At 41.2% G+C, this 144,179-nt stretch overlaps 7 protein-coding genes across 9 annotated transcripts; 2 read left to right on the top strand and 5 right to left on the bottom strand.

Moving 5' to 3' along the window:
• Positions 1-6,341: 6,341 nt before the first annotated feature.
• On the top strand, positions 6,342-10,642 carry gjd2b (gap junction protein delta 2b). The gene is made up of 2 exons (XM_035144128.2): positions 6,342-6,654; positions 8,025-10,642. The coding sequence occupies exons 1-2, from the start codon at positions 6,584-6,586 to the stop codon at positions 8,866-8,868; spliced, it is 915 nt and encodes a 304-aa protein (XP_035000019.1). The 5' UTR covers positions 6,342-6,583; the 3' UTR covers positions 8,869-10,642.
• Positions 10,643-29,819: 19,177 nt separating this feature from the next.
• Positions 29,820-37,416, bottom strand: stxbp6l (syntaxin binding protein 6 (amisyn), like). The gene is made up of 7 exons (XM_035143416.2): positions 37,192-37,416; positions 35,869-36,036; positions 33,542-33,672; positions 32,615-32,942; positions 32,443-32,541; positions 30,795-30,943; positions 29,820-30,678 (listed from the first exon to the last, which is right to left on the bottom strand). Exons 2-7 carry the CDS (start codon positions 36,020-36,022, stop codon positions 30,655-30,657), a joined length of 885 nt encoding a protein of 294 aa, XP_034999307.1. The 5' UTR covers positions 36,023-36,036; positions 37,192-37,416; the 3' UTR covers positions 29,820-30,654.
• Positions 37,417-41,726: 4,310 nt separating this feature from the next.
• Positions 41,727-57,043, bottom strand: ddhd1b (DDHD domain containing 1b). 2 transcript variants are annotated; one of them, XM_035143688.2, is made up of 13 exons: positions 56,058-57,043; positions 53,696-53,890; positions 53,192-53,320; positions 52,123-52,270; positions 51,919-52,028; positions 49,571-49,677; positions 49,025-49,281; positions 47,877-47,952; positions 47,161-47,310; positions 46,803-46,867; positions 46,298-46,476; positions 44,190-44,447; positions 41,727-42,589 (listed from the first exon to the last, which is right to left on the bottom strand). In XM_035143688.2, exons 1-13 carry the CDS (start codon positions 56,773-56,775, stop codon positions 42,405-42,407), a joined length of 2,577 nt encoding a protein of 858 aa, XP_034999579.1. In that variant the 5' UTR covers positions 56,776-57,043; the 3' UTR covers positions 41,727-42,404. The 2 variants fall into 2 exon arrangements, with proteins under 2 accessions (XP_034999579.1, XP_034999580.1); XM_035143689.2 differs by having other exon boundaries at positions 53,714-53,890.
• Positions 57,044-57,104: 61 nt separating this feature from the next.
• Positions 57,105-67,176, top strand: cgrrf1 (cell growth regulator with ring finger domain 1). Of its 2 annotated transcripts, none has more exons than XM_047338121.1 (6): positions 57,105-57,704; positions 58,380-58,516; positions 59,755-59,932; positions 60,847-60,988; positions 61,252-61,359; positions 66,620-67,176. In XM_047338121.1, the coding sequence occupies exons 1-6, from the start codon at positions 57,601-57,603 to the stop codon at positions 66,932-66,934; spliced, it is 984 nt and encodes a 327-aa protein (XP_047194077.1). In that variant the 5' UTR covers positions 57,105-57,600; the 3' UTR covers positions 66,935-67,176. The 2 variants fall into 2 exon arrangements, with proteins under 2 accessions (XP_047194077.1, XP_034999582.2); XM_035143691.2 differs by having other exon boundaries at positions 60,841-60,988.
• Positions 67,177-68,400: 1,224 nt separating this feature from the next.
• On the bottom strand, positions 68,401-77,794 carry psmc6 (proteasome 26S subunit, ATPase 6). Its single transcript, XM_035143687.2, has 14 exons — positions 77,644-77,794; positions 77,138-77,217; positions 75,733-75,772; positions 75,562-75,614; positions 75,102-75,169; positions 73,835-73,949; positions 73,470-73,557; positions 73,180-73,241; positions 72,955-73,078; positions 72,553-72,614; positions 70,720-70,840; positions 70,549-70,629; positions 68,823-68,894; positions 68,401-68,734 (listed from the first exon to the last, which is right to left on the bottom strand). Exons 1-14 carry the CDS (start codon positions 77,726-77,728, stop codon positions 68,616-68,618), a joined length of 1,170 nt encoding a protein of 389 aa, XP_034999578.1. The 5' UTR covers positions 77,729-77,794; the 3' UTR covers positions 68,401-68,615.
• Positions 77,795-81,748: 3,954 nt separating this feature from the next.
• serinc1 (serine incorporator 1) lies at positions 81,749-93,498 on the bottom strand. The gene is made up of 10 exons (XM_035143468.2): positions 93,294-93,498; positions 92,641-92,802; positions 88,444-88,637; positions 88,114-88,193; positions 87,494-87,631; positions 85,138-85,307; positions 84,706-84,796; positions 83,921-84,062; positions 83,593-83,817; positions 81,749-82,827 (listed from the first exon to the last, which is right to left on the bottom strand). The coding sequence occupies exons 1-10, from the start codon at positions 93,330-93,332 to the stop codon at positions 82,689-82,691; spliced, it is 1,380 nt and encodes a 459-aa protein (XP_034999359.1). The 5' UTR covers positions 93,333-93,498; the 3' UTR covers positions 81,749-82,688.
• Positions 93,499-95,275: 1,777 nt separating this feature from the next.
• Positions 95,276-114,743, bottom strand: LOC118099156 (heat shock factor protein 2). Its single transcript, XM_035143467.2, is given in 13 exon segments — positions 95,276-96,646; positions 96,649-96,729; positions 97,939-98,005; positions 99,010-99,112; positions 101,459-101,731; positions 106,031-106,164; positions 106,348-106,426; positions 107,109-107,170; positions 107,906-107,981; positions 110,046-110,170; positions 113,279-113,406; positions 114,080-114,188; positions 114,528-114,743. Coding segments are annotated over 13 exon segments (1,590 nt in total). The 5' UTR covers positions 114,621-114,743; the 3' UTR covers positions 95,276-96,386.
• Between the last annotated feature and the right edge of the window lie 29,436 nt (positions 114,744-144,179).

Here is a 144,179-nt window from a genome sequence, read left to right as displayed (position 1 = left end):
TGACCATTAATGACATTAATCCACCAATTCACTGACCTTCAGTTATACTTCAAAAATGTTTACCCTAATCAATGCTACAAACCTTTATCTTGATGTTCTCACACTTGACATCCATGCACTTCTGTGTCCGTCCTGGGAGAGGGATCCACATGTGGCCTCTGAGGTTTCTACTCTTTTTACCCTGTTAAAAGGGTTTTTAAGTAGTTTTTCCTTACTCTTGTTGAGGGTTAAGGGCAGAGGATGTCACACTGTTAGTTCTATGAGACAAAATTGTGATTTGTGAATATGGGCTATGGGCAAATAAAATTTGATTGATTGATTGATATGATCCTTGTTTATTCAGGTAAAGTATTTTGTAATTTTGTTTTGAAAAGTACTGCATACAGAGTTAAATAGCTCCTCATTGGGCAAGACACTGAGCCCCAAACTACCCCTAATGGCTGAGCCTTCAGTGTGTATAAGTGTGAGTGAAAGTGGTACATAGAGTAAACAGCTTTTAGTGGTTGTTAAGACAACAAAAGCAGCTATATAAATGGAGTCCATTTACCATTTGCTGTCCATTTACAATGAGTACTACAATGAGTTTGCTTCCCTGCTCTCCTCAGGAAGGTCATTGTACAGATGAGGTGGTGGCTGACAAAATTTATCAGCCAGTCGTGTTTGGAATTGGGCCAACTAAAAAACTAATTACTAGACATCCACCTAAAATGTTGTTAATAATCCCCCATTTAACAGGGAAACTGGGTGCACACACACACACAGTTAGCGCAGCTGGCTTAAGCAGAGTCTCTAAACTGTGGTGTACATTGTTCATTCTCTACTTTGTCCCAGGGCTGCCAAAATCAATGGGACCAAGGAAATACTAAACTAATGGAATTGCTTCAATGTGACAAATATCAGCCTTGGTCAGCTTATACGTTACTCTAACTTCACTGAAGTGGGGGTGTGTCTGTCTTCTAGCACCTGTTCCTCATGCGTTTCACCTGTGCTCAATCAACCCTACCTCCCTTGTGTATGTAAGACTCTGTGCTTCCCTTTGTCTTTTGCCAGTCTGTCACACGTCGCTGGTTCGTCGTTTATTCGCTTTTCTCACATCTATCGCTCTGGAGTTTCTCTGTTGTTCCTTGAGATCCTGTCACCTTGTTCTCTTTTCGCAATCTTTTCTGGTTCCAGTGTTTTTCTGTTTGTGATTGTTTTGACTTTGTTTTTGTAAGTACCTTTGCCTTTTATTGAAGGACACTTTCTGTTTTTTGTTTTTCATTTTTGGGTCCACGTGCACGAAGGGATGTCACAATATGAAACTTTGGTGCCACTCATTAATAAAAGTATCGATACTATAGAAGAAAAAAAGACAAACAACAAGCAATATATAGCTAATAATATAGCTAATGAACTAAAATATGTATTATTATCATCAACTACATCCAGTTAGTTTTTATAGTCTAACATTTGGCTTTTTAAAAGTAATTTATGTAAGCAAATTTATTTATTCGCTTTATTGTGGAAGGTTGGTCAGTGAATATGTGTTTCCTGTCATCATAAGCAGTGTATTTATTGTGAAGGGTCAGCGACAGAAGTTGTTCTGTTTTGGGAGTGAAGTGTTGACTAGCTTAAAATATACAGTCATACTGTCCTGGTTCAACCACACATTCTTCATGTCCTTATTATACTATTACCTCTCAGTATAGGTGAATTAAACTCTCGACTACATTTAATATGGTTAATAGGAAGGGGTGTCAGCATGTCAGCTGCTGGCCAGAAACCGAAGGTAAACAAGGATTTCTCCTCGCACTGTGAACTGCTCTGATGGAGTTTTTTGGTCAGCGTTGGTGGAAATAAGGATGTTAAGTCAGTTCCATCACCTCAGCTAACGTTTCAGTTAAGTGGCTCGAAACAAACAAGCTCACAGCACACACACAAAACGTGACTCAATTCTTCAGGCTTGGTACAAAGAAAGACCTTGGGTGAGCCATTTTGGCCCGCACCTAGTGGATGTCCAGAACAGACTGAGCACCTTCCTCACTTGTCCAACCACCTCTAAACCCAAGCCTCTGCATATTAGCCATTCGCATTCCATCCTAGAGTCAATGCCCTCTATGAACCCGTTCCTCAGCACCTGTCTGGCCTTTGGGGGACCCCGCAGCCTCTGCCAAAGCCAAACCAGACCTGCTGCCGAGCCACTGGCTTGCGGTCGTCCTCCAACCTGAAGGTCGGCAGTTCGATCCCCAGTCTTCCCCATCTGCATGCCGAAGTGTCCTTGGGCAAGATGCTGAACCCTGAATTGCCCCTCATAGAACAACAAAGTGCTGTTAATAGATGCACTGTATGAATGTGTGTGTGAATGGGTGAATGTAAAACTGTACTGTAAAGAGCTTTGAGTGGTCATCAAGACTAGAAAAGCTCTGTATAAATACAAAACCATTTACCATTTACCATTTGTGGTTCACCTCTCAGTTTTCCCCAGTGGCCCCGTACACGCCCTCCAAAGAGGTTCTGTCCTCGTCGAATTTGAGGGTACGCTGAGGCTGAAGGTAAATCTGACTGGCTACTGGCTTGTATGGCAATACTATGTAAGGCATGTGGCCCACTCAGTAGATCAGACATCATTACCCCTATGCCTTTTTTAAAGTAAACACTGTCCAATTTTAGAACTTAGGACCAGATGGAATATATCCCTTGTATGTTCTACCGCACTTATTAATGCCTACCACAAGCACCAACGGATGTTAGGGACATATCTTCAGATGTGTACATCAGGCAGACCTGGGTAAAATATCATACAATTAATGCCAAGTAAAAAGGTAATAATTGCTCTGTCTTGTAATAGTACAATGGCAAAAATGTTATGTGTATTTTGTGTATTTTACAGTTAGTGAAATTATAATATGGCTGAGCCTAAAGGTGCAGAGGCAGAGCGAGTGTAACTGCATAGAACTGAACAAAGGCAGAAAAGTGTACTGTAAGTGTTCTGGAACTCTATCATGTCCACCCAGCATTTCTTTCCACAAACCATCGTATCCAGGGTGACTGTCCACAGCTGCTTTCTTTCACAATGAAGCCATCATTTTGACCTTGTTGCTCAACTTCTTTCTCCTAGGTTCTTATCCAAACCTTTTTCCTTTTCTGTATCTGTTCTTCCAATGTTTCTCCTTTCTTTTTTCTATTGGTCTTTCCTTCTTTTTCTCTGGATTAGACAATATTTTTTTTATACATCATTCTTCCTTCCTTATGACTTCCATCCGTCTTACATCCGTTTAGTTTTCTGAAGACTTTTCAAGTAAGTGAAACAATATTAAAGTAATGTAAAGAAAAAAACGTTGACACCATTACCATTGTCACTGTTGCACAGTTTGTCCACCAGAGCGGGCTGTAACAGCACTCACAGTAATTAGCAACACAATAATCCCTGAACAAATCATAGTTTCTCCTTATAACCTAAATACGCCTGGCAGCAGTTTTTTTTCGCTGCAGTAATCCATGAGGGCCCTCACGTGCACTCAGTAGCAATGGCGTTCAAATAAGACAGTTGTACCACGCTATTAATGTGTGTGTTTTCTGTAAATGGGAGGAATGATATCCTATTAGCAATGTCTTTTATTTCTGATACCACTGAGGTAAGAATAAAAGAAAGTAATGAAGCACTATTCTTCCCCTCATATTAAGTGGATTCATGCATTTTAAGCAAACTGTAAACAAATGTGTTCAGCACAGCAGGGATTGATTGTGAGCTGGATTATTAGAAACACTGGTGGTTGTGTGTTACATCTCCTGTGTGCATCACTCATCACATGACTTCTACAGCAGCCACAGGAAGTGTATTCATATTATGGTAACTGAAAGCTACATCCACCTGCAATACACATCATGGCACTATCCGGAATAATAATTAGACCACTTCATCTCTGCACACACTTTAAAGAGTGTGTGAAAATGTGCAGTTTAGAAGCACAGCCTCTACTCTTTTCACTAGAAAAGACCCTGCAGACTTCTGACTTCCTTTTAACTATTCGCATTGTATTATGCAAAAGTAAAGGGCCAAGAATAGAGCCCTAAGGCACTCCTTAATTCACATCAGAAACAAGGAAAACACATCATAATCACATTCCTATTATGATCACCAAAATCCTCTGATCATAGGAAAAACACTGAGCTCTTTCAGATAAGTAAGATTGTAACCATGTCGAGGACGAGGCTAGAGATGCCAAACTGGTTTCTCATTAGTATAAGAGGAGATGAAATGTGAGAAGAAGGTCATTCCTTATTTTAGTAAGTAGTTTCAGTGGAGTGGTCCTGATGGTTCCAACAGATTACTGTTAAGGATAATTAAAGTTTATTTAGCAGGGACATTTCCCATACGGTTTCTGTGGCTCTATAGGTTGTGCTAACTTTAATATCAACATCCCTGTTGTAAAGTTTCAGGGAAATGAGGACTTGTGGGAAACAATGAATTTGAGTCTGTACTGAACTTCTGACAGCTTTTCACATAAAAAATGGTGATTGAAATAAAAAATGGAATTGTCCTTGAAACACACTTGAAGTTGAGACACAACCCATCTGATCATTACTCATCTTTAGTGTAAGTCCTCAGTGTGGATGGCTGTGGTCTCTTACCACTTTCCAGCAGCGGTGGATCAACCAATCAATTGATTGATTGATCAACCAACCGATCAATCAATCAATCACATTTTATTTGTGTAGCCCATATTCACAAATCACAATAACAAATCAAGCAGGAGTGTGAGAAGGCAGGGACCTCCATCATCAACAAGAAGCACCAGAATCAATGGCAAAATAACTCCTGCACGTGCTGTGTCCTGTGCCTGTGGCAGCACATAGCCTTTCTTGTCTGTGTGTGCACAGATTGTTTACACATGCAGTCTCTATGTGTTGGATGTCACTCCTTGATGCGTAGACAGGTATTTGTATGTGTCCTTACCAAACAGGCAACTGTGAGTAGTGTATTAATGGGATTGGCGTTGACTGACTAATACTACAGGTTGTCCTCTTAAGTTGTTCTATATTTGGAAATGAAGTGAGGCAGTTAAAGAGATTACTCTCTGGAACTGAGTTTATCTAATACACCTCAACCTACAGCCAGCAGGAACAAATAGCTGTGTAAAGAAAGTCTGTCGTATCTACAGAGCTCTGAAAGGTGATGTTTTCATCTGGTTCTCACAATATATTTTTTTAAATCATCTTATATTGGTGGTGTAGGGGCTCTGTGCTTCTCAGTGCTTTCATTGTTTCACAATATTTCCAGAATCAAACTCCACACACGCAGACCCCCAAACAAGTATACACAGCATGGTTTTGTAGTGTGTTTTTTTCACTTTATGTTGTTCACTTTATTCAAAACAATTTCTTCACTAAAGTTCCTGCATAAATTGGACAGTGTCGATCTGATTTCTCTCTTACATCCCCAAATAGTGTTACAGCTCACAGTACAGTGGGTTGCAAAGAATTCTTTGTAATTGACATCAACTCACATAATCTGATTGTGTACTTGATGGGCAGCTGTGGCTGCGGGGGTAGAGCGGTCGTCCTCTAACCAGAATGTTGGCGGTTTGATCCGAGTCTTACCGGTCTGCATGTCAAAGTGTCCTTGGGCAAGATAATAAACCCTGAATTGTCCCCAAAAAGTGTTGTATGAATGTTACTGCAATAACCTGTACTGTAAAGCCCTTTGAGTGGTCAACAAGACTAGAAAAGCTCTATATAAATACAGACCAGCTACGTCCAAGTAAGTTTTATTAGTCAAATATGGGAACTGCAGTAAAAACTGCATCCACTAAGTTATTGATGCTCACACCTGGGCTGCTGCAGCTCTCACTACTGCAGTAATTGTACTAAAAGTACAAAATCGTATTCTTATAATGCCATCACATTAACCCATCACTATACCTATTTGACTCCTAGCCCACTGCTGGGTGAATGTTTGGATATTTGTTGATAAATGTGTCTGAATAAGTGTAAAAGCTGCTGCTGGTTGCAGCCTATTTGCTAACCTCTTCTTCTGCTGCTACTCTGACATTCACTAAACCACCAGGCTACTAGAAATACTAAAAATGGCATCTTCTGCTATAGCCTAATTAGAATTAGTCTAAATTATTTATTCTGACATAATCAGACTAGGGCGGATATGAGGTAAAATTACTTGTTGATTACGTTACATTTTACAGCGCAGTTTTCCTCTGGGGGTTGGGGAAGCGGTGGATGGATGGATGGATGGATGATGGATCAGGATGGATGAATGAATGCGTAGCTGTGCGTCCCTGGCCTCCACAACACACGAGCCGGTGTGCGTGTGACGCAAAGGAGTCTACTTAAAGCGGGATTAGCGCTGAGCCGTGCGCTCCACATTGCGCTCGGTCTCACACGAGCCTGCACAGGCGCAGTGAGGTCGGCGCTTTTCAGACTCTGGAGAGGGTAAAGGACAGGAGCGCTCGGGCGACCCGCAGAGCTGAACAGCGGGACACACACACATGCCTTTAGTGGATACTCTCGGCGCTCCCGGACTCTGAGAGGTAAAATTCATAACATCATCCGTTTTTTATTGGGTGAGATCCTCTCCGAATGAACAGCCATGGGGGAATGGACCATATTAGAGCGTCTCTTGGAGGCGGCTGTCCAGCAGCACTCTACTATGATCGGAAGGTAAGACAGAAACAGAAACTTTCTCTCTTCATGAACAAGTCAAGTGATACAATTCAGCACAGTGTCAGCGCAAACAACATCACGATGAGTGAAAAGCCCTGTGTGGTTTTTCAAACCAACGGTTGTACAACATGAGTTGACGGAGGCAGGGAATGCGCCTATTCCAGCACTGGACAGCTCCCTCACAGTCGCGGATTAGACAGCCCTGATACCTGCTTTACGGTCTGCCTGTCGGTTTTAATGAGACCTCCATCATGTGTTTAGAAGAAGTGGCTCCATAGGGTTCATAAATCATTACTGCTGAATAGACAATTTACAACCCAAACATTTGGGTTGCCAGGTTGGGAAATAACCGTTTTGCTGGTCAAACTGTTGAGGAAGTGAAACGTATTTAGTGGAGTGATATATTAGCCTTTGTTTAGGACTGATAATGTCTATTTCCCAAGGTCTGAAACTTTTTCAAATCCTGTCCTGGTTTTTAGACTTCAGTGAAATACAGAGATCAACATGCCTGCTTGTGTGAATGACCACATGACTGTGTGGTAATACAGTTAGAGTACAGCCTGCACTCAGCAATGACACAACACTAAAAGCAGAAATAATGTTCACTGAGATGAATAATCTCTGCTGGGGCCAACACAGGTAACACTTGTTATGGGGTAATTCTCAGCACACACATGTTAATTATTATGAGCCAAACATGCTAAAGCACCAAATCCTATCAAACCAGGAACCTCATGACTCATTGTACACCTCTTTAACATCCAAGCATCACTGTGATGTCATCTGTCATCGGCGCACACACACCTCATTATTATTCTCACCAGTGATCTTTAACTTTATGTGTCTCTGCCTTCATCTATTGTCATGGCAAGTCTATCATTGTTGGAGCTCTAAAGCCAAGTTATGTCTGTACTTGCAAACCCTACATGATTCATTTCTTTTGTTTCTGTGATAAGAGAATTATGCAGAATTCTACTAAGAGATAAAAAATTATATACAGGTAAATATCGCCCTTTTTTTCTGCATTGCTGTTCTGTCATCGACTCCTGGTAAAACTGACACAAGACAAAAGCTTGCAAATGTAGAACTGTCAATTTTAGTATTAACCTATCTGCATTTGAAAAAATAAGGTCCTGCCTTTCAGCTGCACTCCCATTGAAGCTCACCAGGTGGCTACAGTCATAAAGCAAAACCATGCTTGTGACATATGACAGGTTTAGTAAGTTACCAGAAGAGACAGGTTCACATGTATATTCAATAACATTTGATAAAATGTCTGGGGGGGCTTCGGGCTTTGAGGCTGATCTACAAAAATAATTACAAATACTGAAAAAGTGAATATATTTTTGCTGCTGATTTTTCCTCAGGATCTTGCTGACTGTGGTGGTGATCTTCCGGATTCTGATTGTGGCAATAGTTGGAGAGACCGTGTACAACGATGAGCAGTCAATGTTTGTGTGTAACACCTTACAGCCAGGCTGCAACCAGGCCTGCTACGACAAGGCTTTCCCCATCTCCCACATAAGGTACTGGGTGTTCCAGATCATTATGGTGTGCTGCCCCAGCCTCTGCTTCATCACCTACTCTGTGCACCAGTCCGCCAAGCAGAAGGAGCGGCGCTTCTCCACAGTTTACCTCTCACTGGACAGGGACCATGATTCTATGAAACGAGATGACAGCAAGAAGATCAAGAACACCATCGTGAATGGAGTGCTGCAGAACACTGAAAACTCCAACAAAGAGGTAGAACCCGACTGCCTTGAGGTCAAAGACATCCCCCACTCAATCCTGCGAACTACAAAGTCAAAAATGAGAAGGCAGGAGGGCATCTCCAGGTTTTACATCATTCAAGTGGTTTTCAGAAATGCACTAGAGATAGGGTTTCTGGTTGGTCAATACTTCCTTTATGGATTCAACGTACCTGCAGTGTACGAATGTGATCGATACCCTTGCATAAAAGATGTAGAGTGCTATGTTTCCAGGCCCACAGAGAAGACAGTGTTTCTGATCTTCATGTTTGCAGTCAGTGGCGTTTGCGTGGTATTCAACTTGGCAGAGCTCAACCATCTCGGCTGGAGGAAGATCAAAACCGCTGTGAGAGGAGTGCAGGCCAGGAGGAAGTCTGTTTATGAGATCCGGAACAAGGACTTACCCAGGATGAGTATGCCAAACTTTGGGCGCACTCAGTCCAGTGACTCTGCATATGTGTAGCTGTCTGCCACACATACTGTACATGAGGAGGCTGCAGGACAGCTGTGTGGAAACTACTTATGGAGAATGGCAAACAAACACATTCAATTTAACAATTCATGTAATTAATAACACATTAATGTAAGAGAGGTGAGGTAAGAGGTGAGAGATTTCCAACTATGTGATGTCTTTCGAAACTCTTTGGATCAAACAGACTGCTTGAGATGAACATGTGGATCCCTCCCCTGATTGCAGACAGTTACATTTTTTACGGTGATTCATTAAGACTGGATAACCAACATCATGTTAAGCTTGGCCGGGTAACAATTTATTTGACACTCTGTCTGTTGTTAAGAGATAAACACATATGTTTGTCCGTTTTTGAGCAGAGGCACTGATAACTTGGTGTTTTCTTTCTTTGTAAAGTGCTTCTTTAAAACTGCTTGGTCAAAGCTATGTTGACACCCTGACATTCCGATTTACAGTCCTCACTCTAGTTTATTCTAAAATGTTCTGGATGGGAAAGAGCTCAGTCAAAAGCTTCACAGTGAACCAATAATTAAGACAACTGGGTACTGCAGTGGTAAAGTATGTACCTTTTTAAACGTTGGGGATCACATGATAAACTAAAGAAGGTCAAGAAGGTAAAAATCTGCACAGCCGATGAAATCAAGACTTTTACTCCCTATTATCAATCATATACTATAATATATTCTGCCTCCAATGCAACTTTTCAGTGTCTTTACCAATTCCATGTTCACATATTGCTTGTAAACTGGTAATATTAGTAAGTCACACAAGCTATGATGGTTGACTATCCCTACCAGCCACTGTCAAAACTCCACACTCACTATTTTTAACGCAGGTATTTGATAAAAACTTAACCGAAAAAAATAACAGCAATACTGTGAGTCTGGGATATGACAAAGTTCCTGAAGACCCACCAGCCATGATAAAGCTGTTGGGGTAGAATTCCTTGTGGTCAGTGAACTAAGGTTCATGTGTAGAATAGTTGAGGTGCTCTTTGAGCTGGAATATAGGATCTGATCCCAAACCATGGAATACATGCTTTTGGCCATGTAGTGTATCAGAGTAGTGTTCTGATGTCCATGTTGACACTGAGTATAGTCTTGCACTAATAAGCCAAATGAAAATGCCTATCCACTCTGAGCTTAGATGGTGTTTCAGTCACATTCCAGTGGTTCCCAACACTGCTTCCACAGTGAAGCACACAATCTTGTAGTTGAAAGGGTTAGACTGTTCTTTGGATATAATACATTACGCACATGATCTGTCTCATCTGAATTATCTATCTCTCATTGTTCTGGATGCCTGTTATCACACCACTGACCTTAACCCTAATGATCACTCCTTTGGTGGTGCGTGGAAACTAGTCATCACTTTTTCTTTTCTGTCTTTCATTTGTGATGTTTATTCTTTTCATGTCATCAAGTGCCATAAATGTAGATAAATATATAGACACCTTTATCCAGAGATGTGAGAAAACACATAGTCCCACTGTGGATTATCATGATATCCTCTTCCATCTGACCAGATGTATGGAAATGGTTTGTTACTGTCATCTTGAATTTCTGTTTCCAGCCCAAATTCTTACCATGATTACATAATCCAGGGTAATTGATCTTATTTTAATCTGGAGCCGATTATGATGAAGTAAAGCATAAAAAGTCAGACAACGCTTTACTGCCACTGGTGCTACCATTTTGAAGTATTATCTAAAGTATGTTTAACAACTATGAAAGAATCTGTAATAAAAAGGAAGACATACGAACAAGACAAGTGTGGTGTGTGGTGTTTAGTGCAGTCGCCTACAAGGTCAGAAGTTGCGCATAAATAGGACAGCCTACACTTACATGGAGAGATTACGTTTTTGACATTCTGAGCTGAAGTGGCCATGTTGTTCTTGTCAACAAATTACTTTATGGCTTCTCTAGTCTGTCTGCGGCTCTCAGTTCCAAGCCCACTGTTTCCTACTGAACACATAAATCTTTAAAGGCACCTTACAAATATATAGTTTCACTTCAAAAGGCTCAGCAGTTCCTTTAAATAGCTGCTCAGTGATGTTTTTATCAAACAGGAGGGAAATAACGCATGTGTTGATGCTTCTTGTGTTCCCATTAGTATTGTCCCAGATCCACAATCTTCCAAGAACAGCCCAAATGTTTTTTGTGTCGAAAGCATATTGCACAGATTTCACCACACTTGTGAGTGAATTTGTGTACTAAATGAGTCTGCCAAAAAGCTTGAAAGCAGAGTTGAGCTATTTTGTCACATTTTACACAAATAGGTGAACTGGTGTGTCCAAGTGTAATCACACTGAGCTGATGATGCTGCTGCTCAGACACCGATCATACAGCCCAAATACCCCCTACGTTTTTACAACATCATGTCCCTTTGCTTCTGACAGGTTCATCACTCAAGAAGTCATGAACATAACTTCAACATCATTCAAACAAACTACCAGAGGTGTCCCTCTGGTAAGAGATGAAGAAAATAAATCTGAATGTATTTCAGTGACACCTAGATTCATTCAGTGCTGGTAATTTAATGTCTTGCTTCACCTGCTGAGCAACACAGGGAATAGAAACCTAAACCCTGGTAGTGTCTGGATCTTCAGGATGTTTTGAGCTGCCATCGCTTACACATGCACCCTGATGTTGCATATTTATAAGCAGCTATAGCTTTCAAATATGATTACATCCCAGGGGTGTGTCCAGGGGTAAGGAGAGTTGAGTGATTAGAAAATCACAGATGGATATGCAGAACGGGGAATTATCCCAGACCTGATACAGTTTTGCAACTGTCAGATTGGATTATCAGTTTCTAATATTTCACTGATGACACAGGAACACAGGCTACACTGGTACCGATACGTCCTGCTAAAAATAACACTCACATTCCCCCCCTACTCCGTAGACGCAGCATCTTTATATCCAAAGTAGTGAGGAGTGATCCACTGTGACAAGTCTGGATTTGATGTCAGCACTTTGTTCTCACCATGCTTTTACTTTGAAGCATCTGAATGTAGCAGAGTTCACTCAGTATATAACAGACTTTTATTTCTATTTATATCTTGCATCAGGACCGAAGAAAGTTTTCACTGACATTCTGTTTTAATTTATTTATTTTCTGTTCTGTTTGTTCTGTTCTATTCCATCCCATTCTGCCCTAGTCTGTCTGAAGACACAGCACATTCGGTAGCTTTGCCATAGGTATGTATGTGAGTGTGAATGGCTTGTGTGTCAGTTCTGTGGCTAGAGTGCAACCTGTGTGTCAGCACTGTGGATGGATGGATGCATTGATATTTAATTTGTCCTTTTCTACTTCACTTGTGGTTTATCTGTCTGTTTGTGACTCTTCTCCCTTCTCAGACACTCATGTCCACTTTTAGCACACCATCACATTTAAAATTTAAAAGCACCTGTACCTTTGTGTGCATGTGTGCGTTTGTCTGTGTGTGTACAAACCAGCTTTTCAGACAAAGCCACTCAGCATAAATATTCATGTCCCACAGCAGCTACAATGAACATTCAGGATCAGTGGCTGTGCCTGTCAAAAACAGCGTGGAACTGCGTTGAGTGGTCAACTGGTTTTGCAAGAAGCTGTTAAACCACCTTAGCTCTCAGTTGAATTCACCAAGTTGAAATTATGAATTTGACCCTCAGCAGTCTTCTCCGAATGGGCTTCCAGTGTCCTGCACTTTATGTCTGCCAGTTGCTGGAGTGGAACAGGCCTCAGTGCAGGTTTCTGTTTCTGAAACCACAGATGAATAATAGATCTCTCAAACAGCAAGAACTTATTACCAATGTTTTGTCAGCCCACTGTCATAGATTCACACAGGGTAATTTTTTATATTACCCCAGAAACTCCAGCTTGGTACAAACCAACTGCACCATATGAAAACTGATTTGTTCAGTTCATCGTTCACGATAAATATGAACGCAGTTCATTGAATGCAAAACATTGTACAGGGAGCCACAGCAGAGGGGCTGAAGAGCCGCAGGCAGCTCCAGAGCCGCAGGTTTCTGACCCCTGCCCTAGTTCACCTATATGGACACGCCAGCAGTGCCCTAACAACCACTCAAAGAGCTTTACAATTGTTGTTGACTCCAGGTATTCATGCATATGTTGCAAGTCGCTAGTACAGCCAAGAGTTGGTGGTATTTAAATACCCCAGATTCAATTACAATTTACTTTACTTGTGCTACTTGTGTAACTTAAAAAGTCTAAGAAGCTCCAGTTGTATTAGTTCAGATATTCCTCTCCTCAGCAACATTTTCCAGCTCCTCCTGAAATGTCCCCAGGCCAGATGAGATACACAATCTCTTCAGTGTGTTCTGGGTCTACCTCAGGGTCTCCTACCAGTTGGACATGGGTCTATGGGTCCATCTATGACTTTGACACTGGAATGTGGTTGATATTTTTTCAATAATGGCAATCTTTGAGAATGTTGACCTGCAGGGCATAAGAGGACTGGCACCAAGCCATGATTGGTTCATTGCACTTCCAGACCATTGTTTTATATATATACACATGTTAATGACTTTTCTTTGATTAAATACAATAATCCTGGTTTAAATATCACACCTATTACTAAATATATTAATATTCAACATTTATAGGTTAAATAGTAGTTTATAGGTTCTTCCTGTCAACTACAACGTACATACATACGTTCTTCATATAAATTATGTGGTCTTTAGTGACAGAGTGCTTTGTTCCATTGTCAATATGTTTGTGTATGTGTGTGTGCGTGTGTGTGTGTGTGTGTGTGTGTGTGTGTGTGTGTGTGTGTGTGTGTGTGTGTGTGTGTGTGTGTTTGTTTGTGTGTCTGTGTGTGTGTCTGTGTGTGTATGTACTGTATGTGGAGGAAAAGGGAGGTGTGTTGCAATACGTGGTCTCATGTTGTATCCCCTGCATCAGACCAGACCAGTGGCCTCCACAGCAGCACAGGTTAAGACTCATTATACCGCGGAGCTCACTCAGTGACCTACTGCACCTCCAGCCACCTGACAGAAGAATTATCCCTCTGTAGCTGTGGATTACAGGTTGCACAGGATTTGTAAATACTTCAGGTTAAGGGGAATAAAAGGTGACAGTATATTTCCATGTTTGATGGTCTATAAAATGTAGAAAGAAAGTTAATGTTGAACTCACTGTACAAAACAATGAAAACTAGTTTCCGTGGAAACAGACAGGACATTTCTCCGAAGACGAGGTTATTCAGGGATTCTAATCCTGATTGGCCGACACTAAATGGATTAGAAAGCACTTTAGGCTACTACTAATTTAGGTAATTTCACCCTAACATCCTATCTTAACCACACACAGGTCTCATTGGGCTTGGTGTGTGTGTGTGTGTGTGTGTGTGTGTGTGTGTGTGTGTGTGTAGGCATTATGATATTACTTTCAAACTGTTTCATACATAAAGGTGCAGCGTGTAGGATTTAAGGGGATCAATCACCACAACTTTTGTATTTGTGACCCTACAATGACCCTTTATACCTGCATCAGGACAGGGTCAAAGCAGAGCCTGCCCACTTCCTAATGCTATTATATATCAAAATTGGCTGCAGTTCATGCAGAGGGCAGCCTCAAATTAGTGCTCAAAGAATTGTAGTGAGTGAAGCTAAACAGCTATCTATATAAACCTGTATATAGATAGGCACACATTTTATTTCTGTCAGGATGAGTTGTGCAGGTGTACCCAAAATGCAGAAGCAAAGTTCAGGTTGCAAAACAAAAGATATTTTAATAAAACAAAGGGTGTTGCAGAGTCCAGAAAATTCACAAATAGAAAAACACTCGGTACCAGAAAATCACGGGGGTTGAGGCAGGGTTGGGGAAACAGGACAGAGGCAGGAAATAAAGTTACAGACACAGAAGGAACATAATCTTAAAATAAAACAAGGAACTTAGGGGCAAAACAACTGAATACAAACAAGGAAACAGTCTTCAGGTTCAGGCCAGAACCATGACGATTTATATTTAAGTATTGATTATATATCAAAATTATATATGAAATACGAGTGTCCAGAAGCCCTCAAATTTGCCTCAAAACAAGGTCATTTCCACCTTGTTTTAAGCCTAAAAGTCCACAAGAAGTAGCAAAGCTAGGGGGGTTAGCATTTCCGACGCTCCCTGAATGCACCTCATCAGAAGATATCAGAGGAATTTTAGGCTTAAAACATCTGCGTATAGCAGAGCACATAAACAAAATAGCAATGTTACATGCATCTATTGCATCTGTCCATCCTGGGAGAGGGATCCCTCAGTAATCATCATAACAGCTGGTAACATACAGCTAAACTGGAAGACTGACATTGATGTTATTCTGCTATTCTTTTATTGCATAATTATCATTGAATTTAAACAAAATCAAAAAGTTTAATATTTAAGTCGTTGTCAGACCTGACCTCAGGAGGAACTCCGGAGAATTGGGACCTGACTTTCTCCAGAGGTTTCCTTTCACACATGAAGAGTGCAGCCTAAGATTATCCACTCAGACGAGCTCCCAACAGCAGTAAATCCTCCAGAGGATTCAGGGGGGGGGTGCACCAAGCAGAGGTAGGACATTACATATTCATTCTGCTGCCGAGATCAAATGTTTTTATTTACAGCACTTCGACACCAGCGTCACTTCTTTTCACCACAAACTCTATCAACATCTTTGTTGGTGTCTGCAATCAGTATGTGCCTCAGCTCTTCATCCTGAGATATTTGTTTTGTTTTAGTTTTTTTCATTTATGCATCTGTTATACATGTTAGAAATTCAACCCCTCCACTCACTCACAGTGAATCCTGCGGAGGATCTCCTGCTGTGCTCCCACATTGGCTCCACCAGACTTTCTGCAGACTTTATACTCGGGGGCCAGGCAGAGAAAGTTTGCAGAAACTCGGGAGGCTCCCAATCGGACATTTGCTTCAGATATCGCCGAGTATATGCCAGATCATAACATATTAAGGTGGAGACTTTAAAATTATACAGAAACCAAGCAGTTCCCACAATTAGCAAGCACTTTGGTGATTGAAAATAAATTAGTCATTAATGATCTACTCATTAATTGGAAGAAACCTCGATTAGAACCAGACTCAGTGTGGGCGGCCATCTGCCTCGACTGATTGGGGTTAGGAAGAGAGGACAGTTGGGTGGAAAGGAAGGTAGAGAAGAGTAAGGGGGAAGGGCAGGAAGAGTTGTGTTACCATCATATTTAAGCTCTGTCAGACTGGTTGTTATAATGAAAGATAATCTTCAGTCATACCTTAGCGTCATCAAGTGTTTTGGCCTTTTAATCGCAATAACCTTAAAAGCCGAACCTGAGGGTATGCTGATGCTAAAGGTAAATCCGACTTTAGTGTCACATCCTGGCAGTTAGTGACCATTTGATGCTTTTGACCCACAGACATTATTGCCAAAGCCTGAACCACAAGAGAGAATGAGAGTCCGGCCTATTTTCAGTGACTTATTACCCAGAGGCCACTGCTGCCAGATTTATAGCTAATTTCCAGGGTCGCCATGGTGTGAGGGTTAGAGAAGATGTGTGCACTCAATAGGAAAACAGCACAACCATTAAAGGGAGTGTTTCATGGTGCGCTGTAACTTCTGTCAATGTGCAACTGTTAAGGTGCTTCATTGAACACATCAGAAATGTTTTTCTTATTTTCACACTTAAACGACCAAATTGATTCACCTGCAGTTTGTAGGCCTACATGCTGTTTACATGGGATTTTCTAAGCCTTTCTCCTTCTTCTTTTCATTTAGTACAAATAAAAGGTTAGCTGTTTATTTTCAGGTGACATGTTGAATGAAATGGCTATTTTTGCAGCCCAGACAGGGGAGGGGAAGATGAATGTGCGGTCCATCACAGGCTATAGGTCTCCGAAGAGAGATGGACGCGACTCAGCTCTGCCCCACCTTGCTCCTGATAAATGACCCTGGGGACTTCAGGGTCCATACTTGATTTGGCTCCTTTGGAGCCTGACCTCAGTGGTGAAGGACATGCTCGATTCACTGAAAGGTATGAGGCTTCATGCTTAACCATAGACACACACACACTTTTCTCAAGCTGTGTCATTTGATTATTCATATGAGAAAGGTCCAAACTTTAACAACTGTCTTTACATTTAAGGAAAAGAAATTGTCATCTGTACTCCAGTTAGACACGTGAAACAAAGCAAGCAAGCTAACACTCACATGACATACGCCTCTCACCTGCGACTGAACAAATAGATTTTGTATGAAAACATGTAATACAATCAAATAGTTTTCTTAATAACACAATGAAAAAGGAAAGTTAATTAATGAAGGCTCATTTGGCAAGTTAAAGTTTTAAAAACATGAAACACATAAACCAACACAGAGGCTAAGACACTCACAGAGCACCAACCAAGTCAAGTCAACCAAGTCAAGTCAACCAAGTCAACCAAGTCAACCAAGTCAACCAAAAATGGCAACCAAGCTCGCCATTTTTTGTTGGTTCTCCTGTATGCAAGGAAACTTTAGTGCTAATGGTCACCTTTCAGTGGGCTACAGAAGAAGAGGAAACATCAGTGAATCAAACAGACAATCTGATAAATTCGGTTGGAGCACAGAGACCATTCATAAGAGAGGTAGGGTTAAAATCACAGGAGCAGGAACCAGGACAAACACAAGGCAAATATTTCAAAGTAAAACAGGAATTGATAAAGTTAAAACTCCAAACAACATGAAGGAGCCAGAGGGAGGTAGGAGGAGCCAGGAAGAGAACCACCAACCTTCCAATTAGTGGACAACCTACCTTCTAAACCTCCTAAGCTACAGATGTCCACCAAATTTTTTAAATCATATCAATTATAATGGTATTAAAAGTAACAGAAAGAAATAGGTAAGGTAGAAGATCATTCACCACATTAATAAATGCAGTTTAATTTGCGTGACAAGACCTGAAAAGTTCAAAAAGATGACGGTCAGATACAGTACATGGGCCAGTTTTGAAAAGTTGTTATAGGCTGTTCGATAATAGCGATAATAATTTTGGTATCTTAAAGGGCCCATATTATGTAAAATACATTTTCTGGGCTGTTACTCTCCGTAATTACTTGAATCACTCTGCAGACTTTTTCACTCAGTCCATTCTAAGAAATATGTTATTGAAACGTCTCGTTTCATACTTCCTGGTCCGTATGATGTCATGTGGAATCGGCAGTCTTCTCTCAGCCCCACCCAGCCTCCGAACACAACACCCCCGCCGCTCTCTTATCAGAGAAGCCAGCTCAGTGAAGGTCTTTTACAGAAAACTTAAATGTCTCTTTGCTTCAGCCTTTAACTAGATCTTGCACTCCTGCATGTTACCAATCTTTTTATAAATTTCTTATTCTGTTTTTATGCATTATTAAAATACATTTTACGCCTTTTTCTTTTAAATGTCATTTAACCTGTTATATTTTATAAAATCTTCCCTTATACTAAATACATTTTAACATGTGACATGTGACATGTGACAACAATAGGAAATCACTAATTATGTAACCACACGATTATACACATAATGCAATCTGTGTTATGTTTTCAACCTTATAAAGCAACTGGCATCATATCAAATACAGTGTTTTGTAACGAAGCGTTTTGTTACATGAACTGAGCTTTTAAACCGAACATTATTAGGAACTGAGTAAACTATTTCTACATGCAGCAGTACTTTAACTTCGTACTGAAACTCGGGACGTTACTCCTACATGGGCCGACTGCCCTGCTAAAACTTGAACAAACATGAGACCGTTCAGAAACATCCTGTTGTAACCCACTGTGAATATGTGGCTGGTCTTCTATAGCTGTCTCCAAACAATAACAACCTGACTCTCAGCTGTGGCCGTCGCCATTCTTGTTTACCGGGGAGTTCGTCAATGCTCCAGAATGAGACCATTGATAGGCCTGGTCATGTGTCACTCAAAGTGTAGTCAGCCAATCAGAGGAGGGCCTCATAAATATTTAATGAGGCAGGCGAAAACAGCCTGTTCTGTCTGAGGAAATCAGGTCAACCTTTGTCTTTTAATATCATTGTCTATGTAACCATATATGTTGTACAAACATGGTGCAATAAAATAACAGCTACCATGTGCTCACAGGTCGTACACTGAGAGATGATGAGTGTTGTTTTATGTGTATTTTAGGTGTCACTTGACCAACTAATAAAGATGGAAGTGATGTTCCCAGATATAAGCCACAGTAATACAATACTGCACCAAATTGTTTCAGTCCAGTAATGCATGTTAATTTCCAGTTTTATTTTGAAATACTGAATTCTGTTGATTTTTCACTCCCTGCCCTCATGTTGACATTTCCCCACCAGTTCTACATTGTAAATACTGAAATGTTTCCCTTTGCTCTTGCTCGATTCCTGATGTCTAGCTGTATTGCTTTTGACTTTTACCTTGTTCTGTGAATTTTTCCTGCACCCTGTCTGATTTCTTTCCTTCTTGGACTGACTTTTTGTGTGTGACCCATTAGATTCCGAGAAGAGACTATAGACTGTCTCATCTTAACTGTATTTGTTGTTGTGTGCAGCACTGTCCTCATCCCAGAGTCTGTGTGACATCACAAGTCATCCTGTTGACACTTTTGTTTCGAGGTCACTCCTCAATGAGATGGGCTGTCTCACAATGAGATATCTGCAGTGACATCCCAAGGTGCAATGTGCTGACACCTGCACATAACAGTGCGTCTTTTCTATTGTGTCTTTTACGTTTGAAGGCGTGATACCATTTACTTCAATTGTATTGGATTTACTGTTTACCCCTGAAACTCCAAAAATGTTTTGTGGACAATACAGACTGTCTGTGTTCCTCTTCTTGTAAAAGGTCTGAAATTTGGGCGACTTAAACATTAAATGTTTGTATCAAATTAACATTATGTTTGAGGCATCTTTAATACTCTAGGCAGACCCAAATCAGTCAATTTTAGCCATAGGCTAAACCCCAACCCCACCAACCCCAGTGCTGACAAACTTAAAATGATAAAAAATGATTTGGGCATTTTCAATATTTTTAATGAGGTCTGATCAAAGGAGGTGTATTCCTGTCCAGTGGTTAACAGCCTAAAAGTCAGTTTTGGTGAAATTCTTCTGTAACAGGCTTTGTTTCCTTCGATATGTCGTCCAAAATATGAAAAAAAAAAAAGTCATACTTCGGTATGTCGTTCGAAATCACCTAAAAAGTCAGTTTTGTTCAGTCCTTGTTTCATCTGGCTCTGTCCCTCGACAGCGGGACCATTAGGCGTATTTGGGAGTGGTGTTATTCAAAGCACAGAGTGGGATTGTGTCTGGCCTCTTTAATCTTCCAGCAGCCAGCAGCATGTGTGGATTATGGGATTTACTCTCATTGTTTTTCAGGTGAAGTAGGCCAGTGGTTTGGGACACTGGGACAAAAGCCTCCATGACGGAACACTGTGCAGTCGTTTTATTTGCTGTCTTCTCTCTGTGGCTGTTTCTACTCAGTATGACAAAAACTCAGAATTCATGATGTCTGTTTTGACATCTGCCAGCTGTTGATTTCAAACATAAATTTTTTTTTTTGTGATCTCAGCATCAAACAAATAATATGAATTTCTTTGGGGAAACATTATTCGGTATGTTATAAGTACAGGGCAGGTTAGGGTAGGGTTTACCTAGCCTGGCATAAAGACAGGAAGCAGGGGAGACAGCAGCGGCAGGCAGGCACATCCCTGTCTATCCATTCAACTTCAGGTTTGTCCACTATGCCCATCTGTCTCCCTCGCTCGCCCCTCCTCCATCCCCTCTTTCCCTTCAATCCACATCCATCTGCCTCTCTGTGTTTGTGTGTGACTGTTGGAAATGGCATTCTGGCTTCTTGTTGCCTTTGCATCAGAGCTTGTTTCTGATCAGCTCATCAACTCTAATATACTCTGCAGTATATAAAGGATGGCTCATCACCACCGTTGATCATTGACCCATGTGGTACAATGCCTAAGCCAAGCTGTAAACCCATATTTATGTTTGATAAAAACACAAAGCTAGATGAACAGCATGTGATTGTAATTCGCATTTACAGTAGCCAATACCTATCTCCTGCCATCCAGCCCTCAGCATATGCATACACTTTTTCCTATTTCCTAATTTCTCTCTAATCCTCCTTCTCTGTCTTTGTTTTTCCATTTGCAGTGTGTGATGGAAGTCAGGCTCAGATAGTTACTCAATGTGCAGGTTATTTATTCAGAATTTTCTTTTTCTTACTGTGCCCTCCTGGTCTTGGCCTCAGGGTGAACTTCTGCTGACCCTAAACCAACGAGCTAAGCAGTGTTCCTGCTGTCTGCTCTGAAAAACATACACACTTCAGTTTGTGTGTGTGTGTGTGCGTGTGTGCGTGTGCGCGTGTGCGCGTGTGCGTTCACATCTCCACATGTGGTCAGTTTATTTTTGGTAGCAGTAGCAGCTTGGCCAAACTGCCTCTATCACAAGCAGGCTGATGTTGTTATTCATCCATAATAACAACATGAAATATACTATATAGGTCAGTCAGGAATATGGGCACTTTTATTTATATTTGTTGAGTAGACAATATTATTTTTTGAGTAGACATTGATATGGGCGGCTGTGGCTCAGGGGTTAGAGCGGTCGTCCTCTAACAAGAATGTTAGTGGTCAGTGGTTCGATCCCAGTGTTCCTTAGCCTGCATGCCGAAGTGTCCTTGGGCAAGATATTGAACCCCAAATTGCCCCTTCTCATAGAGAAAGTGCTGCTAATAGATGCACCGTATGAATGTGTGTGTGAATGGGGGAAGGTAACACTGTACTGTAAAGCACGGTAAAGTGGTCATCAAAACTAGAAAAGGGCTATATAAATACAGACCTTTTTCCATGCATTTCACAATAAAGGGGATTTTGTGACCATTTATATTGTGTATACATATATATGGTGATGACATTAATTGAAATGCAAAAGTAACCTAAGTAAGTAACGTAGGACACAGTCTGCAGAATCCTGAGAACTGCTCAGGTCCTGATAACTAGTGATGAGTGGTTATTAGTTAAAGTGGGAGCAGCTCAGAGTGGAGGAGGACACAGACACTGCAGCTCGGTACAAACCAACTGCAGCTTCTGCTCTGATCACTGAGCAGCTGAAGGTCGGCGGTTCGATCCCCAGTCTTCCCCATCTGCATACCGAAGTGTCCTTGGGCAAGATGCTGAACCCCGAATTGCCCCTCATAGAACAACAAAGTGCTGCTGATAGATTCACACACAGATGCATGTGTGTGTGAATGGGAGAATGTAAAACTGTACTGTAAAGAGCTTTGAGTGGTCATCAAGACTAGAAAAGCTCTATATAAATACAGACCATTTACTATTTACCATTTACTAAAACAGGTCTCCTTTTCCTTTGCGTACTCAACATAAGTGTGAGTGTCAAGCTTACTGAGGCTTCTAAAGCGTTGGTGGTAAGCCTCAGGAACTAGCTCTTAAGTTCTTAAGATGGCACCTTCAACTGTTTCATACTCCTGGCTATCCTCAATGCTTAAAGCTGAGTAAGCTTCCTGCGCTTTTTCTACCAAAACACTTACACAACACACGTTATAATTAGGGAAATATAAAAAAAAATCTTTCTATGAATTTGCTTGTCTTTGAGTTGCAGTTCTTGTAAAGCAGGTTCTTTTAACTTGAACTCAATCAGAGAGATGAGAAGCTGGTGATGGTGATGGCTTGAGGACACCATTTTCTATTCGAATAGCTTTAAGAGCTTCTTTAACACTATCCTTAAGTCGTTTCTCACTGCTGGCAATCTCAATGTCAGATTTGGTCTTTTGTGAACTGACCAAGCAACTCCTCTGAAGGTGCACTAATAAAGTCATCCAGTGTTGCCATACTAGAATTTTCTTCAATCACAGCAAACTGGAATGCACCAAATGTCTTCCCCTGGTTTTTAACCTACCTAAATTCACACACACTACTCCGCTGCGAACGGATCGGGTCCAGTCTACATCCAGGACATGGTCAAACCTTACACCCCAGCCCGTCCACTCCGCTCTGCTTCGGCCAATCGGCTTGTTGCTCCCTCACTGCGAGCTAAACACTCAACAAAATCACGACTGTTTGTTGTCCTGGCTCCTAAATGGTGGAACGAGCTCCCCAATGACATCAGGACAGCAGAAAGTCTACACATCTTCCACCGCAAACAGAAAACACATCTCTTCTGACTATACCTTGGATAAAAAAAAAAATTAAAAAGTAGCGCTTTAGTAGCACTTATATGGCACCTACATATAGCACTTTGTAGTTTGGATTTCTTGAAGAAAATTGTACTTTCTTGATTCTTGTTGTTCTGGGTTTGTACCCTCATGGTTGAATCCACTTATTGTAAGTCGCTTTGGATAAAAGCGACTTATGAAATGAAATGTAATGTAACGCGTTCATATTTTTCGTGAACGCTGAACTGAACGAATCAGTTTTCATATGATGAACGTGAACTCGCTGGAGTGAACGTCACTCACGTTCACGTTCATTTTTGAAATCATCATCGTATCAGGTCATCATGTGAAATACCAGGAGCGAGAGAAAATGGCCCCGGGGCACACGCAGTGAGATCAGAGCTCGTTCACATGAAGCAGCCGGTCAGTGACATTGTTGAAGAACAGCATCGAGACATGAAGCTCACAGTCAGGACTCAGTGTTAAAATGAGCGGAGCGACACGCAGAAATGATCTGACACCATCGATTTATAACTAAACACATGATCGTAAGTTTGTCACATAAACCATCCCAATAAAAAATGGAAAAAATTAACGGGAACTAGTTCATTTGTGGAACCGTGAACTTACTCCAGACTACTGTAAATTTACGCACGTTCATGCGTAGTGTCTTTTCATGCGTGGTGTCTTTTCATGCGTAGTGTCTTTTCAAAATAAAGCACTAGTCACTAACTTCTGGGTCAAACAAATCATACAAATTAAATATCAAATTCAAATTCGGCCCTTGACCCGTTTTCTCATTTCCTATTTTTGATCTGAGCAAAAAATCCAAACTACGAAAAACAAGCCGGTCCTTGTTTTTGGTATCAGATTCATAAATGAATAACGAAATAATGACTTGTTTTTTAATTTTCCGATTTTGATTTTCTAATTTAATATGAAAAGAACGAATTATAAACGGCTTCAGAAGTCACATGGCGATTCGTTTTCATTTCAAACTGAAAAACGACTAAAAGAACTTCAGTTTTGATTCTGACACCCAAACCTTTTTTTTTGTTTTTGGTGTTATAGTTACACGTGAATTATGGATTATCAGATGATACCCAGACCGTTATCCATACAACAGCATGTATCTTTTCACTGAAGGTCTCTGTATGCTACAATTCATATTGATTTTTTAAATGATCATATAAACTGGATTTATTTAGTGCATTTGTGGTCTTGTGCAGGTCCAGCAGGTCACATCACCCCCATCCTATCAACTTTACAGTGACCCACTAGTAAAGTGCCTTGAGAAAGGTTATGTTGTGATGTTACACTCTAAAAAATTAAATTAAATGGAATATAGAGCCTACCATGATCAGGCACCTGTGTTCACCTCTGACCTGCTCCGTCCATAGTTGATACAACAAGTTCAGTCACATTCTGACTTCAGAATGTGACTGAACTCATGATGCTGCATTTAAACATCATGAGTCGTAAACATTTTGTGTGCGCTCAGTAGAACACAATAATAATAATAATTGTGGTGTGTTGATCCTGCAGATCTGGAATCAGAGAATATGAGAGAAAATACTCACCCTGACCCACAAAGCCCTCTACAACCAGACTCTTTCCGACCTCACGAACATGCTCCACTACCAAACCCCCTCACACAGCCTCCACTCCTCTGATGCTGACCAAAGCAACAGAGACTGCACCGACCCATCCACCCTCAAACCCCTTCTTAATACTCACCTCTTAAGACCTGCTTTCAATTTATAATGATTTTATCTTTCTATGTTTTTTTGTCTTTAGTGTCTTACTTTTTACAATCTTTGTAAAGTGTCTTTGAGTTCCCTGAAAAGCACGATACGAATAAGATGTATGATTGTGTTTTATTATTATTCACATCCAAGCTGTCTCTCCCCTGCACAAGGTTATTTGATCCAAACATGGTAATTTCCTTTGTATCAGCAAACAATTGTGAAAGTAGAAATCGTGAATCGTATATTTATTTTAAGGCTGTTGATACATTAATCTAGAAATGAAGAATTTTCTTAGAAATCGCAGCTACCACAAGTGGGCAGATCATATGGTCTGTATTTACATAGTGTTATTCTAGTCTTGATGACTCCTACATGATAGTTTGGCCATCCACCTATTCATACAGTGCATCTATTAGAGCGGCCATCATCTAACCTGAAGGTCGGTGGTTCGATCCCAGTCTTCCCCGTTCCAAATGCCGAAGTGTCCTTGGGCAAGATACTGAACCCCAAATTGTCCCTGCTCATAGAGAAAAGTGCTGCACATAGATGCACTGTATGAATGTTTGTGTGAATGGGTGAATGGAAAACTGTACTGTGAAGAGCTTTGAGTGGTCATCAAGACTAGAAAAGCTCTATGTAAATACATACTATTTACCATAATTATACATTATGGGGCAATTTATTGTATATATATATATAAATCTTTGTATGCTTATATTTCTACTCTTGCATAGAACTGGAATCAATAAAGTATTTCTGATTCTGATTCTGATTTGGTGTTCAGTATCTTTCCTAAGGACACTTCAGCACGCGGAATAGGAGAGACGGGGATCTAACTGCAGACCTTACGACCCGTTCTTCCTCCTGAGCCACCGCCTCCCCATTATGGAATTATGGAATTATCTAGAAAATATTGGAAAATGTATTCAGGAATTGAAAAAAAATTCTGTGTAAATGATTTTGCTGCGATTATATACAGTATATATATATATTATATATATATATTATATATATATATATATATATATATATATATATATATATATTATATATATTATATATATATATAGTATAATGGGGTAGGTGTGGATCAGGAGGTACAGAAGTTGCTGGTGATAGAAGGAATTTTAAAAACCTATTTGCTGGAAATGTTGTACAGACCATGAAGGTGTATAACATAATCTGTACAACATATAACATTTCTATTCAATAGATGTTGAGATAAAGTATAAAGCAGATCGATTGACCATTAGGCCAACTCTCTCTACCATCCAACTGATTGGTTTCTGCATCGTGCTTTATTTGTCTGTTCTTATATGTGAAAAGGAAAATTTCCATTTGAGGTCTCTCTGAGAGAGGCGTTCATTCAGTTTTGAACAATTACACTTCTGATGTAAATTATTATATGTCACCAATCTCAGTTTCTTTCTTCCAATCTGCTTCTACATTCAGGTCCAGGTGTTTGGAAAAGGGATGGTTGAGGTGGAAAACAATGTGGTATAAGCAGCTTTGCAGAGAACATCGACAATCTAAAAGGTTCTGATTTGTGAAGTGGCTGAGTGTGTGTGTGTGTGTGTGTGTGTGTGTGTGTGTGTGTGTGTGTGTGTGTGTGTGTGTGTGTGTGTGTGTGTGTGTGTGTGTGTGTGTGTGTAGGAGAGGGGTTATTTAAGGAGTGGTGGTTCATGGACAGGACAAGCTACAGAGAGAGACAATTTGTTGGGAAATGGACAGTAGCTCAGACGAGGACATATGGGCTGGACGTGGGGCTCTCTGTTTCATTACCTGGTGATCTGCTCCTCAACATAATAACTGCAAGCTATTTGGCAGGTGCTGCCAAGTGAACTAGGGCATGGCTCACTGAAATCAAACACACTGATTTAACAGTGTTGACACTGCACTGGATGTAGAAAGTATATTTTCATTGCCTTTCATTCCCTGCACTCATGAGGTGAATCCAGATAAAGAGCCAAGTGGGGCGAAAAGCAGGGAGCTGCTTGCTTTACATTAGCACGCATAGACATGGTTCAGATATGCAGGTAAAATGTGTATAGCTGTGCTACTTTTCAGCTCAAGCACCAGTGTCAGTTAGGTGCACACAATTAACAATCATCTACCGACCCCATCTTCATCTCTCTCTCACAAACACACAAACACACACATACACATACACGCACATACACACAATACCCCATCCTGCATGGCATCCTATGTCACACTCACTGTACTGTGCTTCCTCTTGATCTATTTATATCTGGTGTAATCCAGCAGTCACTATTCTGAACCTCATGCTGTTTTATCAGAGATGACTGGTAGAGCAGCAGCTTTGCTGCGTGTGTGTGTGCTACTTGTACTTATATATTTGTGAGGACCATTTTGAGCATAAACATTTTGGAAAGTGATATTTTGGCCGTTCCTCATTTTTTCAAAGGCTTGTTTGAGGGTTAAGACTTGCTTTTAAGGTTAGGGTTAGAATTAGGTTTAGTTCAGGATTAGGATTAGGGTATGGTATTTTAGTTGTGATGGTTAAGGTTATGGTAAGGGGCTGATAAATGCATTATGCCAATGAGTGTTCTCACTAAGATAGGAGTACAAGTGTGTGTGTGTGTGTGTGTGTGTGTGTGTGTGTGTGTGTGTGTGTGTGTGTGTGTGTGTGTGTGTGTGTGTGTGTGTGTGTGTGTGTGTGTGTGTGTGTGTGTGTGTGTGTGTGTGTGTGAAGAATCTGTCCCTAAAGAACAAACAAACAAAAATTGCAAAAACCTGCAATAGTTCGGTAAAAAATATATATATACAGTATATATCACCTCACAGTACACTACATAGCCACTGTTCAGGGCTTTCCTCCATTTTCAAAAACTGTAGTGCTGTGTTAAAGTTCCATATGCTTCCAAACTTGATTGTGGTTGGTTGATTGGGATGTCTAGCTCCTTACTGTCACATGGTAGACATCATAAAGATTCAATGTTATGGATATTTATGGAATATACAGGTGTGTCTAGGAGATTTAGATAATTGAGTTGATCATTTTGCATATGATGGCTGAAACAATGAAAAAATGCTCTGAAGTTGTGAAGAGTAGAACTATTTCATTGAGAATCAACTTATCAATTTTGACAGGAAGCCTGTACCCTCTCTTTAACACACATGTGCCAAAGAAAATAAAAGACAGTTTGAGATTTGAACATATTGTTTTAAAAAATAAATACTGTCAAATGCTTGCTACCTCTGATTAGTTTCTACTCATGATGTGTAGCTTAACTTTAGGGGCACAGAATGAACAGGTACTTATAATGATGACAATATCAGGTACTACTCAGTAAGTACTCTGTGTTATGGAAGTTTTCTGGAAGCTGTTGAATGGAGAACTCAGGCAGCAGCTGATGTCTTATGCAAAAGATTTTAATGTAGACTTGATGCATCAAGGAGACCAGAAGGTGAAACAATATACAAACGCTAACAGAGTAACATGAGCAATTGTCACCCCCAAGTCTAAAGATGTCTTCCACAGCATCCCCATATATCTTCCTCTACTTGCGTCACCTATTCTGCAACAGCAAATCCATGAATAGACATAGACTATGATTACAGCAGGACTGCTTGATATATAGTATTTCTCCTCGGATCCTCGACCGTTACTGACAATAATCTATCAATTCACTGACCTCCAGTTATGCTTCAAAATGTTTATTCTAATCAATGCTGCTAAAACCCTCATCTTGGTGATGTTCTCCTTTACACTTGACATCTATTGCACTTCTGTCCGTCCTGGGAGAGGGATCCCTCACATGTGTCTCTCTCTGAGGTTTCTACCTTCTTTTTACCCTGTTAAAAGGGTTTTTTAGTAGTTTTTCCTTACTCTTGTTGAGGGTTAAGGGCAGAGGATGTCACACCTTGTTAAAGCCCTATGAGACAAATTGTGATTTGTGAATATGGGCTATACAAATCAAATTTGATTGATTGATTGATGAATGGCTAGAATTGCTGTCACTCTCTATGTTACATGTAGGTGTTCGCATCCTATTGGATAGTTTAGTCTAAAGCATGCATACCTTAATCACAGTTTGTCCTTACGTCTTGCCACTGATGAAATATGCAAAAAAGTTAAAGTTGGTGAGAGTTGAAGTTGGTGCCTCTGTCTGGAGCATCTGAGTTAGATATGAAAGTCCCTCAACGTAGACACAACAATGTACTGTTGGTTGGCCCTTTATCTATAACCTGACCTTTGGTACTGCTCAGAGAGAGAAGGGAGTATCTGTGGAATTAGACAGGAACTATTCTCCTGTAGAGATATATACTGTATATATATATATATATATTGTATATGTAAAATATACAATATACATTAAAATATACAATATACATTATATACATAATATATAGTGTGTAAGGATGGTCAAAAATTCCTCAACACTCAGTATGTGTCACTGTACTTACAGGTGCACATAGATTGAGCAGATTCGGCTGCTCAGCAACGGATTCAGTTAATCCGGCATGACATAATAAGAGTGGGCATTACACAGATTATTACAATGGACTATTATTAATCATTGATGATACATTAATGAAATATCTTCCAATTGTGTAACAAGTAAAACATTCAGTTATTCAGGGCTATTTGGGGGCTACCCATTATTGGGCATTATATACAACCTATATCTGACATATGGTAATCTGTTCAAATCAAATCTATTGAGCGATTGGATTAAAGTCACATTTTGCAAACTGTTCATTAAAACAAAATAATTGAATGAAACTTCATCAGTCACATTTCAGCAATGTTTCTGTCAGTTGCTTTGGGATTGTGTCTTTGTTGCTGCTTGAGCAACACCTGGTGGCCTCAACCTGAACAGCCAATATCCCAAATTGGGGTCAAGCCACATAACTGCTCAACATATAAGTCCAGTCTTATATAACTGGGTCAATGAGAGGAGTGAGAGAATTGTTAATAGGTTAATACATCAGAGACATAAACATTATGAGCATTAAAACTGTATCCAAAAGCAATGAACAAAACACTAAAGAGAGGTTTGGTTAGAATATATTCCCTTTTATCAGAATAACAAGGAACAACAAGTTCAAATCCCAAATACACCACTCACTGTTTGAATCAGATGTGAATACAAGGAGATTCAATGTTTCAACCTCACTTTTCTACGCAGACCAGCTTCACTCACACTGCTCAATATGGAACTCCCCTAAACGAAAAACACTCAGAACAATACACACCCAAAAACAGTGATGACATGTACAAAGCAGACGACACAGCACAACATACAAACATTTAAAGTGATACTTTGACATTCAGGATACATCAATATGAACTTAGAGGACAAAACAGGTTTGACATCATGACACTCCACTGGACACGGTACTGTACGCTGACACATCCAAACACACAGACACATACATATATAAGGAACACATACGAATGGCAACATGTGGTTATAACAGTTGCAGGATAATTATCAAATCAAACATTTAGTGCAATTTAATCATTTACATACATTACCAACAATTTACAATTCCCTCTGATAAATGTGATAAATTTCAACTTCTCACTACACAACACAATGTTAAATAACTGTAGCTTCATCTGATAGTAGGATAAAGACAAAAGCTGAACACAGATGATCCTCAGATCGAGGAAAAGAGGTGAAAAGCAAAGATTAGAATGACAGACTATTTAGCTGAGACTCAGGTTTAAAGGAAGCAGTTTTGGGACAGTCCATAATGCCTGGGAGTCGCTCTTCTCCGGTTGTCTCCACACAAACAGACCGAGCCCAGAGTGCATCAGACAGCGTTAGTGCCCATGTTACAAGACTCTTCTTCAACATCCTGTAGAATTCATCCTCCTCCTTTAAAGACTCTACTTTGAATACTTCAGGGCCAGCTGCATGGAAAAAGAAAACACCTTCAACCCATATTCAAATATGAACTATAACGTTATCATGTATTATTAATTACTTATCTTGTAGAAAACATGTAATAGCTGTATGTTAATGTCACCTTGTGAGCAGTGTCTGCAAACTGCTGAGTTTTTTGCATCAGCTCCACAGTCTTGTCCTCAGCACGAGTCAGTCTGTCTCCACGCTCCCCCAGAGCCACGGTCACCCTCTGGACTACATTACCCACAGTGCTGCCTGTGACAGGCTGACCTATTCATATATATATATATATATATATATACATACACACACACACACACACACACACATACACACACACACACACACACACACACACACACACACACACACAGTGACAAAGAAGTGTTAGAGGAAAGGTCAGTGGGTCGGGGGTTGATGGATGGACAGACAGACTGAAAGAGACCACTGAACCATCACAGCCCAGGATGGTGTGTATAGATAGACAGTCTGACAATACTATTACTATATCACCTTTCATGATCTCAAGATGTCCCGGCTGTTACTTGAACGTCTATTTCAACTTACTTGCAAATTCCCTGCTGCAGCTTCAAATACATAGAGGCACAGTTAAACTGGGAATTCATACTCAAATCTAACTACAAAGACAAAATAATCTACCCTGCACAATCAGTAACGCCACTTGAAACAGGTCGACTGAGGTTACACATGAAGCACTGCTGAACGGTATCTTGGTGCTTTGCTGCAGCCTGGCACGTCTCCCACACATTACACTGCCCCAGTCAGTGGGTTCAATGGTGCACTGGGCACCCTCTCAGTCTCTTCCTAAAGAACGGCTATTGTATTCACCTCCCCGAAATAAACAAAGTCTCCTCTCATCTGACCGCCACATCACAGGGAGGCCTTTCTGCTGCAGCAGAGGTGCAGCACAGTGGGGACAATAGACAAAAAGACAGAGGGTAAAATGACCCAGAGTGACACAAGGACCAAGATGATTTGACCTGATTGGTCCTGGTGGACTACAGTAAAGGTAAGGAGGAAACCTGTGACAGGATGTTTGTTGTTTTGACTAAATGTCCCTGGTAAGAGGAAACTGAGTCAAAAGCGGTCTTCCTGTTGAGTGATGAAAATGGGAGGTGTGTTACAGGATCTGGACAAAGACTTCTCTTGCTGCCCATATTCACCCTCTGTCTATTGACAAGGAAGGAATAAGCCAGACGCCCCCTCCACCGTGACCATGATAGATTTACTTTCATCCATTGCAGCTGTGGATCAGGAAGTAGAAAAACTAATCAGTCCACATGTCTATGTTTCCTTGGTCTTTGACAATGAACCTCAAAATAGTCCCTGATTATTAACCATCATTGTGAGTGTGTGTGTGAATGTGACCTTTGACTGGTCCTTAAGACTATAGTAAAGCAGTAAATAAATGCAGTTATTTTCAATTACATGACCCAACTTGTCATCTACCATGACTCTGGCAGTGGTAGCAGCCTTAGCAAACAGCAGAAGAGGCTGAGATGTCCTGACTTTTAATCCCCAGTATTTGTCTCACTCCATACACAATGAACCCTATATTTCCCATAAAGCATCAAATACCATCTTTCAATTGTCACACCCCCTCTTTATCACACAGGTGTCTACTGATATGTATAGCACCCCGATGACAGCACTAACATCCCCAAGGCTATTTTCCCTGACTCACAGAAGACATTATACAACAGGCTCCTGAGCACATGATGTACTTGCCCCTGTCATCACAGTCTTACCTCGACCTGCTGATCGGTTTTGATTTGCAACCATCCTTTTCTTCATATGGTTCAAGAAGGCTTTGCAGCGATAGATGACCAGATTCATGGTGCAGGCATCTAAAAGAACAAGGCCATTTCATTATACATCGGGTCATTCACATATAAACTAAACTTCATGATGTGGCACTACCTCTTGTGAGTTTGGACTGGCAGTTGATGAACTCTGTCTGTTTGGGAGGAATGAAGCTTTTCCGTCTGGCCTGCAGGGTTCTGGATGCAGAGCGAGGTGAGGATCCACTAGGACCAGCTCTGATCTCATCGTGGGTGCCCTGACTAGCACTCCCCTGGCGGCCCATCTTGCCCAGCTTTCCAGTCTTTCCCATAGCCCCTGCTTTTCCCGTCCAGTAGGTCTGGCAGGCATGGTACAGGATCTGGACAAAGATACACTTCTCTGCTGATGAGTTGGCCACCCACTGGTCCACAGCATTGTCAAACACCAGGTCAAACTCCGGGGTGTCCTGGAATCGCAGGGTACAGGAGACCAAAATACACCCAATGAGCACTTTAGTAGGAACACCATACTGACTAATAGTGACTACAATGACACTACACACATCCTCATATCTTCTGTTGGATACTTCCCTTCGAGATTCAGCTCCATGTTAAAATGACTGCATCACATCCTTTGTGCACATTTATCAACTGCACCTTCATGCTGCCAATCTCCTGTTCCACGACATCCCAAAGGTGTTCTCTTATCTGGTGACTAGGGAGTACGCTGAAGTTCAGTGAACTCCCTTTCATGCTCATGAAACCAGTTTGAGAATTTGGCATTGTAACGTGGAGCATTATCCTGCCAGAAGTAACCATTAGAAGATTGTAGAATGGGGCCATGATGGGATGCATTTCATAAATATTCAAACCAGCCTAGGATCAAGAATCAGGCCATTCTTACTATCAAATAAGAGCCTGACTTGTATCTGCAGGATTTTATATACCCAGTGTTGTACTGGCCATCAGGCCTATCAGGACAAATCCTGATGGGCCACTACATCGGTAAGTCAGTGTGTCCAAGATCGATAAAGTTTCCACCAGCTCATGTCTGAGTGCTACTGACCTTGTTTGGGTTGATGCCATTGACCTGTCGGAGCTGCTCCACCGTCCACTGGGACCTCCTAGTGAAGGAGGGGGATCCACTGAATCGCTTCACCTTTGTTATGAGGAGCTGATGTGGCCTCGTGTAAGTCACTATGTAAACAGATCATGTACAAAAAATGTTTAATTTTTGCTTAATGAAAAAAATTATTTCAATGGAAGAACCAATTTACATAAAAGCTAAAGACAGTTGAAACTCAAGACAGTATCTTGTTAGCTTTTATTCTTAGACAAATTAGGTCAAATAAAGTTATTGACCATTGAAAGCAAATGGTAATTTCACTTATATTTGGTGAAAAAAGTTCTTCATCACACATAAATAGATGAAATGTATCAGGCCAACAAAAGCAAAGGCTTTGGCCACAATCATATACAGTAGGGCAAAAAGCTTAGGTTGTTATCAGAATCAACAGAATGCAAGACAGCGTTTAGAATGTGAAGGAACACAGAATATTTCAACTGAACTCACTGTGCTGAATCCTCACTGTCACCAACTGAGTGCAGTATTTAGCAGTTGAGCTACTCAGTGTCCTACTTTCTGTTTAATACTAATCTTCTGTTTGGTATCCTAAGCCTTTTTAACCATTCAAAAAAACACATTTTATAAAATCATCACTCTTAGATCTAACTGACTAACTGAGGTCTGATTATTACCTCTGCCATGGAGGTTATGTTTTCACTTCTGTCTGTTTGTTTGTTGGTTGGTTTGTAAGTAGAATTACACAAAAACACTGGAGGCTTCCACACAACGTGGTGAAGGAATGGGACATGGACCAGGAAAGCACCCTTTAAACATTGGTGCGGAGCTGTAAAAACGGGCGGATCCATTTTTTCCCCCACTTTCTTTATTAATTGCCCACTGACTTCATCATAAGATGGATGAATGTTTTTGGACATTTTTACCAATTTACCAGAGAATAATGCATGGATCTTGATTTTTTAAAATCTACCATATTTAGGGGACTATAAGGGACCATTCTAGTTGATGATTGGGATCAAGTCATTTTCACTCGACAAATATCGTTGTCAAGTAACTTACTAATAATCACTACTGTTTGGACATTATATAAAAAGCATAATACAACCGATTACATTACATAATTACTGCCAAATTCAAATAAGAGTCTCAATGCATTAGAAACATGGTTAGAAAAGGCAGGGATTCTGCAGAGGAAGATTTACATTGTATCATTTCAACCTGACAATCTTGCAACACTTTGCACACTGGTGTCACAATAGAAAGGCAAACAGTGGTGCTTCTCTGTAACATGTGAGCCATGCGAGGCATGTCCTCGAAGGGAAGCTTTATTTGCTGCAGCTACCATGTTAGCGCTTTTCTAGTGTTGATGAACACTCAAAGCACTTTACTTTACAGTTTGCCATTCACCCATTCACACACACATTCATACAGTATCAGCAACACTTACAAAGCTGCAGTGGGCGGAGCGTTTTCGCGGGTCAAAGGGCACCATGCAGGTATTAATCATCGTTCATTTTTGTATTGCTTTATTTCTTTCTTTAATTGATTAATGAAAATTAACAGCCCTAATTTCAACACTTCAGTCATCAAGTGTTTCAGGTCTTTCTTCACGTGGCCTCTTTCAAGCCCTCAGCTCAATGCCAACTCTTTGTGGTTGCTGGATTACCTGTACTGCAGCACCTTTCTTGCTCAATTAACCACAAAGTTGTCACTGAGGCTGTCAATGGGGAGTTTTACCTTGTTTTTGTTGCGATAGATGATGATGCTGCTCAGGCCACTTGGCAACTTCAACCACAGACCGAACAGGCGGCAGTTTATCTTCCTCTCAAACAACCTAACAGTGGACAGTGCACCAGCAGTGGCCATAGGCTGATGTGTACTATGCCATGCTACTATATCCAGGCATTGAATTTGGCCAGATAAATTAAAGCTCAATTTAGTTGGTGCATTCAAAATGGATACATCTTTTATTCTTGTAAACATAAATTCAAGTTCGTTTGTTCTCTGCTTTACTTTTCACTGTTTCTGTTTGGACCATGGTTAGAAGGTTAGACAGCTCACTTCAAATGAAGGGACTGCAGCTCACCAGTGTTCACAAGTTAGAGGAATATGAGAAGTTCCAGCTGATCAGATAACAGGACAAGCTCTCTCTGACAAGATGCAACTGGTAACTGACCAATCACAGCTCATGTTACTAATCTGAGGGTTGAATCTCCTTTCATTTTTAGTTTTCTTTGTACGTAAATTACATGAATGCTTAGCCAATGTTCCTTTAAAAAAAAAAACAAGTCTACAGCTTCAGACTTTACCTGACACACAGATGAATGTGGCATACTCTGCTTTGGCTCCACTCAGTAGGAGGGACAGTCTCTTCCTTTTCCGCCTCCACACCTCCACTGCCACCAGCAACCGCTCATCACGAGGGATGAAGACCTCTTTGTTGATGGCAGACTGAATGTTCATTGTGCTTCTGTGACCTAGACAGGTGATGGATGGATGTGAATGTGTTTGTTAGGCCTGTTGGACTAATGTTCAGTATATGTCTGAAAAGAGCAAACAAGACAAGGTTTTCTTCCTGCAAGACTCAAAATCAGCTGATCAGAGAAACCAACTGATCTGATATCAGAGCATTGGACCTTATCCAATAATATCTTTTCTTAAATTTTTTCTCAAGATAGTTACTAGATTTTTTACACTGTACATGTCTGGGAAAACAAACAGTAACCATCTGTGTTCGGGGGACAGGGGTAACACTGTCAGGCTCGGACGAGTTCAGACAGAGAAATGTGACTTGAGTCTTTTCTCAGGTCTGGATCGATGTGGATACAGACCTGGACACCGTGTGGTGTGACTGCATCTCCTGGGTCATCGCTCTTCTCAGAATCAGAAAGTGAACTTGCTTTTCAGAATTAACAGGCTACACTTGGATGGAACATTATACTTAACGCTGGAGCAGTAAACCCATGCAACATTGGGTAGGTTTCATTTGTAGATATCGGTGTGTAAAACCGAGGAGTGCGTATGTCTGCTTTTGAGTGCAAGTAGATTCTGTTTCTACCTAAGAACCAATAAAACATTGGTGAATGTGTGAAAAAAGTAAGAAGATTTTTTTTAACTTTAGGTGAATGAGGCCAATAGTCCTCACAGAAGACATTCTATGAACTCGATATGAGATCAATAAAACAAGTTCCATGAACTTTTCTGTTACAAAATAATTTCTGAAATTATCTGCCAAAATTAACAGAAAATTAATCATGAAGAGTTTATAATAGTTGAAGTCACCCCACTGTGAGGATGTGTCACAGTAAACTGAACAGCTTTGAGCTTTGCTCTGTCATTTGGAAAAAACAAGACAACTGAACGTGTCATCTCAGACTCTGGGATTATTAATATTTCTCCTCATGTCAAATTTTTGCATTACAAATCCTATATCCACTTTTGATAACATTTATACTAATTCCAGCTGTTGTTTTTAGAAAGATAAAAAATATATATATATTTATATTTTTGTCTGGTGACCACATGATCCACAGCCACAGTTAAACTCACCTTTCAATAGTCTTACGATGTCCTAGACTTTCATGGGTCATGATTCGACAAATGTAGGTAAAAAGGCTTTTAGGATGGCTTACCTGTTCTTGTCCTCTTCTCTACTAAAAAGCTAGACTCTTGCTTCTTGCCGCGGTTCCGAGTCGAGGAGGTTGTTCCGTTAGTTTAAGTGTTTAGTTGGTATCCTGTTGACTCAGAATTTCCCAGGTTTCACTCATGAATTAATACCCCAGCACACCAAATGGCGTGCCTTGCTGGGAAGGCACGGATTCACCACAGTCCACCCCATTTCAAGAGGTTGACATGCACGTGGTTAAAGGCTAGAAAAGAGAGAACAATCAGTAGCTGTGTCATGGACAGAGCCAGGGTGGGGGTATCAGCAGTGGTGGTGGATGTTTGCTGATCTTCTATGGAAACCCAAATTGTTTATTATAATGAAAACATTATAAAAAAAAGAAAAAATCTAATAATAATAATAATGAGCTACTATATTATTTACTATATAGTATCTACTCTCTCGGCGTAGGTATGTAATTTGTTGAGAGGCACATGTTGTTTGGTTTTAAAACTCTGTAAAGTGTTAAATTGCTTCATGAGAAAGCGTTTGTGTGTGTGTGTCTGTGTGTGTGTGTGTGTGTGAGTGTGCGTGTATATACAGAGGGCTGTTTCATAAGCAGGGCTTCCTGTGAAAAGTCTGTCTTGTATGTGCCTCCCAGAGCTGGAGCTAACATATGTGATCAGACAAAATTAAGGACTGGAGACCAGAGGGTGTAGGGGAGGTGTAGTTCCCCTTTTATTTGGGTAAAAAACAAAGCAAAGCTCTATCAAGGTAAAGCACCTCACCATGTAGTAACAGTACAGAGGGCTGGGAGGGTGAGAATGACAATAGACAAAGCAGGACTCATTTATTTCCGTCCACTCAGCTGAGGAAGCTAACCTGTCTCCAGAACGTCTCGGTCTTCGCACGGATCAGCAGCAAAGTAACATTTCATTTAACAAAGAGGGATTGAGAAACAGAATGGCAATCATTTCAGCAACAAATAAACAGTGTACTGTCATGTCCTATCACAAAAGATCTTTTCACCATATGTGAATTTACAGAACAGTAAAACTTTACTTTCAGGCTTTTTTCAAAACTTTATTTTATTTAGATTTTTCCCCCCGTTAATAGTTTTTTGGGGGGGTAGTTTTTCCTTACTCTAGTTGAGGGTTAAGGACTGAAGAGGTCACAACATGTTAAGCCCTATGAGATATACAAATAAAATGTGATTGATAAAAGTGGATCTGTCACATCACCAGTACACCACACATGGGGTTGCTGATATTTGGCACAGGTAACGGTAGGCCTTGGGTGCTCCACAGAAGAAGATGTAAACAAGGACAAATTAAGTCCTGGGGGGGGGAACCACCAGCTGCCAACTCAACACCAACAGTTCTTCTCAATTACTAATCAATGCAGGCCAGTCCCAATGATTTAGGGTGGGGGTTGTGGATGCCTCATTCATCCTTGTGGCACTTATTATCTATAAATGTATGTGGCTTAGAGCGGTATTATTTGTCTAACTTTGACATTTCATTTCATTGTTGACAGTTTTTACCACTGTAAACATATTTATGTGAGCTGATCAGTTTATACATGCTGCTGTAGAGAAGGAGAGATCATTTAACTAGACAAGAATGTCTGTTCTTAGGAACATCTTCATATTGATGCAAAAATCATATAAAATCCATAACTCGTTTCTAGTCTTTGCTGCCCCCCACTGAGATAGTAGGCCAACATTTTAAAGGAGAGTCTGATTGTTAAATCTCTCTGAATGTATTCACTTGATATTTAACTTTTTCATAAGAAACAATGATAAAGTATCAGAAAATGACCTATGAAATTGCAGGTACTGAATAACAGTCAATGAACAAACAGATACAATCAAAAACAAAATCGCATTTTCAACACAACAGGACTGTTACTGCAAAAGAGTTACATGTCAACACAATTGAAAGGAAATGTGTGTTTGCAGTTAAATATCAAATCAGGCTTTGATCCACTTTTCTTCTAATAGCTGACTGAAGAAAGTGAAGACCAGCTAATTCAGCCTGAGGGGAAAAAAGCAGAACTAGAGAAGAACCACCCATCCTCTGAGGCAGAGCTGTTCTGGAGTCAGAAATAATGTCACTGTCACAACAGAACATCAGTGTACAGAGTCAAGGCCTCTCTTCTTTGCAACTGGGAGTTTTACAGTCTAAACTATGTACATCAAATATGAGAAAATCTAAATAACAACAGGACTTTAAGTGTATCACAACACAACAATGAACACAAATGTAAAAACATTCACTTAGAAGCTTCATGTATGGCAGGCTTGAATGTTTAATTTCTACAACACACAGAATCCGCAGGTTATCAGTGTTGGTCTGTGTGCTCGTGTCTACATGTCTCAGCCATAATTAATCAAAGCCAATAATCTATGTACATGGCACATATCCAAAATCAAGCTTTATATAAGCAAAAGTGTGAGTTCAATTCCTTAAAAAGTTCAAATGCTCAAAGATCAATAAATAAATGTGAAAAACTATTCTCTGATTTAATTATTCTGTCATGGATATCTTGTCTCCAATCACCTCGGAGTCATAGCAACATGAGCTTCTCCTCCGTGTCAAAGTGTCCATGGGCTAAACAATGAAGTCCAAATTGCCCCTAATTGCAGATGTGTGAGTGATAGAGAAGAGCTGCATGAATGTGTGTGTGTGAATATGATTCATAGTGTAAAGCACTTTGAGTGGCCATTGAGACTAGAAAAGGAATGTAAATGCACTCCATTTATTGTTTAGTTGTTGCATTACTGAACTATTTGTGTTGACTGACTCTGGTCTGACAGATAGGTGAGGATTAGGGAAGTTGCCTCAGTAAAATGAGCAACACAATATCAATATGTACTAGTTGGTGTTAATATTGGACTGAGGTGACAATCATCTGTCAATGAGCACAACAACTTGTCTGTTGACAAACATTTCAATTGGAGTAAACACGCCACAGGGTCAAAAATCACTTGACGCTGCTTTAACTCAGATACTGACTGTTTCTGTAGAGTATTCAGGATTTAAGATTCAATAGGTCTGTGTAGGGCATTGTGTTGGATAACATGTGGTTTGTATCGTCTCTTTTTAGACATGAGATTTTGAGAAATGATTCAACTTATTTCCCATAAGCTTGACAAAGCACTAGCAGCTTCTCTGTGGCTACAGTTTTTAACAGTCACAGACCAGGAGAGGTCTGTGGTGAAATATTAGCGGTAGCAGGAGCTCTGACAATCTGACACACCAGGCACATGTGCACTTGAAACACGATGGCCTCAGTGAGGGTGAGGTCGGGATCCAGTCTGCTCAGTCCATTTCACAGTGTTTGGACTGGGATGCGTAGAACAAATACATGATTTGTGTGTGATTGTGTCAGTGTACGGTCAATTCATTTTCAATTGTCTCTGTTATAACAGTCATTTGAGTTTGCTATTTATTTCATTTCATGTTGATTATGTATTACTGTCAAAGTTAACTGCAGCACATATCCTCAATCATTTTTATCTGAATTATAGCTTCTTTATGCTTGGTGGACACTAGAGGATTTTCAACTCTTAAAGGTTCAGTGTGTAGAATTTAGTGACATCTAGTGGTGAAGTTGCATGTTGCAGCTGAACACCCCTCACCTCAGCCTCCCCTTCCAAACATGCAAGAGAACCTGTGGTAGCCTTCAGTTGTCATAAAAACTCAAAAGGTGTTTAGTTTGTCCAGTTTGGACTCGTGAAAAAAACATGGCGGTAGAGAGGACCCGCTCCTGATGTAAATATAAAGGGGCCCATTCTAGTTTAGATTATTACACACTAGTGAAAACATCACTAGGATTATTTTATATTCAATTTTTGCCAATAAATCCCTCTCACCTAAATCTTAAACAATGGACCTTTAACCAATTTTAAAAACATTGGAGACCACAAACATAATAAGAGATTTGACCAATTTTCAATATTATAATAGTCAGACAGCACACACTAGGAGATTTGGCCAGAATGTAAGACCATACACTTGCCATTTCTAGGAACGATTTTCACAGTGGTGATTCCAGAGACTAGGAATCTCACAGAAACTCTTCTTCTTCTACCTATGTTTTCTTCTGGCAGTTGGCAAACACATTTTAGGAGCATTACCGCCACCTTCTTAACTTGAGTGTGGAAAACTTGTGTGGTTATACATGACTTCAGAAGAAAAGCAAATGTGAGGTTGTGTGTTCGGAGGTGAGTTGGAAATGTGTTGTTGTTTTTATCCGCAGCTAAGTACGAAATATTCGCTTGGTTTCGCTTCCCAGTAAGCTCGCTCTCATTGGCTATTGTGGGTTGGCTCACAGCAATGGAGCGACGCCCTTAATTTCAGGCAGCCAACTCGAGCTGCGCTGCTCCAATCATGTGACAAACATCATGTGACAAACCTCACTCTCCACAACCATCTATAATACACACCCACCTTATCAGGTGGTCTATTTAAGCAGAGATAAATTTCCCATCATCCCCTTTGCTCGCACCGCTGCTGCAGTATTGCTACCAGTTGCTTCAGCCCCTCCGCCACCCCAGCATCCACCTGTAGGCTCCGACGGGGGGGTACATTATTTGCTCATCACTCCCATCATACCTGTGTAATCATATGGGGGAGTGATTAAGTTGGAGCCTAGACGGCAAACACCAAACCTGTTCTACTGCTGTAATAAACGTTTGAACGCGAGTTGTCTGAATGAACTCTGTTGGTGGCAATTATCGTAAATATCAAACATGTTTTCAATGATTCAAGATTGGGAAGGCTCCGACTCAATCTATAGCGTTAATATTATTTTGTAAACCCCTCACACTTGAGGATTATTTGTGCAGATAATCATCACCTGCTGGCCTCTAATCAGGAATGACCTCGCAATTGTCGGAAGGGGCGAATCGGGTTTTATCCTCTAGTGTGCAGCAGCCTTTAGTGCCATTCATACTAAGTTAACATAATAACATGATATTAGAAAAAAGAGGAGCTTTATCTATAGTTCAAATGAAAACATCTTTTAAAATAAAAATTGGTCTTCAAGTATTCCACATTTCCCAAACCAATATTCATAACATTTAATATTAAATAGTGTATCATTAATTTTCAAATCAAATGAATGTATAAAGAAAATTGTAAAATGAGGAATGAAGTCAGTCAGACTTCAAGAGGCATGAATAGAAAGTGAATTGACCCGAGTGTTAATGATTCCATGCGTCACTCTGCACTTATGTTACGAGGCATCTGGGTTATCTTCTGGATGTTCAAGTGGTTCCTGTGGTCTGTACATGAAGGTAAGGAGGAAAAGAGCCACATCATAAGAGCACCAATAGGCTGTGTGTGAGGTCACTGCTGACCAATAGCGGCTCTCCACCAGGCCCTCCCGTAGCTCGAAATCGATGCGCCTCTCCAATTCCACTGCAACAGAGAAAATGACACATTATTATCCAGCATGTAAGTGTCAAAGGAAGAAAGTAGTTCTCTTTGCCCTGATGGGCAGCTCTGCATTGTAACCCTGTCATCCTATTAAGTCTGTTTAATTTACTCAACAGGTCTTAACAGTACTGGCACTGGTCATTTCTGCTAATAATCCCATCAATAGCACATGTTTTTGGGACCACTATGGTTGAGGGGACTCATTCAGACAAACAAGGTTTGACCGACATCACTGTGTCGGTTTGAATAAGATGTTACTCTGCAGAATATTCATATAAATCATAATAACACAAAGTTTTAATCTCTTCAAGAACAAATTATCTTATTATTTCTACACTTTTCTTTCACTTTGGCACATCTTTAGGGATAGTCCACCGAAAAATGAAAATGCACTCATTATCTACTCACCACTGTGCCGATGGAGGGGTGGGTGAAGTGTTTGAGTCCACAAAACACTTTAGGAGTTTCAGGTGTAAACAGTTTTTCAGACCTATTCTTCAGACGTGATAAAACAACAGGAAAAAAACGTAACATGCCTCCATACTGCTCCTGTGTGGTGTCATCCAAGTGTCCGCAAGCCCCGACATTCATATTCGACTAAGCATCGTTTACACCGTTTTTAAGCCTAAAAGTCCACTACCGGAAGTGCCGATGCTACCGGACGTACCCACAAGAACGCACACCCCTTGGGCAAGAGTGTGTGCGGTTTTCCGGTGTGCCTGTCTGAACCTGAATGCGATATCAGAGGACCTTTAGGCTAAAACATGGTGTAAATAGCAGGTTTCGAGTTGAATATGAATGTCGGGGCTTGCGGACACCTGGATGACACCACAGGAGCAGTATGGAGGCATGTTATGTTTTTTTCTGTTTTATTACGTCTGAAAAAGGGGTTCCATTTCCTTCATTTGTATTTGATTTGGCTGCAACACTGTTTACCCCTGAGACTCCTGAAGTGTTTTGTGGACTCAAACACTCCATTTAAGTTATTTTTTTAAAGTGAAATAATACTTATCTCACAGAATATGTGTTTTTATTATTTAAGTTTCTAATTATCTGGACCTTTTTTGTGAACAACAACAAAACAGTTTGCAATCCAGATTGGATGAAGCCAAGTAAAATGTTTTGACCACAAGGATCTATGATTTGTAAACATCAATAAGTCCATTGTGTCGAGATGGAAATATGACAGAGGCCCAGTCCCAGTGATCCCTCTTACACACCCATCACAACTAGCTGTGGTCAGGAGTGGGCTGTTGAACTGTCATGCCACAGTATGTAGCAGATGCACACAGGCTGTCACCAGCTGGCATCCACCACACCCTGAGGGGTCGTCGATACTGTGGTACAGTTTGACGGGTGTGCACGATTCCTGAAGGGGGCTGCAGACCCAAACCCTTGCACGTTGCTCTGAGGCTGTTGGAGGTAGTGGTGCTACGGTTGCATTGACTTTGGAACTGGACCAAAGAGATCTTATGAATGTGACAATGGCTCAAACCTCACTACAACTCACTTGGATTTTGACCTTCTGTCCCCAACAGCAAGTGAGTCCACCTGTGTCTCACACCAAACACATAGTACTTACACGAGGTGCTGTCCATTACAGCTGAGGTGGACTGAGACATGGTCGGCTCCACCTCCCTCCTTTCCTCCTCTACTTGTTTGTCCTTCTCTTCACTGTCTACCACTGTGGCTCCTTCCTCTCCCGATGCAATGTTTTCCACTTCAGAAGCTCCCCCCTCGCAGTCTGACGGCTCCTCCTCCACGCCACCCACCTGGCTGCTGGAACGGGAAAAGTGGGAAAAGAGGATTCCTCCTATTCCTTTCCCAAGACTTGCAGCACCTGAGAGGTAGCAAGATTCATGCATCAAAAAAAGCATTCATTTCAAAAACAGTAGATTGTACATCACCTTTATCAAGCTGTAATTTATTTACAGCATCTATTGCACCTTGTCCGTCCTGGGAGAGGGATTTCTCAAATGATGCCTGTTAAATATAGGCTGTACAAATAAATTTAGATTTGACTGATTTGCCAACAGAACTGGATCTAAATGTCCTGTACTATATCCCATAGAGTTGTAAGGAGCTGAAAAGAAACAAGAGGAAATGGTTCACCAGCTCTGAGAGAAAAGGTTACAGCAGACTGGACAGCAGAGTTTCACTGACCTCTACTGGTTCAGACGTCACCATGATGGATGAAGTTAGGGTTAGCCACAATCAAAGGCAGCCTGCACTGCCTTTGATTGTGGCAGCAAATTTACTGCAAGTGGCAAGGAATAGACTTGCAGTAGGGTTAGAGCTGACAGGGAGTGTTACAGGGGGGGGGCATGTGCTTGACTACTTCTTGGCCTGGTGCTTCTTCTTGTTTTTTGTTCGGTTGAACAAAAAACATAAAACTTGCTAATTAGGGAGCTTAAAAGGTGGGTAGATATTATCTTCAAACTCAACCAGTGTATCAGCTAACCAGCTGATGAATGCACTTGTTGTATTCTATGTATAGATATCAGATCGTAATCAATCTGAGCAGCAGACACTCAGAAAGGAAATTGATGTGTGTATTTCCCAGAATATCCTTTAAGAGAATTCTCAGCTGCCTACCTTAGCAAGAATAGAGTCAATATTCACTAAACAACAATGTTCTATAAGTGTCATTAGTAAAGTCAGTTTATCCATAGTAACAGCTTATGGCCTAGAAATCTTTGTGACGAGGTTGACGAATGACGAGTTGGGCAGAAGAGTGGTTCAGTGGTTCAGTGGTTAGAAGCTTCTTGGTATTTTACATGTTCTCCCTTTGTCTGTGGTGGTTCTCTCCAAGGTAGACTCACTTGTCTGAAGCTATGAATTTGTCTGTATGTGTTAATCGCGTAACATACAGCTGTCCTGACTAGAGACTACCCTGTTTCTTGCCCAATGATGCTGGGAATGGCAACAGCCCCCGTCAACAAGCTTTATATTCGGTCTATGTTGGTAAACTTTGTGTTTTTTTTATTACTGTTCATGTGAGTGGTTTAGACATGAGTTTGAATGATTGTCTCAACTGGTGTTATTATTTCATACATTGAGTTTGATTCAGCAGCTGACCACTGCTGTGGTTTATCCGAGGACGTAGAAGAAGACATATTCAACATACAGACAGACATTTGTGGAATTAGTAGGAAACAGATATTCACAATTCACAATTCGCCTTACAGGGCTTAACAGGATATAAAGGTTGGAAAAATGGATGACGCAGAACAGTTCTCACAAATTAAATTAGTTATTCAGAAAGAGCTTTTTATGTCTGCCGTGTAGAGCAGGGAACATGTTAGGAAGAGTGACAGCAGCTGAACGTCTACTGTACAATATAAAAAAAATCTTTCATCAATTTCAAGAGGCCTGCTTTTAGTCTCCACTTGGCATCTGATGCCTATGGACTAGTTACATCATGTTGTCAATCCAGGAGACAGAAGCTAATTGCTTCTATTGATTTGTTTAGACAAAGCTTTTTTCCCACTGCTTATCCTAATACCACATCAGCAATGAAGGTAGCTCCTGTTTCTCTCAGCTCAAATCTGGTACCCTGTAAGTTGTCTATTTTATTTCCTAAAATAGTTCTTCAATAGAACACTGAATTCCACTTATATCGTCCTTATATCCTACTGCATCTGCCTTCCATGTGGCCATCCATGTACACAACCGTCTTTGTGCACTCACCCATGATGCTGGCCTTGCCCAGGTTGGTAATAGACTCTCCGTAGTGCCTTCTGGCCTGAGGCGGAGAGGTGCAGGGGCTGGGGATGCTCTCAGAGTCGGAGACAGATGCAGTCTCCTTCGGGGGGTTGAGCAGCGTGGGCCTGATCTGATCGTACAGTGTCGGACTGGTGGTGTTGTACCTGCACATGAAATCCATATCAACCTCAGGTCACTGACACACTGCAGTCCTCATTCTGTCTTCAGCTCTGATTTCATTCAAGTGAAGATACTGTAGCTTTAGTCACATCACAACAGACAGAATGAACCATGATCATATGATTTATACTGCTCATGATATCTATACTCTTATTCTAAATTGTTTGTTAATTTCACAAATAACTGACAAACAGAAAGAGAGACAGATGGAAACTGTGGACGAATACATGTCCGCCTCGACCGATTCACAAGTCAATTTCTAAATAAGCAGCATATCATTTCTCATATACTGTATAACCTCATGACTTACCAGTGGATTTGAACAGGGGTAATGTTACTGTAGTGTTTTAAGATCAGAGGCTCCAATCTGTAGGCCTGAAACAAACAGATGCAAATGCTGGAGGAGATGAGGGTATCTCACAACATTAATTCTCAGGAACGTTCTTTTGGCACATTTTAATGAAATAGTCAGCATTACACCTCATTTCATTATTCTGTAGTGTAATATAACATCATAACATACATACATATATTGTATCAAGTGAAATGGTTTCTCTCTCATTATCACAGGCTATAATGATCTATAAAACTCATTAGAGAGATAAGTGGGCGATGATAGTGATCTGAGCAGAATAGGGACAAAATCAGTTGAGGACACTGCAACTCACCACAGGGTCTGTGGGATGGAATATGTTGAAGAGGCGTTTGCAGATAGATGTAGGGAGGATGTGGTCCTGCACAGTATGGTTTCCAGGCCGGATCCCTCGTAATGCCAAGAAAACAGCCAGAGGGGAGCCCATGCAGAAGAAATTTTCTACCTGCAACATAGAAAATAGGGTTGAAATTCCTCACCTGAAAAACTGTCCAACCATAGCTGCTCCGAGATGCTTGTTGGCCACTTATAAAGAACTGCAGCTGCAGAATTGCTGTGCTAAGTCACCTGAGGGTTTCACTGCATGTGCACATGCAAACTAATCAAATCTTCTTATATATAAGTCTGATTGCATCCCTCTGTTCTGCTCTCTCTTCACTCAAGCTACATATATTGTAAAGCTCTTTGAGTGGTCATCAATCATCTGATATAGTTGGGATGCTTCTGGGACAATGTTTGTAATTTGAATCAGAAGTTTGTAGTTTGCATCAGGTTTGTAGTTTGAATCATAGGGTCTGAAGTTTGAATCTGAGGTTTTGTGGTTTAAACAGAAGATCAGTAGTCACTCTGGAATTGGAATTGAAGGGTGTAAAGTTTGAATTAGAAGGTTTGCAGTGTAAATCAGAGGGTTCATAGTTTGAATCAGGTTTATAGGTGTCATCATATCTAGAACAGAAAATAGATGGTGACCACTGGTGACAGATATAGTACCATCCAACGTGTCAGTGTTACCTTGAATTTCAAGGCTGGCACTGCAACACAAGATGAGGTCTGTAGACCTTGGAACTGATCCTCCAAGTCCCTCAACCTGGTGGGATGATAGATATTCAGAGTTACTCTAATGCATGGTGTTATGGAAGGTTTCTGGAAGCTGGTGAAAGGAGAACTCAGGCAGCAGCTGATGTCTTATGCAGAAGATTTTAATGTAGACTTGATGCATCAAGGAGACCAGAAGGTGAAACAATATACAAACGCTAAAAGAGTAAAATGAGCAATTGTCAACACCAAGTCTGACGATGTCTCCCACAGCATCCCCATATATCTCCCTCTACTTGCGTCACCCATTCTAACAGCACATCCATGAATGGCTAGAATTGCTGCCACTCTCCATGTTACATGTAGGTGTTCGCATCCTATTGGATAGTTAAGCCTAAAGTATGCATAACTAGATCCTGCCCACCCCAGTCAGGGGACTGAGGAAATGAATGGAGGGGTGAGGAGGCTATGGTCTCTGAGAGTGAGAGGAAAACTGTTCACCACCATGAAAACCTATGACCACAAATCACAAATCCCCAGCCCCAGGTATATGGTATACTTTTTCTTTAGCGACATGGGAAATTCATTATAAGCTAAACAAAACCATTAATCTGAATTTATTATTAATCAAATTAAAAGTTGTATTGAAATATATATATTCATATTTACTACTTGTACAATTGTGGCTCAATATAAAAGAGGTAGAACTCAGCATGCATGAAAAATGTTTTGGGATTTTGGTGAAGCGCATCAGTCAAATGAAGACACAGACATTTAGAATCAAGAGGTGCTCTGAGCAGGCAAAAATATTATTAAAGTCTAATTTCTCCTAATTTTTACAAAGCAAAAAGTGAAAAGTTCTATAAAAATACGTAACAAAAGTGTCATTAGTTGTTGGGAATTGCCTTCTTAGAGATTTTGTTCTTGTTCCTTTGTCATATAGCTTTGGGCACTGTGTTTTAAAGACAACATATCCCACGCACTTCTCTTCTGTAGGAGTAAATTAAAATGTACCAGAATTAGGGGCTTAACTGAAATGTTCTGTACCTTTAGGCAAATTTTATGTCAGAACAGATGTGGAATGAAACTTCTCACCTGATTCAAAATAAAAACCTGTGCAGTACCTGAGGCGTGTGAGTCTCAACTGCTCCTGAAGGTGGCGCTCTTCGTCACTTGGCCAGCGGGCTTTTGTTTCCTCTGGGTCTGGCGCTTCTTGATGATGAAAGCGCACAGGGTCCCATCCTGTCATGATGTCAAAGGTGATAACGCAGCCCAGCGAATGTGACACTATGGAAACTTTCCCATTTTTCTCAAAGTCTGGATTGCGTGAGCAGAAGAGTGAGTAGAGACGATTCAGCTCCAGAGTCAAACCCCTGTTAATCTGAACACACACACACACACACATAATGACACTTATGTACACTTTACCTCTGTAGATATTTTTAATTGGGTTAATAAAGAATGTTTGATTCTTCAGAGCAGTGATTATTCATCTATTATTTCCAAGGCAGGCAATCAACCATAATTCAGTGGTATAAAGCTGTGTTGGATTAAAACAGCCAGGATTTCGTTGTGACTGAGGGGATCACTTCAGACCAATGTTCCCAAACTGGCAGCTGGGTGACCAAGTGCAGCAGCACTGCTGTGAGTAGGAGTTATCTCAGGCTCACCTCATCTCTGTACAGAGGGCTGGTGTAGTACATGATGTCCATGGCGCTGCTGTTCAGCATGTCTCTAAGACCTCGCACCTTGTCTGGAGTGATGGAGTCCACCGTGTCTGAAGGGAGAACATGAAAATACATCCAAACCTGCTTTTTAATACCGTTTCATATTCTAAAGAGAAACTGTGATTCTTATGTCGGTATTTCACATGCTTCCACATGGACTCTGTTTCCCACAATCCTCCACCTCTCACCTTTCTGATTTAAGTCCACCCTAAGAATCAGTATTTCCAGTATGCCTTTGTTGACTTGGTGACCCATAATGTAATGTCCTCAACAGAACCTGCCATCCCAGTAAATTCTTTCTCCCTCTGCTGTTTCCTGCACCGGCAGGAAAGAGAGACATCCTTTCCAAGAACAAAGAACTTTGATTCTTATGTTACTACTGACCCTGCTTTTACAGGAGGATAACCTAGTCTTGTGATCACACAAACACTGGACCCAGCCAGAGATGCAAGGTTCGAACCTTGCTGACAAGTTAAAGGGATAGTTCACCCAAACACGAAAATTCACTCATTATCTACTCACCACTAGGCCAATGGAGGGGTGGGTGACGTGTTTGAGTCCACAAAACACTTTTGGAGTCTCAGGGGTAAACAGTGTTGCAGCCAAATCCAATACAATTGAAGTAAATAGAACCCCTTCTTCAAACAACAAACAATAGAAGAAAAACACAACATGCCTACATACTGCTCGTGTGGCGTCGACTTGACACCATGTTTTTAGCCTGTGATCCATGTGCGAACGCTGCTCCGGAGGAGGATAACAGCAGACATTTAGTAACACTGTTTATATTTAATAACACTTCATCCACCCCTCCATCGGCATAGTGGTGAGTAGATAGTCACTGAATTTTCATTTTTGGGTGAACTATCCCAGTAAGAGAAACAGGACTGAAAAAATTAAAAGCATTATTTCTATTCCAACAACATGGTTTTATTGAAAAGATCCTGGCTACGGACGCAGGGACCACGGACAGCTCCACACACCTAGGGGGAAGGCACACAGCCCGGCCACAGCACCACAGAGTCTGGGGCAGACACCCAGGGAGCCATGCACATAATGTTCATTTTGGGGCCTTTTCATACATTTTTGGACCATGAAAAGTTATTTTTTTACAGCTTTTAGCAGCTCTGGCTCTTCTCTGTTTCTCTATTATTCGCACAGTGCAAATTCTGTTGTTTTTAGAGAGAGAGAGAGAGAGAGAGAGAGAGAGAGAGAGAGATGTGTGGTGATCAGTGTTGTTGTTGTGGTGTCATTTCAAACAAATCAATATTTAAATGGATAGTCCACCGAAAATATGAAAATGCACTCATTATCTACTCATCACTATGGCGATGGAGGGTATGGGTGAAGTGTTTGAGGCCACAAAACACTTTTGGAGTCTCAGGGGTAAACAGTGTTGCAGCCAAATCCAATACATTTCACCGACCCCTCCATCGGCATAGTGGTGAGTAGATAATGAGTGAATTTCATTCTTCGGTGAACTATCCCTTTAAAATGTGGCGAGTCAGAGACTTCAGCTGAGTCTGAGAGTGAGTGAGTGAGTGAGTGAGTGAGTGAGTGAGTGAGTGAGTGAGTGAGATTTCCTTCAGGTACTGGAAATATCATAAATGAGCTATGCAATACTTTTATATAATCAACCGCTCATAGTGATGAATTTGACCCGGGACAAATGTTTCCACAGAATAATTTAGTCTGGATGAGGGGAAGCGAGATTTGGCGGAGCCCCCTAACAATTCTCTGTTCTCTCTCTGTTCTCTTCTTCCGACAATGATTCATTGATGGAAAAACCCGTCAATGATCTGAATTAGTTCATTTATCATCTAGGGCAGCAGGGCTCCATCTGATTGGCTTAATATATTGACATGCTGAGCGTAAATGCATGGCACATGGATCACCATTTATCTCAGTTCAAGCTGTCTTTTGCTATACGTATATCGCGCATGTGATGATGACACATTTTCGAGGTGGACTGGATGCTCAGAGGGATGTTTTATTGGGAGGTTGTTTTTTCTTTTAAGGGTGTCTGTTACAACTGGACTCAATGCTCATTGTAATGTTTGCTTTAACTCAGACACGTGTGTGTGTGTGTGTGTGTGTGTGTGTGTGTGTGTGTGTGTGTGTGTGTGTGTGTGTGTGTGTGTGTGTGTGTGTGTGTGTGTTTATGTGCCATATAATGGTAACCATGGATAATATTTGGTCCTGCTTGTGTCTGGTTAGCTCTGAATTAATCCCAGTTTAGGTATATTTAGAAGGTGGAGAGGCGGGTCAATATAAACTGAGCTGCAGCATACCTCCATCCAAAGCCAGTTTTGACCTCCACTCCACAGGAAGGAACTCTACATGCTCTGTGGTTCGATCAGAGAAGTGCTTCTCCTCCATCTTCCTGGCAGCATCTCTCATCCTGCACACCATCCAAGAGAAAACAGTGACTTCAAGAGTTCTCTGATTCCATTCAGCTCTAGAGTAAGGGAGCTAGAAACCTCCCCATTACTCACATGCTGGTATTCCTGATGATGCGGCCCTGATCCATCTTCTGGCCAATGCCATGCACCACAAAGACAATGTGTGTGGTTTCAGGTGGGGTGTCCTCAGGTGCTGCCTCCTCCACGTACCCCCGATGGAGACGTGTCCCACTGCTCGAGGCTGAGGACAGGGGAAGGCACATTACTAGATTACTACACAGCATGTTATGGTGCTAATGACCACTAACCTAGAGTGACCAAAGCAAAAACCCAGCAACAAGACATCACCTTTTCTCAGATACCCTTCTACACCAACAAGCAAACCATGTTACAGCACATGTCCATGTATATCCCTGATTTGTAGGTGCACCATGGATGTTTAGTACCCTGAGATAAAACTGCAGTTCAACTTTAACAAATCCATTCATACTGTATTTAAGGGTCAGTTCACCCAAATGACGAAATAAAATGATTCCTCTCTTCCCTGGCGGTATCACTCCAGTCCAATAGTTTGGGTTTGGAGATGTGTCTCAGAGATTTCAGCCTCCATGCAACTAGAGTGGAGGAGAATGGAATTAGTCTGTGCTTCTCACAGCAAAGAAAAGTGACATGATGATTTTTTTTTTTATTCCACAGCAACATGTTTTTTTTCTCCAGGAAGCGTGCGTCCCTGTTATGTTCATCTTACTAATAATTGCAGAAATCAATATGTCTGTCTGTCTGTCCTTCGATTTTCTCTACAACCATTTATCCACTCAACTTCAAACCTTACCACCATGTGTCTCTGTGTAAGAGTGTATTCACTGAGCGGTTGTTCAAACCCCAACCCAGACCTCCAATCTATTCTAAACTGCACTTGCTGTGACGTCTACTTTGGTGGTGGGTGACATCACAGTGATGTCAGAGAATGCAGCTTGGCAAGCCCATTACCCCACAAGGATATTTTGGGGGAAATGCCATGCCCTTTCAAGGCACAGTTTGACAGACCTGTTGTCCTGACCATTGCTCCTTGTCTACACTATAGTTGAAATGCTTCAGTGACTCAGGATCTTGCCTTTTACTCCTGCCGTTCACGATAGAATGTTTTTTTTTTTTCATCTACCTTTGGAGAAGCCCAGTTTCTGAGTGACGCTGCGTGCGATCTTGGAGGTGGTGGCGTCGCTGTACAGGTACACCTCCTCCACACTGTGCCAGTCCACATGACTCCTGCTCAGCTTCAGACTGTGGATTGCTGCAATACAGTCACACTGTGATTAACATTAAGTGACACAGTTGTGCCAGCATAATTAATTTACCATTCCACATGAGAATGTGCAGGATGTGCGTATGTGTGTGATGAGTCATTTTTACAGATTTTAAACACTCTCAGTTTAGCATCCTGTTGGTTCAGCCAGTCTACTACAATAAATCACATGACTTGTTTTGTGGCCTTGCTCTCAATGGGAGAGTTACAGCCACACCCACAGACACTCCTGAAGCCTCTATACACACACACACACACACACACACACACACACACACACAACACAGTCACCTCCAAACATGCTTTTATCCTCTTTGCCACACACACACACACATCTCTCTGGGTCCACTTTCATCCACACACCTGTCTCAGCGTCCTCACCATCCTTGCTGTCCACGGTGGTGGTCGCCGCCTCCATCTCGTAGGTGTCCTTCATCTGTTGCCCCCGATAACAAGTGAGGTGCTCTAACTCGATAAGGTCACTCTCATCCTCCTCCAGGGGAAGCCACGTTCCGTCGATGAACCACTGACCCCTCATCACAGGAATACGGTCTTGCTCTGAGGGACACCACATGATAGAAAATTTTGTCAGAAAATACTACGTACCACATAAACACATAAGACAGCTTTCTTTTATTTGTCTTGCTTTCTTTCTTTCTTTTCTATCAAGCATGCTCCTTAAAACAGACAAAGTAATTATTGTAGGTGATTTTATCATTCATGTGGACGTTGATAATTATACCTAGATAGTTTATTTTAATATTAGACTCAATTTAGACTCAGTTGGTTTCAGTCAGTGTGTGCATCGACCCACACCCTTGACATTGTTCTGACATATGACATCAAAATTGAACATATAATAATCCTTCAACATAATCCTGTTCTTTCAGACCTTAATCTAATAACCATAGATGTCTTATTTTGGACTACATGCCAATAATTAAAAAGTCTTTCTGAAGATGTCAATCTGATAGTGATGTAGGTAAAATTTAAGGAAATAATTAAATCGACATATAACTCAATACCATATGCCTCAATATAACAGAAGCGTACTTTAAAACCCTTCCACTGACATCGATCATCTTGTCTGCACTACAGACTCATGAGTAACACTCCAACACTCCGCGTGCCGAAGTGTCCTTGAGCAAGATACTAAACCCCAAATTTGCCCCTGATGACTGTGCCAGCAGAGTATGAATGCTGTATGATAAAGAAAGTACTGCACATAGATGCACTGTATGAATGTGTGTGAGAATAGCAAAACTCTACTTTGAAGTGCTTTGAGAGGTCATCAAGACTAAAAAAGAGCTATATAAATACAGACCTTACAGACCATTTACCAATTACTCTATAGCGCCTTTTAAAACTTTAAAAATAATAAAAAGGAAGTGGCCCTGCAACAATCTTAATGAAATTCACTTAGCCTGGAAAGACAGTCTTAAAATATAGAAGAAGACCCTCTATGCCAGATCTGCATCAATAAAGGAAAATAAAAACAAATCAAGGTTTCTGTTCAGCACTGTGGTCGGGCTGACAGAGAGACACAGCTATTCAAACTCCGCTCTATATCTATCTAACCCACCCTACTACAGAGACTGGAACAGTGAATTGGCATTAAAGTTACCGCCCTAAGCTGGTTTAAATCTTCTTTATCAGATCGATTCCAGTTTGTCCAAATTTACAATGAGTCATCTGCACACACTAAAGCAAATCCCTGGGTTCCTCAGGGTTCTGTGCTTAGCCCAATTTTGTATATGCTTGCATTTGATAACATAATTGTCAGTGATATAGTTTTTCCTTTCTCTTGGTTAGGGTTAAAGGTGAAGGATGTCGCACCTTGTGAAGCCCTACGAGACAAATTGTGATTTATTATGAATATTTGTGAATTTGGACTGTACAAATAACATTTGATTGATTGATTGATTGATCATTCGATCAACAAACTTGGCATTATAGTAGGATAATGAGATTAATGATAACAATAATAATGATAGAAATGACGATGGTATTTTTTTCATGTGTATGTGTCATTTACTATGTAATTAATCTAGAGCTGAAAAAAGTGCTTGATTAATGAAAAATGATTGTTAAGCAATGTATAAAATCTTGTTTATTTTTTTAAGATATAACGTCTGAGGGAATCATTCTTTATTAGTGATTCCCTGAAACATTGGCTGCAGCTTATTTCACAGTGAATGCAGAGCAGAGTCAGTTTGCTCTCTTTCGGGCTATTCAGTCTAAACATGACATTTAACATTCATGAATTTTTGATGAATATTTCCTGACATTTTATTTAACTAGTAATCAGTAAATTATTACTATATTTACACCCAGAGAAGTCCAAAGTGATGTCTTACAAGTACAACTAGGCAGTTTGGTGCATTTGACCACATTTCTTTACAGTAAGTGACAAATAATAAGAGTGACTCACTGTCTAATTTGAGCAAGAAAGAGTAGAAGTTGGAGCTGTGGCAGGAACATACAGTGCATATGTCGAGTTGACTGAGTGTACAATCCCTTCTCTATATGGTATGACACGATGACTATTACGTGTGCTGTTTGCTTTCTAATGGAATTGAAATGGCGGTGGGAATAAAGGGACTTCTTATTATAGTTAAAGAAACTGAGTTGGCCCAGCAGTAGCAGGCATGTGGTAATACTGACTGTGCTAGCAGTGCTAATAACAGTGAGATACTCATGATAAATAAAACATTGGCATCCTCACGGTTCCAGTACACGGGGTAGCATTCCTTCTCTCTGATATCCACTTCATAGAGCCCCCCTCTGACACACACTGCCTCCACACTGATGCTGATGTCGTCCGGGTCCTTCATCTCGTCTGACGCCGCGCGCCGCTGCCCTCCGCCCCGATTCACCGGCGGCTCCGCCCGGACACCTCCATCGTCCCCGGCCCCGCTTTCCGACTCGACCTCGTCGGACATGCCCGTCTCCTTCCCCTCGGCCCCGGTGGGATCGACGGGGCGTTTGACCTTGTTTGGGATCTGCTCGCAGAATCTCCGATAAACTATCTCGATTTTTAAAGAGTCGTGCCCGACGAATGGCTTCCAGGTCCGCTTGTCCTCTTTGTAAAACCAGCGGACCTCCTCTGGCCCCAGCTCCGTGACGATGTCACCGCGGTGCCTGGAGCTGTTGGACCGTATGCGCTTCTTTGTGGCGACGTTCCCATCACTTTCGGTGTAGTTTAGGTCCAAGTCCAGATAAGATGAGGCCGGGTATTCCTCCCCGGCCAGGCCCAGCATCATGCCATCCTGGGATAACAGCGGCAGGTGTCTCTCCAAGCCGGGCTGCGCTGGATCCTGGTCCTCAGCAGCAGCACTGTCGTCGTAGCTGGACACAAACACATCATTTGCCATGTCCCACTCGCTGCTGCTGACGGAGTTATTCTCCGAGCTCTGCTGGCGGATAGTCGCTTCCTCCGCCATGTCGCCCACTGTCCGGCCGCAGCTCGTTAGATCCAGTACATTGATACAACGATGCTCCGACGTCGGACTATTACCCCGGATTAGCGGATTCTTCCTCCACAGCTGCGAACATCTGTATACCGCACCGCTCTGAGCACGATTGTGGTCCGTAACATATCAGCTACAGGTTAACCAACTCCGGTCCGGACTGTTCGGAGACACACCGCTGCGGCTGTGCACACTGCCGTGCCCGGGCTCCGTGATGACTGCTGGGATGATCGATAAACGGTCCTAGCTGGGATGTAATCTCAGCTGCTCCATGCTGTCAAATCAATTTCCTGTTTGGACATTCAAAATATAGTCCACACCACGAGAATATAGCTCTTATAGTAGAATGCTGAACATTGTGCTGAGGACTGTATTGAGTTAAAATACAACTGTCCGTGCAGTTTTATAGTGTGTTTTTCAGAGCGGAGCCAGATAACGGCTCCATCAAGTCTATTTCCACAGACGGGATTTTATTGTAAGGCCGGATGTGTTACCGTTGCTTTCTGCCGCGCTTTACTCATCTAGATTTTTATCTTGAACACAACGACCTCGGGTTGTGACTAATTTCAGTCAGTCAAATATGTCACACCAGCGTGTTATTTCGAAGCGACTATTGAGTTACTTTGCGTTTAAACTAAAACATGTAAACTAATACAGTGAAGCCCAGTGTTGTTGTTGTTCATATTTTGTGACCTTCGAGGCCACCGTAGTTCTAGCTGTGGCGTTAGTGTCATGGCCGCGATGGAGCGAGTTTACTTTTAATAAATTTGCTTTTCTCTGGGACTCAGATAATGTAAAATGGCAGCCGTTTTCCTGGTCACGCTGTATGAGTACTCTCCTCTGTTCTACATCAGTGTGGTGTCCTTGTGCTTCGTTGTTACCGCTGCCGTCGTGCTCGGCTGGTAAGTGATACCTAGCCACGTTAGCTTAGCCACAGTTCTGGCAGCAGCAGCTGGATGTTTTATTTTTTACAGTATTTCTTTACCAATTTCTCTTAATGACACCATAATCTACAACTGCCACATTCTTCAAAAATCACATTCAAATCAACTGAGTTGACAGTGAAGGTTTAGGATTGGTTGCCCCTGCTACCAACCATTGATTTTGTGCTGGTGAAATGAAAGTCTGTTGGATCTAGCACCGAGTAATACTAGAGTCAGGATCACAAAGCAGCATGAGAATACTCTATCTGGTTTAATGAGGTGAAGCATGAACAGGTTCTAGATTTGTTGCCGAATATGAGGCAGACTACTCCTAACTACAGAGGGGATCACTGCACACAGCAAGGCAGGGACAGTGCAGCACCTACTAACATTCAAAGATGACACATTGAATGTAAGGTGGTGCAAGATTAAACTTCGTCGATAGTTAAGTTATAGGTGTCACTGCATTTCGTGGCAGTCTCCCCATTTAGTTTGGATGTGTGTGTGGTGCAGAGGAGAGGGATTGAGATCCACAGTGTTTCAGTAAAGTCAGTAAAGTGGGTCTGACATCTGAACACATTTTCCCTTGATAGAAGATGTAGAGAGAAAGGACGATTACTTTTGTGCTGTGCTCACTGGCTCTCCGTCCAACAGGTTTGGTTTCGATGTCCCTGCGATCCTTCGCAGCTCAGATGAGACCGAGTCCATCCTTCCAACCCCTGAGAAGCAAATGGTCCAGGTGACGAATCCCTTCGCCTTGGTGATGGGCTATGGGACCGCATCTGTCACTGGTGAGGACCATCATCATCAATAATGTAGGATAGTGACTGGGAATGGTAGATTTGTCCTAACCCTAATTTTACGTGTCTGGGATGTGAAATGCTCTCGCTATCCACCAAATGTAACAAAGACATTAAAGGGGATGAGTTAACCCCTCCTGTACCGCATGTGTAAAATAGGTTTTGTGAGGCTCCCATGTGTGGATGTCTGTACCCCAACAATGTAAACTACAGTAAGTACCAGCATGCTATACTCATGATGCTTTAATCAAAGCTATTAGCAAGCTAATTATTAAAGCTATTAGTTCAAAACATGGGATGGCTGTGGAAATAGAAACCTCACTGAGACCTTATTAGCTAGCCCAAATGAACAAGTGTGCTAAATGGACATTGGGTTGTTGTTACAGACTAGCACACTATGGTTATCATTTAATATTGTTGTTTTAAAATTTATGTAGAATTGTCTAATCTTTATGTAATCTGATTATATATGTGGACAGATGTTTTATATTCTCTAGAGCATAACAAAAATACAAGGCAAGATAAAACTGATTTAAAAAGTACTAAAATGGCTTATTTTTGAAGTTGATAGGTATATAGGTAACCAATAATTCAAAAACCAACCAAAACATTGAGCATGTAATTTACGACACCGGCTGTTCAAGCTTGGCTGATACTGTTATGCTAGCAGTTTTGCTCTTAAAGCACTTCCAACTTATACAAGAAAGGATGTCAAAAACACAATTTGGTCTCCCATTAGTATATAATTTCTCCCGCGAATTTAGCTACAACCCCCCCAGTTTGTCAGTATGTCAGTATCTTAAGCATGTGCCAAACATGTCTCAGCTCATTGTCACTTATTTCAATAGACTCTGACCTTGTCAGACAGCTAGATTTTGACAGTCTAGTGGATGATTTTGTGAGGAGGAAGGCAAGAAAGACACCAGTATAGGAAGAGGGGGGCCTCCAAAAGACATGGGCCTCACGGACCATGATCTGGCCCTGTAAGTACCCCTTAGTTTATCATTTCTGGTTACTGAATACATATACAATATCTGTTCTGGGTCCACTGTGGAGTTGAAAGCATTTGTATGATCTGAAAATCTCCAATGAACCAGTTGGACAGCTATGAATATGTACAGTAATGATTCTTCAAGCCTCCAGATGTCTTTTTGTATTACTACCTTTGCGTTGTATCCTTTCCTTTCATGTCCTGGTCCATGGTGACATTAGCAAACTTCTCCTTGCAGATGGTGCATCAGTGAGGCCTTTTTGTCTGGAGCCCTGCATCCTGAGCTGTTTCTGGGGATGTGAGGTCATCGCCGTCCAGGGAGCACTGCAATCTCACCAGCACGGGCCGAGGCTCAGCACCCCCCAACATTTTCAGGAGGCCTTCCACCTACGTTACCACCACAGCCAGAGTTTCCAGTATCCTTTACAGTCCTAACAAAGACTTACCAGAAACTGACTGTGCCTGTCGGTGCATGGGGTAACAAAAAATGTCCTGATGGGAGAAAAGGGTTCTGTTTACCAACACACAATGCTACATTCTGTGATGTCCCAGATTAAATCATCAAAGGGTTTAAATATGGGTACCAGCAAGTGCAGTTTACATATTTAGACATCCTCAGAAATACACAGCCAAGTCTGAAGTCTGACCTTTGTTCCCTAACCCCCCTTCTAATGAACACATTCAATTTGTTTTATCTTGTTTTTTCCTTTTAGCCTAAGTGTCTCTGAGTACATAAAAAAATCACATGATTCATGATGAATTCATTATTTCTACAAACAAACAATTTGTCATTCTGTCTCTGTCTGCCCATCCTTTGATTTTCTTGACAACCACTCATCTGATCAACTCTAACCTTGGCACATGTGTTTCTGAGGAGCCGAGGAAGTGCATTGTAGACTATGAGCGGTTGTTGAGACCTCAACCCTAACTTTAACACTTGCTGACGATGACAATGCAATGACATCACATATCACTGTGATGCTCATCCTCCATTTTTATCAATCTGCACTTAGTCTGACCATGGTAATCATGTTTAAATTGAGACACAACTCTTCCATCGTGTCATCAGTGGTTTTCTGTTCTTGACGTCACCATTGCTGCAGTGGAGTTATCCTGAGGTGATATCCCATCCATGTTTGGCCCCTTATCTGTGGAAATATGTCTCCAATATGTATTGGCACAGCACAAAAGCCTCCCCTCACAGCAGTCAGTACTGTCATTCTATCATAGTGACATCTTATATATGCCCCTGATGGCTGAGGCAGTTATCTTTTTGGCTGATATACATTCTTCCTGGTCAGCCTCTTTGACTCCACCCTCCCAGTGTCAGCAGTGACAACAACGAGGAACACCACACTCAGATTCCTGCTGAACAGGGGATCCCAGACTTTGGATTGTTGCCAAGGGCACACTACCCTCTTGTGGCTGTGCTGACGCTGGCAGAGCCAGAAGCCCGAGACATGTACAACATTGTGAGTCCATCTACACATGTTGGGAGGTGTCAGATGAGGAGAGTGAAGGAGGTGGAATTGTATACATATGTGATATTATACACATATATCTTCCTCACTTTGCACTGAGACTAGAGGCCAATGCAAGTCAGGAGCTTTGTTTTGTCCCCACTCACACACACACACACACACACACACACACACACACACACACACGATCACAGCAAAAAACAATTGAAAATACACATTTAAAGGAAGTCTTTTTGCTGTCTTTCCTCTTTCAGGTGGCCAGTGTGACCGTTATTCATGTTCCTGATGACAAATACAGCCTTTCTGCTCGGATTCTTTTTCAATACCTTCTCACCTCACAGGGGAACATGTTCGAGTTAAAGGTATGGTACCTTTTTGGTTTAAGCAGGTGGTTCCTGTTTTTTTCTCAAGCCCAGAGTCAGGTGATCCATACTTTGTATAAAAGCTGTGGTTAGCTGACAGAGTTTGTAGCATTGACTATTGTGATTGTTCCTCTTGTTCATACTGCCAAAGAGCTGCCTTCTTAAACATATTCCACTGTAAAAATATACCGTCCTCATGTTAAATATTAATATTATTGTAATCTAATATTTTTCTCAGCCCTACATATTATCAGGTTCATTTTTGTGCCATTACAGTGCAGCTTAGAGGGAATTTAGCACTAAAAACACTAACTTTGGAAGATGACTGCATCTTTACACAAAACATGCTGCTGTCACATTTAACCTGTATTTTTTGCCTCAGACAAACTGGTTTGTTTGCCCATTAGGTGCATTTCCTGCTGTGACAGCTGTTAGTTGAGTTCAGCTGCCGTTTGTTTGCGGTCAGAAAGCAAAGAAACCACCCACAAGATGTTGTAATAGATATGAATGAATTGAAAAGCCAATAAACTACCGTGAACTGTGATCGATAAATGTTGGTATGTTATTAAGAGGCGTCGTTAGTGTCTCATCCTCTCATTAGGTGACAGTGCATGAAGGCAGTGCACACATTTCACAAGTGTCGACCAACTCTGCTGATTAACTGATATCAACCACCTCCCATCACTCATCACATACTTCACTTATATTATTACATATATCAAAATGTAGCTGATTGCTCTGTGTATTAAGCAATACGTTTACAAAAGGTCTCAGGATTTCATCTAATACAGATTGTTAATAACTCCACAGACTGCTGATTATCCCCAGGATATAATTCAACTTGATACGGTGAACACTATGTTAATCTGTCCATCTGCAGAACTTCACAAAGCTTCATAATTATGTTAATATTTTGACATTATAATGAGAGAAATCACACAAATTTAGGTGACTGTGATAGCAACAAATTATCTTCTCTTTCAAGTTTTAAAGCTTTCAAGATGTGCTGTAAAACTGAAAGGTTACCTCACTAAAAAAGTTAGATGAGGGCAGGTCAAACATTTTGACGTTACACTTCTGTTTCTGTGAACCTTCAAAGAACCAGGGGCCTCATTTATAACTGTTGCGTACGCACAAAACGGGGCCTGAAAGTGGCAAACGTTGGGATTTATAAAAACAAACTTGACGGGAGAATGTGCGCACTTCCACGCTAGCTCTGACCAATGCGTACGAACATTTAGGAGACGGGAAAATGACGATGCAAACTTGAGGTGGTGAACTGAAGCCAGATTATTGATCCACTTCATCATTAACATTAAAACCAACAGTGTTATTTGTGCTCATAACTGTTCCATACGAACCTTTAATTGAAAAATATATAAAAACAACTTACAGCAAATTACGTTCAGATACCATTTAACAGCAGAGTTACAGAGCCGAGTCATTAATAGTTTTTAAAAATATCTTCTCATACTGTGCGTGTATTATCAAGGATGAGTGTGTGTAAAATCGCTGCAGTGAACGTGACTGTGCCATCAGGCACACAGAGCGCATTGGAGATCACTGACAAAAAATAAAGAAAAACTGTTCGCTTTCAAATTTCTATTTCTAAATAATATCCCAGAGTGGAGGTTAGGATCCACTGATGTGAGGTAATCGGTCCGATTGCTCTAAATATATAAATACTGTGGTGACACTTGTGCGTAATGCTGAGTGATGGATGCATGCACATGGAAGGATGAGGAGGAAACGAGTGTTCCGCGATCACAAAGATTTTTTGTCCCATGATGATGACTGATCAGCTGATATACCCTGTAAACAATTGTCAGTAAACTACTGGCAGCAGGGTTGTGGTGTTGCAATTTCTTAAAATGTACAGTTTACGATTAGCATCAGCCTGTACAATTTAGTTTGAAATGGAAATTCAACATAATCTCAAATACAATACAATGTAATTTAATGTAATAGCACCACGGATGACAGTCAATTCCTATAAATTGAACTCCTCTTTACCAAAACCTTGGTTCGCTATTTTAAAGTGATATTCTGTACAACATATACTGAATGATTAAGGAAACTAAAATGCAGCAATCAAAATATTCTATAGAAAAGAGGAGACTTAGAAAATACAAGATTGATTGAGTAACCCAACATTTATTTATAAAAGGCAACACCAATTGAAATACTTGCTGTTTTTTTGTTGATAGAAACAAAGTTGTCCATTACAGTTGGAGATTTCAGCTATGCAGAACAGGACAGTTATCAGTATGTTCATTAAATGTGGTAAAACCAATAAACCTTGTAAAACACTTGGAGAAATGATGCATCTTGACACTGCAAGTATTAGTAGGACAAAAACTTTATAACCAGTGATACTGAAATATAAACTGAAAAATATGAAAGATTCAAATTGTTTTTGTTTTTCTACTTAGCCAGTCAGACTTCAATGGTCCTGGTAAAATAAGAGTGCCTTAATCAGATAAATCTGTTAAACTATTAATTTGACAACACAATGACAAGATGCATCGTCCTTTAAACACTGACATATTTAGAACTATGGTTTCTGAGGTAATTTGTGTGAAGCACAGACGATGGGAGCTCTGAAATCTCATTGCATGGAAGACCAAGAAGTGACGTTCATGAAGTAAATACATCCAATAACTGATCCGAATTTCTAACAGAGTGAAATAAAGTGGAGGATATAGGGTCTGCTCAGATGCTGCCTGGAGAGAGAGCTCTCATTGACCTATGAAATTCCACTCAAAGTCTATAAGGTTGATTGTGACAGATTTCTTCTGAATGACTCTCCCTGTCCTCCTGGAGACGAGTCCCCCAAACGGCTTTTGTTCCTCTTTCTGGGTTGTTTCAAAAGAAGCATCGACAAAACACAGGAGAACACAAGAGATAAGAGGTTGGATAGAAATAAAGTCTATGATATATGATGTCTATAATACATTGTTTATGAAGTTAAGGTTGAAAATGTGGGAAAACAAAGAGAAAATGACAGATGGCCAGCACAAGCTTTACCTTGTACAGACAGCTTCCCAGTTAAAGATGTGATTAAACAGTGTAAACAGAGCAGCAAGCCCTGTCACAAAAGTTGGGTGTATGCCCCCACATATGATCCTCAAGGCTGATCATCCAGTACCTTTCCACCTGAAACATGAATCAAGAGTCATCTCAAAAAGCATCTTGACTTTTGCAAACATCTCTAATGGGAAGAAAATGCATGGTTTATTTATTATTAATACAGATAACTTAAAAAAACATCTGATATGCAATATAAGATGTGTTATGAATACATAGCGAGCAATATTAGATGAGGAGTCAAAAGTAGGTTGAGTGTCCTTTCGCCACCACTGTGGAAGACAGCTGTAGAGCACAGACAAAAACCTGTGGTGAAAACATTAGCTTTATTAGATGAGGATTAATAAGGCAACAATTCATTATATATTGTATATTGTATAAATGAAAAGATAAGAGGAACAAAATAGACGAATGTGTCCATCTTAAGTCTTTGTAAAGTGGTTCCTTCGGCAGCTGGACAACATGCTAATATCACACACGAATATTAGTTCAACTTCAATCCCAAATAAGATGTAACATTATCAAAGCTGTAGTGCAGTTAAGGTTAGGGTGAAAATGTACAAAAGAGGACAAACTCACAATAATGCTCCTAGCTGCAAACCAACTGACCATGCAAAAAGCCAATAAGATTAACTTTTAATTACTATTTGGAAATTGGCCTAACACTCAAAATAATAATTAAAAAGTAGCTTTACTGCTGTACTCACATGTCACTGCATGGCTAATTCAGAGGACCACATGCAAGTTACACTTCTAATCAGTCTGAGTTTTTTTAAAGACAGTAAAAGTTAGCAAAAAAGGCAAGGCAGATAAAGTTTATTTCTGCTTACCGAAGACTAGCTCGTAGGATGCAGGATTCAGATGGATAATCCTCTAAAAGAGTTGGCTTCACGACTTTGTGTTCCACATGTCTTCTAGAAGTATAGTAGCATTCTGTTTTTGCAGGACCTCTCTGCCGTTGATTCTGACATCCTCCCAGAATGCAATGCTGTTTACAGTATATTGCAATATTTTAAGGAAAAAAGCAAGCTGCTCATAAATATTTCCCAGAATGCATTGTTTTCTACAGCACAGTACTGTTTTAATGGAAAACAGAATGTTAGTGTCAGAATTTGGCCGGTTTCTTACAACAATACGTTAGATTGTAGATTCTGTAGATCCGTGATCTTTGTGCTGAACAGTCTGAATCCAGTCTTACACAGATCGACCCGACGGAACCGAACCATCCCAGTACGAACATAAGCATATAAATATAATTCTGTTAAATTCTATAGATTAGGGACATCACAGCTGTCTCTGAATTTAATAATCCTGCAGTTTCTCAATGTGATGTCCTGTAGTTTAATTTGCATAGCAGGAGAATGAGCATGTTTTCTCTGAGTGACCCTCAAAGCTTAACTATACTAATAATCAAATCAAGTTTTATTTGTTACCCATATTCGCCAATTACACTTTGCCTCATAGGGCTTAACAGTTAGTGACAACAAAACAGTATTTACAACATTCACAATAAAAGACAGCGTCTAACATAAATTGAGAGGTGTATCAATGGTTAAAGTATTTATACAAGAGAAAATGTCTGACAGACATGAAGGGAGCAGCAATGTAATCTCTTTCCTTGTTTTTGTCAACAGGCCGTTGCTAACATAAGGAAAAAGTCAGTGGCCTCTGATGTTGTTCTGGTCCTGATGCCATAGGAATAGTCAAGTCTTTAGGGTTCTATAGGGCAGATTTAAAACTGCAGCAGAGGTATCCTGAATTGTGTCCCTTGTATTAGTCAGGCTCCAAAAACACCTGGATCCTTCATCACTCATAATACACGTGGAGAGTATCTTTTCATTTGTCTCTGTCAGTCTGATAATTCTATTATGTGTGTTTCCTGTCCGAAACACACATAACACGTAACCTTGATATCATCACCACGGTTATGATTGAGTTGTAGTTGGAGCGATGTTATGTGTAACGTTAGTGGTCTATTTTCAGTGACAATTTAAGTGCAATCTACACATTTGAACCATGTGATTTGTCATGTGAGAAGTTGTACCACATGACCTTCTATAATCCTCTGTGTTGATGAAATGTTTCTGCCATGCAATTGTTAGCATCAGGTTTTCTCTACTATGACGTTTAAAGTACCTACTGTGATAAAAGTTATGCCTCCTGTCATCTGCAGCCTCTGTTCATGTCAGCTGACAGCGGGGGGGCGCCGGGGCCTCCTGACACAGAGCAGAGCACCTCTCCCAATCAACCCACAGAGGAGGCACACAGACTGGAGCAGAGTTCTGTGCTGGAGGACGAGGACTGGTCGGAAGGGACAGGCAGAGACTGTGTGGTCTGTCAGAATGCAGCAGTGAACAGGGTGCTGCTGCCCTGCAGACACGCCTGTGTGTGTGACCGCTGTATGTCACACTTCCAGCACTGCCCCATTTGCAGGGCATTTGTCCTGGAGTCGTTTGCACTGACACAAGAACCAGTTGTAGAATGGTGACTCCCCACTCTGTCAGTGTGGGATGTGTTAGTGTCACTTATTAGATCATATGCAGTGAGGCAGTCATCACTGCTAAAGAAGCTCTGAATTTACATAATGTTACACCCAGTTTCCATAAATGGAACCATTATTGGAGAAGTTCAGCTGGACTGTAGACATGTATAGAGTAAATCAGGGAGTTGCACTGCAGCAGCTGTAAAGAGTACTGACCACTCCATTAGACTGCCTCCAGCATAATCCATACTGTGGGACGGCTGTGGCTGAGGGGTTGAATGGTCGTCCTCCAACCAGAAGGTTGGCAGTTTGCTCCCAGTCTTCCCCATCTGCTTAAGTGTCCTTGGGCAAGATTCTGAACCTCGAATGGCCCCTCATAGAAAAAAAGTGCTGCCCATAGATGCACTGTATGAATGTGTGTGTGAATGGGTTGATGTAAAACTGTACTGTAAAGCACTTTGAGTGGTCATCAAGACTAGAAAAGCTCTATATAAATACAGACCATTTACTGTTCGTTTGCTGTTTCCCAGTTAGACTGTGCACTGACTACTGAATGAATATAGTGTGTTCGGTGTGACAGCAGCTGGATTTACAGCAAACGCAGTCCCATACATCTGCCTCAACATGAGTTGTCAACACTGGTCAAACATTCGTCAAACATCACCAATGCTGTCAAACGGGTAATGGAGCTGTAACACAATCACAGTTCTGCTGCTGTGCCACCACAAACATTTAAATTTATCATTACATGTACTGTGGTTCTATCTGTACTGAACCAGTCCAGCTGAATTGGTCAGGTGGTAGCTTGGAATATTTGAATAATATAACATGTTAGGAATGGGACTGATGATTTTAGAAGATAGGTATATTATGAACTACATAGTATACAAACATATTGAATATGTTGTGGCTAAACAAAGCTGCATGATTTCTATCTCACATTAAATTGTAATATTTCCATGTACAGATTTAAATATCCATGATATAAATGTATTTGTACTAGAATGTTAGTTTGACTTTTCACAGCAGCAGTGCAGTATTTATTAACCACAGCCAATACAAATGTTTCATCTGACTCATTGTACATGAAGGTGATTGTAAACCAGGAGCTTTAAGATCAATTTGACATGCATGTATTCTGTTGTATGCCTGCGTATGGATTGAATGACAATCAGCAGAGGGCGCTACCAGGTCCATACACAGTCACACAGAAGACTAGGGTTTGATGGGCCATGTAGCTCATACTCTTGATGTTAACTTTTCATTTGAAATTGTTTAAAGTTTTGAATAGTGATGTTGGTCAGCCTTAGCTAGTAAGTGCACATTGAGTCAAGAATACCTTTTGTCCATTACTATTTGCAAGATCAGGAACAAAGTTTCACACTCGAAACACCAGGTGTTAAATCAGTTCTGAACACTCAGCAGACAGTGATGAGACATAAGACGGAAGAAAAAGAAAAAAAACGCACAACTTACAATAGTTTGTTATATTTCAGTACATGAAGTTATTTTATAGAAGTGGAAACAGGAGATAACGAGTGAAAGTTGGGACAATGTCCTTTTTCTAATGTTGCTTCCCACAAACAAAAACCTGTCGTCTCTGGCCTTGTAGCATAGAGCACAGCAAATCCATGACAATGTAATGAAAAAGATCAGGTAGAGAAAATGACAATGACACACTGAGGGTTTATATAGGCTTGTAGTCCAGTTTGGACTCGAGCTTCTTTGAATCGGCCACTTTCCGCACAGCTTTCATGAAGTCTTCCTGAGTGACGTACTCCCGGTCAGCACGGATGGCAAACAGACCTGCAGCCACACAACAGATGTTATTGGACAACACGAATTGAGAAAAATCTAATTATTGATTACACTGAAAGACAGCTTCACGTCCCACCTGCTTCTGTGCACACGTTCCTCAGATCAGCTCCATTGAAGCCGTCCGACAGTTTCACTATGGCTTCATAATCTGAAAACAAGCACAAGGAATGGTTCTGCTATGTGAGTTCACCATTGCGAGGAGTAATGAGCGTTGCTGCTGCAATTACAAATGGTTCCTTATTATGATTAAATTAGTTACAGTTACACCAGTGAGGCTATGCATCAACATCGTTCTTTCATCACATCTGTAGGGAGGACTAGTGGACCTTGTGCAAACGTGGCATTTCAAACATTGGCACCCTGAGTGAAATGTATAAATAATTGTGTTTGTGCTCAAAATACAATAATTGGTATTCAAACAAATTAAATTTGAAATTGGCCTGTCATGTCAGCACCTCATTAATGGCCAACCCAATCTAAAGTGATCTCAAAACATTGTGCAGCTCATAGTGTGTGGACACCACTAGGCTGTTCTTATGAGCTAACCAAGATAAACAAATTGCTTTCTTTAAAAACAGACAAAGTAACACAGGATGCCACTGTTGTCTGAGATGGAAAAACATCCATCTGTTCATCATCCCCTCAAAAACTGTTTTCTCTTCGCCACATTGTGGTCATGTAGATGCTATTGGCTGCCGACACTGTGCTTAAAATGTAACGTCTCAAACACCGTGCAAGTACAATTTGATTCCTTGACTGCACAACTAAATCTACATGGTTTTATCAATATATCATGTTTGTATGTGAAAACACACACTGGAGAAGCCCAGAAAATGTTGTCAGGATTGTGACAGTTGGAGGTAAAACCTTTGATGAGTGCACAGAAATAATAAACAGGTATGCATCTGATGATTCTTTTCCAATCATTTCGTGTCCTATGTGGTTTTGTAATCAATCAATACATTTGTTCTGTGAACATAAAATAATCTATTGTGCAAAATGTATATATCATATATCATCAAAATCAAAATGCATGTAAAAAACTGTCAACTGTAATACACAGCAGTGTGCACCACAACTTCTGAAATGACCTGTGCAGCATCTAATTTGGAAAGTGAGGGGACGAGGACAGACAATATGGAATTGAGAACTGAATTTTACTGTGAGGAAAGAGTCATTTGTGAAGAATGTCTACACCAGGGGTCTGCAAGTAATTTTGGCTGCAGGCCAACTTTTTTTCTCCATTATATGGTGGGCAAGAACATTAACAGTTGTTTAAAAAAAAAAAAGGTTTAAAATGCAGATGAATTTGTGACAGATTGTTACAGAATGCTTAGTTAACTGCTTCACTCTAGTTAAATTCAGTTCGAAAAGTACACACACACAAACAGTGTGCTTTTAATTTGAAGACAGGATTGCTACAGACAAAGTGAATCTGTGAATGTTGCTACCATAACAGAGATCGGCACCCGCGAACGTCACTCTGAAATTGTGAGAAAAATAATCAAAAATATCTGCCGGGTCAGATATCATTGCTGGCAGGCCAGTTTTGGACCACAGTCTGCCAGATGCCAACCACTGCTTTACACAAAGGCTGCTTGTCTTATTCCAGGTAACGTGTTACACATGAGGTAAGAGGCAGAGCACAATACCAGCATCAAACTACAGACTGAAATCAAATCAAATAAAACATCTGTGTAACAAGTTAGTAAGACAAAGAAAGTCACTAATTCAAGACACCAATTGTTTTTGTATTGTACTATTCAGGGACGACAGAGGAGGTTGGATGGATGCTCACTGACCTATTTCTCCGTGCTTGGTGATGGGACTTGAGTGGATCTTTAGGATGTCCAGGCGAGCCTGTTCATTGGGTAGTTCAATGTCTGAAGAACACACAAAGAAATTTGTTTTGCTGTGTGTCTTCATACAGAGCTGACAAACAGATCATCAACAGGGACAGAAGGAGATCTTACGGATTTTACGGTCCAGTCTGCCAGGTCGCAGCAGGGCGGGATCCAGGGTGTCAGGTCTGTTGGTGGCCATGATCATCTTGACTCTGTGCAGCGTGTCAAAGCCGTCCATCTGGTTAAGAAGCTGAAGAAACACACATACGGTCCATTACACAACTCAATCGCTGCCTTTCATTAATTTATCTATTGCACTGACTTTCATGGTTTCACTTATGATTACTAATAAGTAACAGCACCTTTCAAGACAATGCTCCAGCTGTGCAGTTTTAAGTTTACGGACAGAGTCAAACATGCTGCTCTCAGCACGTTAGTCTGCAGATGGACTGTAGCGTGCTTCAGCTCTCATTCTGTTTGTCTGTAGATACAAGCTTCTTCCTCAGAAAGACTCAGGATGGATGCCCTTCAGAGCAAGTAGGAGGAGCCGAGTGAATCACTGCATTGCAGCCCTACTATGAAACATTGTTTCACCCATTTGGGAAATATTAGTGTTCAGTGTTGATATTGTGCCAGGGGCCACAACAGATAAACGTATGGTCACTGGAAAGGGTCAAAATACTTTCCACTCATTGTTAAAGTGCAGTGGGTAAGAGACAGCTGTGTACTGTAATCGGACCCAGAACACATTTGTGTTCACACACGTGGCCAAAACGTCCCAGACCCCGATCTCAAGACACATTGAGGACGCATTGGAGTCTGATCAAACCTGTATAACTCAGGATAGATGTTTATACCAAGTCTAATGGGGGTCATAGTGATAACCTGGACTGGAATGAGACTGTCTCTTTATTGCTCTATGCCATTTGAAACTGTCCAACACCTTTTTGCTCATTTAAGCAATATTTTGGCCTTGAAATTAGGGTCCCTGTACTGCTGCTGTGATTGTAAACAAGCCTGATTGACTGGAAGATATATATATTTTGAGCAGATAAAAATGCAATTTTGCTTAACAATCGAGACTCAATAACCCATTATTATTAGAGGTGTGCATTAGGGATGAGCGAGGACATCTGTATTTGTTCAACCATCAAAATGATCCCTATACGTACTCGGAAGGGGTGGGACTTAAATCGGAATTTTTTTTTTTTTATTGTTTATTAGAACAGCCGTAGAATTGAGCTTCAGATCAATGTTTTTGATCACAAGAGCAAGAGAACTATTCAGAGCAAGTTTTTTTTACACTTTAGTGAATAAACTTCAGTGAATCAATGATCACAACACATGCAGTATTAAGAAGTATTAAGTAAAATGCAGGTTTTCATAAACATACTCAAATTTCAAAAAATTACATTTAAACAGTGTTGTGTTTGTGTGTGTGGCTGATCACAGGGCTTGTTTACTAACTGTCCTAGTTTTTTGGGGGGGTAGTGTATTTCTTAGTTCTACACAAAGTAAAACACAATGGACACCTTCTAAACATGTGCGCTGAAATGTTCTTACTCTCCGCAGAAAATAAGTGCATGCGCAAAATCGCTGCCGGATTCATGACAAGTGCGCCCCAGACGATTTTGTTCTCACCACCATGCGTATGTTTGTGAATCAGAATCATTCAAAATTGACAGACGCGTGTCCGCTCTCTGCAATTACCATACTGCCACCCCTCCAACTTATAACTTTAATTTCAAGGAAAAGATAAAGATACATTTTTATTCTATTTCATTAATGTGCATCTATCCTGATCTGACCCTAAAACAGTGGTGGTTATAATTATTCAGCAGTGGAAAATCGCTAAAACAATGAATGTAGCGGAAAAAACATGAATCGATTATGTTCAGTCACTGCATCAATGCAGTCTTTCACATTATGTCACGTATTGTACCACAAGTGTGTCTTCGTTACCTCCATCAGTGTCCTTTGAATCTCTCTGTCAGCAGAGGTTCCCTCAGAGAATCGACGTCCACCTACATGGAATAAGGCACATACATGACAGAACATGTGGTCAAGATTCAGGGAACACAAGGTTTTAGGTTTTAACGCAAAACATACTGACATTTACTTCATGTAGTTTAGTATATATAATTTAGCTTATCCAAATTATTTAACTTTTACTGACAAAACAAACCTTTAGACATCTATTTTTTTACTCATTAGCAATCAATATAATCAGCTAGTATGTAAGGCTGTGAGTGCACCTGCAAGCAGAGTAGATGAGAAAATGCACATTGCCTTTAATAACAATTAAACCTAAATAAAAAATGCATAAGCCCCAGGAAAGACAAGTAGATTGTAGGCATCACTCACCGATGGCATCAATCTCATCCATAAAGATGATGCATGGCTGGTGGTCCCTGGCATAGTTGAACATCTCTCGAATCAACCTGGCACTCTCACCAATGTACTTGTCCACAATTGAGCTGGACACCACCTGCATTGTACACACATGTCAGTACACAAAAACACACAAAATCACCTGACCTACTGCACCACAGTATGGCACCACTCTCTGAGAAGGGAGCTGATACGTACCTTGAGGAAGTTACAGTCCAGCTGACTGGCTACTGCTCTGGCAAGAAGAGTCTTTCCAGTACCTGTTGTAAAGAAATCTCAGTAAGTCACTTTTTATAATCATCATCATTATTATTATGATTGTACAAGTTCAGTTGAATAATATGAATCATACATAAGATTCGCATGAGATACACACAGAAAAACATACCTGCATTCTTTGCAAAACCAAATATGATGTGTATTCATGGAAGTCACTGGTGAGTGATGTAGCCCAATACAGATGGGAGTGTCCTTAGTGAACTACTAACCTGGAGGCCCATAGAGCAGGCAGCCTTTAGGGGGGATGATTCCCACTCTCAGGAAGAGCTCAGGGTTGGTCAGAGGCAGCTCAATAACCTGCCACAAAACAGCAGCAGTTTTATTTTAGACTCAACGACCAGAAAAAACAAAACAATTGTCATAACTTCATTATCTACAACAAAATCTATTCAACCAAAGCCCAACCATACAATTTTCATCTCATAAAACACACTCTACAAGAGCCTCTGTTTAATAACAACAGATACTACAAATTCTGCCAAAGCATGCATCAGAATGTGAGCAACACAATCCGAAACCCTGCCAAACAGGAAGTGTGCATCCTGAGTGATACAACGGCAGGTTGTCGTTATACCTCTCTCAGCTCACGGATCTGTTCAGACAAGCCTCCAATTTCAGAGTAGGAGACACTGCCAGGGTCCTCATGAGACATGTTGTACACCAGAGGGTCCACCTCTCTGGGAAGGTACCTTTACAAGAACAGGAAACACATGGTGAGCACATAAGCATTACCAGCTGTGCATTTGTTTTGGACATTTTCTATATCGAACCTTTGTGATATATTTTTAGCTTGATGGTTCAAACTGTACACAAAATTCACAGTTTAAGACATACTACATACAGTATATGTAGTCACTAGGGCTACAACGTCAAAGTAGTGGGTGTGTAAGGGGAAGATTTCTGTGTTTTAAACACCAACATTTGGAACAGTAAAGAGAAGAACACTAAAGAACATGTTGGACTGGACTTGACTTCACATGAAACTATGTTAAAAAAACAAAACAAAGAATAGTAAAGGGGGTGTGTGTGTGTGCATGCGTGTCTCTCCCACAGTCTTAACGTCAAGAGTTTAATCCGTATACTTGCACTGAACACCAGAGATTCTAAATAGTTTCTTCGGAGGACATGTATGTGTGAACCCAAATGTCCGAGTGAGAGCCTCCAGACTTTCTCCACCTGGCCCCCTAGTGTAAAGTTTGCAGAATCCAATTTGTGACCACAGCAGGGGATCCCCCTATGGATTCACCCCGAACGAGTGGGGGTTGAGTGGTCGAGTGGTGTCACAGACGTAGAAGACATATAAGATGTCGAGAGTTTGTGGTGGTAAGTGTCGACACCGGTGTCAATGTGCTGTAAACAATATCATGTGATCTCCGCAGGGGAATTAATACATTATGTCCTGCCTCCGTCAGCTGCACCACCCTGAATCTTGTGGAGAATTTGTTGCTGTTGTGAACACGTCTGAGCAGAGTTGTGCATGTGTGAAAGGAAAACTGTCCAGACACAATTCTGCGGATATCCCCCGCAGGTGATGTCTGAAAGCGGCTTAAGACAGCAAGCTATAAAATAAAACCTCTTCCCTCAGGACAAAAAGCTGTAACAGCATTTCACATGTAATGTGTGTAGAGGCCATCTTCTGCTACAGTGTGGGGCAGGATCTGAGAGACTTACTGTATCACCCCACATAACCTATTTCTAACTCACACATGAAGAGGCACAATGGCAGAGGCAGTGTGGAGACATTTTCAGTTCAAGGTCCAGAATAACACATGTACAGTTAGAGCCTCATTAGCCCCTGAGACAGTTTCACAGATTCGAAGTGATGATCACATCCAGCCTACCTCATTATAGTGAGCGTGGTCATGTCCAAAGCCACTCTGGTGCCTGGCTTCAGCTGCGACTTATCCAACTGAGATGAAAGATTTTATCATTAGTTTACAGGGCAGCATTTACTGAGACTGCTTTGTATGTCAAACGTACAAGTTTGACAAAATTCCTGTGCATTTACAACATACAGATTTAAAACATACCCTACAATTGGAGTGGACTGCAGCAGTCCTGTCAGCAATTTCTAACTCCAGACATTTTATTACTTTTCTAACTTGTAGATACATGCAAATTTGTTTTGTCTATTTTTTGTTTGACATTAATGTTCTTCAGTCTCACTAGTTATATGGTGTAATAAGAAGTCATTTAGCAATAAAAGTTGTGTCCTGGATCAGAATGGGCTCAGAAACCCCAGAGAAATTAATAAATAAATTACAGGACTCTAGATGCCATGAGCACTGGTTCAGCACGTACCTGTCTGCGGCATCCAACCACATATCGGGGGCCATTGGTAGCCTTGACAATGACTGAAATTTCACACACACAAAAATTCACATTAGCATCAAGTGTCTAGGTAAACAATAAAATAATGTAATTGATACAATCTGTGCTATGACACATGTAAACAGATGTGGGAGAACTTACATTTCTCTTCGGTCAGCTGTTTGAGCACTTCTCCAACAATCTACAAGGAACAAGGCAAAGCTTTGATTAGTAACGACAGAGTGAACTACCATGGCACTCAATGAGCGCATACCCAACAGTCCCCTTAAGATTCAATCCAGCAGCACCAAATGACACTCATAGATATCAGTCCCTGAAACATGCCTCCCTTTTTCTTTTTTTTCTTTTTATAAAGACCCATGAATTATTCTGAGAAAACAGCAAAAATCCCTAGCCCTAATCTCACAATGTTATAGAAAGAAAAAAAGGAATTCCACGATCTGCATCAAAATTTGATGAGCTTGTCCCTGACCCATACCACATCTTTCCACCTAGTTTCCTGGTAACCAATCCAGTAGTTAAAACTAGAAGGGAGCACCACTACCAAGGCTAATGCCCATCTTGACCTCCCAAAGGTACATCCGCTAGCATCGCTACATCCAGTAGTGGACTTTAAGGCTTAAAACGTGGTGTAAATGATGCCGTTTCAAGTCGCATTTGAATGTCGGGGCTTCCGGACTCTTGGATGACACAACACGAGCAGTATGAAGGCAGGTTTTTCTGTTGTTTTATTACGTCTGAAAAGGAGTCACCAGTTACTTCAATTGTATTGGATTTGGCTGCAACACTGTTTACCCCTGAGACTCCAAAAGTGTTTTGTGGACTCAAACACTTCAACCACCCCTCCATTGGCAGAGTGGTGAGTAGATAATGAGTGAATTTTAATTTTTCTGTAACTGTCTGTTCAACTCCTGGATCCATATCAAAATTCAATGGATTCTTTACAGACCCATCCCAGAACCTACCAAGTTTCATGGTAATCCCTCCAATAGTTGCGTAATACTACAAACTAACAGATAGACAAACCAAACAAAAACAATTTTCTTGACAGAGGTAAATGGCCTGGTGTTTTGAAGTAATCAAATAGACTGCCCGCCCAACCTTAGTCTCTTTACTGATGACTGAAGGATATGACTGAGGGAGCTAAAACAGAACAGCTAAGTCTTGGTTAAATAAATAGTCATCTTTTCTTTGATCACTACATAAAAGTAGCTTGAGGTTAAGTACATTGTCATCTTATTTTGTGGATCCAAGGTCATATATATATATATACCATGCATACCTAACCATGAATCCTCAGGCTCCAATAGTGTCAGGAATTTCAGGCATAATCATTCTAGGTGTTTAACCTAACCCAGCGCTATCACAACACAATATTAAAATTGCGCCAACAACGTGATCCCTAGAGTCTATGTACTTTGTTTTCGAAAATGGTCATGGCTCTTTTCTGACTATCTGTAATAGTCTGTGTTTCGTGTTGGAACCACGGAGACGAAGCGGTGCGCTGCCCACAGCCGACATGTAGAAATGACAGATATCTTATTACCTGTCCGACACTCTGCAGAGCCTTCAAGTCGTTCTCCGACTTCTCATACTGTTTGGTTTGTTCTCTCAGTTGCTCTCTCACTGGAAAAGAAACACAGAATTCAACACAAACTCACATACAATGCTTTGTACCACAAACAACAAACAGTGCTCGCGTTAGCTAACCAAATTTAGCTTAGCCCAAAGCTCCTGATAGCCTTGACAACACAAGTGCAACACTTCAAACAAGGTAATGGCAGCAAAGACTGACGTTAAATTAATTTTCATTGACCAGCTTATGACTGTCTGGTGAGTGTCGAGTACGTTTGCTCCTCGTAAGCTAGGTTAGCTGTGCTAGCGCTGGCCGCTTCACTTCCATTCATTTCCACGAAGTTGCTAACTGCATGACAAGGCACTAACTACCTGCCCGGCTAGCTGATGCTGGCTACACAGTAATATGGACCTCTCCACAGCCGATACGATGTTTAACTGCTACACGACCAACGATCGAGTTAAAACGTCTCTTACATTCTTTTAACCGCCCGTCAACTTCTTTGTGTTCGAGTAATTTTTTCCTGTAATCCTGCAGTCCTTTCTCTCTGCCGTCCGCCATGATGCCCAACTGAACTATGGGGAATTCTTCTTCTTGTTTTTCTGGGCTTCCGTCAGGTTTGGTACGGCACACTGCTGCCTCCCTCAGGTTGGGGCTAATTTCTAGATCGCTCAGGGGAATATAAAGACCAATATAATACGGACTAACCAAATAGTCGTTGTAAATCCAGGAGAGATTTGTGGTTATTATCTTCTGAAATGGTCAAATATGCTTCAAATGTGTCGGTTGCTAGTGCTCCGTGAACAAATCACTGTGTAAAACCACTTACTCTAAATCCAGAAAGCAGAATTAGGTTTTAAAAAGATAATTGGAAATTTAATGCAGACCTTTAAAGTGACAAGGGGTATGTTAAAATCATCAGTGTGAACATAACAAATTTAAAATGATAAGAACATAAGTGCTTGGAGCAGTAGATGGAGTACTTTAAATTTAAGGCGAGAATATATTCGACAACATGTAATAAATCTAAAAGTAGACAACACAGGGAATATGAAATCAAACTGGTACAGGAAATAAGTTATTGCTGCAATAAGACTTTGATATCTGAATTGATCAAACCATTTTATTCAGCCTGCATGCCTAGTTGGATAACTTATATCTCAAAAAAGCACAAAGTGCTTATATAAGATCTCGGGCGAAATGGATTCAAGAGGGGGAGAAAAGTATGTCTTATTTCATTGGATAGGAAAAAAGGAGACAGGAGAGAAAAGACAATCTTCTCATTATTGATTTATGATGTTGAATGTACAGCTCAAAGAGTAATTTCAGAAGAAATCTATAGATTTTACTCTAAAGGCTATTCATCTGAATATTGTGTTGAAGATTCACCTATTTTTCCGGAAAGCAAATCACTTCCCTAAAAGGGATATGACTTTTAAAGGACTTGTCAGGCTGAGATTAGAATATCAGAATTAGGCGAATGGCAGCCTTAGAGAAAATTGCACTCGGAAAGGCTCCAGGTCAAGACAGACTTCTTACACATTGCGAGGAATTAAAAGGGTTGCTATTGACGCTATAAATACATTGACATTGATACCAACAATGAAATAGGGATTACTATATGTTATACCCAAAAATACCAGGTTATAGATGAAGGGCCAACGAGCAGTACATTGTAATGTCTACAGTGAATTACTTTCTTACCCAATTCAGGTGGCCCAAACAGAGAGGCACCAACTCCAACTATTTTAGGTTTTACACCAGTGCAAGACGTAAGGACACAACGTGATTTATGTATGCATGCCTTAAGCTTAACTATCCAATAGGATGCGAACACCTACATGTAACATAGAGGGTGACAGCAATTCTAGCCTTTCATGGATGTGCTGTTGGAATGGGTGATGCAAGGTGAGGGAGATAAATTTGGATGCTGTGTGTGACATCTTCAGACTTGGGGGTTGACAATTGCTCATGTTACTCTGTTACCGTAGCTATTGTTTCATCCTGGGTCTCTGATGTACATCAAGCTTGCAATAATTGGATCGAACTGCCAACCTCTGGTTAGAGGATGACTGCGAAGCGATTTACTCTTTCCCTCCATCTATAACCTGACAAACCCCTTTTTGATTTCAGACACTGTCCTCTCTGTCGTCCTCACAATCACTCGCAGCACCACGTTACCAGAGGAAATAATTCTTCCGCTCCACTACATTTTAGAGGAATTTCTTTATCTCTTATATTTGATAGTTTTACCTATTTACCTTTAAGATAAAGATTGTATATACTAGATAAAATAACCAGCTTTTAATATACTTCACATTTCAGAGTTTAAATCAGAGGTTTAGGATTCTGATGTTTTCATAAATCTATGACTTGTTAAAAGTTCTGTGAAGGTTTTCTCTCTTAACTACACTAATATTCTTTCATTTCAATAAATCATCAGATAACTATGTATCTCATCCCACCAGTGATGGTGCCCTTCTGTCGAGGCATGATAAGGTGTCGTGGCTGCACTTCAGAGATTAAGTAAAGAATACCATCCCATCAGACTTTAATTTATTTGGCCGGTTTCACATGTTCAGTGTTAGCTCTTTTGTAACAACATTATTGTTGTGACTGATTGTTTTTATGTTGTGGTGAACACAGTTTCAGATCCTTTACTTAAGCTATGGGGGAATATCCACAATATATTATATGAAAAGTCATGTATGAAAAATCATAGTTGAGTATAAGAACAAATTTTAGCAGAAAAACTAGTACGAAGTCATAAAGTTAAATTACTGGTTTGATCCCTCAGACTGATTATGAAATATGATAATATAAGATAATGACTCCTGCAGTGTATAAGTAATATTTTACTAGCAATTGTAGTTGGAGTTAATTTGAACTATATAGATTTATAGACAACATAGAAATCTGAGGGATCATCGGATTATTAATGGAAGAGGAAAAAACACATTTGTGATATACAGATGTGTTTTGTTTTTCTATTCCTGTGACTTTGATGAAAGATCAGACCATTTAAATATGAATATAAAATGAAAACATTGTAGAATTTTACAACAGAAAAATCTGTATTTAAGTGAAGAGCCCGTAAACATCAGAAATGAGACCACTTCACTACACACTACTTTTTGTAAGAGCTTGTTAATATAGCCATTGTGCAAAATCTTGTAAAATCATCTGGTAAGTAACTACTCACTGAAACTGTCAAATAAATGTAGAGAAGAAGGCACATTTCCTCTGAAATGCAGTGGAGTGGAAGCATAGAGATAAAAGATAGAAAATAATTAAAATACTCAAGGAAAGTATAAGTGACTCAAAATTAATACATGAGTAAATGTACCAACCACCGTGTCTTTATATTGTGGTTTAGACAACCCTGTATAGCGCCAAATTATAGCACACATTATCTTAAGGCACTTTACAAACTAAGCAGACCAGTCAATAATATTTAGCATATATAATTGTAGGTAATGTGTATTTAAGAAACAAGAACAGTAATGATGCATTTAGTAAATACAGCTGGAACTGCACCTCTATCTCCTATTTCCTTCAGAACGAAACCAATTACTCAAATAAGTTTGCTGGGATGGAGGCAGAATTTAGTAGTCAGGATGCAAAGTTGTAAACACATGTACATTTCATCAACACTGTTGTATCGTGGATACAAAGGATGCCGTGTCTTCCTGATGCCTGTACTATAAAGTAGGATTTGTGGTTTTCAAAGTAACCTCAAGTTTAATTCTGGGTAAAAATCTGTCATTGTCCCAACTACTAACCTAAAATCACTGGAAAACCCACAAACCTGTCTTTCAGCAGGATTCTGACGACTGGGACAAAAGAGTAGAGAGTGATGTGACAAATAATGAGCAGGAGATATTTTATAGATGAATGGAATTGTTTTGTTGTTTGTTCCAGACTATTTAACCACTCTGTATGTAAATCTGATTTTCCAATGGCATTTTTATCCATTTAAAATTAAACATAAAACTCTATAAAGTGTGCAGGCAGTGAGGAGCCTGAATATTTTTCTACTAATACTTCCCGATCAATCAATCATAACTTCTATCCACTCTTTTCCACCCGCCTCTCCTCTCTCCCCCATTTTTCTCCGCTCACCCAAAGTGGTCGAGGCAGATGGGCGCCCACATTGAGTCTGGTTCTGCCAGAGGTCATTGTGGGAACTGTTGGGTTTCTCTGCAATGTTTCCACCTTACCATGTAAAGTGCCTTGTTGTGATTTGACACTTTACAAATAAAACTGAATTGAATACTCTGAACCACTGCAAGTCCCAACATGCAAACTAAATAAAACTAACAAAAATGGCACACATACATTTCCTTGTTTAGATGAATAAAGTATTTCCTCAGATTTCTGTCAGGAGCTAGAGCTGAAGTTTAGCAGATAAACTTGTGTTCAGCTGTAAAAAGGAAGAACCCACACAGCTCTTTATCTTCTTTAGTCAGCTCCACGTTTTCAGTGTCATCACTGCCAGGTTTGTCTGCACTGTTGCTGCTCTCGGTCAGAACTGCTACAGCACAAGGCCCAGCTACTCAGACAAGATACAACACACACTGCTTATTTTTCCTCTGTTTTATTAATCCAGATACAATATACTTTTACATGTCAAGAGAAAAAAAATCTAATTAGGATAAAAGCACAGGGGAGAAAATGAAACAAATATATAACCACAATCTCTATGAAGAGCCACATGCTAAGGCTTAACATACAAGTCCTCTAGACGTTTTCAAACAAATGTTCATTTTTGCATATACATTAAAATCAAATGGTTTTGTTGTTTATGTGCTAAGGAGAGCAAGATGCAAAGTGAAAACTGATGGTAGAGCTTTAACACAACACACACAATACTGCTAATGGTATGAGTTAGAGAACTATAATAAGCTGCTCTCCTGCTTCAATGTGCTGGTGCCACAGCTGGAGTCCTGCTCACACACAACTCTAATCCACAAATCCATCTGACAGCAGCACATGTAAAGCACTTCCTCTCATCTTTTACATGTAACATTATTTCCATAGGTAATACCACACAACTGTCACTGCCTATGGTGGGGGCACACTGACCAAAGCCGTCCTGCTTGTCATAAAAGCTTCATATACAGCTACTGTTATTGTCACATCAAGTTTTAAAGGAAAAGCATGCAGCTCTGTCTTTAAAGAAAGAAAACGAAATCATTCACCAGTACTACACAGAATATATTTACAATGGCGGCAGCATGGGGGAGCACTACAACAGGCTGCCGAGGGGTCACAATGACATTACACTGGATGAGGCTGGGCTGCAGTCAGAGCTGGGTCACCATACAATAAATCCAGTCATCAGCCCTGCAGTGAGGAAGCTGCAACAGTTAGTACAGATGAGCCGAAACCACCAAACAAAACACCCAATCTGAGTGCAGCCACAGCCCCTCCAGCAGTGACTGATGCATGGTTAGCTACCTAGTGTTTTACTGAAACAAAACATGGGTGATGCAGAGCATGGGTGCGTGTATAAGCAGTTTCAGTCAAAGTCTCTGTTGACCAGGACCAGCGGAGCAACCAGGGTCCACACGTAGAGGGCGATGCAGATCCAGCTGGAGGAGATCTTCACCCACACTGATGGCCACTTGCTGGTCATGGCCTGGTAGTTGATGTCAGGGCTGCAAGGAGAATATTCAGATTAAAGATCTGCAGCAACTAGTCTGGATTCCCAAAAATATTACAGTGTTTCAAAACTGTAGTTTACCACAGAAAGATGAAGAGCAATAACCAGACATCGACAATCATTTCACGCTCACTTTACACGTTAACAATAAACACCAACACTAATCAGAAGTTATTATGACACGTACAGTATTTGAAGTTTACTTTGTGTTTGTTTGATTCGCTTCGTTCAAGTGGCGGGACGATCCGGATTCATGATCCCACATTCCTGATTAATTACTCAATATATGGGATCTACTTTGTTTGTGTGAAGAGCAACTGAGACGGGCAGACACACACACCTGCAGACAGGAGAGATATTCTTCCCGTAGATTATGAAACAGTGTTTTAACTTCATTGTTACAGAAGAATCTACGTTTATCAGGGAACATAAATATGAAAGCAGGAGTTTTTTCTAAAGATCAGTTCAAAGTGTAAGTGATTAGAAAAGAGCAGAGGAGTCTCTGATTGACCGATGCAGCATAATGAGCCTGGATGCATTGGTACAGCCACCTGGATACAGTAAAGGCTATAATACGTTTGTTTAACCACACAAGCCTTAGTGAATTGATGTGAAAAAATAGTGGCTCGAAATGAGGCCAAATGTTCATGAAGTCTTTTGCTAGGGTTGGGTATATATATATAATAACCCTCGACTATTATTGAATCCCTGTTTACAGTATGTTAGTACTCCCTGCAGCTCCAAGCATTGTGTGGCCTACCTGTACCAGTTGGTGAGCGTCATCATAATGTAGAGAGAAGCCAGGAATAGCATGAAGTGGAAGAAAGAGTATGAGTAGGTGACTCCGTCCTTCTCGTTGTCCACAGCTCTGTTGTGGCCGCTGCTCTCCTCGAAACTGTCAGCCTGCGGCCCATCCTCGATCAGAGCTGACTCGTCACTGGTCAGAGTCAGCTTGTTAACCTGGGCGTTGGATGAGTTACGAATACTTATGGAAAAACAAAGGAACAGAAAGAGAGTCGTGTTATGCATAGACTATCAACCTGCCAGTTGGTTCTTCAGTTCATGTGGGTGTTAAAGGACAACCTCACCTGGAGTAGAGGACACACATGAGGAAAAGGATCAATCCCACAATCCCTTGGGCATCCCACCACTGAACGACATGGTCCTGAGCTGCAGGACTGGTACTGTTTAGCCCAATAATACCCAGAAGGCTTGGGTTACATTTCCTGTCTGTGAGACACAAGAAAACAGACGTACTGCTGCTGTCATTACATGACCATGGTGTCTACTGATTTAAAAAGAACAGGCTTTCTTATCCTAATTAGCATCAATGATCCAGATTGAAACTGGATCTCACAGTGAATAGATGTATGCATAAGCAGGGCAATGACTATCACTGGGATAGTAAGAAAATAGAAATGTGTCTTTTAAGTTACTTCATGCAGTATACTTAGAATATGATTGTTAAGTCTTTTTTACATCACATTATCATCAGTTAACTCAAAATGCACTGTGGGGAGAAGCTGTGCTCTGGCTGACCTCAATACACCATCAGCGAGTACGTTTCATCGCAGCTGATTTTATTTATCTTATCGTATATCTTATATTTTTATTTTATTTATTTGACCTTAATAATTGTATTTTATTTGTATTACTTGCACTATGATGTATTACGTTTTACTGTCCTTTTGTTGTACCATTACACCTGTAAAGCACTTTGGTCAACCAAGTTGTTTTAAATGTGCTATATAAATAAAATTGACATTGACATTGACATCAGACTTGCAGTATTTTCAGTGACTGTCCTTATGCCCAGATTTCTGCAAGTCAATTTTAACATTTCAACAAAATCACTCAAAAAACATGATCTTACCAGGCTCATTGGTCATGGCAGACCAGGTCAGGTACATAGTGTATAGGGTAACCAGGGAGGACTGCAGCAGGCCAGACCTTGGCTGGGACTCCTTTATCCAGAAAACACCGGGAATTAGTATGAGAATAATCTAAGAGTAACTAATAAAAACAGAAAGCTTCAGCTCACCTGCTGAGCCTCATGGACGAAGTGACACATGACCCACAGACCCAAAACCCCAAATACAGCTTGTACAAGGAGAGCATTCATAATCATATAAAGTTGCAGGTCTCTCTCTAAAGCTGCAGTCTTTCAAACGTACTTCTCCATCACCACTGACGATCCTTCTCTCACCTGTCATTTACATTCTACAGTATAAGACATCTGGTCGAGTTCTCTCAGTCACAGACATCCCTGCTCAGACATGGATGGAAAAAAAGAACATCTGCGAACCTGGATCTGGGGCAGGATGGACAGGACAGAGGCACCGATGCAGAGGAGCATGTTGATGCTGATGAAGACCTTGTTCTCAGTGCAGCCGTCAGAGTGGGTGTAGTAGATGTAGAACATGACCAGAGATACCAGAGACAACAGGTAGTTGACTGCAGTGACTGAAAGAAGAGCTGTGGACACAGCAATTTCAAGCTTTATTATGTGTAATACTGTTACACTGCATATATGATAACATGCTAAATTGTCCTTTGGCATGTTATCATATATGATAACACCAAAGTGTTAAGTGTGAGGAAATAATATGAAAACAATAATGAAATATTCTCTCATACTTTTGCCATAGAGTTTATTTTGAATGTTTTTATTTGTCAATCAGTTTGCCTTTTGCTGCTTAATGCAATATTTCCACTATTTAAAATGTAGGCCCTATTTATGTATGCCTTTTTGCTCCTATATTTATTTATTTATAAATAAATAAATATAGGAGTCTGACAGGAATAGAGAGTCCAAAATGGCCCCTCATAGATGATTGAAAGTCGCTTTGGATAAAAGCGTCAACTAAATGTAATGTAATGTATATTCTGTTTACATTGTACAAATTATTTTAAATTTTTTCAACTTAATTAGATTATATTATTTTATGACATAAACAACTAGAAAACAAGCTTACTTATAAACCTGTTCTCATGCAGATCTGTTTGGTTGTCAATGGGATACCATTGAACACTAGACAAGTTTAGGACGTCAGGATGGGGCAGGGGCGGCTCCTGGCATAAGGCAGTTGCCTAGGGCGCAAAGGCTGATTTATCATGACGTGATACATGCAATGTTAACCAATGCAGTAATGTCACACCATCATCCTCTAACCCCGGGGCCACGAAAAGCTATCCGACTCCTCTCCGCGCCCATGTTAATCAATTGGGCTGTTCACCCTGGCAGCGAATGTGCATTTTATTCACATCCAGTATTTAATTTTTTAAACAATTTTTTTGTGAACTTGTTTTATTAACTAATGAATGTAACCTCTGGAGTGAAGGAAGGAATTTGCATTTGTGTTTGTGTGTGTGTGTGTGGGGGGGCGCTTGCAGTTTTGCTTGTGTATGTTGGGGGGCCTGGGGGGGCGCCAATCTGAAATCTCGCCTAGGGCTCCAACATTGCCAGGGCCAGCTCTGGGATGGGGCATGGGACAGGGAAGAACCCATTACATTTTGGGGCAGATCTTGTTAACTTTGCAATATAAGGCACGTTTTTCAAATTCTCTGACATTTCTTGAAATTGAAATAATGTTTGAATCTTGATGTCAAATATCAGACATTTGTGATTGGATTTTCTCCTGCATGCACAAATACCTATCATTATTTTCTTTTCATTATCATGGGTTTCAAGGGAATATCACAGATTATCTTTTTCTGACAAGACTAAATGCATGTCTTCAAGAAAAATGGACTACTGTATATGTTAGTAGAAAGCAAAAGATAAAATGGCTTAGGAGACATGAATCTAAATTGCTTTGATATACAATATGCCCACTCACATTTACTATTATTACTGGCTATACCGTTATCTATACAATTGTCATTGCTGCTCTCTTCATCTTTGTCAAACATTTTCTTTTGTATAAATACCTAAAACATGAATACATTTCTCCATTTATGTTAGCTACTGCCTTTTCTTAGAATGTTGTAAATATTCTTATTTTGTTGACGTGTCCTGTGGCTCCCTTAGGTTTCTATAAGAAACCTAATTTTTTCCCTGCTGAAAGGATTTTTTGCTTTTCCTTACTCTTGTTGAGTGTTAAGGGCAGAGGGTGACACACCTTGTTAAGCCCTATAAGGCAAATTGTGAATGTGAATATAGGCTATACAAATAAAATTTGATTGATTGATTTTCTTCTTGAAGCCATTTGTGGTCTCAATGAGAGTTTTTAGCTGTGAATAACAGACTGTACTAGTGTTGTCATAATATCAATCATTGTATCAAAATGTTTGTTTCCATACTGATACCAAGTCATGAATTTCCATTTCGATACTTTTCTTAAAAAAGGGAGTTGCTCTATCTGAGCCAGTGGCACCAGACTTTTGTAGTCAAAAGAAAATGGGTTAGAAAAATTTAGGGCCTAATTAGTTTGTGAGGCTACCAGTAGTGTGCGGGCTAATCCTGGGGATATTTAAAATCTCACGCTCTCTCTCTCTATCTCTCTCTTACAAACTCACTCGCACATTTATGGCCATTTTCTGTGTTAACCCTGTGTAAAAACGGCGCTGGCAGTAGCAGCTCCGCTGTGGAACTGAGGCTGATCAGCCGCTGGTATGAACAACTGACAACATTTAGCCTCATGATAACACTGTAACCATACCTGCATACCAGCAGCGAGAGTTGCCCTCCTCCATCTTCTCCACCCAAGACTCATTCCAGGAATGTGCAAAGTCAATGAGTAAAACCAGCTGGATGAGGATGAAGCAGAATGCTCCAGCCATTCCAATATAGAACCACACTGTGGAACAGAGAGAGAAGACAACTTTACCTTACATCTGTAGGTTCATTTACAGCAAAAATCAATGGCATTTCAGGACCTTACAAGTGTCTCCACAAACTGAATTCACAACCACAATGAAGGCTAACCGGCTAGGCACGCACTGACTGTTAGCTGTCATTTCACTAACCATGTGTAAAGAATAAATAAAATATCAACTACCTTGTAAACCAGAATTACCGTAATGCAGGTGTATGCCTCCACCAGTCAGTGCAGTTTCAGTCACTGTTACCTTTGACCATTAAAACCTAATCAGTTTATTATTGAGCTGAAGAACCTCTGGTTCAGATTTTAGATATCAAAGTCCAAAGACACCAATGGCTGTTGCGATGTGAACGCATAAAAAAAAGATGCTTGAGTGGTCACACAATTACAGGTACATTTGAAAGCTACATTGGATTTTTTCGAGAGGCAAAATTATAAGAATGAACTAGAATAGGTACCAGTAGTGAAGGGACCTTCTGCGATGAAAAAGGATCCAATCGTGATGGCAGCAGCTGCTGCAAACTTAAATAACCAAAACCTGAAAGAGAGACAAACATCTAGTTATTAGTGCCCTTTAAATCACTTCCACTTGTCTTACATCAGTCTCTGGTGAAATGATTTGATGTTCATCAGAAAATTCACCACAGGTATAAGGTAAAAGATTCAGTCATATCATTTGTCAAGAAACCAACACTATGTATGAATGTATGTCTGTATGCATGTATGGTAAGTGGGTAGGTGGGCTTAGATAGATGGATGGGTGGGTGAAAAGATGGATGCGGCCTCACCCGTTGTGTAGCGCAGCTCGGGGGTCCTGGCTGCTCTTGACTTTGATCATGAGCAGAGAGAAGAGCAGGAAGAACATGGACATCCCGAAGCAAACACGGTAAACAGCCTTATAGCCAACCAGCACATCACAGTTCACATGACCCTCCACACCAGGAATGGATGAACCCGTCCCTCCTTCACAGAAACCTGGAATCTATAGCAGCAAAGAGCAGAAGCTAAGATGCTGCACCACAACATCAGACTTCTAATCAGAAAGGTCAAAAGCAGCAAATAAAAGGGTTGGGTGATATGCTGCAATTTTCCAATCAGCCACCATCAGACCAACAAATTAGTGACTGATGATATATTAGCACAGGCATCTGTGCCTTTGTTTGGCTGTGTGTGTTATTATCAGCAAATGCTGGTAAAGAGCTTGTTGCATTTAAGAAAACAAAATTACTTATGATTGTTTTGGCTTTAAATCAGATGCAACCGGCAAACTGAAGGACCTATGTGAAGTTATTTGTCATCTTGTAATTTGTGGGAACTGTTGGGTTTTCTCTACAAACTTAAGGTCTTGACCTTAATATGTTAGGATTTGGCTCTTAAATTGGACTGAACAGAATATCTTTTATTACAATCGATTCTTAATTTTTGCCATGGACATTTGCGTGAAGCACTTTGTAACCTTGTTTAGATAAGTGCTATACAAATAAAGTTATTATTATTATTATCTTTATATACAAGTACAGCAAAAGATTCTAACTGATAAATTCCTCTACTCTATTTGCAAATACTTAAGACCTATTGTGTTCCTGAGAAAAAAAGAGAAAGAGAGAAGTGGAGTCAGGAGGAGCTGAGTGAACAAAATAATGCAGGCAGCTAATTTAAGGAAAGTATCAGTCATTATGTGGTGATCACTGTTGATATTATGGTGGTGGCTACAAGCAAAACGACATATGGACACTTAGAAGTTAAAAATAGGTTTGAACTGTAGTTGAGTAGGTGTGCATTTGTGTGTCTGCGTGTCAGCCAGAAAAGAAGACAAATTGTAAGTGATATATATAATATACACTGCTCAAAGAAATTAAGGGAACACTGAATCGTCGCAGTATAACAGCAAGTCAGTTCAATTTCAGGGACATCAATGTCACCATTTAGGAAGCACAAGTGATTCTGAATCTGTTTCACCTGCTTTGATGCAAATTAAAGTGAAAACAGATGCAATGGAGAAGCAACATCAAGACAACCCCCCAAAAGGGAATGGTTGTGCATGCTGATACTATAGGCCTTGCACTCGTTCACACCATTACCGTAACCTTTCCTCTTCCAGACAGGTGCGCAACTCCTCCCCAGCTCTGTGGTTGTCTGACTCGGTGCGCGCCGACAGAGCCACTATGCAAGCATCAGAAAGGAAATGGCGAAAATGTAAACACCCTGAAGACCTGCTCACTCAATCTCTTCTCTCTTCCTTCTCTGCAGCCAAAAGCTCTTTTTACCAAACTAAAATTCATTCCTCATTTTCCAACCCCAAAAAACTCTTCTCCATCTTTTCCAACCTCCTTGACCCCCCCAGTCCCCTTCCACCATTCTACCAAGCCACTTTGTCAACTACTTTATTAAAAAGATAGATGACATACACTACTCATTTTCAAATCCACCTTCTTTAACTACATTTCCATCAACTTCATCTTCATCTTCATCCCCTTCGCTTTCCTCTATCACCCCCGTCTATCAAGTTTTTACCTTGGTAACCCCCGCCTGCCCAACCACCTGCCCCCTTGACCCCATCCCATCTCAAATTCTCCAGTCTATCGCTCCTGACCTTCTTCCGTTTCTCACCCATCTTTTCAACACTTCCCTGTCAACTGGCTGTTTCCCTAACCCCCCGAAGGAGGCAAGAGTAAACCCTCTCCTGAAGAAACCCACCCTCAACCCGTCTGAAGTTATCAACTACAGACCTGTCTCTCTTCTTCCCTTTCTTTCCAAAACTCTCGAGCGAGCTATCTTTAAATCAACTCTCCTCCTATCTTCACCATATCAATCTTTTTAATCCTCACCCGTCTGGTTTTAAGGCAGGCCACTCAACTGAGACTGCCCTCCTTGCTGTGTCTGAGCAACTTCACACTGCTAGAGCAGCCTCTCTCTCCTCTGTCCTTATCTTTCTAAACCTTTCTGCTGCATTTGACACAGTGAACCACCAGATCCTTATTTCCTCCCTTCAGGATCTGGGTGTCTAAGGCTCTGCTCTCTCCCTGCTCTCATCCTACCTCAACGACCGCACTTACCGGGTAACTTGGAGAGGATCTGTGTCTGAACCTTGTCCTCTAACTACTGGGGTCCCTCATGGTTCCGTCCTGGGTACCCTCCTCTTCTCTCTGTACACCAACTCTCTTGACTCTGTCGTTCACTCACATGGCTTTTCCTACCAAACCTACGCTCATGACACCCAACTTATCCTCTCTTTTCCCCAATCTGAAACACAGGTAGCAGCAGGAATCTCTCCCTGTCTGACTGTCATCTCTCAGTGGATGTCTGCACACCACCTGAAAATTAACCTTTACAAGACCGAACTACTTTTCCTTCCAGGGAAAGGCTCTCCCACCCATGACCTGACTATTACCTTTGACAACTCCGTGCTAGCCCCCACCCAGACCTCTAGAAACCTGGGTGTGACACTCGACAGTCAACTCTCCCTTACTGCCAACATTACTACAACAACCTGCTCCTGTAGATACATGCTGTACAACATCAGGAGAATACGCCACCTTCTCACTCAGAAGGCGGCGCAGGTTCTCGTCATCTCACACCTAGACTATTGTAACTCCCTCCTGGCAGGTCTACCTGCTAGTGCCATCCGACCTCTGCAGCTCATCCAGAATGCAGCAGCTCGACTGGTCTTTAACCTAAATTCACTCACACTACTCCGCTCCTCCGCTCCCTTCACTGGTTACCAGTGGCTGCCTGCATCCGTCTCGAGACACTAGTACTTGCATACCGTGCTGCGAACGGATCGGGTCCAGTCTACATCCAGTAAAAAAATTTAGTAGCACTTACATATAGCACTTTGTAGTTTGGCTTTCTTGAAGCAAATTGTACCTAATTGATTCTTGTTGTTCTGGGTTTGTACCCTCATGATTGAATGCATTTATTGTAAGTCGCTTTGGATAAAAGCGTCAGCTAAATGAAATGTAATTTAATGTAAAATTATAACCATCCCATCCAGTTTACTGAGCTGGCAGCATATATCCTGTGCCAAATGTTTAATATTTATTCAAGAGCAATTTTTGTAAACAGAGCTATTTTGGTTGTATGTGGTTTATTTTATTTCTGTTTTATTGATTAAGGATATTTTAATAGTTTTGATTGTAATACAAATGTCAGACTGAATATTTTTAAGAAGTTAAAGTTCATTGCTCTTTGAAAGGGTATATTTGTATTATTATGCTATTATATTATCATTATATCAGTGGTCTCAAAATGATGACAGTAATATTTTTTATTGCAATCATTTCTGGAACAATATATCGTCCAACAAAATGTCTTATCGTGACTGGTCTAATAAGTGCCAGTTCCTAAGTTAATTATTTAGAAAGTTTAAATCATTTTCAAGGAGGCAGACTGTTGTATTAGTTAAATAAAAAGACAAATCGCCCCAAACAATTGTCTAAAAACACCAAACAACCGACAACAGGCTCAGTCGATAGATCATATATTCGTCCAATTACCCAACCCTAGTGTGCTCTGGTAAATAAGAGCTGCTCTGCATTCAACTCGAAAGCTTCCAGTGTTTCAACCAAACTGTTAATACTGTTGATGGCAACAGGTAAATCTAGTCAATGTAGACTATGGAGGTTCCATACATTTGCAAATGACAATGTTAATTATGTCTAGAAAGCTACCAAATGTAGCTCATCTTTTAAGTGTCGAAGGCTGGACTCATAATCCAAACCCAATTACCAAGAATATCCCAGTATTGTGTCTCTGAGGTGAGCTGGTATTTGAAGCAGCTGTTATTCACATGAGTCAACTTGATCTTTTAATTCATAACACTGAGGAGACGGTACAAGTTAACAGTTTATTATCTCTAAAGTAACATAGCATCACGCCAAAAAATTGACATTGACAATAATCCCAGTATACAAACTGTGCTTGTGTGTTGCTCGGTCCTGCGTTGTAATATTCACTAACTTTGGTATTGTAGGTGAAAAATGTACCTTCTTGAGCTGGCCCTCCATGCCAGGCATCAACATGATACAGGCAATGCCCACTCCCAACAGCAGGAAGAAGGCGTAGATGAGCCGAGTCACCGTGGAGTTGTTCCCACTGGGGCAGCAACGACACAGCAGGCAGGGGGCGCTGCCGCACAGGCACGGGATCTACAAACACACACACACACACACACACACACACACACACACACACGCGAGGGACAGTTGTTTACCGAACTGAACGGGAAGATGAGGGGAGGGGGGGGGTGAGATGAGACAGGGCCGTGTGCGTCTACAGCTGATACCGGACACTGTTTATATACACACGCTCCGGTGTCGCAACACTTCTGTTGACATCATCCGTAGCTGTTTGTTACCACTATTCTCTAACACAAACATTTAGCGCCCAGCGCCACCCAGCAGACACAAGAGGCTAGTTAATCAAACACGCAGGCTGATCCACACATAGACGGGAGCCGTGGGATTGATTTCACAGCCGCAGGAGCCAAGTCTTCTTTTGTGTTGTTTACTGTCCGCAGCCTCGGCCCGTTGCTCCGTGTTGCACAGTCATGGCAGCTGAGTGAAGACGGAGCAGCTGAAAAGAAATAAACACACAGCGGCTGCCAATGTCACCGTCAGTACGAAGGCGCTGTACTCACCCAGCTCGCCATGGAGCACAGTCCCAGAACGGCTCCCATAATGTCCGATGCCTTTCCTTCAGTCTGGCGTTAGGTTTCTCGCTGACGGTGTCCCAGAAGATGGAGGATGTTCTGCCTTTCTTCTTCTGATGACGCAGGGGCTCGGTAGTTCAAATGCATATCTGCATTTTGCTGCCCTCCACTGGACGATCTCAATCTGTCTCTGTCTCTATGTCACTGCTTTCGTGCAACAGTGGCTCTCTCCTCACTCTTCCTGACTGATATAGTCAACCAATCAGGTTGCAGAGGTAGTCCGACTGCTCCAGTCGCAATAAGGTCAGCTGTGTCTCCCAGCACAGTCTCAAGAGCTTAGAGGAGTTACGAGGAGATCCATGAGGCGAGCTGGACGGGGCTGAGAAGGGCATGTACCCAGCAGCAGGACCGGTATCTGCTCCTCTGGGAGAGGAGGAACAGGAAGCCCGAAAAAAGAACCTCCAGCAGGCTACTGGTATACATGTTTCTGACCTGTGTGTTTGACCTGGCCTTGGTCTGACTGTGTCGGACTTGATCCACCATCGTGATCTGCCGGTGGCTGCAGGGGTGGAGTTAAAAAACATGGACGTCAAGTCGTACACTTTTTTTTCTTCTCGTAGCTTCAGTGAGACGAGAACAACGACTGATCTCAGTTAGTTTTTTCTTGTTGCGAATTAAGCAGATGTTTAGGAAATCCTCATGTTTTTGAACAAAGAATACAATGAACAACGAAGTTGACTGAGAACTTTCTTTCAACTGAAAACAAAAACTGTAGTGTTAAGTCACCATTTCAGGAGATGAAAATTCATCACATCATCTTTGGAGATATAGAGAGAACAGCCCATTAGAAATACAAAATAAGGCACACATGAAATATCAACAACAGAAACAAAGAGAAACCAACAGATATGCACTTCCACTGATTGTATATGGAGGGAATATTTAATAGTGACACAATCGTATATGTATATATAATTACATATAATATATAGGCCTATAGTTTTAAAGAGGAGAGAGAGACTAGGAACAGTTGTGCACCATCAGGTTTCAGCTCTGACTAGTTGTTATAATGAAAAGAATAAGAGTGATAATTATGGATGTAATCAATCAGAGCAGAGTTGTGACATCATAGAGGTGACATCATAGAGGTGGCCCCAAGGAGCTGTCGCTGGAGAAGGGCAACTGCACGGTCTGACTGCAGCCGGGTCACGGCCACGATGCTTTAAGGTCACGTGACTTGGTAATGTTTAGATGAAATGAAGTCAGACAAACATTCTTCCGGCACTGCTCGGCTCACTTCCCCCACCTAACATATCCCTTGTACGTTGGAAGCTCTTCTGCACAATTTAAGTTTCCAACTACCATAGATTTTATCGGATGTTAGTGACCAACAGCGGATGTTAGGGACACATCTTCAGTTGTGTACCTTAGCGTCATCAGGTGTTTTGGCCTTTTAATCACAAGGCACCCTCTTCTAAGGCAGGCCCACCACAGGTTGATCAGGTTTTATTAGATTACGTCTGAAGAGGAGAACACAATTGACTCCAATTGTATTGGATTCTGCTGCAATTAAGTCTACCCTTGAAACTCCACAAGAGTTTTGTGGACTCAAAAACTTCACCCACCCCTCCATCGACATAGTGGTGAGTAGATAATGAGTGCATTTTCATTTTTCAGTGAACTATCCCTTTAAGGACCCTGGCACAGAACACAGCAGCCATCAATAACAATGCAATTTGACCTTTGCCAATTTAATGCATAGGAGGGAATCAGCTTAGCAATCAGCTGATGTGGGCTGGCACAGAGAACTGCTGCTGTCAGCTGACATACTGGATTGCGGCTGAGCTTGACTTTGAGACCTGCCTGAACAAACACTATGGTCTCCTTTTTTATTTGTTTTACATCCGAGACCTTGCTTTGAAGAAAACAGTTGTAAAAATAGAGTACTGGAACCATCAAAAAGAAGCAGGTTTCATTTCCAGACAGGAAAGTTTATTTATCTTCAGATTCCTGTTTCTGCCCAGATCTCAATCTATTTCAGGAGCTGTAACAGTTGCTCAACATGTTGATATACAGTATTTATTCTCAGTATATGAAGGGCATCTCAAAAATCTATTTGATTTGCATGTCGGTAAAAGTATATATTGTTCAGGGCAGTTTATATGACAATTCAAACTTGTTTACACAAATGGCTGTTTCCGAATAGAGAGACAAGAGTGAATGTGTTCCAGGGATGCAAGAAACTGATAAATGGAATGTTCTGAACCTTGAGCATAGTTTACTCTGCTTCTAAAAGGCTTGTTGGAAGGTTGCACAGCTTCCCACACACTCTTAGGATGTTGGATTAAGGAGGTCTGTGTCCAACCAGTTCAGTAACCTTCTGAAACATTCACCCAAGATTCACCCCCCCCCTCCTCCTTAAAATGATGGCTGGCTTCTCACTCCACCTTCCAGTGTGGCTGTTCTGAGACCATATACCATTGTAATGACTATATAGAACAAAGCTACATTTCATGGTTTTGTAATGTTTTTAATTAGAGATTCGAGAGGTTTCTACAATTCCCATCATGCTTGATGGGAGATATAATTGAAACTATAGTGCTGTCAATGGGTCCAGATGTTACCATGGATTTGCAGACAACAATTAGCTGGAATATTGCTGACACAGAAGTTAAAATGGTGACCTAAGGATATTAGGAGACCTTTTATCTCCACCTTTTATCTTTTAAGAACTTAATACACATTTATCCTTCATACATGTCTTCTGTTTTGACTGAGTGATACAAATCATATCTGTTAGGGGTAAAAGGATAACTTTCCAGAGGTTCTTAAACTATTAATGTATGTGAACATTTCTCTCAAACTCTAGTCTTGCATGTAAAAATGTGTAACATGGTACAAACTGCAGTTGTTCTTACACTAGCCTAGTGTTGCCTTCCCTTTGGTTACTGCTTCTCAACGAAAACACACACGTCATGCCAGAGAGGTGAGGAATATTATCACACAATGTCAGCATTATCTGGAAGATGGAAGGGGCACAGACAGTGAACCAATATCAGTGTGACTGGCATCAGTGTCTGCTCACACTCTGTCCAGCTGGGTGGAGTCGACCTCCAATCCAACAGGAGTCAGTTCACACAGGTAAAAGAGTGTGTCCTCGCTGGCCTCCGCTTCTGTCAGAGGCTCCAGGCGGACAAAAGAGTTGCGGACTGGCTGTTTGGACTCCAGGCTGGTGTCCAGCAGCTCTGAGGGGGGACCAGCCTCCACAGAAGCACTGGAGCTGGAGGAGGGCTGAAGGTGAGTGATGGAGAAATCAGAGGAGCTGCTGCTGCTGCCACTGTGCCTGGGTCCAACTCTGGAGGAGGGGTGCAGCCATCAAGGATGGCCAGCAGGGGGCAGGAGGTGTACTGGATTAACTGCATATCTGAACAAAAACAAATGGTCAAAAATCATAATCGATAATCACCATTTGCCTGACTGTAATCACGCAACAATTTTCATTTGTTGTAAAGAGAACTACACATTACACTTTGTGCTGATGTAACACTGCGGACGGCCAACAAACTGATGGACACAGCGGAATAATTGTGTGGACACATGCTGCTTCCATTCAGCTTACAGGGCTCACTGAAAGCTCTGAGGAGGATGAAATTGATGTATCCTCACTATCTCCACACCTCAACTCAACCTAACACAATGAAGTGAGGGATCATGGTGGAACAGTAACTAACACACAGATTGTCTTCTTAAAATCTTTCACTGATATAAAAAGTACAATAAACTGGTGCCTAATGTAATTTATGAATGTATCTGTCATGCATCTGGGCCAACATTCTGGACTATTGGGCTACAGTAGGGTAACGTCTGGCTGCCTGTGCAGCATGTGACGACTGGGTCGCTGCACTGCTGTGTCTCACTGGCGTCTGTTGCTCACACAGAGAGAGTGCCTGCTATGTGTTCTGGTATGACTAGTGTATTTCCTCTAATAAAAGTAATTGCCATGACACTGCAACATTTCCATTGTTGCACAGATTACACCCAGCTGTAATTACCTGTGAGGCCTGAATCACTTAGTTAAACTTCAGGAATGTCTTTAAGACATTAAAGCCTGGATGACTCATAACATTTTACATCTAAATTCAGACAAAACTGAAGTCAATGAACTTCATAGAAACATTATTTGGAATTATGTTTGGAGTGTGTCAATTGACTCAGACATAAAACAAGTCTCTAGGACAGCCTTCTTTCACCTGCGGATTATCATGAAAATCAGAAACCTCCTGTCTCAAATGGATGCTGAGAAACTGGTCCATGCTTTTGTTACCTCTAAACAGCATTATTGTAATTCTTTATTATCGGGATGTCCTAGTAAGTCTGTGAAAAGCCTCCAGCTGGTCAGAAAATGCTGCAGCATGAGTGCTGACAGGAACTAGAAGAAGAGATCCAATACTCCAGCCTTAGCTTCTCTGCATTGGCTGTCTGTAAAAGTATCACTATGGATTATTTAGTGTAGATTTTCTTCATTGAAAATGAAACCTACAGCACAATGAAGTGTGCAAAGAGTGAACACTTTCTAATGCCACTGTATGTCAGTGGAGGTTAGGCTGTGAGTGTGCAAGTATTCTCAACTTACCGGTGTTTTCTTCTTCTGTCCTGCCTCTGTTCAGCTGTGCAGTGTTCTCTTTGGAGGGCACAGTCTCCTACAAACACATAACAGCTTCAAAACCCCCCAAAATTACAGACTAATTTTCAAAAATGTAGATATAAATGACAGGTTTACATTTTTTTCCTAGTCTGTTATAGACACAACAATAGTGACATGTCTACATGTGCAGTCTGTACTATTCTCAGGCAGCTCCACTATAAATACAATGAGAGAAGTGTTTTTCTACAAAAATCTCTTTCTTACTTGTATGACTTGGAGTACATATGCTCCCCTGGACTCCTGCTCTAAATATGTGTAAATTATGTGCATATTGTGATGGGTTGACTTTTGTATTGTTTCCATTGAAGTTTCTTTCCTTTGTAAAACCTCAACCATTATAAAAGGCTACACACTTAAAATACACCCCTTTCCGTTTGAATACCACTCGACAGAAATTCCGAGTGGGGGGAATGAAGACGCTTTTATCACGCAAACAGATGCAAAAAAGAAAAAGAATAAAAAACCAAACAAATATCTCTCGGTGAAAAAGCGGAGCCACACACGAGTGACATCGACGAATATGTCAAGAGAGTTTGCAGTGATAAGTCGATACCAGTGTCAATGTGCTTTAACCAAAATCACGTGATCTCCGCAGCAGAATTAATAGATGACATCCTGCCTCTGTCACATTTTACCATGTCGGAGTATCCTGTCAGAGTGTCCTCCCTTTCCACTTTTCCTTAATTTCTAATACTTTTTTTTATTGACTATATGTTATCAGGTGAACAAAATAATAAAACTAAAAAATAATCAATATCAGTCAGTGTATATGAAGAAATAGTTGCATTAGAATGTACCAAAGGCCCCACATTTGGCCAAATTATTTCTCCGGACTCCCCTTGCTAGCTTCTCTATATACTTGTGGAAAGCCCTGCAAGTTTCACACTTTCTACAACAGTGCTATCTTTAGAGCAGTAAATATGTGAAAATTGTCAGAACAATTGTATAAGGAGGTATTGATCATCTTAATGTTTTTGTGTGAATGGGATTTCATTTTACCTCTATGGCATCAAAATCAATGCCAAATTGCTTTCCATATAGCATGGACTGGAAATCCTCCAGAGTGCAGTCAATACTGTCCAGATAGTCCATCAGCTCCATCCTGACAACACACACACAGACACACAGACACACACACAATGCTCCATTACTAACACGTAATCAGGGACATGCACAGACATTTTGCGGGGCAGGGGCTCAAGTGACAATAAGGGAACCTCTCATAATTATGTATTGATTTTGCCAATATCAAATTTAAGCAGTGGGCTTGGCAATGCACATACAGAGCCTTGTCATTGTGTTGCAGTATTGTTCACTGCAGTCCTGTGTATTGACCACTCATATTGGCAGCACCATCACAGCCTTGACCACACGCTTCGGATCTGTAGGCCATTGTTCTTTAGCAAGTCAGGAAGTGTTTTCTCCATCTCCTCATCTGTTGTTTTTTTAGACATTGAAGACATGGAGGAAGCGCTCATTGACTTCCATTTCAAACACATCACGCACGACAAAAGAGACCTGCTCGCAATGAGATACATCAGTGGTTCCATCTAAGAGTACTGAAAATATATTGGCCACCTTTATTTCTTTCCTTATTTCTCTTTTTGTGAATGGGGCCAGAGCTTTTATGAAATAATTTTGTGTTCTGTTTGAGAGGAGTGAAACATGACACCTCTTCTTACCCTTTTTCTGGTCATTATCCAAATGTAGCCTGAGTACACTGTCATACTGGCTCAAGAAAGCTGCCCTGGTTTGAGCTTGTGGCAGACTCGCCATCACCACTGAAAGACTTCCCTTGTCGTGCAAGATATAAAATGATGTCACTTAATCAGGTCAAAAGTTCAGTTTCTTGGTTTTTTCGCTCTCTTATTGCCTTGCCTTGACCATCTGATACTTTAAAAGCTGCTTGTAAAGCACTCTTTTTGTATGTGTTCCATCGCACCAGGCTTGTAAAGAGGGCCTCTGAGTCTGCATGCTCTTGCATTTTTAAGTCCCTTTTACCAGTTGTTTACCACAGCGACTCTCCAAGCACTGTTACTGTACCTTTATTCATTAAGAAAAAGCCGACAACTGAAGCAGCACATACTGTCCTTACTGTCGGGCTAATACTCCAACCATGGCTTATTTTCATTCCACTTCTTTTTGAATGATCGGCCTTCAGTATTTTGGGGAAATCTAAGGACAGGTATGCATGGTCCTCTATCAACACACATTTTCACATAGCTGGCATCACACTTGAGATCAAAAGCTTGGTTGTGGGTGGGATCTGTTGGATACTTTAAGGATGCAATTTTTCTTCAACAATACTCATAGTTTTCTCAACCTCACCTTCTTCTATGACTTCCTCAAACTCAACATTATCCACCATTTCCACTCCTGTGGCCTCTTCCTCTTCAACGCTGACAGTGATTTCCTGATCATCTTTGGTCTCTTCCTGAGGTGTGGCCTCTAAAGCCTCCTCCCGTCTCTCAGTTGTTGCTTGTGAGATCTCTACTGCTCTCTAAGGTGTAACACTTTCAACATCTGAATCATCTATTCTCTCTTCTGTGTTGCTGCTGGTACTTGTTTTTAACCATTCATTTAGAGATTTGCTACTCTTGGGTGTTTCCTGGCACTCCTTCTCCTTCCTGTGCAAACAGGAATATAAATTAAATTTAAGCTCAAGCCCCCTTTGATGTCTATGTGTGCACGTGCCAGCACATAATATTAAAGTATTAAAAATAATCCTCACAAGGTGGGCCTGAATGAAATAACCCGGGGAACATTCTTTACAGATTGGTATATCATACATTGGTGAAAAGTTTCCTTTCCCGACAGAGGGTGTGCAGATCATACTATAAGTTCCAAACAACAGCCTCACAGATTTCTGGAACATCCCTACCATGTTACCATGACCCACTTAAGCCTGGTGCACTAGAGGATTTTCAACTCTTAACCAATTATAAAAAATTGGGAGGCCACAGACTTAAATGACAGATTTACCAGATTTGTAATCTTATAATCACCAGAGTACAAACACAAGACGATTTAGCCACAACGTAAGACCACACACTTGCCATTTGTAGGAAACAATTTCACAGTGGCAAATCCAGAGACTTGGAATATCACAGAAACTCGCATGAGTCTTTAGTTTTGTTATTGCAGTTGGAAACTAACTTTTCAGTGCCGTACCGCCAACTACTGAACTGGAGTGGGGAAAACTTGCATGATTAAACTAGACTTCAGAAGAAAATCAAACATGGAGGGCCAACATCTTCAGTTCTGTTTTGCAGCGAAAAACAAGCCAAAAAAAATCTACTAATTAGTTATTTGTAGCCATTAGTTGTCTGACATTCTGTTATCCTATGGCTCAATTGCTACTGAATTTGAATGGCCCTGATATGGAATAACCAGCTCTTGAAAAAAAGGGAAAATAATTTACTTATATAAAGAACAGGTTGCCACGTACTTGCCAAGCAGGTTGATGTTCTGTGATATAGCTCCGTTTTCGTTCAGTATGGAGTCCATCATCTTGAAGGGGTCCTCCAGACTGAGGCCTGAGGGTTTATTGAGCTGCAGGGCGCTGCTGGTTGGGCAACTGCTGTCTAAAATGCTGCTCCTCTGGGCATCCTCTGAAGATGCTGGCACACCAGCCTCTGTCTGTTTGTTGTCTGTGCAGGTGGTGCTCACCTCCGTCTCCGCTGCACAGCTGTCCAGCTCTACTTCCACGATTTCTACATCACTGGGGAGGGTAGTTTCAAACAGCATGTCATTAACTGAGACACTCCTGACAAGTACTGTCATGTGAAAACATTAGGATACCCAATTCAATATTCAGTTATATATTAGGAAATATCAACATGTGAATATTAGATGTTTTTCAAATTATATCTATAGAGAAAGATGATGTAATAGCATGATGTAACAACAAATCCACTTTCTTATTACTTGTGACACCACCCTTGACACTATGCCCTAATAGCTAGTATTTCCCCTTTTGTCTGTAATAATCACAATGTTCCCAATAACTGTCTACTTGTCTCTGACATCAAATTTTACCCAACTCTAGAATTTTTTCAGCTGTGTAATGTTTTATTGGTTTCTTGCATGAACATCCCCTTTCAAATCACCCAATGGTCGCAATAGGACTAAGATCTGGGTTTCCACTTGGCCATACCTGAACTTTACCAGAGTTACTGGAATGTTTTGGGTCACGTCATGTTGCATGGTTCACTTTCACTATCTGGGTTAGATGGCCCAATTTGTGGTTGGACCAGATCTTCCAATTTCTCTGTTCTTTTTGGCCAGGCCTCCACACTCCCACAGATTATTTTAACATTATTTGTTTCTTTATTTTGTTACTTTATGATTTGTTTTAACCGTTTGTTTTAAGGTTGAGCCAAACTAAATTTTTGAGGATGTGGCCGTAACACCTGGAAACATGCACATGTGAATCTGCCTCATATCCCACCCTCTACATGCCCACATTCAAGCATAAATAGTCAATGAAAGTACCTTGTGAATGCTGAATGATAGTAATGACCCTGCTGATCTATGATTTTTATGGCGAATGGTGGAATCATACAAGGAGACGACCGACTTTTCTGGCTCCTAAGTCGAGGTGCTCATGAGTGACACATTGTTTGGTTGCCACAGCAGTGGAATCACTTACAAATGAAAATGCAACGACTGGCAAGGTGTTGCAGCTGAGATTAATGCAGTGAGGGTGACAGAGAGGACAGTGCCTGAATTGAAAAAGCAATATTTAAAGAAAAAAATCTAAAACCTAAAGTGTTTTCTGAGGAGAATCACCAATGTTTGCTAAATTATTATTATTATTTGGAAATGGAAATATTACAGGTGAACACAATATACACTGCTCAAAAATATTAAAGAACACCTAAATCACACCTCAGACCTTGATGAACAAATTATTGAAAGTTGAAAATCTTTACTGGTGCACATGTATAATTTGTTGAGAACAAAATGACACAACAATGGTCAATGGAAACCAAAATCATCAAAACCACACCGAAAATCGGAGTAAAAAATTGCATCACAGGCTGATCCAACTTGCGTGAATTTCATCATGGCAACTCAAATGATGCAACTCAGTAGTGTGTATGGCCTATGCTTGTCTGTATGCACTCCCGACAACGTCTGGGCACGCTACTGATGAGATGGCAGATGGTGTCCTGAGTGATCTCCTCCCAGACCTGGATCAGGGCACCATTAAGCTCCTGGACAGTCTGTGGCGGAATTTGGCGGCATTGGATTTAGGTCAGGGGAATGTGAGGGCCAGTCAATGGCATCAATGCCTTCATCATCCAGGAACTGCCTACACACTCTGGTCACATGAGTCCTGCCACATTGTCCTGCCCCAGGAGGAACCCAGGGCCCACTGTACAAGCATAAGGTCTGACAATCACGCTGAGGATTTCATCCCGGTACCTAACAGCAGTCAGGCTGTTGGCTACGACATGGAGGTCTGTGCGACCCTCCAAGGATATGCCTCCCCAGACCATCACTGACCCACCGCTGAACTGGTCCTGCTGGATAATGTTAGAGGCAGCATAACGTTCACCACGGTGTGTCCAGACTATTTAACGCCTGTTACATGTGCTCAGTGTGAACCTTCTCTCATCTTTGAAGAGAACGGGGCGCCAGTGGCGGACCGTCCAATTCTGGCATTCTCTTGCGATTGCCAATCAAGCAGCACGGTGCTCGGCTGTGAGCACAGGTCCCACTAGAGGACGTCGGGACCTCATGCCACCCTCATGGAGTCTGTTTCTGGACAGTTTGGTCAGAAACATGCACACCAGTAGCCTGCTGGAGGTTATTTTGTCGGGCTCTGGCAGTGCTCCTCCTGTTCCTCCTCGCACAGAGGAGCAGATGCCGGTCCTGCCGCTGGGTTGATGCCCTTCTACGGCCCCGTCCAGCTCTCCTTGTGTAACAGCCGGTCTCCTTGTATCTCCTCTATGCTCTTGAGACTGTGCTGGGAGACACAGCAAACCTTCTTGTGACCGGATGCATGGATGTGCCATCCTGGAGGAGCTGGGCTACCTGTGCAACCTGATTGGTCTGCAGATACCGCCTCATGCTAACAGTAGTGACAAGGACACTAGCAGATCACAAAACTAGAGAAGAATCAGTGAGGAAGGACAAGGAGAGAGCAGCTGTCTGTGGCCAGCACATGTAAAACTATTCCCTTGCACCAAAGAAGGTGAAATGGATTCAAAATCACTTGTGCATCCTAAATGGACATTGTGATATCCCTGAAGTTTAGCTGACTTGGTTTTATACTGTGATGATTAAGTGTTCCCTTCATTTTGTTGAGCATTGCATTTATTTATGTGGTCTCCATTCTGCATTCTCTTTGAGTTGGCATCCAACTTCTCTTTAAGTCGATTTATAATATGGTTTCAATTCACTACCCCATGTCTGTGTTGCCTCTTTATCTTCTCAAAAATGTTTGTGTGCATGAGCCAGAGTTCGCTTACAGTTGTACACATTCTCCCATCAAGTTTGTTTTTATAGATCCCAACTTCTGCATGGAAAGTGACGTATGCATTTTTCGTACCCCATTTTGTGCGTAACACACGTCTATAAATGAGGCCACCTGGTCTTTGTCCAAGTGTTCTCAGGCAAAATTCATTCTTACCCTTATGTTATTTTGTCAGGAAGGGTTTCCCCCTTGCACCCCACTCATGAAAATCAAACTTGTGCCGTCACTGATTGTAGATTTATGTAATTTGACAACTGTGACAGGAGCTTCTTGTCGGTCCTGTGATGACATTTAAGGATTTTTGTTGGAAACTTCTTAAAGCATCCTGCCGTCTACTCTTTGGCTGAATTTTCTAGGATGGCCTAACCTGCTTTAAATGTTCTCCACTTGTAATTACTTCCCAGACAGTGGGATGGCTGATATGAAATTCTTTTTTAAACTATTTATATCACTACCCAGAGTCATGTAGAGTCTACAGGCCTCAGAGAGCTCTTTGAATCTTACCATGGTGATACCACTCACTTCAGCAATCAAGAGCGAACAAAATGTTCCTCCAAAATGATCTGTAACAATGTTCTAATCATTTGCACTTGATAGGGTGCACCTGAATCTAATTTTTGGCATTTGAAATAGTAATGAATGTTGGGGCATCCAACCTTTTTCCTCACAATAAATTGCTTTCCACTTAATTACATTTTATAAATCATGACATTTTCAATCAAAAGACAATTATTTAGTTTTATTTGATTATTTATAATACCTTAATCTCTCAAATTAACCTCAAATATCCATATGTTTAACTATGTAAAAAAAACACGGATTAACAGGTGTGTCATTATACTAAGCTCCTCCACCTGCATAATATTATATTCTTTCCTTTGAAATTATTAAAAAATAAAACGCACAATGTATTTGCATGAGGGCATAAAATAATGCATACGTGACTTTTGTTAAATACAGAAATGGAAAACAAATGGCTCACATACTAAAGACTGATCAGCAGTATATATACATACATTATTATCATTATTATTATCAACATCATCATCATTATTGAGTTTAAACCTCGAGGAGACAGACTGCTATTTTTTTGTTTCACTGTACTATCATTTGATGTTTGCTGCTTGTAGGATTTTTCATAACAATGTTGACCCATGGTTGTAAAACTATTCAGGGAGTGCCACTAGTTTCAGATGTGATAGAGCCTGGTGCAAATTGTGCCGTAAATCAATGAGTTTGTGCAAAAATTAAAACCATATTTATATTTTTGGAACTGTTTGTAAAATCCTCAGTTAAGTATTTTTCATGGGGCTCAGTTGCATTTATCAGTGGAATTAATCTTCTGTCACTATGCAAGCAGTTTGCAGTAAAATAAATCATGACATATTCAGTGTGTTGTCAGCATTTGCACTGCTGCAAATCAGATACTATTTGTTTTGCAGCTGTTACCAGTTACCACATCATCTATGAGAAGGCATTTGAAAGCAGTAGAATAATGTGAATGTCACTTTAGAAGTTAAATGTTACTTGTCTTACCCTTCCTCATAGGCTGTAGGTGACCCCTCTGTGATCTCCGCCATCACCTCTGCATCATTCTCAGTCAAGTCACAGATGATAACATCATCCGATATCTCAGAGCCCTTCACACCATTCAGGCTGTTGACAGATGGCTATACGGGACACAAAGAACACATCATATATTCAACATGATGTATTTAAAAACAAAAATAGCCACAAAGGCTTGAAAAGTAACATTTTATAAATGATCGATATGAAAAATACATTGATTCATAAGTTATCATTATAAGCAATACCTCCCATGTTTGTATCACAAAGTTCTGTTATTTACTGACCTGTTCCACACACACTTTGTCATCATAGATCTGATGAATATATTTGGGCTTCTTTCCATTGCTGTTAATAAGAATTGGCCTGTTGACAAGACCGTGACACATTATCAAAGTTCACATTATGAGAGTGCTGAAATGGTTAGTTGATTTACGTGTGTTATTGAGAAAGATATCATGGTAATTTAAATGAGAAAAATCATGCATGTCATTCAAACAAAAATTTAAATGTTCTGCTGATTAATCTTTAAACATAGAGATTGGGTTTCATTGTATCTTTATCATGCATGATCAGTTAATCAAAAACACTGATCATTACAGATTGACTGGAAAAAGAAAATCACTATATTTACACAACAATTTGAAGAAATTAAATAAATACACATTCTGAGATGCCATAAACAGTTACACCACTGGCTGGGAAAAGTTATGAAACAGATAATATCCCATTTTCACTGTGTAGAGCTAAATTTAAAGTGTATCTGAAAATGAGCAGTGTGAAAACAACCCATCAACAGTGGGGTAGGTAGTGGGAGTGAATCAGCAGTTATTCCAAATGTAACCATGACATATTCGACCACCACAAGACAGTCATTTTATAGAAACATGCTGCACAATCGCCAGCTCTTTGCATTTCATGAGGCACCTCATTCAGTGGGTCATTCACGACTCACTAATCATGTCATCTGTGCCTCTTTAACAGCTGCAGGGACCGTGTTTGTAGGACCAGTGCTCTAACTATGATCCCAGTTGAAGGATGAACTCACCTCTTACGCTTTAAATTCAGGATGTGGTTGTTCTGTACTAATGTGACGATGAAATGTATCAGCTGAAAAAAAATAAAAATATTATGAGATACAACAGAAAATGCTGATAGATTTACAGCACAGACGCTAGTGCCTCAGTTCCACTTAGCTCTGTGTCCATACGTGGACCAGAAAGATATTCATTCCTATGGCAACCTATTTGATCTCCAATGTGTTGCAAAACTCCTCCTTTCCAGTATTTTTTCAGTCTCAAATTTCCCAATATTGAAATTGAAATGATTGGGGTGAATTTTGGACATACCATATGTGCTTTTTGCCACAGGAAGATAGCATAAAAACAAATTAGCTAAAAGGCTATTTCATTCATGTTTATGTTAAATTACAAATTTACTCAACCAACTGTTTTAAATGCTTGACTGCCGATAATATGTAAATACAGGGTTTATCAGTACATAAGAGTGGTGAGGCTACTTAACAAAAACATTTGATTCCGTTTAGCCACTGAAATAATTACAGCATATATTCAAAAATGATTCTCCTGGTAAAGGTGCACCACTCACAGGACTGCTGATGATGACTCAAGCTAGCATGGGCAGAACTAATAAAAACTGAAATCTGTTTAGATATCTATTCTCTTGAATGGATGAATGATTAACTAATGTACTATGAACTGCAATCAAATTGTCCTCAGAAATATGGAGTTGTGCAAATGAATGCGATAGAGCTCACAGAAGGGATGTATTGTATGTGAAAACAGCTTCAGATAGTGTAAACTGATGGTCCAGTATAGTGCTCACCTTTTTAATGAGCTGTTGTTGGTGGGCATGTTTCTGTCTCAGATCTGAGATCTCCCTCCAGAGAGCTTCATTCTCCCTAAACAACAAAACAAGTTTCACTTACAGATAATCTACTGCACAACCAACCTTTCTGCCAAGGGCAGAGGATGTCACACCTTGTTAAAGCCCTATGAGACAAATTGTGATTTGTGAATATGGGCTATACAAATAAAATTTGATTGATTGATTGATTGATTTCTCCTGTGTCTTCTTACTTATTTTTCTTTACATACAATGTGATAATGTGGGAAGTTGTTTCTGACATTTCAACAGAAAGGTTTTTTTAAGAAAGACTTTAACACTGTGTGTGACCAGGACATATTATTTGAATCACACATAAAAAAGGACAGCCTTTATCATCAGGATGTCCCAGTAAAACTGTGAAAAGCCTCCAGTTGATCCAAAATGCTGCAGCACGAGTGCTGACAGGAACTGGAAGAAGAGATCATATTATGGGGCTATAGACCATTTAGTTGCATTTTGCAGATATGCCCCCAATTAATTTTTTTATATTTATATTTTAAAACATCATCGTGTAGGCCATCACGCGAAATACCTGGAGCGAGCAAGAATTTGTGTGTGTGTGTGTGTGTGAGAAATAGAGTAATGAGAGGCTAATGCCATCATTACAACATGGGCATAAAACCCAGTGTAAATGACGCCTTTTCGAGTTGAATTTTAATGTTACACCGCACGAGCAGTATGGAGGCATGCTATGTTTTTTCTCTGTTGTTTTATTACGTCTGAAAAAGTGGCCACCAGTTACTTCGCTGTTTACCCCTGAAACTCCAAAAGTGTTTTTTTGACTCAAACACTTCACCCACCTCTCCATTGGCATAGTGGTGAGTAGATAATGAGTAAATACATTTTTTTTGGTGAACTATCTCTATAATTTTGCAGCAATACATAGCGGAAAACACTGATGTTCCACACATGCATGAAAACAGGACGTTTTTCAACACGGTGAAAAAGAAACCAAAAAGAGAAAAAAATTCTTAACAAGAATAGGACCTGGAATACAGTAATTCACAGTCAGCAGGCTTGTAGTGCTGACCGTCTGCAAAGATATCCAGATGGACTTGATCTTGGGGAAACAATTAAATATATAACAGACGGACCCTCACAGCCACCAAACCCATAAATCGTCCTTAAAGGGGACATATCATGAAAATTCCACTTTGTTAGTGCTTCTACAGGTTAATGTGGGTATCTGGCTCATGTCTACCAACCCAAAAACTTTGTTATGGTTCCTCTAAGTCAGAAACGTCATGCTTGAGTGACTGGAATGAGCTTCCTGTGTATTGTGTCGTCACAATACACAGGAAGTCTCCCTACATGGCCTTGGCCCACCCCCACCTCATCCCCCCCGCCCCCCCACACTCGTTACGCCGGGTTTACACCGAACGCAGCGAGGCTGCGAGGCAGCGCAGCGCCGTTCTCCAGCGCGCAGCCGCCTGGCTGTTCACACGGGACGAGCATTTCTCCGCTGGTCAGCCCCATAGACTGTATATATAAGGTCAGCCCGCGATTCTGCTTTCTCCGCTTGTTGTTGTACCCGTTGAATGTCGGGGTTCGGGGGTAAATGATGGTCTTCATAGCCCCCCCTCTTTCTCTCTCTGTCTGTCTGCTTGTGTGCTTGTAGTGGATGGGCAGAGGGGACATTTAATTATGTGATTGGGAAAATTAAAACTCCAGGACAACAGAAGGGAATACAAAGTATGGGATGCATATTTGATAATTTATATCATATAAAATATGTAATTTATATTGTTTAAAATCATGGGGGAGAGGGGAAGGGGGAGCTGGCTCATTAGCATTTAAAGGAACAGGCACTCAAAACAGGTCACTCTGTGGAGGGCTGTTTTATACAGGGTAAAAAGGGTGCTGTTTTAAATGATCCTTGTGGTATTTTGACCAAAGTATGTTACAGACATTTCATTAAGACCCCAAGGAACCATATCAACTTGTGGTAAAATGGGCATGCTATGTCCCCTTTAAGTTCCTTCTAAAAATGATGGAATTCTCTAAATGCTCTAGGGTGGTTGGCTATGTGTTGGTCGTTTTCATTATATATTGTTTTTGCACATAGCTTTACACATACCTCTTGAGTGTTGCCAGCCTGGCATCAATGTTCTCCTGTTTGCTGTGAACATTGTGGACACTCTCCAAGATTTTTGTCAGGTCATCCTGTCGAATCTTATTGTCCTCTGGCCGAGCATTAGAAACCTAAAAACACAATCAAGTCTTAGGTTTACAGTATCTCAACACTAGCAGCAGAAAAGGTGATTGTGATTTTATATAATGAGTTCTGCACAAGACATGCAAATGAGAAAAGGGAGAGGGGTTGATGGTCTCTATCTTGTCGAGCAATTAGTCTAAAATTACTTTCTTTGTCCTAACTCTAAAAACTTTATACATTGATTACCTAATTTGCAGTAACCCTCCATAGCACGACTTTGTCCTTTTTTTTACGCTTATCATAACATAAGTGTTATGAGTGTTTTGGGTCGTTGCTTCATTGTGGAGCTGTGTGATGGATTCTCTGCCCCAAAAACCCCATAACTCGTCTGTCAGTTGGACTGACCATGTGTCAAGACTGTACCTAGCTTTACCCTGAATGTGGAAAGGTGAACCTGACAATGACTCATCACTTTACTTTTTGTGGAACAATGTTTGATGTAATTGAAAATGAGCATATTGTGGTTAGAGAAATGAGGTAAACCCTATCGAATAACCAGGATTTAATTGTTGAAAAGATGTTATCTGATTTCAATCCAAGTACAAAGAAACATTTCAACATTTATTACACAAACGTGTAAAATCTTTTGTGTCTTTGCTGAACACACAAATTAAACATTCACAGTGCTGGCAGAAAAAGTAAGTGATCCCCTGGATCTAAGAATTGGTCGGAGCTCCTTTGGCAGCAATAACCTGAAACCAGGATCAGAGCGGAGTTCAGAGGGAGTTTTAGACCTTTCCTCCAACAAAGCTACTCAGATATATTAGTAAGATGCTTCACTATCCAAACCACAAAACTAAAATACTGAGTTCTGTTTTTGAAAATGAATTATTAACAGGCCAGTACAGAGTTACATGAAACAAAATTATGTTAAATATTTTTTAATTTGAACAATTTATCTCTTAACCGCAACACCCCTAAAATCTACACAATTACCTGACATTATAAGTCATGCACAACTATAATAACAAAACAAACATGTTTTTCAGACAAACTGAAAATAAATAATGACATACACATATAAAGCCCTGAACAATCAAGCTCCTTCATATATCAAAGAGCTCATAACACCATTTTTTCTAATAGATCACTTCGAACACAAAACACAGGCTCTCTTGTTGTTCCAACAAACAGTAAGAGTAGAATGGGAGGTAGAGCCTTCAGCTACCAGGCTCCTCTCCCGTGGAACCAGCTCCCACTCTGGGTTCGGGAGTCAGACACCATCTCTAAATTTATGGTAAACTTAAAAATTTCCTATTTGATAAAGCCTATAGTTAGGGCGGGATCAGGTGTGTCCGGAACCATCCCTTAGTTATGCTGCTATAGGTCTAGACTGCGGGAGAACTCCCATCATCCACGGAGCACTTCTCTCTGTCCCCACATTCATTTATTTCGTTTAATAAATGTCACTATGTGTTTTCTTCCTCTCATAGTCTCTGTCTCTCTCTCTTTGCAGGTATCTCTGACTCCAGAGCTGCAGGATAACAACAATTATTATTATTATTATTAATAACAATAATACCTATTATTACTTAATTACTATATGAACTGTTGCTGCTATTATTAATAATCAATAGCAACTTTACTACTACTGTTTTAATTATAACTTTTCAGAGCTGAAACCTGATGCTGTGTTCCTGGTCTCTCTCTCTCCTCCCCCTCATCTCTCTCTCTTCTCTCCCCTCTTTTACACCCATCTCTCCTCTCCTCCCCATTTTGCCCTGCTCACCCCAACCAGTCGAGATGGCCGCCCACATTGAGTCTTGCTCTGCTAGAGGTTTCTTCCAGTTAATGAGGGAGTTTTTTCTCTCCACAAATGTTTGCTCATTGTGGGAACTGTTGGGTTTCTCTATACATATATTTTTAAGGTCTAGACCTTTCTAATAAAGTGCCTTGAGATAATGTATATTATGATTTAATGAGAAAATAGAGAATTTGAAAACAGAGGTTTGACGGAGCCCCCTCGCCTGTGGACTAATGACTGTGTAACCCTCTTCGGCTGTATGGAAATCATCATTTCAATCATCATTTTGTGCATGTTAACACCGTAGTAACAAATCCACAGACAGTAATTTGACAGTACTATGTGTACGACAAATTTAATAACAGTGGTGGTAATAACCAATAAAACCAAGAACTTTCACTACCGTTGATACACGGCACAGCCGTCTTTGATTTCAAAGAGGGGGGTGCTGAGGTCTCTTCGATTTTGGATGTTCATTGCTCTTTGACAGGCAGTACTTGCATTATTCAGTGGTTTAAAATGATTCACAATGATAGCAATAATATAATTTATCGCAATAATTTTTTGGACAAATTATCTATAACAAAATTTGATAGTGTGACAGACCTACTTTAATATTCTGAAGAATGCACCAAGTAAGAGGTTTACTTGTTCAGTTTACAGCTTTAATTCTCTGAGAATTGATTTCATATGCGAGCAAAATTGATATTGTACAATGAAATATCCTTAACTGAATCGATATTGAATCTAATTAAAAATCAAATCGAAACCTTGTGAACTGGAATTGAATTGATTTGGGAAATCAGTGGCAATAACCCAGCCCTAGTTAAGAAATGACCAATATATATATATGGGAACTGTCAAGAAAGGGTATAATAAGTGTATTCTTGCGGTGCCAAAAGGTGCAGTAAAATTTTTCTGGTACTAATTTATGTGCTGGTGCAACTACAAGTTAGGCGCAACGGTGCAACCAATGTAAAAAGTTAGTCCAGAGCCCTGTTTTTAAAAAATATATTCAGTAGCTCTAAAACACACCTCTTGTCTGGTTTGATAAACTAGATTCCAGGTTTACTATCTCCTGACTCCAGTTTGTTTCAGTTGATGTCATTAGTTAAGGGGATCACATGCCTTTTCCAACCTAAATCAAATGAGAACAATGCTGTGATTTGTGTTATAAGGGATTAAGTCAAATAGAAAAATAAAGGTTTAACTTTTTTGCCACTGTACATATATGATTAGATGTTGTGGTATATCTGCTTGTCGAGCACTACTGGAGCCTCTTTAAGTCTTAAGGTCATTGGCAGCATTCTGCTGATTGATGAACAGAGAAATAACTAAAAGATGCCTCTACCTTCCTCTTGATGTTCTCCAGCAGGTCGTCCTGTCCATGTTTGAAGTAGGGGTGCTGAAATGCCACTGGACCGTCTCTCTCCTGTTTCACAATGCCTGTGTCAATGTGAATAACCTTACGGAATCCATCTGCATGCACACAAACACGCAGGTGTAAACAACTTAAAAAACATCAAAAAACACACCCTCCTAAATGTATACAGTATATGCATATATGTATATTTTTCCCCAGTCTGGGTTTAAAGATGTGTGTGTGAGTACACAGGGCACTGTGCGACTATTTTAGTCGCACAGTGCGTAGAATGTAGAGAAAATGCTGAAATCGACCCTGGTTCTGCCAAAGATTTGTTAGTAGCAGCTTCTACAATGTCAGGATATGACACTTTCCATAGTCCTGATGATAGGGAACTGAACACATTTAGGTTTTGGACTGTTTTCTGAATCAAACAAGCTATCTTTTCTTTTTATTTTCTCTGTTTGTGGACAAACAAGGATTGGGAAAATATCAGCAGATTTGTCAATGGTCGAAGCAGCTTCTTATTGCAAACTTGGTCGTGTCCCTGCTTCTGCTTGGGTGTGGGGGGGCAATACTAGAACAATTACCTAACAAGGCCTAACTGGCTGCTAATCACAGTTCAGTTGCATTGAAGCTAATTCTAAAAGTACAGGTTACTACTTACCAGCCATCTGGGAGCCTGAATCAAACAGTTCCACCCAGCAGACACTCTGGGTCACTCTACAACTACTGCAAAGAACCAACTTGTGTCAAAACGTGTGAACGAGGGAAACAATGCGTTCTTACACATGTTGAGCTGCCTGATGAAACTGGCCATGTTGTTGTGCTTGAAGAACTTGGGGAGAATCTCCTTCGCAAAGCGCTGCTCGTCCAACACTCGGAAGCTGTTGCCCTCCTGCAAACAATCAGCAATGACGGTCAAAACAGGCTGAAGGATGTATTTTACATGTATACACTCCACGTGGGGAGAGAGAGAGAGCTTTTCGGTGACTCGGGATCAAAATCTCAATAAAGCAGTGATGCTGGCATGACGCAGATATAGGATTTAGGAAACTTGCTGGCAGACAGAGCTGACAGTTGACGTATACTAACTGTTCCGTATGCTGACACGACTAGTTGGGTGGCCCGAAGATGTCGGGCCGATGAACAACAAACTGTTTGTCAAATGAAGGCTGTCTAGTTGTGTACTTGGCGTTAGCATCCTGATGGGATAACGGCGCTGCTTTAGCATCACCTGACTCCAGCAGATTAATTCATTGGTGTCCGCATCCTCGACCAGCGTCCACAGCTTGGCGAGGAAAGCCGGGACGTTCGAGTTGTGCTTCATCTTCCAAATGAAACAACGGATCTGAAACCACGCAGTGAGTTGTTGTTGTTCTTGTCCTTGTTCTTGTTGTTGTTCTTCTGCTTCTTCTTCTTCTTCTGATGTTTAATGGCGCGTGGCAAACAACTTATCGGTGCTTTACCGCCACCGTCTGGAAAGGAGTGTGAGCCAGGTTGGCTATATATACCTAAATTCAGTGTTAGAGCCATAGACTTTTTAAGTGTCTGTCTCTGGTAGTATAGACAGACTAAGAATATATGCTCCACTGTTTCCTGCTGATTCAAACTGTCACATCTGCCTGGTCATTATCTTAAAGGTGCTGTTTAGACCTGTATGACCAAACCTCATTCTTGATACTATAACATCTTCCTTGGTGTCTCTGGTGGCTCATTTCACCTACTTTCTTTATTAATAATACAGTATGTGCTATCTCTAAAATGATGTCTTGTCTTGTGTCTGAGTGACTATTTTGGATGCTTTCAAGGCCACTGCTTGAATCTGAACATATCAATACTTTGATTGGTTCTTTTCTTTCTCAATCCAGTTTACTGCTATATTTATGGCTAACAGTTCCACCGTACACACTGCCAGGTTATCACTAACCCTTTGTTTCTTATAATGACCATCTCTGGTATGATGAATGCTACTCCAACTTTATTGTCCTGTGTTTTTGATGCATCAGTAAATATTTTGGTGTATTCTGGATACTTTACTTCTAAGTAACTACCAACTTGGTTTAGGTGTATTCCTTCTCCTTTATCTTTCTTTGTTAATAAGTGTAAGTTAACTTCTCCTTTTTTCAAAGTCCAAGGTGGGGTTGCAGAAAGTGGCACAGTGGGACTTAATTCCTTCGTCCTCTTCTCAATTGTCCAGCCAAAACACTTTACTTTCCTTCTCTCCTTTTCCTGACATGGTTCCAGTATGCTCTTAACCGGGAGAGTATTGTTATGTCCCCTCAAGTTTGCCCAGTATGTTAATGTTAGTTGGGATCTTCTCATTTCAAGAGGCATTTCTCCCATTTCCACCTGTAAGGCTGACACTGGAGGGGTCTTTTTGGCCCCACAACATCACCTCAGAGCCTGGTGCTGAATAGTGTCCAACCTTTTTAACATGGTCTTAGGTGCTGATTCATATAAGACAAATCCATAATCAAGAGCTGATATACAGTAACTAGTGCAATATAAATACTTTTCAGAGCATTCCTATTTGCTCCCAACTCTCTGCCCCTCAGACACCTAATAATGCTTAGGACCTTTTTACATTTCTCTTCTATGTTCCTGATATGAATGTTCCATGGAAGCGTCTTATCAAACCACACCCAGAGATACTTGAAACACTGCACTCTTTGTAATTTTTCTCCAGACAACTTAAGATTGATTTGACTATCAATTTTTTTTTAGTCACTGAAAATCTAAAACCCCATTCCTGCGCCCACATTTCCATCTTCTCAATAGCTTGTTGCATCTTTTTAACAATAAAATCAACATTTCGTCCCCTTTTCAACATAGCTCCATCATCCACAAATAGTAAAACCAAATTCAGCTGTCTACCTTATTAAATATTTCATATATCATAATTGAAAAATAAAACTGGTCTAATTATCTAATTATAATCTAATAACCTTTCCCTACTCTAACTGAAATCATTCTCTGATCTCTGAGCAATCTAATTATTAGGCCTTCTTTCCACATCATGTCATATGCCTTCTCAATGTCAAAAAATACAGTCACTACACTTTCTTTGTTTACTTGTGCCTTCCGATTTCGTGCCGGATCAATTGTGCTTCTTCCTTTTCTAAAACCGCTCTGGTAACATTTTAACTTGCTTTTTTTTGTAGATAATATACTAATCTTTAATTAACCATCTTCTCCATTGTCTTTCCTGTATGAGATGTTAGAGTTATAGGCCTATAACTCTCTGCCACACTAGGATCTTTCCCTGGTTTACATATTGGAACAATAATTGATTCTTTCCACTGGACCGGCAAGGATCCCTCTTCCCACACCTTATTATATAGTTCTAATCGCAGTGAGGGCTCTGTTCCGTGAGCCTGTATAAAGAGCTGCTTGACGCATTCACCTGAGGAAAACACCATTGGCTTACAACTTCCGGTTCCAGGCAGTGGAAGGGGATTGGTCGAAAACGGCTTGTCGTAAGACTTGTCACGTGGAGATCCATGCAACAGAAGAGAGCTTTGGCACATTCACACCTCAGCAACTATTTCCCCCCTTCATTTCAAACTGTTCCAGCAGTGACAGAGATAAACACATATACTGTATATAGAATCACATTTTCAATTATTGGCAGAAAATGAAAAAAAAAGACAATAAAAAGGAACATATCTGACAAAAAGTATTAAATGAATAAATAAATAAGCAAATAAACAAATAAAACAGAAAAACTTACCAAACGTATTGCATACATTAATAGTTTTTACTGCTTTTTTGTTTTGTGCGGGAAAAAATGTTGACGCGTTACTCCATTTCTTTAATGAACACAAAGAATTGGGTTGTTTTGTTTTGTTTTGTGAATTTACATTTACTTTTGCAGTGCCCGTTCTTAACCTGCCTGGAATGGGCTTTTCTCTTGACCTGTGGTGATGCTTTGGAGCTACTTCAGAATTATTATTATTGACATTAGTGAGTCTTCCTCAAACTACAATATACTATCACTTTTTACTGTACTGTAAATTGGATTTTTCTCTGCATTATGCTGTAAGGCCTTAAGATAAGGTATGTTGTTTAAGACGGTCCCTTTCTGAGGTTTTTAATTATCTTAGAACATTTCTCAAAATGTATATCGTCTTTTGTCCACTAGATGGTAGACTTCATTCACTAAAAATCCTCCCTGCTGGCAACTAAACCTGTATGCTGCCAGCACTAATGCATTCAATCTGTTTACTATTTTAAACTGTCTGTCTGCTAACAGTACAATGCTTTACATGTCTGGCCCCCTCTAGTCCGTATTTTCAGGTATTCTCCTGGTAATTGAGCACTCTTGCTTTCCCACTGACTGTTTGTCTGTGTGCAGTAAGAAACTGCTAGGCAGGAAAAAATTACACAAGCCTTTTCAGGAAAACTCATTTACACCTAAATAAAACTTGAACAGACAGAGAGGGTTCGACCAGTCTGATTTTCAAACTATTAGCCGTTACTGCTGAGTAAGGTTGACATGTGTTGGGCTAATTGGATCGGATGGTAATATTACATCAAAAGACGTCACCCGCTCTGCTCAAAATGGCTGTAATTGGGACATTCTTTAACTTAGACACAGGGTAGATTATGGAGGAGCAGAAATCAGAGCGCATTACAGCCACCCACGTTACACATACAAGGAGCTTTCATTTCAACCTAAACAATATAACTGGGCTACTACTCCTATACAGTGTAGAAAGTATAGGAGGGCAAGGGAAGGCTACTCCCCTTTTTGTAGAATGAAGTCCCTGTTCACTTGTATTGAATTATTAATGTATAAAACAACTAACTGATGCAAGAATAAAGAGGAACATTAAAAAGCTAACTCAGCCATATCTTCTCCCTTTCTGTCTTTTGAAGGTGTTGATTACGTTCAGGTTAAAGCTGCAGTTCTAATGCCGCATTCACACCAAACGCGATGTGAATTTTCCGCGTCACCCTAAACACGCAATTCATGTAGATTGTATATTGCAGCTCCTTTAATAGAGTTCCCTAGAGTGATTGGTGCCATGTATTTCACCTACATTTCAAGCTGTTCACGTCTAGGTGAGAATAAAGCCGATCATGTCAATTGGAAGTCATTTCACAGCTTCAACATTCAGGTAAATCTTGCAATATAAAATTGCAATGCACAGTTTACATTCCATTTGCACGTTAATAGCAGAACTGTTATAGCTATGTTGGCTAACTCAAGAGCTAGACACAGAGAGGCAGGAGACTGGAGTTAGAATCAATATAACTTTATTTACAGATCTTAAATGAATAAGAGCAGAGGTGACCTGGGCAATGTGAAATTGAGCTAGTGGCTTGTGGAGCCAAGCTGGTGGAGGCTGGAGGCAGGTGGAGAGTGGCTCAGTGATTCTGATGGTGGTGGCTTGTTGAGCTAAGCAGTTAACTGGAAAACAGATGGGAAGAAGGCTGCAGAGCAGGAAGGGCAGGGTGATGGATGGAGAACTATGTCCAGAGTGGAGTGGAAGGAATGATCAGGCACTATGATCTGACACACACACACACACACACACACACACACACACACACACACACACACACACACACACTGAAAGAGACTGCAAGCTGGGCAGTGGGCATGACAAGTATCTCCTACATTCAAATCTTTGAATTGTACTTCACACACAAATCTGTGTGTAATTCACACACAAACTCGTTGTTTTTTTTGTGAGGTACTTTTTCTTTTCTTATGTAGGCATATCTGAAATGCTTACCTCCTCTTTTTGGTATAAAAAAAGTAGACTATTTGATAAATAATCATGATGATTGTTTGGTAGCAGCACATGGACACTTTACAGAAAATGCAGTAGCTTGGAATACAACAGTAATGATCAATCTCTCTTATAGGCATGGAAATATTCATAATCATCCATAATTTGTCCTTTCAAATGCACATTGATGCTACATTGATTTTAATTCCATTATCTTCTCTGCATGGTCACCAGCATTGAGGCAAAGTGGGCTGGGTCAGTCCATGACTCCTGGACCTTGAGGGAGTCTGCAATTCACGGATTGGAGCATGGTATGGCATACCCTTATTTGGTATATTTGTGACACTGATTATTGTAATTTTCCTTTTTATCTTTGGGGGTGTTCAGTAGAGTGATGCTGGAGAGAATAATTTCATTGTGGCCCTTGGTTTAACCAGGGTCAGGATAGAAACAACTTTTGGACTGTTGGGCTGCTTTACATGCCAGGAGAGGGTCCCTCCTGTAACCCAACAACCCCCTGATGTCGTGGATCCCATTCCCCCTGTACCATCCTACTGGAGTGGCCATCACTCAGCAGTTTTTTTAATTAAGAAAGACAGCCCTTTTTTCTTTTGCACTCCTTACTAGAGAGGTATTTTATTTTTCATGTATACTGAAGGGTGGGCCTTTTTTCTTTTGCACTTTTTAACTTAAAAAACACAAACAACAGGCCGTTTTACCGTCTTTACAAGTTTTATTAGCTTTTGTTCACCTTTGAGTGTGCTTTGTATTGGTCTTTTATAAGCAACCCATAGTTTAACACTGACTCACTGCTTGGTTCTGGACTGACCCAATTTACAGAGTCAGTCTCCCAAGTGAGATGCTCTGCAGACTTTCTTTGCCTTGCATCCTAGTGTAATGTATGTAGAAATCCAGGAAAAGTCGATGTGTCAACACAGCAAGGGATCAACGAGAAACCGACGAAGATGTCAAGAGAGTTGGTGGAGATAAGTGCTGCCACCAGTGTTTGTGTGTTGTCAAGAAAATCATGTGATCCCCACAGCAGTTAATACATCACCTCCTGCCTCTGCCTGCTGGGCCCAGCTGCTCCACCTCACACATGAATAATGATGCAGGCTTACATCCACCAAAAAACAAAAACTGTAAAAGAAGAATGTGAGGTAATGCCCTCAGCTACCAAGCTCCTCTCCTTCGCAACCAGCTCCCACAGACACCATCTCTACATTTAGTGTTCGTCCCTAAAACATCTCTCTTTGATAAAGCTTAGAAGTTAGGGATGGCTCCCTTAGTTATGTTGCTATTTGCCTAGACTGCTGGGGGATCTCCCTCCGCTCCCTTTACTGGTTACCAGTGGCTGCTCACATCGGTTTCAAGACACTAGTACTTGCGTACCGTACTGTGAATGGATCAGGCCCAGTCTACATCCAGGACATGGTTAAACCTTTCACCCCAGCCCGTCAACTCCACTCTGCATCTACCAATTGGCTTGCTGCTCCCTCACTGCGAGGGACACTTAGCCACTCAACAAAATCACGACTGTTTGCTGTCCTGGCTCCCAAATGGTGGAATGAGCTCCCCACCGACATCAGGACAGCAGAACAGACACTAAAAGACACATCTTCTCCGACTACACCTTGGTTGTACACCACTAACTTGATTCTTGCTTTTCTGGGTTTGTACCATCATGGTTGAATGCACTTATTGCAAGTTGCTTTGGATAAAAGCGTCAGCTAAATGAAATGTAATGTAATGTAACGTACTGAGCACTAGGGTTGGGTACAGAAATCCGGTCTACTGTAGTAGACCCTGGCCTCCTTGGATCTTGCACTTAGGGCCTGTTCTTGTGTTTCCATGATTAGTGCCTCTGTACTTTCTGTCAGACCAGCCTTTTCCAGCCACTGGTAGGATTTCTTGCTGTCAGCCACTTCCTCTATCTGTGGGTGGTGCATGCCATGCAGGGGCTTGTCCTTCCATGATTATGATGGTTCCTCTTCCTTCTCCCCATCACTATTGGGTTCCTGCTGCCTGAGGTATTCACTTAGCAGTTCGTCACTATGGGCCATCTTGATCTACCTGATGTAGTCCTGGATTTTCGTCGTTTTATCCTGGATGACATCTCTGCTGTCACTAGTCCTCGGACTCTTTACTTTCGCCCGGTGTATAGCCTCAAGGTGCTGGACATGCATTGAGAGGAGCTTCCTTGTCTTGACATCAGTAGCCTCACTTTCTTGTCTCAAAATCAGTAACCTCTATCTCCTTATTTGGCCAGGTTACTACACCGACTGGGTATCTGATGACTGTATGTGTTGATGGCCCGGACCTTGTTCTTTCCATTTAGCTGACTTTTCAGGACTTGTCTTCCTCTGTGTAGGTATTTGGCTGTGGTTGACTTCCTTGCAACCTCTTCATGTTTCCATTTGCCTGTGGGATCCAAGGTATTTGTAGCTGCCCTGAAGTACTATTAATTTGTCTTCTGGTAGTTCAACCTCTTCAGTTCTGATCATCTTCCCTCTCTTTGATACCATCCAACCCAGGCATTCATGGAGTGAAGTTTGCTTTTTTAGTGGTGTGGTTCATGTCAGGGCCTGATGTTGTTCATCTTTTCATACTTGACACTCTTTCTTGGATGTTTGCCATTGATTGAGTGGGTGGCTGTGGCTGAGGGGGTTGAGCCGTCGTCCTCTTAGTGGAAGGTTCGATCGCAGTCTTTCCCGTCTGAAGTGTCAGATACTAAAGATACTAAAGCCCAAATTGCACCCAATTGTGTGAATGGGTTAATGACAATAAACTGTCATCAAGTCATCAAAACTAGAAAAATCCTTCATAAACACATACCATTTATACGGTCATTAGATCTTGCTCTGGGAGATTACTGTTGTCTGTTCTCAGATCCACTAGCATTGGTGTTATGTACTTTTCAGTCTCAGCCCTATGTTGATCTAATCTGGTGTTATTACCCTGCCGCTGAGAGTACACCTTGGATTGTTCGGTGGCGAACATCCTGTTTATTCTCCTGGCTTCTTTTTCTTCAGAGTACCTCTTCAGCCGTGTGGCCAGAGCTGTCAGTCTTTGTTTTGCAGTCTCCAGCTCTTCTTGGGTAACCCTTACTCCATCACCATGCCTTTCTGTAGTTCTGACAGTTGGCTTACTTCTCTCTTTGTTGCCTTGCTCTTGGCCCCGAGACACCTTCTCCATGGCAGGTGCTACTCCTTATGGTTTATGGTGTTAATCTTGTAGCCAAGCACCTCTATGATTACTGCAGCTGTAGTGCATATCAGTTTGTTGGCCTACTTTCACAATAGGGAAAGTTGTTAGTGCTGCGTTCACATCTTCTAGCAGACTTTCTGAAGGTAGTTTCTTACTTAGCCTTGGTAATCTTCCAGGAAAAGATGCAGAATGGATGGGGAAGAAGCATGGATCGAACCACCGACCTTCTGGTTAATTTCTCATCAGGTTGTCCTTGTTCCCCATTACGGGACGTGAATCTTGTTGACCCAGATAACGTCCAGGTGGTATGTGCGTACACTCATATCTGAGGTAGGCCGGTAGCATTAAGGGCCTTGCCCATGGCCGTAGCTACCATTGAGGACACCAAGGTCCAGACCTCGGTATTATAAAAAAAATTAAAAAAAACTTGTACAACGCCAAAATATGATGTCTGATCATCACCGTCACCCGCCATTGTCGGGGTCTCCATTCACCGCCAGGACCGGACAACAAACTCGGGGAAGAGCAAGGGAGGAGGTGTCTGCTGCATGGTGAACAATCTGTGGTGCTCAGATGTGGAGATTATTTCTTCGGACTGTTCTCCAGACCTGGAGCACTTCATGATCAGATGCCGACCTTATTACATCCCGAGGGAGTTTACATTGGTCGTTATTACAGCGGTGTACATTCCGCCACATGCCGACACTAATCAGGCACTGGACGAGCTGCATGCGGTTATCGACAGGACAGAGACATCACGGCCCGAGGCTGCGTTTATTGTGGCCGGTGATTTTAACAACGCCAAGATGAGGAAAGTCCTGCCGCGATACCACCAACACATCAGCTGTCCTACGCGTGGAGCGAACACGCTCGACCATGTTTACACTCCCTTCCGGGATGCGTATAAGGCCCTCCCCCGCCCCCCATTCGGCAAATCGGATCACGTCTCAGTTCTGCTGCTGCCTTCCTATAGGCAGAAACTCAAACGTGACAGACCGGTGACTCGGACCATTCAGCGGTGGACCGACTAATCAGACTCGGCTCTACGGGACTGCTTCAGCATTACGGAGTGGTGCGTGTTCCAGGATGACAACATCAACACGTACACGGACGCGGTCATCTGCTACAACAGCAAATGCATCGATGACGTCGTACCCAGGATTACTGTACGAACATTCCCAAACCAGAAGCCCTGGATTAATGGTGACGTCCATGCAAAACTCAAAGCACGGACTGATGCCTACATCTCAGGTGATCTGGAGGAGTACAGGAAGTCCAGGTACGCGCTCTGGAGTGCTATTAGCAGTGCCAAGAGACTTTACAGGGACAAGGTGGAATCTCACTACAAGGGCTCCAACACAAGGAACATGTGGGCTGGACTAAAAACCATCTCTGACTACAAAGCAAAGACCAGCAGTGCGGATGTAGTGTCTGCATCTCTCCCAGAGGATCTGAACACCTTTTATGCACGCTTTGAGAGCAACTCCCGGCTGTGGAGATCCAAGAGGCCCAGGAGGACTGCTGCCCCCAGCAGATCAGCTGGCAGATGTTTTCACAGACATTTTCAACCTGTCACTGCTCCAGTCTGTAGTCCCCGCATGTTTCAAGGAGACCATCATTGTCCCTGTTCCCAAAAAAACAAAAATCCTCTGCCTGAACGACTACCGCCCAGTAGCACTCACTTCCACCATCATGAAGTGTTTTGAGCGGCTAGTCAAACCATTCATCACCTCCTCCCTCCCTGACTCACTGGACCCTCTTCAGTTTGCCTACAGGCCAAATAGGTCGACTGCAGATGCCATCTCCCTCACCCTTCGCACTGCCCTCTCCCACCTGGACCAGAGGGACACATATGTGAGAATGCTGTTCATTGACTACAGTTCAGCATTCAATACCATCGTGCCCCTGAAGCTCGTCACCAAGCTCAGAGACCTTGGGCTCAACATTGCCCTCCGTGACTGGATTCTGAACTTCCTGACGGGCAGACCACAGGCGGTGCGGATAGGCAGCACCACATCCTCCACCCTGACTCTAAACACCGGTGCCCCCCAGGGCTGTGTGCTCAGTCCTCTCCTGTACTCCCTGTTCACGCATGACTGCGTGGCCACCCACAACTCCAACACCATCATTAAGTTTGCTGATGACACGACCGTCATAGGCCTGATCACCGGCGATGATGAGAAGGCCTACAGAGAGGAGGTCAGAGCCCTGACATCTTGGTGCCAGGACAACAACCTCCATCTCAACGTCAGCAAAACAAAGGAGCTGATCGTGGACTACAGGAAGAGACAAGGAGTAGAACACACCCCTCTCTCCATCAACGGGACTACGGTGGAGCGAGTCAGCAGCTTCAGGTTCCTCGGGGTCCACATCAGTGATGACCTGACCTGGACCAACCACACAGACTCCATCAGGAAGACGGCCAGACAGCGGCTCTTCTTCCTCCGCAGGCTGCGGAGGCTCAACATGGATGCCAGGATTCTCTGCAATTTCTACAGGTGCACCATAGAGAGCATCCTGACTGGCTGCATCACCACCTGGTACGGCAGCTGCACCGACCTGAACCGTAAGGCTTTGCAGAGGGTGGTGAAGTCTGCCCAGCACATCACCAGGACGGAGCTACCATCCATGGAGGACCTCTACACCCAGCGGTGTAGGAAGAAGGCCAACCGGATCATTAAAGATCCCTATCACCCCAGCCATAAACTCTTCTGCCTGCTGCGTCTGGCCGACGGTACCGCAGCATCCGGCCCGCACCACCAGGCTCAGAGACAGTTTCATCCCCAGGCCATAAGACTTTTAAACTCCTCCAATCTGTCATAACTCTGCACCTTAGCATATTTGCACTATTGCATATTTGCACTATTGCACACACTTGCACTATTGTTTTTCTTTTTTTTCTTTAGGTGTATATATATATTTTAGATATGTATATTTTATTTTAAATTTTGATTGAGCATTGTTATAAGAGAGCCTGTGACCCAAGCATTTCATTGCAAGCGACTGCTTAATGTTATCGTTGTGCATATGACAATAAAACTCTTGAATCTTGAATCTTGAATCTGTTTCCACCCAGCCCAGAATCAGTATTCTATCGCTGCGCTGTTAAATACAAAGACTGTTCTGATCCTGATCAAACAATGTAATAACCACATATTCTTTGGCAATTATAATGGAACTTACAGGCTCAAGTTAACTACACACCTAGCGGAAGTATCATAATAATATGGTATTTATTTAACACATTTTGCTTATGTGGATGCACTGTTTGAGACACGTTTCTATAATTTAAATACAAAATGATGCAAACTCAAACACAATGGTGAGTCATTTATGCTATTGTCCACTGATATGGTTTTGAAGCTACTGTTAACCAATAGTTGCTCTCCAAACAGCTTAAAATGGGCATATTTAGATCGGGGAAATCCCCCCCAAAATTCTGGGGATACTGACCTCTGGCTCCCGGAAATTGGACCTCAGTATTGATTAAATCCTGGCTATGGGCCTGGCCTTGCCTAAGGGCCCTGACTGGACGGCACCCAATATACGTGCTATGGGCGAGTATCAAGTCCCCAGCCTACCAATGTGCGTGTAAGGAAATACTACCAAACAAAAAACTATTTAGCAGAGGAAAAAACTTTGAAACCTCACAGAGAGCAGTGAAATCCAAAGAGCAGTGAAAGCTCATAGAGAGCAGCAAATTTCAGCACATCTTAACAATTTAACATCTTTAGTGCCTGATTTTTCTTCCAGTATTTTCATCTTATATTCCAACGCCCACTCTTCTTTTTCATTGACAGAAGTGAGCTCTCCCTTGTATTATCAGGATGTTAAATCTGGACTGGAATGTTATAATGCTTTTTCACAGTGCTGCTTTAAATAATTGCTGCTGTCATGTAAGACATGACACACAAAGCTTCTCTTTCCTCCTCTCCCTCTTCATCACATCACATTGTTTGATCAATAAATGTTACTGACTTGACTTCTACCCATGAGTGGGCTTTATTGTTGCAGATCTGGGATCGTAGCTGTGGCCCCATCGTGGATCGTGGTGTCCATTGTCTGGCTTTCATTGTGGATGAAAGCTGGTATCCAACTGACAAACACAGGCCACTCTTAGACAAACTAATACATTTCCAATAGAGAAAGTTTCCTACTGCACAGGTTTTCAGGGAACTGTAATGGGATTATGGAAAGGTTGGGGGTGTTAAATGTAGGAAACATGAATGAACCCTTGACAGGAGGGTGGAAATGGAAAATTCCATGAAATCTGATTAGCCAAGCTCTGTTGCTGTATCTGTGTTGTTTATTATAATTATAATTCTCAACAGCAATAATAACAATAATAATAATAATAATAATAATAATTATGGCTCACAAAAAGGGCATCTTATCCCAATATGTCCTCTTTTATTCAAGTGAAGGAAACATGGATGCAATTAAAGACATTGCGATGCCCTCATTACTCACATTTGGCAGCTGTGGGGCTCAGAGCACCAGTGAAACAGTGAAGACTCTGGACAAGAGAAACAGACAACATAAACTGCCTGTGAAAACCAGACTAAAACCTCTCACACCATCCATTGGAAGAGGTCAACGGTCAAGGAGCAGGAGTTCACCCTCACAACTGATATCACAGCATGTGCAAGGACTGGGATCTGAGCAAAAATGTTCTCCTTCAACAAACAAGAAAACAGAACAATAACATAGGGGAATAGGGAAATCAAAATCTATTCTAAAGTGGATGAACCCATAACTGACTGTCTGACTGACCACCACAGATTTTAATCCTGGTTTTCTGTTAATTCAATGGCATGTATGTAAAACAGTTATGTCAGTGGAATTATTTTAACCAAAGCATTTCTGAAAAATATCCAGCCCTGGCATGTGTGTGTGTGTGTGTGTGTGTGTGTGTGTGTGTGTGTGTGTGTGTGTGTGTGTGTGTGTGTGTGTGTGTGTGTGTGTGTTTAACACACTGCATACCGATCTGTGCGGTGTAGCTGGAACACAGACTGGTTGGAAAGAACAGACATTTTCCATTGGATGGAGAAGTTGGACATTCGCTTTTATAGCCGCTGTTCCCTCTCATTACTTGATTAATATTGCATCAATATAGCAGGAAGGCACAGAAGAAACAAACAAACAAAAAGGACAGCATTCCTGGTGCCTTAAGCAGATTTCTATTTTAGCCTAATGAATAAATAAGTTCTTGGAGTTGGTCAAGCAGGTATTTAGTTTCCAGTTTCCCCAAGCCTTTGCTGCACTTTCAAATAATATTTGAAGTGTGCTTCAAAAGCTATCAGGACCAGATCTAGACTGCTCAGATTAAGTGGTGGCAATTAGAAATTTGGTGCAGGCACCTTTTCATACAGTGTTTTTCCAAGTTTTAAAGAGCGCTTCACAAAAGGAAATTCAACCAAGCTGTATAGAATAATCATTCTTTCAATTAGAGAGATGAATATGACTATAATAACATAGTCTTTTGTAGAGTTCACAAATAGTTCAAACATTAAATATGAAAAAACCCATGTGTGAAAAGTCAGAATTTTGAGTAGTTTAGTGCTAGTGCTGATCACACCTCTGATATGCTTACTTCTCTATTAAAATCTTAACCTATTCCTTGTGAGCAAAGTATTTTGAATAATTTCGAGGGCACCTGTATGTATAGTGATAATGTTTAACAACTGTGTATGACTACTTTAAGTGTAGCACTATCTAACCAGGCTTATTTATACTGAGTGAGAGTTGATAAATGTTGGCAAACCTTCAAATGGCAACGGAGAACAGTGTCTTACGTACTTATACTGTCCAACTAGGTCTGGGTATTGCCACTGATTTCCCAAATTGATTTGATTCTCAATTCGATTCTATATAATATCGATTCAGTTTAGGTATTTCATTGTACAATACCAATTTTGCTTGGATATAAAAAAAAAGGTGTAAACTGTGCAAGGAAACTTCTAATTTGGTGCATTATTGAAAATATTAAGGTCAATTTTAATGGGAGATATGTTGTTGCAGAAATTAGTGTGTTGAATTATATATTATTGTCATCATTTTGAAACCATTTCATACCACTGATATAATGATAAAATTAAAGCATAATAATAATAAACCTTAAGTTAGCCCATAAGCAATGAAGTTTTAATTCTTAAAAATATATAGTCTGACATTTGAATTAGAATTAAAAATATGAAAATATCCTAAATAAAGAAAACATAAAATAATGCACACTCAACCAAAACAATAAATAAACAAACTCTCTGACTCGCGCAGAAGCACACAACCAGGTAATGAGCTCCAGTCAATAATCTGTGAACAGACGACCCTGCAATTAAAGACAACACTGAAGATTATTTTTAATGATACTGGTGTAATTACAGGTGTAATTACTTTTTTTTTTTTTAAGTTCAACAGCCTGGTTTGCTTTAGTAAATGGACAAACTACGCACGTGGACAGGTTTATATTAAAGGTTAATCTGTCCTTTTTATGAATCGTTATTGGATCATTCAAATGAAGATCAATTTTAATCAGAGAATAGGTTTTTTAAACCCAGCCGTATGTCCAACCAGCAATTCAAAATCAGGAAATTCTGACAGGGCAAATGAAAATAACTTGATTGGCAGATTCAAATGGTACAGAATAAAGTTGGCCAATTGGGTGGGCAGAGTGGGCTTTGCCCACCCCTAGATCTGGGACCAACAGTTGACCTCTTTATATTACCTGGTGCTGTATTTGAAATGCACCCCCTTTCCTAACAGAAGATTTTAAAATGAATGATCTCACTAAAACCTGGTTATTTTAACAAATTTTAGTGCATCAATTAAACACGTCTCCAGTTAATTTTCTTTTCTCTCTTCTCTTTCAGGAAGTTACTTTTGAAAACATAAAACCACTTTCTCTTTGTCTTTGTTTAGCTCTACACACAGGTGGTTCTTTGATTTACAAGTACACGCAAGCCAGAAAAAGCAACAAAAACAACATAGCCCTTGTTGGAAACTCATCAGTGCAAGATGAAGCTGGAAGACATCACTGAGTGAAGTGTTTGAGTCCACAAAACACTTCTGGAGTCTCAGGGGTAAACTTTGTTAGAGCAGAATTCAATACAATTGAAGTCAATGGTGAGTCCTTCTTCAGACGTAATAAAACCACAGAAAAACCATGCCTCCGTACTGCTCCTGTTGTGTCATCCAAGTGTCTGGAAGTCCCGACATTCAAATTTGACTTGAAACAAGGTCAATTTTGAACGATCCATGCCAATTTTCTCAATTAATTATTCATTCACTATCTGTGCATTGTGAAATACTTCAACATTTTTGTTTAATGAATGTCAGTCATTGTGGAAGTGGGTGCAAAGGCAGAAAAGCAGTCTTCAGCCTCCCTACTAGAGAGGCCACGAAGTCAGCGTGAGACCAAGGCCAGTCCACATGCACCGCCTGAGGGCTTCCCGCCCATGAGTCAGGTAGTAAGGCGTTTAGCTGGTACTGGCATGCTCTGAGGTGTTGTAGGTGAAGGCAACATGTTTCAGATAGTCGTCCCACTCACCTCCATGGGCCAGCAATGATCGGGCCAGCTGGTCAATGAGTGTTCGATTAAAGCGTTCCACCATCCCATCTGATTTAGGGTTATAAGGCGAGGTGCGTGTTTTCTCAATCCTACGAAGTTGATGCAGTCTCTGAACAATCTCTGCCTCGAATTGCTGACCGTGGTCACTGTGAACCATCTCCGGAATGCCATGAACCAGCATATAATCCTCAAACAAACACTGTGCAACTGAATGGGCAGTTTGATTAGGAAGAGCATACAGATTCACAAACTTGGTGAAGTAGTCCTCAACCACCAACACATATCTGTTACCCTTTGAAGTCACTGGTAGCTCAAGAATGTCTGTCGCCACTCTCTGGAACGGCGGAGTTGCTTGACACCCACCCATCGTTGCCCGATGCTTAGGGACAGGGGTCCTGCGGGTCTAACAACGGCCACTAATATGATTTCCTTGCTCGTTCCCACACCCACTCCACTGAAAGATGCGCAGACGCAGGGCCTCCATGAAGGTGCTGCAGCACATCAGGGATAAGCGAGGAGGGCACAACCAACTGATACTGAGAGTCCCCCGTGAGGGATGAATTAACTGTCAGAGCACCCCATTTACAACAGAAAGATGAGGATAATCAGTCCATAGTCTACGAAGCCACCGGGAGCTCCCTCTCATCTGACACCATGGTGCTCGAGACACCCTCACCTCAATCCAATCCAGCACTGCAACAATGTCTGGATCATCCTGTTGCAGTAGTTTAATTTCAGTCTCATCCTGTGAAAGTGAATGCATAAAGGAAAAAGTCATCTGACTCACTGTCCATGTCCACATACCGCCCCCTTGTGGTGGGGGTTCAGTGAGGGTAACTGAGACCTTGAATTGTCTATCCAGGAATCACTCAACTCTCTATCTGAACTCACGACATTCACTTGGCTGGATGTGTTATGTGCTGTGTTTTCCACTGTGTCAGGCTCAGGATCCGGAGGTCGCCATGAGAGGGCATCCGCATTAGTATGCCGTTGTCCATCCTTGTGCTGTATGACCCAGTTGAAAGGGTCCAGCTCAAATGTCTTGCTCTTTTCCCTGTGCGGTCGTGGTCAATTGGCATGCCTCGGAGGCCCAACAGAGGCTTATGATCTGTTATGATGTTGACTGCAGCTGATCCAATGTAATGTCTGAACTGGCGTATAACCCAAACTACAGCCCACAGCTCTTTGTCAAATGTGGACCAGTGTCTTACTGTGGCAGTGAGCGACTGACTGGCATACACCACCACTCTCTCTAATCCATCACTGTCTTGAGCCAACACGGCCCCCACCGCGTCCATGGAGGCATCTGTATACACTTTAAAGGGACAGTTGAAATAAGGCATGGTGACAACTGGGGCAGATGAAAGCACCCCTTTCAGATACTTAAAGGCTGCATCACACTCCGTTGTCCATTGGAAAGGTGTGTCTTTACATGTGAGGCGGTGCAGAGGAACTGCACGCTGGGCAAAGTCCTTAACAAAGAGCACAGGCCCACAAATGCCCTCACTTCGGCTGGAGTCTGTGGTGTAGGCCACATTCTGAACTTGTCAGTGTTTCATGGGTCTGGCTACAGGCCATGGCGAGACACAACATGCCTTAGGAACACTACATGATCTCGAGCCAGATGTCACTTTTTAAAATTCAAACTGAGACCTGCCACCTGAATCCTCGAGAAAACTTCACACAGGCTGGAGAGATGTTCCTCAAAGGTGGGGCTGTAAATCAAAACATCGCCGACCACGGCCATGGGACCCCTCTAAGCATGAGCTCCATCATGTGCTGAAATGTTGTAGGCGAGTTGGTGAGCTATCGACATTGACCACCACTGGTAGAGGCCACACCCTGTTGGGAAAGCTGTTTTCTCTCGATCATCCTCATCGACCTCAACCTGCCAGTAGCCATTAGAAAAGTCAGACGTGCTAAACCACAGGGAGCCCGCTAATGCATCCAAGGTGGCATCCACTCTGGGAAGGGGGTGGCAGTCTCTCACTGTAATGCTGTTCAAGCGGCAATAGTCGATACATAACCTCCCCTCTCCATTATTTTTCTTCACCTGGCCCAGGGGCTGCAGCTCTCCTCTATTACACCGTCAGCTAACAGGGCTGCCACTTGCCTACCAATCTCCTCCCTCTTTTCTGGTGAGGTACAGTATGCACGCTGTCGCCAGGGTCAATGATAACCTGTTTTGATGTGATGTTTAATGAGTTTGCATTTGCCAGTCACCCCCCTTGATGTGCTAAATATCTCCTTATATTCCTCCAGCAGTGCATCTGATGATGGAGACTGTCTCCGCTGGGGTCTGAGGGAGTGGCACAATCTCAGACTCATCGACCGCCAATAACTCCCCGAAATGTATGCCTTCTCTTAGCACAATGACTCTGTCTGTGGGGTTTAACACACGGGTCGCAGTGACCCCATCTTTCAACAATGTCACAGTGTGAGCCACAACAAACTCACTATTCTGCTGGAGATAGGGCGCTAAGTATCCCACAAAGTCTGGGAGCTGGTCAACAGGCCCGGCTGGGGATACACTGACAGGCACTATCATCTCACTGAGGGGGGACAGCAATATTACAGCACTCAGGAATCAAGTCTTTGTCAGTCAAAAGTGGAATAACTGTGTCCTACAACTGCTGTCTGCATAAATCCAACCGGGCATGATTAGGGACAAGAAAGTCCAGGCCCAGCAGTGCCGCTTGTGTATATCCCCGAAGTACATAGAAAAACTGCTGCCAGGACTCATTACCCAGGCGTAGAGTGGCAGTTATGGTGCCCAATGTGTCGAGCATCTGGCCATTCACCGTACGTGCAGCAATAAGGTCAGAGCTCAGGAGCCATCTGCGCAGAGCTGAATTGCAGAAATGCGTGAATCAGCACTGATGAATGACTGTTGCTTCAGAATCCACTAATATGTTGACTTTAGTCCCTTCATTGCATCCTTTCACGTATGAGGTGCTCTTTTTCTTTGAATTGCCCTGTATTAGTATCACTTGTGTGGGAAATGCACCCATCTTACTCCAAAGAGCCCATAGGTGTTGTAGCTGGTGTCTGGGCCGCAACATCAGCTACATCCCTTTTCCCGACTGATTGGCTGAGTCCTCCTTTTTTGGGGAGACAAACCGGATTTTTTCCTTAGTTAATATTATATGGTCTTATACTGGGGTGTTATGTTGTGGCTGTAGTTTGTTTTCAATGTTAGTATATTTAAGTCTATCCCCCTTTTGTGTTTTGAGTGGCTTGATCAACCACTTTATACACTCACCGGCCACTTTACTAGGTACACCTTGCTAGTACCGGGTTGGACCCCCTTTTGCCTTTAGAACTGCCTTAATTTTTCGTAGCATAGATTCAACAAGGTTGGAAACATTCCTCAGAGATTTTGGTCCATATTGACATGATAGCATCACGCAGTTGCTGCAGATTTGTCGGCTGCACATCCATGATGCAAATCTCCCGTTCCACCACATCCCAAAGGTGCTCTATTGGATTGAGATCTGGTGACTGTGGAGGCCATTGGAGTACAGTGAACTCATTGTCATGTTCAAGAAATTGAGACTCATTAGACCAGGCAACGTTCTGCATACCTTGGTTGTAACGAGTGGTTATTTGAGTTACTGTTGCCTTTCTATCATCTCGAACCACTCTGCCCATTCTCCTCTGACTTCTGACATCAACAAGGCATTTTCGTCCACACAACTGCCGCTCACTGGATATTTTCTCTTTTTCGGACCATTCTCTGTAAACCCTAGAGATGGTTGTGCGTGAAAATCCCAGTAGATCAGCAGTTTTTGAAATACTCAGACCAGCCCCTCTGGCACCAACAACCATGCCACGTTCAAAGTCACTTAAATCCCCTTTCTTCCCCATTCTGATGCTCGGTTTGAACTTCAGCAAGTCGTCTTCACCACGTCTACATGCCTAAATGCATTAAGTTGCTGCCATGTGATTGGCTGATTAGCTATTTGTGTTAACAAGCAATTGAACAGGTGTGCCTAATAAAGTGGCCGGTGAGTGTATGTCCCACTGTGTCAGTTGAGGGGCAGTTTTTTTGGTGCTGTTAACTTGTCTTCACTTGTTACCGGAGGCTAGTTTGGTTAGTTGACCTTTTACTGGCCCAGATTTGTGAAGTTTATCTTCTTGCATTTTTGTTAATGAAAACAAAAGTAAAATACCATTTTTTTCAAAGAAACTATCTGTGGATCTCTGATCTTCCTGCTTGGTCCCTGACAGGGCCCCTGGCAGGTCTTGGGCCCATCAGTTTGGGGATTGGGCTTGGTTATGGTCTGGGCCCCGGTAATACTGTCTCTCTCTGGAGCCATCCTCTGTGTCACATTCACACTAGCCACGGTCAAATCGTTAAGGTCTATCTGGCCATCTGCACAACATTACTGGCAATCACAGGTGTCTGCCTCAGCCAGATGACAGCGTTCATCTCTGGTATTTGACAGATCTTTGATGTAGACTTTATCATCATCTAGTGGTCTTGAATGCTTCTTTAGGCATTTGTAGTTATTTTTGTGTTCTCATCTGGACAGAAATTTGGATGTTGGTGGAGATTTTTTTTAAACTGTGGGAAAAATATTTTTGAAAAATATCCACTATAATGTAGACAGGGCTTAAGCCTCAGCCCACACATAAGCCTCTTACTTTTAGTTGCTCCTGGGCAACCGGAGTGCGTGTGAAAATTTTCTAGTGGTAACTTTAGTGTGGCCCTCTGATGAATGCTGACAGGGCCAGATTGATCTGGCAGTTACAATGAGCTGGTCTCCTCAGTGGCAGTGGGAAAGATAGCAGAGTTGACTTCAATGAAAGAGTGCAGGGCATACAAATTATCCAGTTAGAGGCCAGAGTCTGAACTTCTCACCTGGGTGAAGCTGTAGGGATTCAGAGCCATTTTATCAGGACAGTAAAAGAAACTAGTAGGCTAAACGTAGGCTTCTCTATTGTCTCCAACATGCGGCATAAGATCCCAACTACTCAGCTGACTTCCTCTGACCCAGAACAGATTTATAATGAACGCAAAGTATTCAGGCATTCATAGATTTGACTTCTCAGGGAATAAAGTAAGGTAGACTTGCACTTCCAGTGATCTTTCTGTAGATCATTATTGAAACTTTATGGTGATGGTAATTTGGCAGCAGCCTATGAACCAAAGAACACAATTATAATCATGAATAAATCCATGTAAGCACATTGGATCAATTTCTCAATCCAAGTTTTACTCAGCATCTGTGCCTGATGTTGAGTTGGCTTCTTGACGTCAAACATCAGTGTGATGGCTGGAACTGATTATCTAGTTGGTGAGGCATCTGATGACAGATGATAGTGATGATGATGATAATGATGATGATGATGATGATGATGATGATGATGATGATGATGATGCTACTTGCACCTGGTTTTAGCCAAACAAACTTAGTACCATGCATGGCTTGTAAACAGAGCCGGCCCCCCACTGCCTTGGTTCTGGCAATACTACTGACCATTTCCAATACTTGATCATTACATTACATTACATTGCATTTAGCGACGCTTTTATCCAAAGCGACTTACAATAAGTGCATTCAACCATGAGGGTACAAACCCAGAACAACAAGAATCAAGAAAGTACAATTTCTTCAAAAAAGCAAAACTACAAAGTGCTATAAGTAAGTGCCATTTAAGTGCTACTAAATTGTTAGTTTTAAAATTGTATTCAAGGTATAGTCAGAAGAGATGTGTTTTTAGTTTGCGGCAGAAGATGTGTAAACTTTCTGCTGTCCTGATCGAAAGCCAGACAACACCACCTCAGGAATTGCACCTGAAGAATTATTTAGATTAAGTAATACCTGTACCAAAGCATTCAGGTACAGTATACTGAGGCAAGAGACGTGGTTCTTTTTAACAAAATAGAATAATTTTTATTACAAAAATATCATGTCTTAAAAGGCAGTAAAATCCAGTCACACAAGGACGTGGGGGAAGGGGATCCTAATCAGGAGCTGATGCTTACCAATGAGGGAATGGGTCGACGAGGAAGGAGGGATCCCAAAAACCAAAATACAACTTCGCCCCAGTCACACGTGAAGACCACGTGCATAAATACGTTGTAAAGTAAATCAAACCAGGGGGGGGGAGCAAGCACACAAAGGGGGAGACCACCACCCGGGAGCACCACCACCTTCGGCTCTCAGCAACTGAAAGGGATAGGGGAACACAGTCAGTAGGGTAACAGGCAAAATAAATTAACCAATGTACAAATAAACACAATATACCAAAAACCTATGGGGTTGGCAGCCACCGGGTTACAAAATAATTAAACTAAGGCCCAAATTACTCAGAAAAGAGTATCAAAATTAAACAAAATTAGCCATAGCAATGGGGCAGGCACTTGACACAGCTAAACTAGGTTTGATAATCAATTAATATAATGACATGAAATAAACCAAAACTCCAATAATATCAGTTACCCAAAAGGGAACATAAAACATAATGCAACTAATTCTAAAACAACAAACAAAAAGAACTCTCAAATGAAAATTAGTCGATATCAATTCAATGAAATATACAAATCATCACAAACTAAATAAATGAAATAAACAATTCAAATAATGAGAAACTCAAACAATTCAGGACAAAAGAAGGGAAGTAACCCCACAGTCCACTCAAACATCTAGCATGTGACCCAAGCTAAAAGGGATCCAAAAGCTTAGCCAGATGTGCAGCTATGTTCAGGCCTCCACGCTGTGAAGGCGAAGCAGCCAAGGCATGCAGGCGATGCATGGGTAGGTGAGCCGAGCAAAGCCAAGCGGTGGAAGCAAAGCATCAAAAGCAGCGAGGCGAAGACAGCGAGGTAACAATCAGCTGAACAAAAGCAGTTAAACAAAACAAATTGGACAAGGCAAACATCCAAGGGAAGCAAAACAGCATTGTTTCTGTCATCAATTACGGGCTGAGCAGACCTGGCCCACAGTTCCTGTCACACAAAAGGGACCGAATTTATATTAACTTAATGTTGAGTGAGAGGAAGATGGTAACAAAATCGGCGTAAGGCGTACATACCGATCAGACTGCGTCCGTGCGGACACATGAGGGAGTGGAGAGCACCACGTTCACATCAACAGTGGTCAGCGGGCATCACGAGCCGGTCACACCATACGTGAATCTACATATAGGCAAGACGACCGATATAATTGCGCATTGAATGGGTAACTTCCCATGCAAGAAATTGCAGCTAATGCTAACCTACCTGCACTGGTGGACGGAGCAGGGAGGAAACACTGCGACCCGGCAGTGGGCTAGGCTACGTGCCAAAGAGCAGAGAGGAAGCAAGATAGACACTACTCCTTTTATAAGGTCGCCTCAGGTAGTGATTGGCTAACAAGGGCTGAGCACTGAGACTGACTCATTAAGCAGGGATGAAGCATTTCATCCTGCTACAATGAGATTAAATCAAAATTGTCCTTTTTAATAGAGATCCAATGGCTATGCTTAAAGACAGTGCTTTGGCTGTTTCAACTATAATGAATCCCAAATTACATAAACCCTGTGTTCAGTGAAAGCAGTGAACTGGTAGAGACATTTGTATAATTGTGGCAGAAAACAGATGTGAGGAGAAGTCAGGCTTCTGTGTTAAGTGCACGACCAACGTGCTTCAGTCAATCACAACTTTTATTGATACTAAAATATATTTTAGCACAGGCATCTCAGAAGCAGCTGAAAGTCATGTTGAAAAATCCGGTTGTACACTACGGTTCAAAAGTTTGGGGTCACTTAGAAATTTTCTTATTTTTCAAAGAAAAGCACTGTTTTTTTCAATGAAGATAACATTAAATTAATCAGAAATACACTCTATACATTGTTAATGTGGTAAATTACTATTCTAGGTGGAAACGTCTGGTTTTTAATGAAATATCTACATAGGTGTATAGAGGCCCATTTCCAGCAACTATCACTCCAGTGTTCTAATGGTACATTGTGTTTGCTAATCGCCTTAGAAGACTAATGGATGATTAGAAAACCCTTGAAAACCCTTGTGCAATTATGTTAGCACAGCTGAAAACTGTTTTGCTGGTGAGAGAAGCTATAAAACTGGCCTTCCTTTGAGCTAGTTGAGTATCTGGAGCATCACATTTGTGGGTTCGATTATACTCTCAAAATGGCCAGAAAAAGAGAACTTTCATGTGAAACTCGCCAGTCTATTCTTGTTCTTAGAAATGAAGGTTATTCCATGCGAGAAATTGCAAAGAAACTGAAAATTTCCTACAACGGTGTGTACTACTCCCTTCAGAGAACAGCACAAACGGGCTCTAACCAGAGTAGAAAGAGAAGTGGGAGGCCCTGGTGCACAACTCAGCAAGAAGACAAGTATATTAGAGTCTCTAGTTTGAGAAATAGACGCCTCACAGGTCCTCAACTGGCAGCTTCTTTAAATGGTACCCGCAAAACGCCAGTGTCAACGTCTACAGTGAAGAGGCGACTCCGGGATGCTGGCCTTCTAGGCAGAGTGGCAAAGAAAAAGCCATATCTGAGACTGGCCAATAAAAAGAAAAGATTGATATGGGCAAAAGAACACAGACATTGGACAGAGGAAGATTGGAAAAAAGTGTTATGGACAGACGAATCAAAGTTTGAGGTGTTTGGATCACACAGAAGAACATTTGTGAGACGCAGAACAGGTGAAAAGATGCTGGAAGAGTGCCTGACGCCATCTGTCAAGCATGGTGGAGGTAATGTGATGGTCTGGGGCTGCTTTGGTGCTGGTAAAGGGGAGATTTGTACAAGGTAAAGGGATTTTAAATAAGGAAGGCTATCACTCCATTTTGCAACGCCATGCCATACCCTGTGGACAGCGCTTGATTGGAGCCAATTTCCTCCTACAACAGGACAATGACCCAAAGCACACCTCCAAATTATGCAAGAACTATTAAGGAAGAAGCAGGCAGCTGGTATGCTGTCTGTAATGGAGTGGCCGCGCAGTCACCAGATCTCAACCCCATTGAGCTGTTGTGGGAGCAGCTTGACCGTATGGTATGCAAGAAGTGCCCATCAAGCCAATCCAACTTGTGGGAGGTGCTTCAGGAAGAGCGTGGTGAAATTTCTACAGATTACCTCAACAAATTAACAGCTAGAATGCCAAAGGTCTGCAATGCTGTAATTGCTGCAAATGGAGCATTCTTTGACGAAAGCAAAGTTTGAAGAACAAAATTAATATTTCAAATAAAAATCATTATTTCTAACCTTGTCAATGTCTTGACTATATTTTCTATTCATTTTGCAACTCATTTGATAAATAAAAGTGTGAGTTTTCATGGAAAACACGAAATTGTCTGGGTGACCCCAAACTTTTGAACAGTAGTGTATATGTAAACAGCTTCTCTCCGATCAACCTGGACAGGACAGCAAACAGTCGGGATTTTGTTGAGTGTTTAGCTCGCAGTGAGGGAGCAACAAGCCGATTGGCAGATGCAGAGTGGAGTGGACGGGCTGGGGTGTAAGGTTTGACCATGTCCTGGATGTAGACTGGACCCAATCCGTTCGCAGCACGGTACGCAAGTACTAATGTTTTGAAACTGATGCGGGCAGCCACTGGTAACCAGTGAAGGGAGCGGAGGAGCGGAGTCGTGTGAGTGAATTTAGGTTGGTTAAAGACCAGTCGAGCTGCTGCATTCTGGATGAGCTGCAGAGGTCGGATGGCACTAGCACAGGGGTCGAATCAGTTTTCATATGATGAAATATGTTTTGCGGCTCCAGACTAATTTTATTTGGTAGGAGAGGGGGCAAAATGGCTCTGGATGGACTGAGTGAGAGAGCAAGGGAAGAAAGTAAAAGTAGTAGGTCAGATGACTTCTCTGTCTGGATTTTGAAGTCACCCAGAAGGACAAGTGGAGGGCCATTTTCTGGGAAGTTTGATAGGAGGACGTCTAATTCTTCCAAGAAATCTCCCAAAGGACCTGGTGGACGGTAAAGAACAACAATGGTTAATTGTACTGGATGAGAAACTGTCACAGCATAAAATTCTAAAGACAGTGGGGTAAAATGTGGCAGCGGGTAGAGAGAAACTCCATTTGGGGGAGATGAGTAAACCTGTACCACCACCCCTACCAGTGGGTCTGGGTGTGTGGGTGAAAGAGAAGGCAGAGGAGAGAGCAGCTGGGGTGGATGTGTTGGCCGGTGTGATCCAAGTCTCAGTGAGAGCAAGGAAGTCAAGCGATTGCTGGGTAGCAAAGCCAGAGATGAAGTCCGTCTTGCGGGTAGCTGACTGGCAGTTCCAGAGGCCCCCTGTGACAAGGTGTTGGGTATGTGTGGAACGGATGGGATAGATAAGAGAGGAAAGGTTACGGTAATAGTGTGAACGAGTGCGAGGCCTATAGTATCTACGAGTAGATATCCGAACAGGGACGGAAAGTATACACATATTCAAATCAAAGGAAACAGAGCAGCGTTATACTCAGCCTCCAACGAAAGACTCCTTTGTATTTATCCTCCGAGTCCTCATCCTCCGAGTCTTCACAGACTCTCAAACACTTGAGTGAAACAAAATCATCTAATCAACTCCACCTCTCCCCAGCTCATCTCTCCTGTCGTCGCCAGATCGTCCGTTCACAAGTGTGGTAACATATCTCGCCTTAGTGATTGAACTTCTACTGAACCTTTTGCTGCATATTTACTCCGTGCTCCCATTTTTGTCACAGAACAAGCTCCGCAACAGTCAACTGTTTGTTCACCTTCATCTGATTCTGAGAAACTTTATGGAGGACTAGGAGAATCTGTAGTCATGTGGTGACTGCGCCATCCGTATTCAGCTATTTCAAAAATGTATATTATATTTATATTTTATGTATAATATCTAAAATCAATGATAATCAATAATAAGAAAAGAGATCTAATATTTGTAAGTGCCATGTTCAGGGCCACTGAGAGACAGAGATAGATGAGCAGATGGTGGTTTATGTGTGGTTATGGATCAGATTATTGAAATTAAGTCTGTCTGGCAGTGATTAAGAGAGGAATTGACGAATAAAATTCCCTGCAATTAGGCTTGATTCAGATGGCACTGGTGATGTAATAGATGGTAGTGAAGAGTGCACCTGGTTCATGTGAGGTCAGTATCCAATCACATAACTGTGTGAATGATGGTAGATGACCCGGGCTCAACAGCTGCATGTTGATTGGCCGTGTGGTGTAGGATGATGTGATTAATGGAGCATCGTTTGCAAGCTAGTGCAGGCTGTCAACTTGAGCTGCGCTGCTCTAATCATGTGACATGCCTCACTTTTCACAATCCTCTATCATACACACCCTCCAAATTTGACAGTCTATTTAAGCTGCAAAGATGTCCCATATCTCCCTTTTCTTGTTAAAACCTCTCCTGTTCCAATATTGCTGCCTGCCGATTCAGCCCCTCCACCACCCCAGCATCCAGAAAAGATCTTTGCTCATCACACCCCATTGTATCAATGTAATCATATCCGGGGAAGTGATTAAGTAGAAGCCAAACTCTATCTTCTGCTGCTGCAATAAATATTGTGAGCGTGAGTAGTCTGACTGAAATGTCCCAAGAGAGCAGCTGGGATCCCCAAATGTTGAAATGAATGCGATCGTGCTTAAAATAGATATTGCACTTCCATAAAACTGTAAGACAGTCAGTGTGAATGTGAATGATTGTTTGTATCTGTAGGTTCTGGGATTGGCTTCAGCCCCCCCTGCGACCCTATAATGATAAGAAGTGTAGATAATGGACAGATTATTATTATTACTATTGTTGTTGTTGTTCTGAATATTGCAAATGTGCAAAAAGTTAAAGTTAATGTACAATATGTAGAACTCTAAGCATACTATGTATGGTCTTAAGTGTAAAATGATAATGAGATAAGTAGTTTAATAATTCCACAATAAGGAATTATTAAACTACTTATCTCATTATCATTTTACACTTAATATTTGTAATTATTAATGTAGTAATTGAATTATTACACTCAATGTAAAAACAAACCCAACGAAAAGTGCAAGGTTTATATGATGTAGTTTAACATAGAATGAAAATGAAAAGGGTTATTGTTTATGGTGATAATTTAGATGCTTTTGGTTAATGCAAAAATTTGGTTTAAGATGATATTGGTGTCAGCTTGACCTCTTTAAGAACAATGTTGTATAACTTGTTTTGACCAGACTTGGCTGCAATATGGGAAATACCAATTCCTACTTGTATCTTTTTCTGGCCAAAGAACATGTCTAAGCACACACACAATTGACAGACACACACACACACACACACACACACGACAACGAGAGAGCACTCCACATACACTTCAAGTAAGGACTTACAGGAAAGGAAAAACGCACTTGCACACGTTATTACTGGCAACAATGTTGCTTATCAAACAGTATAAAAGCTGCAGCTGATGTGTAATAAAACGAACTCCTCCACTGCAAGTCTGCCTCTGTATATGCTTCTGTGTATTCTTCACGATAAATCTTCTACAACAATGAATGCTCTTTGACATAATGAACAGGTTCGAAATCGAGCAGGGGTCTCGGGCTGAGTCAGCAGAACCGCGGAGAACACAAAGGCTGGTTGGGTAGTGGCCCGATGTGAAAATCCTCACCACAGGCAGGATGGCAGAAACGTTAACAGAGGAAAACACCAACCATGGGCAGACAGGACCCAGGAGGGCTAAAGCAGATTTTGAGGTTTGGGAAAGAAGGCTGAGGTGATTTTTCGTGATTCTGACAAGGCAGGTAAGTAGGTCTGTTTGGTGAGTGGAGTACGGTTGATTAAGTGGGAGTGCCAGACAGGCTGTGTGAGGAGAAGGCTGAATGAATGGAAAAGTACTGAAAGGGACAGGGAGAGACGGCGTGCGATCAGAGATTTGAGCGATTTGATTTGGCAGATTAGCAACAACTGTACCGTGAATGTAACAATCATGTGTGATACTACGCATGGAGATAGTGATGGTATGATATGGCAGGATATAAATAGAAAGAAAAAAGATAGGAGCAACAGTGAAGGCCACAAATATGAGGAGGGAGGATGAACAAACTGAATGGAAAGAAATGGTAATGTTCAAAAAAGAGAGGCATTTTCACCCACTTAAACTGACTAAAGCAACTGAGAAAGAAATTGGTAAGATCAAGTTTGCTAAGTACTGTGCTGTATATAAGCAACAGGAGGCTTTTGATCTTTGTAACTGCAACGGTGAAAGTATCAGTGCTCATATCCTACGGAATGCAGCAAAGCTTAGAGGTGTTATTCACGATGTACCTTTATCAATGATGATGGAAGAGATATTTCAAGAAGTGAAAGGAGGAAAGGTGGTGAAAGCTACAAGGCTACAAACTCAAAGATAGGGTATAAAATCAGATTGCCTGTCAATAGTTTCAAACTGCCATGCCCAGGAGAGTACAAATGGGATATTTAAGTAATGATGTCAGAGACTTTATCCCAGTACCGGTCAAGTGACAAGGAATGGGACACACCACAGGACTGTGTAAAGGAAATTTAAGATGTGCAAGTTGTAGAGTTGAACATGACTATAGAAAATGTGGTCAAGATGACAAAAAAAGGTGCTGCAACTGTGGTGGTGCTCACAGGGCTGCTTTTGGAGGATGCCCTGCCCAAAGACAAGCTAGAGAGGTGAAGAAGTATGATGTAATAAACCAGGTATCTTATGTTGATGTAGTTAAAAAAGGAAAGGAAATTGAGATAGCCAGTTTCGGGGCTACACATGTGGTTAATAGTGTGAAAGAGCCAGAGAACAAACCAATAATAGAGGTTCCGCCTCCTACAGCAAGTCAGAGACAAACCCATGTATAAAGAAGATTAATGAGAGTACTCTGATTGTGGATAAAATGAACTCTTTCACTTTCATCTGCAAGACTGTGACTGTGGAAATACAACAAAAGAGAAACAGTTATAGAATAAAGATAGTGGTAGAGGGAGCTATAGAGATACTGGGGATTAAAGAAGTTGTGGCTGAACTGATTCATGAGATTTTGAGGCCTTCTAATTAGTTCTGTCTCCAGGGGATTAGCTTCATATAAAGCTATGAAATTATTTCAATCAGGAGAGACTTCAATTCAGCGTTTTAACAATATTCTTTGACATGCGCACAGAAAGTGATGTGAATGTTTGTCTGAAGTATTTTGGCGTTTTAGACCCCTATGTGATGTCATCGGGATTAGATGGGGGTGAAGCAGAACGTAGTACAGGAATTCCCCCCGGGGTCTAGACACTGGTGGTGGTTCAATCAATCAATCAATTCAATTTTATTTGTATAGCCCATTTTCACGAGAAATGTCATGGTCTCTACTTCTCCTCCAACCCTTCTCTCTGTTCCCTCCCCCCTTGTCTCTCTGTTTGTGCGTGTGTGTGGACGCGGCTTCCTGCTCCTGA

This window comes from Hippoglossus stenolepis, chromosome 20, assembly GCF_022539355.2.
Source record: "Hippoglossus stenolepis isolate QCI-W04-F060 chromosome 20, HSTE1.2, whole genome shotgun sequence".
Classification (NCBI taxonomy): domain Eukaryota; kingdom Metazoa; phylum Chordata; class Actinopteri; order Pleuronectiformes; family Pleuronectidae; genus Hippoglossus; species Hippoglossus stenolepis.
The sequence above is the reverse complement of the archived record's forward strand: the minus strand, read 5'-3'. Positions and strand labels throughout refer to the sequence as shown.

Excerpts from the sequence above, each read along its gene's own strand:
- gjd2b (XM_035144128.2), top strand. The coding sequence starts at position 6,584 with ATGGGGGAATGGACCATATTAGAGCGTCTCTTGGAGGCGGCTGTCCAG. Across the intron at positions 6,655-8,024 it reads CACTCTACTATGATCGGAAG|GATCTTGCTGACTGTGGTGG; the intron begins GTAAGACAGAAA and ends ATTTTTCCTCAG.
- stxbp6l (XM_035143416.2), bottom strand. The coding sequence starts at position 36,022 with ATGAACATTCAGTCTGCCATCAACAAAGAGGTCTTCATCCCTCGTGAT. Across the intron at positions 32,943-33,541 it reads ATGGCATCAACCCAAACAAG|GACACCCCGGAGTTTGACCT; the intron begins GTCAGTAGCACT and ends CTGCGATTCCAG. Across the intron at positions 30,679-30,794 it reads TTGCAGACACTGCTCACAAG|CTGGCCCTGAAGTATTCAAA; the intron begins GTGACATTAACA and ends TTTTCCATGCAG.
- ddhd1b (XM_035143688.2), bottom strand. The coding sequence starts at position 56,775 with ATGGCGGAGGAAGCGACTATCCGCCAGCAGAGCTCGGAGAATAACTCC. Across the intron at positions 53,891-56,057 it reads CTACCCCGTGTACTGGAACC|AGCAAGACCGTATTCCTGTG; the intron begins GTGAGGATGCCA and ends GGTGTCCCTCAG. Across the intron at positions 42,590-44,189 it reads TGTAATGGACAGCACCTCGT|TGGAATTGGAGAGGCGCATC; the intron begins GTAAGTACTATG and ends TCTCTGTTGCAG.
- psmc6 (XM_035143687.2), bottom strand. The coding sequence starts at position 77,728 with ATGGCGGACGGCAGAGAGAAAGGACTGCAGGATTACAGGAAAAAATTA. Across the intron at positions 77,218-77,643 it reads TGACGGGCGGTTAAAAGAAT|TGAGAGAGCAACTGAGAGAA; the intron begins GTAAGAGACGTT and ends TTTCTTTTCCAG. Across the intron at positions 70,630-70,719 it reads CAGACTGGACCGTAAAATCC|ACATTGAACTACCCAATGAA; the intron begins GTAAGATCTCCT and ends TGTGTTCTTCAG.
- cgrrf1 (XM_035143691.2), top strand. The coding sequence starts at position 57,601 with ATGGCAGCCGTTTTCCTGGTCACGCTGTATGAGTACTCTCCTCTGTTC. Across the intron at positions 59,933-60,840 it reads CACCACAGCCAGAGTTTCCA|TGTCAGCAGTGACAACAACG; the intron begins GTATCCTTTACA and ends CCACCCTCCCAG. Across the intron at positions 61,360-66,619 it reads GGAACATGTTCGAGTTAAAG|CCTCTGTTCATGTCAGCTGA; the intron begins GTATGGTACCTT and ends TGTCATCTGCAG.
- serinc1 (XM_035143468.2), bottom strand. The coding sequence starts at position 93,332 with ATGGGAGCCGTTCTGGGACTGTGCTCCATGGCGAGCTGG. Across the intron at positions 92,803-93,293 it reads TGTGCTCCATGGCGAGCTGG|ATCCCGTGCCTGTGCGGCAG; the intron begins GTGAGTACAGCG and ends GTGTGTTTGTAG. Across the intron at positions 84,063-84,705 it reads TGCCATGACCAATGAGCCTG|ACAGGAAATGTAACCCAAGC; the intron begins GTAAGATCATGT and ends TGTGTCTCACAG.